The following is a 144,179-nucleotide window of genomic DNA, read 5'->3' as shown; positions in this document are numbered from 1 at the left end:
CTTTCAATCAGCTGGGAACCTCTCAGTGAGAACAATTATCATAAAAAAAGCCTCGCAAAAATCTTCCATCACCCTTCTGCACTGTTCCAGTGAAAATAAAGGAAGAGCAGAAAAGGGTTATTCTTTATTTCAATGTGATCAAAATTGTTGAATGCCTTTCCAAGACTATACAAATTACTTCCATTTTATATTTTGAAACTGTCACAAGTCAAACCTAGACACTGAATTAATTAATGGTGCCTGTAAGAATGATTCCTCCTTCAGCTTTTTTTTATTATACTTTGCCATGTACCTTCCCAGGAACTTTCAAGGGAAGCAAATAGCTCAGCTGTGCTTTTACTTTATACCTAGAAAATGCAAAGTGAATTGAAACTGAGTGACCTCCAATGCACAGGTCCTCAAGATAAATTAAACTGAAATATTTCAGCATAGCAGCTGGGGTTTCACATTGGTCACTGCTGCTCTTTGGGACAAGAAATTGTCTCTCTCTCACCAGTCCTTTGATTATTTTGAGATATAAATTGGGTGCCAAATGTTCCTTTCAAGTTTTCTGTTAATGCACAGTCTGCGTCACACTTAATGATTTTTTTACGTCAAGTGTATTTGGTTCTTGGGAATCACTTGAGAAGCTGTCCATTTTGGGGAAAACAGTAGGACAGATTTATGTGGGTAAAACCAAATGTTACTAATGCCCTTTATTTTGTGTCAATATTTACAGAAATGTCTTATTAATGTAAAAGAAAGAAAGAACACTGATTGAAAAAGCAGTTTCTACCCATTAATATTCACTACAAAGTTTTCCAGCTGATTATAGAGGAGTCTGTACATGATCTGACATGGTTTTAGTTATTTATACATAGATGTAAGCATTTACATGCTTGCTGCTTATTGCTTATAAGCATAAGCATGCTCATTTAGAAATAAGCAATCTCTTTTAGGCAATGCAATTGGTTTTATGTAAGTCTGCATTTTTTGGGGCTCTAACATTTTTCTCTAAAATCTTTCTTCCTGTCTGAGGAGCAGAAGAGAAGCATCAGGGTTTAAAAGTGGCCCATGATGGATCTGCAACATTATCAGATCACTGGTGAGGGCTGTGAGGCCATGACTCCACTGCTACTCCCTGTGATGCCTGCAAGCTCCAGAGACCAAATCAACAAATTAAAAAAATGTTTCACTTTGCAGCCACACAACAAGCCAAAACCTGCAAGAAGGATGCTGAGAACAAATAGCCAGTAGTTTCCTGCTAGACAGGGACAGACACAGCCACCTGCAGCTACCTGAAGGGACACAGTGGTAGTGTTTTCTGCCAGACTCACAAATTGTTTTCTCCATTATTTTCTCAATTTAACAGGACTAAATTAGCTCTTGGGTTGTTTTTCCTTATTAAAGCAAAAATCTCTCATTAAAGGGATTATTTACTTCAGGGTAGGAGCCTTCTTGGAGATAAAAGAGAAAATCTGGTTTTAGTTGCACCAGCATAACTTTGGGGTGTGCTCACACCCAGGGGCAAGCAGGAAACTCTTGAGTCTGTGGGGATCTGTGGGGATCTGTGGGGATCTGTGGGGATCTGCAGGGACTGGGGAACAGAATTTTACAGGGCTTGCAGCAGAGCTGTCCCTGCATGGAAGGTATCACCCTGGGGAGATGCTCACAGCCCAGAGGGATGGGTGAGAACTGGCCACAATTTTCATTTTATCCTGAGCTGACAGGCTGGCATGAGGCAGCTGAAAAAGAAGTTGAGAGATCTGAAAGATAAAGGGAACAGGAGTGATGTGAGAAACAAAAAGAAGAGCCAGTAAGCAAGAATTTTCCAACTTGTATTTTACCTTCTCTGTCCATACAATAAAGCAACACCATTATAGAGAAAAGGGTTAAAAGTGACAATAATCCTCTTTTCATGCCAGACTGTAAACAACCACTTCCTTTGGAAACGAACCAGGAAAACAAGATAGAAATACGCTAAGGCACTGTCTATATAATGACCTGTCCATGAGCTAAGAGGGCCTGACATCTGATGGAACTTCGTCAGAGTAAAGATTACATCCTAATGCTTGATTTAAAGTATGATATCCATTTATTTGGGTTGGTTTAGTTTTGTTTGTTTTGCTTTGTTTTTTTACAAGTGTGTACAGATATTATTTCGTGTCTCTTTCCTTGCGTACACATGCTTGTCAGAGAAACACATCAGCTCTAAGAAGGAAAGAGCAACTTAAGAACTATTTAATTTGTGGATTTAAGGTAATTACAGTTTACAGCTTAGCTTAACATATAGGTGGCAGTTCAAATAGAAAGATCTCTGTGAGTTACAGGAACATCAAAAGTCAGCAACTCTTGAATATAAACCTGTGGCTTCCCCTCAGCTACTTCACTAGCAGTATTACAGATAATACTGAGTACTGAAATACTATGTTCAGTAACAACTGTGAGAATCCAGGGCTTCCCTCTGGCTGCCCTGGAAGGTCTGGGACCCTGGCAGGGGTCAGGAACCCCCTGGACAGAGCCCCCAGAGACACTGTCTGGGATCTCTGTCCATGGAAAAGAGTTTTCAATCTTACAGGATGAATTACCAGCTCTTAGTGTTTGATATAAGTAATAATTAAGTGTGGCACGGGTGCAAAAGTAAAATTTTGGGATTCTAGATTAGGGGTCCAAAGGGGACAAGATGGAGGAAATTGGGTGTCTTGTCCTTTTTCTCCTTCTTCATGCCCTCCATGTTTCACTGCAGTGTTGGCATTTTTCTGTTGGTTTAGGCTGGGGACACACTGTTCAACGTAGGTGACAGATATTGGCACATTATTGTAAATCCAGGCCAGGGAGTTTCTGGTATTTAATGTTTGTAACATCCCACTGAGGGCAGAGCCCCACACGCTGCCCTGCAGGACAGAGCTGGGCAGGGCAGCAGAACATGTTAGAGATAAACAGAATAAACAACCCTGAAACCAGCACAGACCAATTATGGCTTCTGCTTTGGCAGCGGGGCAGACAGACAGAGACTTTCTACAATCTCGGAATCATCAATACCACAGATTCCAACAACATCTACTTCATAACTATCACTGGTTAGTGTGTCCTCCCTTGGAATGGGTTAAAGGACTGAGAACTCTGTGTGACTTCAGTCCCTGACATGAGATCGACTCAGCTCTCATAAGAACTGGCTTTGAAACTAGGGCAGCCAAGCAGAGACCAAAAAACAAGAGGTTTACTCTTTCAACAGACTAAACCTTGCCCTGAGTAACACTAAAATGATGTCTCCAATTAAATTAAAAATTTTATAATTTGGTCTGAGGGCTTTATTTGCTCTTTACAGGAAGTCCAGGGACCACAGTGTTAGTCAGAGAAGAATTAATGACCATTCCTTATTAAACACAGAGATCTTTAAAGCATAAGTGGAAAAAAAACAAGTTTACTGCTGTTCCTCTAAAAAGGACACATACTTAGAAGGAAAAATAGGAATCCAATGGTATGCAATAAAAGCAACTTACAGAGAACAACAAATAGCAAGGTGCTGCTTGGTCAGTGTTTTCATTCCCTTATATTTTTCATTTTCATTTTCATTTTCATTTTCATTTTCATTTTCATTTTCATTTTCTTCATTTTCATTTTCATTTTCATTTTCATATGTTCATTCCTATGTTCTGCCATGCTCACTAATAAACTGAGGTGAAACAAAATCAATATGAGTTCATTACAGGAGTGTCTATAATCCTCTGTTGAAAACAGTTTATGTACGTGCTTAAAAACAATATCTATGCAAAGACATTGCAGCACAAATTGGTGTACTAAGATTTTTCTTCCCTGAGGCCAAACTTATTAATTGCTGCCCTTTAGCCAGAATTAGTGGGCATGGCAGTTATGCCAAATGAGAGCAATTTTTTACTCTTTCCCTGGTCCTGCATGGCTCAGGATCCTGATCACTGAGGCACCCTGCAGGCACCCTGAACTCTGCTTCAGTGTCACAACCTCACTCATGACAGGGGGCTTGAGTCTCTCAATCACGTGTGTAACTTTTCAAAAGGTGTTTTGTTGGTGACACAGGTGAAGATCAAAAGCTTGACAAGTTCATATTGAAGCAATAATATTTGGCTATCACCCAAATCACCCAGCAGCATTTCCAGATTTCTTGCTTCCAGATGAGATCAGTAAATTCAGCTATGTTATTATAATGTTAGTTTAGTTTTAGTTCACTGTCACTGCCCTGTTCATCAGGTTTAAAGGGAAGTAGTTTGATTCATTCTGACTTCACCCAGTCAATGGAATATAGGCCACTACACATCTCATCCTGTAGTAAACATTCAGAATAGGTCAGGGAAATCCTAAAATATCCTCATGTTCTCCTCTGACAATTAAATGAGCCTGGAATTCCTGGTTAGGATGTTGACTCTACCTGCTAAACAGCCAAGGTCAAATCAGATGAATCTTGACCCTTCTGGGACCAGGAAAAAATAATTTCCTGAGTTCTGTGCATAGATTTCAATTTTTCTGATTTTTGAAGTCACATTGAGACTTTACTAATTCTACCACTCACAACTTATAGTCACAGAAAATATTCCTTTCTGTTCTTTCTCAAGGTGTGGACTATGACAGCTTGTACCAACTGCAACAAACTTCTTAAATGCAGAACATTCTTTTTTTCCTCTTATGAGAGGTGAACATTTCTCAGAATTTCTTACCACATTACACAACCTGTCAGGGACCACTCCCCCATCCCTAGAACTGACATGAGATGGTATAAAATAACCTCCAGGTCTTGGCTGTGCCCCCTCCTGACTGTTGGAAAAAATCAACCCTGTTTCTCTACCATGTGTTGGAGCTCCCAGTTAAAATCCAGCTTTGCAAAATTCTTCCTGCTCACCCTTTTAAAAACTAATTTTCATAAATTAAACATAAGGAACAGAAGAAAGGAAAACACCTGAATCAACAAACCAATAGGCAAGAAGCTAAAAGGAGACAATTTAACCACTTTTTCCAGGAAGCCTTGCTGAGCCAGGAAGAATATTGACACATTAATTTCTAATATAACAGAGGACTGGATGTGAAAATAGTGACTCAGAAGCATTTCAACATGGGGATTATCATTCAGTTTTCCCATGTGAACAAGCTATCCTGCTGCCTAACTTCCACTCTGGTTGAACAGGAGTCAAAGTTCCCTATCAGTAAACAGTGACTTATGAATATATTTTCCCATTTATTTGTAAGCAGAACTTCTCAGAGTATTAAAGAAAAGAGTTTTATTCAAAATTAGATTTTATGGCCTTCCTGAATTGGTTTATGCCTCCCTGTGAAAGCTGACTTGGAGACAGTTCCCAAAATTTACTAGATTTTGGCATTTTTAGTGAAATAAGTCTTCATGTTAGACAAAAATGTTAAATTACTGATGCTCACATAGTTTAGATATATAGAAAATGACAGCAATAATTTGATCTCAAGCTGTGATGAAATCCCAGCTGCTCAGAGCAGCTGATGGAGCACAGAAGTTATCAATCACCCAATTTTCATCATCAAAAATATGAATTTTGCTTTTTATGCTTGCCTAGAAAATGAAAATATTTCATAAACAGGTACCAGACACTTTGATAACAAAAGGACTGCACAAGCAGGTTGCATCAACATTCCTAAAAATGAGATTTGTTCCTTACAGTTAATTCATAAAATTCACCACTCTTCTTCCAGTGGCAACATGGAAACAATACATAAGATTTGTGTTTTTCCCCCTTGGGAAAGGAAGAGTTGGATATTTTATTGTGAATTGTATTTGTTTAATTAATTAATGATTTATTTCTCTATCTATTGAAGAGCTGCTAAGGAGCATCCGTGCAAGCAGCAGGCTGAATTCTCCATACAAAGGAGCAGCTTTTTTCCCAATTCCCTGTCAAAGCAGCACACAGGTACAGACTTTTTCCAGCTGAACACCCTCAGAACCAGGAGTATTTTCTCTCTGAGCTCTGGAGTCCAATGGAATCACATTTCAGTCAGAAGAGTGGGATTTCCTCTGCTCAGAAGTGAAGCCTGCAAACCGTTCCAGCTTTGTCACTGTCAATGTTTGGGCTAAGTCAGAGGCACATTCCTGGGCAATTTACTGCTAGCACTCTTACAATGTTGATTTTACACGTGCTAGCACAGAAAAACACATGTTTTCACCATATATAATGAAATGCCCATTCACAGATGACATTACAGAAAGGACAAAAGGCTGGCATGACACCAGCACAGCCTCAGTGAGCACTGGCAGAGAGAAATTTGGTTACAGCCACACCGAGGACCAGCCTCGTGATGCTTCAGAGATGATGCTCCTCTTCAAGCTAAAATTATGTATTTAAAGGCAAATAGCAACACAAGGACAAAGTCATTAGAGATCTCTCTCTCTTCAGTCTTCATTAATTCTCCACCAGGAAGAATTTTTCTGAGGCTCTTGCAAGACCCTCTTCTCTTACCCCCACATGCTGAGGCCACACCTGGAGTGCTGTGTCCAGTTTTGGGTCCTGCACCTCGAGAAGGACATGGAGGGACTGGAACATGTCCAGGGAAGGGAATGGAGCTGGGAAGGGGCTGGAGCCCCAGGAAAGGCTGAGGGAGCTGGGAAGGGGCTCAGCCTGGAGAAAAGGAGGCTCAGGGGGGACCTTGTGGCTCTGCACAACCCCTGACAGGAGGGGACAGCCGGGGGGATCAGGCTGGGAACAGGGAACAGGGACAGGAGGAGAGGGAGCAGTCTCAGTTGTAGCTGAATTTTACCATTTTGCCATTTTTATTTCTATGTGATCTTATTAACTCCTAAGTTTGTTTCTGTTTCAGGTATTTATCCACTCTTTGAAAATCCAAAGCTCTGACACATGTACTAAATTCACTGGGAGTTCTCAGCAAACAGAAAGAAAATACTTTTCAATTGGACCAGTATCAGTTTTCAGATTTTCTAAGCAAAGGAATCTTTTAGTACTTTTGGATTGGAAAAAAAAAACAAACAAACAAACAAACAAAAAAAGTTAATTTTCATCCTGGCAATTTCAAAATTGGCATTTTGTTTAAATCAGGCTTTTAGATATTTTGTAATGAAACAATTGCTTCAAAAAATAAAAATAATGAGACTTCAAGAAGTCTCTGATATGCAACATCCTTTGCCCTTGTAGCCAGCACCTGGACACCTGGCCTGGCACAGTATTTACATTTATTTGCCAGAGTCCATGTAAATTATTTCACCTCCCCTCCATCCCCAAATATAACAGGAACACACAGGAGCTCTGCCTGAGAGCCTATCATGCCCAAAGGACCTACAAAAATACGCATGAAAATGGAATTTAGATCTTTCCCAGCAGATCTAGCCTCTGAGGAGGATGAGAACAAATCTGAAGGAGGACCTGTTTTTGTCATCCTGGAAAGAGAATTTGACACCCTCCACCCACCTCCTCAGGAGACTGAACTAGTGAGACCTTCACTTTAACCTGCAGTTAACTAATACAAGTCAAAGCAAAACCCACAGATTTTCCTCACAGACCCCAAAGATCAGCTTGGAAGGCCAAAGTGTAGAGTAGAAGTCCCTTAACACCTTCATTTTGTGCTCTCACTGGTGCTCTTTTGGGCTACAGGCACAAATCCTACAAAGTGGTGCTTGCTGGGGAGGTGGCCCTAAAAGCCCTAAAATCTGTGTTCATAAACCCCTTCCAGACGCTGACTCAGACATGGAGGCACTGGCCCAGCAGGAGGTTGAATATGAATATGAATTTTCTACAATATGAGAGGGATGTTTTGCAGCCCAAGAAACACCACTGAGTGAATCCATCCATCCATCCATCCATCCATCCATATATATTTTTATATATACACCTGCCCATAAATATAGGGAGATATATGGTAGGTGGATGGATTTAGTAAAATTCAAGATAATGGGTTCCAGGATTAGTCAAGCCATAGAAATACCATTTGTTTTGCATCTGAAGGTCTATTTTCAAAGGTACCCAGCACTCAGCAAACTTCTGGACTTGCTAAGGTCAGCTCCAAAGCTAAAGTCAACTCCAAAGCTTTTGACAATATGTCGTACTGCATTTGTCCTGCATTCATCTTGTTTTTTTTGCAGTTTCTGAGAACCCTGAGTTTATCCCATTGCCCTGTTGATTTTCACTGCCTTTTAAATATAGTTTTAATGCTTCCTCAACAGTGGCATCCTACCATTTTCTTCTATTTCCATGTGTAAAGTACCATGTGTGGTTTCCCTGCACATATTCTGCAAGGAGGAATGTTCTTTTTTCAAAGTCTTTTGGACTTCTGAGTCAGCACCTTTTAAAGGAAATGCTGAATCTGCTGAGGGCTCACGACTTTACTCAGCAAATCAACATTTCCAGGCACAGTCAGCAGAATTCTCAAACATTTATGTAAAACTTCAGGCTAATGACCAGTTCCCTACAAGATTCCTCAGTTTCTTTATGTCAAGAACTCACGCAAAACTCTGAAAATTGACTCTGTGGACTTGCTTTTCCATGAGCACAATAAATTTGGATTGAATGTTGCCATTACTGAAATTATGAGTCATTACTTTTTTACTACACTGAATTTTGCCTTAGCCCAACTGTACATGGATTTATGGCACCACCTACTGAAATATTAGATATAAAAAATGTTTAAATTATGCAAACCAGCTTAAGAATTAGCTGGAAATAACCTTGCTGTTTCACATGTGCAGTTTCAAAGCATAGGTTGTGGCAAATTTTATAAGCAAACATTATATTTCAACATTTTGTTCTGTCCAGTAATTATAAAAAGTTCATTTAGTTTTCATTCTTCAGATGAAGAATTCTTCAGAATGAAAAAAACATCCAGCTTTGAATTTTTAAATGTTGGCCTTCATATTCAACACCTTTCTGCAGAGAGCAGAGATTAAAAACCACTTCAAAACCACTGGCAAATGCATCCCAAATTTACTGCATTTATTTGCAAAAAATATCCTTTAGAAATGCTTATATGTTAAAATATACATGTATAAATATAAAATACCCTTTTGGTGTTTTTGTTTTTTTTGTAAGGCCTGCAGGCTTCAATCAATATCGTGGCATTGATGACCTATAACTATATTTTGATATTTACAATATTACTCCATATAGTAAACTGATTTTTTTAGTCCAGCTGGTCCCTTGGATACCCTTTTAATCTGATTGCTGTTATGCCAGAAATTTTGTTTTCCATTCTAGGTAAATAATTTGGGATTTCAGAAAGTTATAAACCTGGTAAGAGTGAGGAAATGCTTCTCAGCCAGGGTTGTGCAGGTGTTTAAATTAATTTCAGTGAAGCGGAACCTGGGGACAGAGGCAGAGCTCAGGCAGACGTTGGTGAAGACACTGTACTTGTTTCCCTCACATTCACACAGAGAATCTTTTTGCATGCTGGGAAAATGCAGGTACAAACCACATCACACATCCATTATATTTAGGAAATGCAACCCCAATATTTGCATAAAACAGGGATTAAAAATGCTGCTTTTTTTGATGTGTGAATATACATGTCTGGGTGATGTTGACAAAGGAAATGTCCTAAATCTGTCTTCAAAAGCCCACATGAAATTCCAAAGGAATTGTTTGGCCCCCTCACTGGTGCACAGCTGAGTGAAAAATAATCCTGTAACACAAACTAATGTAATGACACTTCTTAAAGGAAAGACTGTGTGTATAGCAGAGGGAAAATCTAATGAGAAGCAGATGCACATGGAGAGGATTTTGAGTGAAATGGTGTGTGGTTTCACTTTGGGCACGTGTCTCTCTAGCACGTGGGAAGAGGGAGTATATATAGCTAAGCTATGCAAAGGAAAATATTAGCTGTTGAAAAATGTGTATGCTATGGGGGGAAAAGGAGCTTTAAAGGGAAAGTATCCAGATGAAAAAGCAAATTCTGAAAATCTCAGGAGAGCTCAGAATGCTTAAACTACAAGTAATTAATTTTTTTTTGTCTTTTTTTTTTTTTTTTTTTGCATTTTGGGAGGCCAAAACAAATGCCAACAATTCCTTTCTGTACCCACAAGACAGAGCTGCAGTTGTGCCAGCTGTGAGCATATCTGCTTCTCAGTGCAGCACCCAACTGGCAGCAGCAACACCCAAAATCCAACACCCTTGGATGCCACCACTGCCACTGTTCACCCTCTCTCACCCTTGACGTCCAGCACAAAGCTCCATGTACCCAGAATTTCTGTATATTTTTTACAAACCCAACCACAGCACCAACATCTACTGAGTTTTCCTGGCTGGAAAACCAGGTGAAAACGCCCTGCTTGCTGCAGGAAAGGAAGGATTTTACTTCTGTGAACAATATAAAACACTGTGTGCTTAAACAGTGTGGTAAGGCAGGAATAATTTTTATGGGGTACTACTGGAGTGAATAGAGCAGTGAAATAAAATTATCATGGTCATCTCAAGGGAAAAAACATTCTTTTGCAAAAAAAAAATTGTTATAAGGGTCTTTAAGCTATAAATATTTTATTCCCATTGCTGTAGAACTGTACAATATAAAAGACCTACAGGAAGATGCAACAGCTGCAAGGCCAAGGTAGTTTTGCATGGGTTTTTTTTTCCAATTCTGCTTTAATTGCACTAAAAGTTAATTCTGGGAAAGCTTCTGTTCCTTCAGTACACTGTCTCAGCCTGTGGACAGTTGGTGGGTCTTCATCCAGTGTGAAGATTCACATTACCATTAAATTGAAATAAAATTTTCCATAGGCTGCTTCATCCACATATTCTATAAACCAGTTCTCTTCCTCTAAAAAGAACTTGAACAACTTGTAGGCCAAGACTAAACAGAAAAGAAAGTGAAAAAAAGGTGGAACTAAGGGAATATATATATATATATATATATATATAATTGGTCTTTCCTGCAGAGGAACTAGAGGAACTGCTTCCATGGACTCTGAATGAGGCTCTCAGAGCACAATAAAGAGTTCAGCTTTTCCCAAATTGGTGTCATTAAAGCCAACAAATGGGCTGGGCTGATCTGGGAAATTAATTCTGAATATCTGTATGAGAAGTCATTGTTTCAGAGCTGCAAATGTCAGTAGAGTCACAGCCAGAAGTCAATGAATCATTTAACATGTGTGCATCAGCATCACTGCCTGTGTTCTGCAGTAGCTTAATTAATTTAATTCAATCCTGTTCTGCTGCCTAAAAAGCCCTTCTTTTTTTAATATCTTTGTTATCTCTTGCAAATTTTTGGATGCAAAAATTTGGCAGACAGGGCTGCCAGATCCTCTCCTGGAGCTGCAGGGCCAGGATCATTTCCATGCAGGGAAAGAGGGGCACTGCCCATGTGCCTGATGAAAAAGGTACAGCCCATCTGCAAAGGGACAGAAGATTTGAAACCCTCATGAAAACCACTAGCCCCAAGACAACACAATTGCAATCTCCATTTTCCATGTGTGTTCCACATCAAGGTCCTCAAAAACAGACTGGGACTGCACCCCTGGCTTCTTCACTTAGCACCTGAGTTGTATTTTGGAGAAGTTAAAAAGAAAAAAAATTGCCTTGGACAAGCTTGGGCAAAAGCATCAGGGATAGACAGCTGGTTTTGTGAGACTTAATCAAAAAATGAGATGCTGCACAATAGAGAATAGAGGTGAGATTAAAAAAATATTTCTGTAAAAGATAAAAGGAAGCAAAATAAAAAAGATGGGAGAAAATTTTCTTTTGAAAGGTATTTTCAATAGTCTCAGCCTACATCTCATTCTGTAGAAACACTGAGACATTTTGGTCATTTTTCTCACTATTATATGAAAAATAAAATCCCTGAAAGTTCTCCAACTGTTTTAAATGCTTTAGAATTGAGCTGTTAGAAAACAGAAAAACACAAAGGAGGCCCATTTTCTGAAGTAATTAAACAAATCAATCCAGAGTATCTGATTCCTCTCTTATTCTTTGCCTAACTATTCTTGTAAAAAACATATTTTATCTTAACTTGCATATTGAAGGCAGGATTTTGCCAGTCTAAACTTTTTCTTCTCTATCTTTCATCCAGGGGCAATTCAGCACATAAACACTGCTGCTGCTGCAAGGGCTGGCACAAAACCCTCAGGCAGTTTTTAGCTGGGGAAGCTGAACATTGTTCCTACACATCATGTGACTGGGAATGTGGAGCTTTTGGAAAGGACTGACCAGGAGTGGGCAAAGAAATTCAATGATTTCCAATTCTCTTTTCCAAAAATCTGAGCTCAATGCTTGCTTTCAAATTCAGAACAGGGGCTAAAACTCTGAGCTGTTGGATAATCCCAGTGACTTTTGCTGCTTTTTCCCTTTTGCTGCAGATATATAGAGAAAGGGGAGAAAGTATTTGTTGGAATCAATATTAATATTTAAAATATTAATATTTTTAAATGATAATTAAAAATTAATATTTTAAAGTCATGCTGGTTATTCCATTCACTGTTGTGGGTATTGCTGTCTCCTCCCCAGAAATTCTGTTTATGCCTTCGAGGAAATTTGAAGGCCTCACCTAGTAGAAGTGCAGTCTCTCAGGTTTTTCACAGGCAAGCTGTGGGTGGATGTCTTTTCTTCCCAGTGATTTAATTTTCCTGCTGGAATTGGTGAGAATGTGGGAAGGGTGCATGTCAGGACGTTCTATTAACCAGAATGTACCACTACCAGGCAACAGAGCCCATGCTGAACGACCTGCTTGGCTTATAATTAAAATATCTGGCATGCCCTGAGCTCCTGGGCCAGCCAGGCCAGAGATGAACGTGCTGTGTGCTCCTGGTTGGGCTGGATTTCCTTCCCAGCCCTCTCCTTAGGATGTTCTCTTCCCATAAAACACAAATGTTTCTATTCTCCCATCTACGTCAATGGCCGGGGATCCGTTCTCCAAACCTGCCCTGCTTCCTCAATGACTCAGCTGCTCAGAATTTCACTGTTTGTGTCAGGAGAGGAGTTCCTGGAGCAAAGACACCCCCTACGTGGAGTGCCTACTGAATTTATGTCATTAAAGGTCATGTGAAATCACTTACTTCCTGATATACTCCTTTGTGCTGTCCCCTGTGTGTGCTACATCCTTTTCCAAAGTGTAGTTAGTGACACAGGATGGTGCAGCATGACAGCAGTGGAAGGAGATGCATTTGCACATGGCTTTGAAAAGAGAATTCTACTGATATTCAGATGCACTTGGAACTACTCCGTTTAGAGAGGGAGAAAGACAAAGAGCTGATTTATAGAATATTATTTTGATGTACATCCTCACTTTATTGTAAAAACAAACTCTCTGTACTTCATGTTCTTTTATTTATTTGGTCTCTTTTAAAATTGATTTTCTCGTCTTTACCACATCTCTCCATATCTCAGCAAGCTACATTTTTCCATACCAGCTGCAAAACTATACATCAATTGATTTTCCTGATTAATTGGTCAAGAAATATCCTCATTTCATCCAAAACCCTCCTTCAGTGGCATTTTCCAGCCAGGCCTAGCCTAAATATGCCTGTGCATTAACATAAACCCCAGCAATTTTGTTACATGATTTCTCGCAGTCTTCCTTTCTGAAATTGCAGGGGTTATTAATGTTGATCGTGGGAAAACAAAAGGGAATCATAAACAAAGAAATAGTTTTATTTTTTTAGTTTTATTTTCCCCTGAAATATTATGTTGGAAAGGAAAAAAAGTCCTGGCCTTCAGCTATCTCCTGAAGATAATTGTTGACAGCTTAATAAGAAGCACAGAGAGAAAGAAAAGAGCAAAGGTATGTGCTAAGCAAGTCCTCAAGTAAATGAGACCCAGGAGTCCTAATAAATCTCAGTGCTGCCAAAAGATAATTCAGTCCCAAAAAATCTGAAACACCAACATCAGTCCTTCTTTGGTCACATCAGTTGATTTTAAAGGATAAACAAGAGTCCTCAGTTTACAGAGAGCAATTCCAATGTGTGCTGTCATTTCTGTAAGGTATAATGGGCTTTAGAATTGACACACGCTGATGGTTTCCAGCAGTTCCTGGTTTATTTAAAGCTTTATTGTATTTTCCTCACTTTGGTTATCAAAATATCTCCTGCCTTTTAGGACTTAGGAGGTGCTTTTGTACAGACTGCAAAATGTTTTTATCCAATACCAACTTTGCTGCTCAAAAGAAGGAGTTAAAAGTGTCTGAGGCCTGGTATAGCTCAGAGACTGAGAGGCTGTGCAGTGGGTTAAATAAATCAAAAAATCCCAAAGGCATAAGGGCAGGCCACTGGCAATTGGCTCCAACTACACTGTGCAGAAACATGAAAAATATAACCCCCATTTCTCCCTGCTAATCTTTGGCATCTTAGCTAAACATTGACATCTTCTACCATCTGAACAATCCAGCATTCAGTGGAGATATGGCAATAAACAGTGGCCTTCCTTCATTCCCATGTTCACAGACAAACATAAATGTAGTCCCATTCTTAGTCAATGCAGCCATTTTTTCTGACTCTGCATGATTTTTAGCCAAACAAACCAAAAATCAAATAATTAAGGTTCTTTCTTCAGAGATAATATGTTCATTTTATGCTGTAGGCTATGACTGGTAATGTTCTTTGTCTTTTACCTTGAACACAAACACTTCTTACACTGAGAGAAAATGTGGTTTTTAAGGTGAGAGTTGGATCCATTTTTTAGAGCAGCTGCAAAATACACAATTTTTCTTTGTGGCAATAAATATTTTCACAAATATCACAGCGCTCATTGGCACTTACAATCGATAGTTTGAAATGATCCTCAATATTTTTTGATTAATTATTAATTAAGTAATTATGATAATTGCTAATAAGGGACCTTGCATGTCCCTCTGAAACACTTTCAGAAAAGCCTTTTTTTTTTCTGAAAATCAAGGGCCTCCAGTGTTTGTCAGACAAATACAAAATCAAAATATTGCAACCAGATTTTCCAAGTGTTTGCATGTTCCAATCAAGTGGAATATGTTGTGGTCCATATGTTCAAGTGAATAACCAACTACAAGTCTGAGCATTGTGTAGAAAGTGAGAAATTACTGACACACCTGCCCACATTTGGATGTTGGCATCTAAGAAATATTTCCCTCAAAAATGTTGACCCTTAAAGCAGCCTCTAACCCAGGCAAGGCTTATAGTTTTTTTATAACACCCACATTGTAGAAAAGCACAGGCAAACATTAAAGTGTGGGAGGTGGTTCATAAAATAAGAAAAGAAAAATTGGTTTATCCAGGGCTTGAATACAATAGTGAGGGGATGTTTCCCAGAAAGTAGGGGAAAAACTCTTCCAGTACAAATAATTTCTTCTTTTCCAATATGCCTTTGAATCTAAAAACCCATTAAAGTTTAATTTCACAAATTGTAGCTGAAGCCAAAGTTGTTAAAAAATCTCTGGTAGATCAGCAAATATGGCCTCTATCATTCATCATTCTTTTCAAAATGATGGATTTAAATTAAGAGAGCATAAAGCCAAACTCCATGAGGAGGACATTTCATGTCCAATTCTAATATAATCCATCACTTTTTTTGTTTGTAAAATAGAAATACCTAAAATGCTTAAAGGAAAAAAAAAAATCTTAAAAATGTGATTTTACTTTAATTTAGGACAATACTTGCCACATGCTGCTGATGTTACTTGTGATGACTGTGCTGAAACTTCAGTAGTGCTGAGGTTCAAAAGCAAAAGGGGATTATGTGAGCAACAGGCTATGTCAGAAAAATCTTAATATGTTATTCAGGAAACAGACTAGGAATGCAGAGAATAATTTAAGGCAGGGGGAAAGATAATCTGTTCATGGTACATTTTTTGTATCGTGTTCTTTGGACAAGAATCCTGGAATGCAAGACCAGAAGGTGTCTGTGCATGAACAGATCATCTTCAGATCAATACAGAAACACAAGGCTTGGACAAACAATTAATGATACATTAAATTAAGCTGGTAAACTCAGGTGCCTCCCCCTTGGACAAAAATATCTCCCAGAAGATATCACAAGAATATCTCATATCATTAAAATTCTCTTTTTGTTTTCTTCTGCAAATTAGTAATAAACTCTATGACTTTAGTACACTCATTAGACAAAATTTGTTCTGTGCTTAATCTTACTCCAGAAAAGTTATTTTAAATTAATTAATATAAGGTGAAAACCAAATATATGGAAAAAATTACAGCAATCATAAACCCCTTTACTGGATCTTAAAAGTTTGTTGGACAAAGTCCCTTATCTCTATCCTCCAATTATAATTATCCCAAAAGATTAATATAATGGACTCTGAGTTTTAAAAATATGTCTAGATTTGGGTTCCTGTACCCAACACACAAAGTTAATTTTGATAAGCTCTCCATAGTGCCACTGCTGTCAATAAGAGCTGAAGGATTTAATATCTCTGGAAAATCTCTTTCCTTAAGCTGCATCAATATCTCCATAAAAATAAATAAATATCTATAAGGAAATGAAGGCTGCAGAATTTGCCCTTACTAGGTGAAGCCTACAGAATAAGCTTAATTAAGGAACATCTCCAACCTCCAATGTACTGATAGCAAACACAGTCAATTAATTTTACATTTCAAAAGCACATAAAGGGCAGAACGAACATTTTTTTCAAGTGTATTTTTGTTCTATAGCACTACAAAATGGGAAATAAAAGGAAAAATGTGACAGCTGCAATAGATGTGAATTATCAGTGGCAGCCATAAAACAATGTGTGAAGGACACAGGCAGGCTGCATTTCAAACTAAAATTCCACAAAGCACCACAGTCTGCACTATATCTGCATCCCAAACCCCTCCAAAGTTAACACATGACATTAATCATCCTTGGCCATCCACTATAACCTGATGAATTTGCAGAGTTTGTTTTCTGGTGCACTGGAGACTTCAATATAATGAAAATAAAGAATAGGCTGGAGCAGCAGAAATACCAGAGGCCAAAAGAATAAATAAAGCACAGTGACTGCACAGCCCAGAACAAAAAACCCTGACTGCTAAATGAGCCAAGTAGTGGTCTCTACTATATGTACATGTATTTTTCATTATAAACTCGTTAAAATTGAGTTCACATAAGTTTCCTGTGGAAGACAGTGGGGTTGAAGTAGAACAGATGAACATCCCATAAAAATATCTCAAAGCACTTCAGGAACACGGCTTGCCACAAGCAGCTTACTTGCATGGGATATAATTGATAATTAATATATAGATGTTGAAAATGGGATGCCTCATTAAGCTTTAAGCCTGAGAATTTGGTGTACTCATCATGAAATCTGGTGTGAGCAGTCTCATTAGTGTAAAGCTTAATTATAGTATTTGTTAAAATCAGAAAGGTATCATGTATACCAGAAGAATTAACCTTAAATTACACAAGAAACAAGGCTGTATTTAAATTTAAAAAAATAAAAAATAAAAAACAAAATAAAAACCTTCTTTATATGTGATACCATCTTAACTGTTCAAAAAGGTCATCATACAAATCCTCAAATTTACATATTTTTAATAATCTTCATGGACTGAGGTTGAAACAGCGACAATATTTTCCTTTTTTTTTCCCTCTCAATTCTCAGTACTTTACAGGAAAAATAGGCCAAAATACTGCAAATACTATAAAAATATGATTTGCATTTTTATGTACTTGGCTGTAGCAGACTGCAAATGGAACACAAGGTTTCAGCCCATTAAACATTTTGATCAATACTCAGTCTCAGGCACAAAATACCAACTTGAGGCAAAATTCACTGGGCAAACAAAAGATCTCTTGAAAAATTCCCTGTCCACAATGTGGTTTTCAGCAGAATTTAGGCAGCATGACAGGCCTTAGGTGAAAGAGAGCGCAGAGCTGGAATTTGCCTACATAGGAAGAAAAAAATTCTTTTAAGCAATGTGGAGACAGAGGTGGAAATGGACCTGGAGCTGAAAAGAAGCTTCCACTGTCTTATCTTTGCACATTTGGCAGAGGGATTAAATACATGCATAAAAAATTGCCTTTGCTTGCCTAAAATAGACCCACTTTTCTTCATGCTGGTTTCTGTTTCAAGGTGGAAAAGGTAATTTACTCCTTTTTTCAAAGCAAGGGAACTTAAGTTATATTTTTTTCAAAAAGTAACAAAGAATCTGGTTTATAGATTAGAAAGGAGATTGGATTTTCTTAAAACAGTTGAAATTATTACACATAGGGCTTTGCTTCAGATCCTTCTTTCTGGGAATTATAATGGCTGCTGCCAAAATCAAATCTGTTTAACTGGTTAAGCTGAGAACCTAAATCAGTGCAAATGAGATCAGGTTATCAGGGTTTAATAGCTATAACACAGGCAGAGAAATATAGAAATAAAAACAAACCCCTTCTCTTGAAACACAATCTTCCTCCCACCTTCATTCAGATGCATAGCCAAAATACTTTTCATTTTTTAACTCAGGAAATGTTGTGGGCCTCATGTTAAATGGGCAGTGCTTCTTCCAGATCCTTTTTTTGAAGTCCATGAGGAGCTCTGGTCCAAACTGGGTAACTTCCCCACATTGTTATGCTGCTCCTCAGAATGCTGAGGAAAGGTCAGATCCTGGAAGATCTGCTTTGGAATTCAAATCCCATTTGCTTGGCAGTGAAAAATGGCATTTTAAAGCAATATTGGGTGAAATTTAATTTCTCAAAATGCTGTAGGTGACTCTGCCTTGGAAAGGGGGTTGAACTAAAAGATCTCCAGAGGTGTTTTCCAGCCTAAACAATTCAGTCATTTTGTGAGTCTGCCTGAGTGTGACACAAAACCACTCCCTGACAACCTGAAAAGGGCTGGAGACAGCCAAAATTTGGCTGCTTTTGGAAAAAGGAACAGACAAATCTGTTCCTAGGGGTTTTCTATGCCCTCACCAGAGTGAAAAGGAGCATTTGAAGGCAGGTCTGGATGAGGGCATGGGTGGAAGCTGAGAGTGAGACACACTCCATGAATGGGTAAAAAGAAATGGTGGGGAGATCAAGAACAGAGGAATGAAAGGGCGTCAAGGAATAAATGAAGGACTGAAAAGGAAGGCAAGACAAGAACAATCCTATCTGTACCGCGAAAAGGCAGAACTTGAAAAAGGGATTAAAAGAAAGGGGATATAAAGGAGAAAGCACACTGCTTGGCTGGAGAAGATTGTTCCTTTATGCCCATATCATGTTTGGAAAGGCTTCAATTGTGTGCATGTTTGTCTGATTCAAAATGTTGCTCTTAGCACTCAGTGCTACATTTTCTTCTAATCTGCCTAGCAAAAAAAGAAAACCAAACAAAACCCAAAACCCAGGAGGATGGAGTTGTTTATTTTCAGTCAGAGCACAAAGCAAAGTTGTTCTGGTAATATCACATCTCACACCACCAGTATAGCCCAGTGAGAGGACAGCTACTGGCTGAGACCACTTTGGGACTCGTTTCCTCACAATTTCCTGGTCCAAGGCAGGGTGGCTGGATGAGGAAATACTTGTTTGTGCTTTGGGATCACATTCCAATGCCTCATTAACTCAAAGTATATGGTATATTTTCAATGTGAATGCCATACACAAGCCAAGGGCTTTGCCCACATTGCAGCCTCCAGCAGTTCTGAACACCACGAAATGAAACAGCAATTGATGCCTCTGATTTTTTTTCACTGAGCTCTCTGTGCTGTTTTGTTCTTCTAATGGTGGTGATTCATAAGGCCTCTCTTGAAGATGAGGTAGAAACCCATGGAAAAGTGCAGCTTTCCCTTGGCAGGGAATTTGGCCTTCCAGTCCCCAGTTTTGGAGAACACCCTGCACAAAGACAGAGCCCTTGCAGTGCCCAGGCAGGGCAGTAAAGGTGCTTTCAAACAAAGGTGGTGTTGCTCTCAGAAGCTTTAAGCACTTTAGATTTTTAGCAAGCCAGGCCTGTCAGTGACTGTTGTGCTTATGGTAAAATTGATGAGTTTTTGTTAAATTAACTTAAGCTTTCAAGTAAGTGATGATAAACTTTTAAGCCCAAACAATTTTTCAAGTCTAGTGCTCAGTTTGGCAAGGGTGTTCATTCTGAATCTTGTGACTGAACTGGAGCATCTTCCTTTTTCCTTTTCATCTTTACCCCTTCCTATCCCCACCCCTTTCCCCCAACAGCCTCCACACAGATAATTTTGGGCTTGGATTGATTGATTTTAGATTTTAGCTTGCTTTTCCCTCTGTGCCTTAACTACATTGTAAGTGGTAGAGTGAACCTTGACAACAAACTTTGTCACACTTTCACATTTATATTAAACCTGCTTTTTCTGATACCTTTGCTGCTGATTCAACCCAAAAATAGAGCAAAGCAAAGAAACAAGCAGTGCTCAAAAGGCTTGCCAGGTTAAGAGAAATGACTTGTAAGAAATATTTAACTTTTAAAAAGACAAGCCACAAGGTAAGTCTTTAGAAATCTTCTTTTTTCTATCTTCCAAGGTAACAAGGTAGGCACTTCAGACTAACAGTTAAGGAGAGGTCTGTACTTGTTGCCACAATTTTAACACCCCCCCCAACCCCCCCAAAAAAGTTAGTATTAATATGAAAAAAAAATTATATTGGTGAAAGAAGTGAAGGTGTCCTGTGGCTAGAAATGGAGGAAAAATATTTTCAGATCAAATAATTTCTTTTGTAGGAAATATTTCCTTCTTGCTTCATCTCATGTTTAGGCAAATAAAAATTTAGCAATTTTGACTTCACCAAAAATACATTCAGCATTTTCTTCCCAAATAAAGGAATTTAACAGGTCTGAGGCACATGATTTCTGGCAAATTTTTTTTCTTTCAGGCAAAATTTGCATTTGCTGTTGTAGGAAAAATGTGTTCTTCAAAGGATTATTAATTTTTCTCATTACCCTGATTCCACTGCTCCAGCTTTGAAAACAGGAATCTGGAATTAAGTGAAAGTGTGAGTTGATTTTAGTCAGTATTAATGTCTCAACTTGTTAGTGATTTCAAACTCACAGAATACCTTCCCTGGCTGGTTTTAAACATGAAGATATTTTATAATGTTATTAATATTAATGTTTTCATATTAAGATATTTAAGCTGAATATTTATCCAAATTCTCTTTTTGGTCACACACCCATTGAGAAATTCAGCCATCCAATCTGCCAAATAATTCCCAAGAAAAACTTGCATCCACACAGCAGCTGTTTAACACTTAATAGTAATTCTTTTGTGCTTTAAGGAAAGAGTTCAAAGCTGCCCTCCCCACAGCAGAACAATTAACACCATGTCAAACATTCACTTCAATCATTAAACCAGGAAAGGTAGTAAATTTAAGCCTCATGTCTACCTCCTGTCAGTGCTTCCACTGGATGACTCTGTAAGTAAAAGCATTTTGGTGTCATTGTTATGGCTTCTGTCACTTTGAACTTTTTAAAAAATGCATTTTATGCAGAAGAAATACTATATTTGCTTTGAAAAGAACAGCTGTTTACATGCAATCATGTACAGATATTCCAAGTTAATATTTGACAAGGATATAAATAAATGTACTCGGGTGAGCCAAAATTTTGGCTGTTTATGCATTTTAGAACTGTAAGCAAATCACATAAATAACACCTGGTTTGTGGCAAATCTGAAAATATGAAGAGGTAAAAAAGATAAATCTATGAATGAAGAGATTTGAATTACACATTCTAAACAATCAGCTACTAAAACCATTAAGGAGAAAAACAGTGTATTGATTTTTGAGGGTGACTTTATTGCACAAGCTCAAATCCAAACTCCATTTACTCCATGTGTTATTAGGGAAGATGTTAATTGAGATTTGTGTCTATTAACAGATACAATTAGCTCAGCTCATCTCCCCTGACAGAGGCACTGGGTGTCATTTGAGATGTCCAGAGGATCTAAGATGTTACCGAGAGGGTGGCAGATGTGAGACAAGACTTCCAGGAGATGCTTTTGACCTGGCAGCTGGAGACAGGTGGGTCCCCAGAGCCTCTCAAGTGGCATCAGACATTTGGGAACTGCATTGTGCCAATGAATTCTGAAATTTCACTTTGATAAAGATTACAGGAAAGATAAAGTTCCCTCTTTGGGTATTGCTACAATAGGGAAAAAAGCCAACAAACCTCTTGAGAATGTCAATTTAAACAGTTCAAAATTTTGTTTGAAGTTTGCTCCTTTGAAGTCTTTGGGGTTGGGATTGACATAGATACACTTTTAACCTTACAGGGTAATGACTCTCCCTTAAGGCAGTGGCAGGGCTGTCCCAAGAAAAATAGAATTCAATGGATGTTCAGGAATCCATGGGATTTTAACCAGGTATATCCCTGGGGAGGTGGGAGGGAGTTTTACCCTGGTGGGAGGCCTCAGGAAAAGGTCTGGGGAGGTTTCTGGGTATCTTTGATCATTTATGTTTCTTCTTTCCACAGTTTTCTACAATGTGCCCAGTCCTTTGGTGATGTTAGCAATGTTTGTGCCATTAACTATGTCAGCATCTCATGGTTATTAAGGGAAATTGCCACATAACTGGGCCAGAGGTAGCTGTTCCCAACACTCCTGCAGTGGCCATCTCTCCTCAGCATGTCCCATACCCTTGGCATGAGCAAACAGAATCCATATGTGAAAACTATGTCATTTAGGCTGTCATTTCTACAAGCATCAGGCCTGTGACTTCATCCTTCCCTTCTGACATTGGCAGGGCACCAGAAGCCCAAAATATGAAACACTCCTCTGAAATAAAATACCACCAAAATGATCTCTTTATGGCTTAAAAGAAAAAAACAGAGTTTGTAAAGCAGAAACAAATGGGACATTCATACTTCTGTCCAATGGCAGAGCTCCTTTATTCACCAAGATTATTAGGAATCTTGTCCAATTCTGCAAATATTATGAATATTGAATTCCAGATCAGCCAGGTAAGAGCTTTTTTGTATTAAAATAAATGTGCACTTGTATGTCATTTGGACATCTCTGACAGGTACAAATGAGGCATTAATATAGTGCTTCTCATGCTCAGTTTTAAGCAATGACATTTACAGGTGTAAGAATTCAAAGATTTGACATGAAAAAGCACATTGTTAACATGAAGGAAAAGTGCATCCACACATGAATTTCAGCAAGATTTTCTGCACAAGTGACCTAAACACACTAATATTAGCACAAGTGATGTAGTGTTAGGTTTCCACCACGATAAACGTGACAGAATGGACAAAACCTCACTTAATGCCATGAGTGCATTGCTCAAATCGTGTTTCTAATCTGTGAGGACATTACATCATGAGTCACTCAAAGGAAAGGGCAGAGTTTCCTACCAAATCCATTACAAGAAGAAAGTGACATTTAGAAGGCAGAATATGGGAATTATATCTCACAGGTAGAGTTCTTTTTGTTCTCATGACAATTCCTTACTTTAAATAAAGAGAAAAATCCAGAATTCTGTCCCATTGGCTGAAAATTGTTAAGCTTGTTTCTTAAAGGTATAGGGCATCTAAATAGAAGTATCATTGACAAAATGTTATTTCCTCATAGGTAATTCATGGAAGGGAGGTTTTCTGTTTGGTTTTTTTTTTAGCTGTTGTTTAAATGCAACTTGTATCCTTCAGTGCATCTGAACAGCAAACCTTATTACAGTGTGAAAAATGTTGTAAAGATGATGCCAGGACAGCACTGGAAAGACTCCCCACAGATCACCTTTTATTTACATGAACTGAACACTTCTGGAGTCACTGAGAGACAAATAGAAGTTGGACCTTGTAAGGATGATAAAAAATGTGTCCTGTTCTAAGCATTTAAGCACTTACAAGATTTTATAAACACAGTGAGTTGGGGTTTTAAAATACCATTCCACATCAGCACGACTTCCCATCTCCTCTCCAAATGTGGGTCATTGTCGCACTTTCAGCCTGCCCCTGGCAAAGTCTGCCACTGTGGAGTTTTAAAAACACCAAAATAATTGCAGAGGATGGAGACAAAAGTGATCATATCAATTCTGTTGTGGCTTTAAATGCTGAAACCAAGCACTGTAGAGAAGAGAATAAAAAGTTTACTGAAACCCAGACCATCCTTTTCTGTGCATTCATTGCCCACATCCTGCTCCATGGTGTGGAAAGATGAACAGAATGCCAAAAGCAGGATGAGAACTTCAATGCTGAGCATGGGGATCAAAAATTCACCTGACTCCTGTCTGTCAAACAAGGATTTAAGAGATCAAGAAAGCAGCAATCTAATACCTAATACCTAGAGAGCACCAGGCATTCCCTTCCCTATAGAGAATATCCATCTATCTGAAAAGTGACTCCACAGGACAAGTTACGGGCCCTTAGATCTAAAGGGTCAGCCAGACATCCATAGTTTGGCTTTGGCTCACAGCAACTGGGAGATTTATCTGAGATTTAACACTGTGGTGCTTACCATTAACAACTTTTCTACTACAAATTTAATTTAAACATCTTGGAACAATGAAAAATAACAGCCCATCCACTCCTACCCCGCTGCTCAGCAATGTTTTTGTGCCAAACCTTAGTTTAGTTTTGCCTCAATGCCTTCCCAAGCTGTCAGGACTCATTGGGGTAGGAATAAAGAACCTAAAAATTGGGCAGGGTGGTTTCCCTGCACACCAGCAACATCACAGAGCTGTATCAAGCTGTACAAGAAACAAGGATGGCACAGGGACTTTGTTCCCACTTGGAATTTCACCATTTCCTGACTTTTGGCTTGGCATGCAGACAATTTAACCAGCCCTGGCTTCCCTGCACCCCAGGAACAGGCACCAGCCCTGCGGCCACCCTGGGACTGGGGCTGGGGACAGGGGGTGGATGCAGGAGGGATAATCTGAGGGTGATGCCTTGTGAGGGCTGAGCCAGAGCAGAGACTGGACAGAGCTAAAGAATAAAGCAGGGATTTATTAACAGGCTTCAATGGATGCATCTTGGGCAGCACAAGAGCCCAGCCAGGGCTGCACCCAAGATGAACCAAAATGGTCACAAAATGCACAACTGCTCACAGGGTCTCTCACTTTTATAAGTTCTGCTCTATTTGCATATTAGAGTTAATTGTCCAGTTATAGCTCCAGCCCATGAAGTCCCATCCTGTTTGTTTTTCTCTCTTCAGCCCACATTGTTTATACTCTTGGGCCTGAGATTTGTCCTTAGTGCCCAGCTGGAGAAGGAATTGTTTTGTCTCCCTGCTCTGTGAAGAGAGCTCACCATCCCCTAATGTGAAGCCCAGGCCCACACACTAAAGCAGCACAGAATCTGAAAAATATAAAAGCCAAAACCTGAGGCATCAAGGGAAGGGATGAGGGAGGAGCTTTGGTTTATATGGCCTTGCTAGAGCTCTCCCAGTCTACATCATCTGGCCATAACCCAGCGTTTTTCTATGGCAGATGCTTAAATTGAGGGCTCTGTTGTGAGAAGGATCTCTGTGATATTCCCAGACACAAAACTGAGGCTGACAGCTCAGTAGTTCCTAGACTCCCCTCCTTTCCACCCTTTTAAAAGATGTTTCCCTTTTTCCAGTCACCTGGGGCTTTCCCTGACTGACAGGAATTTTCAAATATCATGAACCTACAAGAAAGGTAAAGAGGGACTTTTTGCAAGGGACAGGACAAGGGGGAACAGCTCAAAAAATGAAAAAGTAGGTTTAGGTGAGATAGTAGCAGGAAATTCCTCCCTGTGGGGGTGGGCAGGCCCTGGCACAGGCTGTCCAGAGAAGCTGGGGCTGCCCCACCCCTGGAAGTGTTTAAATCCAGGGTGGATGATGCTATGAGCAACCTGGGATAATAGAAGGTGGGACTGGATGATCTTTAAGGTTCTTTTCAACCCAGACCATTCTGTAATTCTATGATTCAAGACAGGAGGAAGAGAGAAGAAAGGTCCAGCAGTCTGTGGGCTTCCCTTGAGCAGACTGCCCTCTGAAGCTGGCAGGAGGCATTTCTTCAATTTATAACCAGGATTTATGATAATAAAAAGCAAAGCTGACAATTTGTGCTGAGTAGAGAATTCTTTGGGGCTAAGATCTGGAGGAGAATACAACCTGTGGAAAGCCGATTCAGGGAGAGAACTACCACACTACAGCACACATCTTCTTTCCATAAATTATTTTTTAAACCCTTTTGAACTCCTGCTCACATCATCATGCTCCTAGGATAATTCCTTGCTCACAAAGAGCCTACTGAGACTGTGTGTGCAATTACTTTTCAGTGCTTCACAAAATTAAAATCCTAGAAAGGATCTGGCTGTTGAATTTGTCAAATGCACCAATACAAAACCACACAGCCTAATTTTCTGTCCCACACATGTCCGTATATGGTTAGAAAAGGGATTAGATTTTGCCAGATGACTCAGTTTAACAACTTCTAGGACAAAAGCAAACCAGCATCAGATTATAATGCTGATTTCCTGAATCTAATCATGAAAAGGACCTGGTTCATACAAATGATCTCCCTACTGGAAATTACAGAATAACTCTCCTGAGGAGCTGGGGGAGGTTAAAGCAAGGGTGGAACACTGAAATCATACAATTTGTATGATGTTGGGAGGAAGGAAATGCAGCATTTCTGCATTTTGTTTAGGATTGGGAGGGATTAATTCTTCCTGTCTACTCCCCCACCCCTTTTTAGAGCTCATTAATACCTTTGCCAGTAAAGCAGGGTTCCTAAATACTGTCAGATCAGACACAGCCATCCTGTCTCTATCTCATGTGGGGCTTGAAAAGCACAAGACTACAGATCTGCTTTTAAACACAAGCACATTCCCTCTCCCCCATTCCCCAAAGATAATGAACTACTTTAACATGGAAAAGGCAGAACAAAGGGAGAAATCCACAAGAATTATGTCACTACTTTTTTTTTAAATCTTCAAAAAGCAGAGTATCCAGGAAGACATCTGTATCAGTTAAGCAGCCATGACAATAATGAATAAGAATTGCAAACTCTTTTTAAAAAAACTCTTCAAACATAGCTTAAACCATGTGAAAATGAAAAGTGTATTCTTCTTTAAAAAAACAAAACCTCTATATTCCATACTGTGCATTTTTACACAGACAAATTAAGAGAAATTCAATAAAAGGGCCCACTGGGTAGAAAAGACCATTTTAAAGTCAGCATTAGTGTCCTTCCCTGGCCTTGTCTCTCTCCCAAAATCTGAATGAGTATTGAGGAGTTACAACCACACAAATACAGACTTGGGCTGCCAGCAGGAAGCACTTTTGCTTTAATGGCATTCACATTCCCATCAGTGAAATTATAGAGCTGTGTAATCTGCTTTCCCCATGGTTATTTTTTATTATTATTATTTTGGAATGGGTTCAAGGGGAAAGTAGGTCAAGACTTTTGAAGAGTGATTGGCCTGTATTTTGTGCATTTAGCAAATTTGGTTGCCTAAAAAAATCACTGTCAGCAAAATGTTCTGGTTGCAAGGTCATCCTTACAAAGCTGCAGCAACTCGGTTTTAATGCAAGTGCAGTGCATTCACCATATAACATAAGAAAATTGGTTCAATTTGCAGAAATCCCTCTCCTATAACACTGTCCTACAGGGAGTAAAGAAAAATCATATGAGGAAATGAAGTGGAAAAGCCTTTTGAATTGGAGGGGATGTTATTTATCATGGCCCAGCCATGAGCTCTGGGAGCCCAGAACCCCTCTGGGCTGACCCCAAGCCCCGTGGGCAGCAGGGCAGGGGAGATTCTGCCCTTGTGTTGAGGTGAGACCCCCCTGCAGAGCTGGCCCAGCCCTGGGGACACAGCAGGAGGAGCTGGAGCTGCTGGAGAGAGCCAAGAGGAGGCACCAGGATGGTCAGAGGGATGGAGCAGCACTGCTGGGAGGAAAGAATTGGGATTGTTCTCCCTGGAGAGAGAAGGCTTCCAAGTACCTAAGGAGAGAGGGAGAGAGAGACACTATTTACAAGAGCCCAAGAGCCTGGAGGGACAGGGCAAGGGACAGTGTTTTCAACTGAAAGAGGGGACCATTAAATGGGATATTAGGAGGAAATTCTTCCCTGTGAGGGTGGCACAGGGTGCCCAGAGAAGCTGTGGCTTCCCCATCCCTGGAAATGTTCCAGGGAATGAAACAGCCTGGGATAGCGGAAGGTGTCCCTGCCCATGACAGGATGTTGGAACTGGATGAATTTAAGGTCCCTTCCAATGTAAGCCATTCTGTGATAGATTTTAGGCTTGTGACTCTCTAATGATTTCTCCTGCTGACCAGAAGCTACAGGATATTACCCAGCAATCTGAAAAGGGAAGATCATTGATCTCAATAATTCAAGTTCAGCTGTCACAAAAGCAAAAGACAAATATTCCAAACACACATCCACAAAACCATCAACAACAAATCAGCCTCACATGTGCCAAACAATGTAAACACCAAGTGGGGAGGGAATTAGAGGAAACTTTTTTTCTTTTGGGCAGGTACACATCTTCTGGCCATTTTCCAAGGAAGTCCCTGAAAGGAAGAAAATAAAGACAATGAGAATGCTTGGAAGGATATACAACAGCAGAGAGAACAAAAAAATCCTGTGAAAATGATGATACTTGAATCTGTGCTTTCTGATTTCTTGTGACCTCAAGCTGCGCTGTATCACAGAGTGTTGATGTTTTAATGTCTCTAAATCCACATTAGCAGCAAAGCATTTTAATAGACATTTGTCACAGCATTCCAGCATTTCAGGCAAAACAGCGACTGAATAGTTTCATTCAGCTACACATGGGCCACATGTGTGACTTTATGAGCACATCACCCAAAATGGGCATGGAATGATGATGAATTTCTGCTGGATTGCCCTGCTATGCTGCGTGAAATCTTGTCAAAACCTTGAATTATGTCCATTACTGTTTCCTGTAAAAGTATAGCTCTTGGCAAATACTGACATCACCAGTGCCACATCTCCAGCTAGACCAAACAAGGTTAAACTGCAGAAAAAACAACAAATCATCACCAGCCCCAAACTTAGGTGAAAGCCTACAAACAAACTTACTCATGGCTTTTCATGTAATTTCAGCAGCACAGCTTGCTGGTGACAGATTGTTTCATTAACTGCTGATTAAAAAAAGCATTCAGAAAATGGATACACAGCCTATGTTTAAATTTAGTTCTTGCTTTTACATGCGGGAAAAGTAATTACATGTATCAGGTAAACATTGTCTGATACTGAAATGAAACACCCCCAGGACAATTGGATAATATAAACTCTCTGTCAGTAGAAGAAATGTGAAGGCTGATTTGTTACCACTCAAAAAATTTGCTGTCTTTACCTTGGGGCTGGAACAAATATTCTCAAGCGTCGCCAGGCTGGAGGAGAGATGGAGAAAAGAAAAATACAGAGGAGTGCCAGCAGGAAATAATTTTTTGGGAAAATCATATTGAAGCTAAGATGTGCAGATGGAAGAGCATGACAAAACCTGCTGGTTCTTTGCTGGGAATGAGGACACTTGGCCAGTGATTTGCTCTGGCATGAGGTGAAACTGGAAGTAAAGACAATGCCCTCAGCAGAATGATTCCCAGTGTACCAGATTCCGTGGGTAGGAAGGTTTGGATGAGTTTAAAAAGTACACAAAGGCTGCAGAGTCAAGCAGCCATCCTACAGCAGGCTCTGTGTCCATTAGAAAGGCAGAACTCTCCAAGTTCCTGAGGTGGGGAAGTGCTGGAGCTCACCTCTAGGTCAGGGGTGGGTCCGTGTGGTGGAAAAGTCCCTCCTCCAGCCCGTGCTTTCAAAAAAAAGCTCAGAAGTTTTCTGTTGTCTGGTCTCAAGGCAGTTTATTTATTGCAAGTTATCTAAAAGATTTTCTTCTTGAGCTGCTGTGGTTTGCTCACAGCTCAGGCAGAGGCACACACACACCCTGACATCCTCTCTGACTCCCCACTGCTTCTTCTCCCCCCACCCAGGGCTGCTGCTGTCTTTTATATGGTACATTACATGTTAAATGTTTATAGTTTTTTCCCAATACCTACTACCTATATTACAAAGTGCTTTTCTACTCTAAACCAATCTGTGAGTGCCAACATCACCAAGAACATGGAGGTAAGGAAGAAGAATGAGGAAGGACAGGACCGGCCCAAATCCCTCCATCTTAAAACCTCTGACCCCCATGTACAAAACCAAAACCCCCCTGTACAGCACTCAAAAATTCTTCCCTTTACTTTGTGACTACTTCTACTATAATATCTAAACTTTTGTGACTCCTTGTTCTTCCTGCAAGGTTGGTAAATCATTCCATGGCTCAAACCCAAAATCACAGCTGTTTCCAAATGCTCAAATGCTTCTGACCTGGGCCCGGAACATCCAGAAATGTCTGAGGGACATTTTGAGTTCCAACAGGGAAGTGAAGAGGGAGGTTCTGGGCTCTTCTCCCTGGGATCCAGTGGCAGGAGTGTGGGAATGGTTCAAAGCTGTGCCAGTGCAGGTTCACATTGGACATTGGGAAGCATTTCTTTACTTCCATGTCAACTCATACTGTAATACACCAACATAGCACACACCTCCCAAGGAATGGATCAGGTCTTGGTGCATGATCAGGGAATTATTCTGGAGCACCAGAACAGCCCCTCTTTCTCAAGCAGCTACAGAGTTACTTTCGCTTTGCTGCTGAGTCCTCACTGTGGCAAGACCATGATTTCATGGAGACATGCACAAAAAGAAGCCATTTGGATAAATACTTGTAAGACAACATCAATTTCTTTTCATTTTTATGCTTTCCCTTACTACTATGCTTTATCTTACAGAGAGGTGGTAATTTTTGTCATTGGTTGATGCTTAGCAACAATTTTCCTTTCCATGAGCTCTTTGTGTCTTTTGGATGATAAATCATAGAAACTTCTGTAAACATGATGTGTGTCCAGCATGAGCTCCTTTTTCTCTGTGGAAAAACACCATTCTAGATACAGCTAAACAATATTTATATTTATATTTACCATGTTAGCAACATCCCACAGCATTGCCTGTTGTGGCTACAACATCTGATTAACACAGAATTTGGGATAGCATTGAGGCAACCTTGTCTCATGGATGTTTATAGCCAACCTCTTGTGGTGTTCTTTGCCAGCAACCCAAGACTTTGCAGAAGAAAATCCCATTCCTGAGAAAATTTTAGAGGAAAATACCTCTCAACAGGTAAAAGCACAGCCCCAAGCAACTCCCTGTAGAGTCGCAAGCTTGTTCCTCACACCTTCCCACTGACTCCCTGCTGCTGTCACTCTCCAAATACTCTCCCTTCAAATCTAGAGGCAGAGAAAGTAAAAATCATGTTGTTGGAAATGTTTCACTACTTTGCTGGACACACTTGTCAAACCATTCTGTAAAGGGCCTCGTGCCCCACTGTGATATTTTGAAACCACCCACAACAAGTGCCTGCGACAGTGCAGGAATTAAGCTCCCACGTGCATATATGTGGGTCTATATCTGATTTACCTGCCACTGAGTGCTCTTAATTACTTTGAATATCCCAAACATTGCAGGGTTTGAGGGGATTTTTTTGCATATTCCTACAGTAGTTTGACACATTTATCCAACAGGCTATTTCACCCACGTCAAGCTTGCTGGCTTTAACAGAAGACAAAGAGCAAAGCAAAGAGTTCAGGGGAATTTATTTCTTCAGAAACCAAATCACGCTGATTTAATCCACAGAAAATGCTTGTGCAGCCCCTAGATTCTTTAAACACAGAGTACACACGTTGCACAAAATGTGTTCCCCTTATAGAATTCACAGCCCTCACAAATTACAAATTACAGTGGCACTGACTGGACTTCTGGGAGGGTTCCAAGGAGCAATTCCTCACATTTCACCCACACTCAGAGCCTGGATGGTTGCTTCATTCTTGAGGCTGTGCTGCTACAAGTTCCTTGGAACAGGTCACCTCCAGCCTCCCTCCAAGAGCCACAGCATCCAAGCTCTGCATCCCTTTGAGTGACACTGCACAGGGCATTCACTGCACAGTTTGCGCTGCAAAAACAACGCCGCTGCCCCAAAAATCTCCAAGGTAAGAGCCCAAATTATTTTAAGAAACCTGAGACTGAGTGAAGAATGTGGCTTGCACAGCTGAAAATGAAGTTCTTCCATTTTGAAATGTAGATTATGTAAATAAAATGTTTGGCTTCCTTAAATTTTTCTACTTAAATTCCTGCAAAAGTCAGTGAATTCAGATGATTGCTGGTAGAAAGTTCAATTTCTTCTAATTGTCTTCCAAAACTAAGACTCAGTTTGAAAAAAAAACCAAAAAAACCAACCAAACAAAAAAACCCAAAAACCACAACAACAACAAAAAAACACAAACAAACAAAAAACCAAACAAACAAAAAACAAACAAACAAAAAAACCCAGAAAAACCCATAAACAAAAAAAAACCAACAAAACCAAACAAAACCAAACCAAAAAACCAACCAACCAACCAACCAACCAACCAACCAAAAAGACTCCAAAAAACAAACCAAAACAAGAAAAAAATAAAACCAAAACCCTGCAAAACAAACAAAAAAATATCACCCCAGGATCCCCCCAAACAAAGAAACAAACAAACAAAAAAAGAAAAAAAAAAATTGTCTTGCTTGTTTGCCAAAAGACTTGTTACATGTTATTAATTTTAAATAACCTTAACTGTTTTCCTAGATAATGCTAATAATATTTTTGCTTTAAGCTTCAATAACTGTGGAAAATGGAATAAAATTTAAATATATTCTTGAAATAGCCATCCTGGACATCTAAATGTGAAGCTGGCCAAACAGTGTCAATTACACTGAGATTTTATTTACACAGGATATTCACATTGTAGCTAAGTATCTCACTTGATTCATTAATTTGTGTGTTTCTAATCTTTAGCTCTCAAAACAATGTAGAAAGAACTCTAAACAGCATAAAAAACATTTCCAGAGTTACTGGTAGCATAATATTTAAGTAATGGGTAAATTATGGCACTGGAAAAGAAAAATCATAAATATCTTGGAGACACTTATCATGTGGAAGATTCTTTTTCTCTGTACAATCGTATTCAAACATTATATTACCATTTTCTTACCACAAATGAACACAATGAAATCAAGTCTCCACTAGTTCACAACACAACCTGTATGGATGATTTTCAGGAAAACATCCTTTTTTCTGCTGTGATTTCAGAATCAATATTCATTATCATGCACAGAAGCAACAAACAGAAAGATACCTCTTTTAAATAAATTTTTGCTTCTTTCCATGTTTATCAGGCACTGAAATGCACAGCAGATATTTTGAGACATAGCTCAGGAGGGAAGGAAGAAAAGTTATTGTCTTTTAGATCCTTTCAGATTTAAACAATCAGATCAAATATTCCCATTCCACCTCAAGAGAGACAAACAGGAATGAACCCAAAGGTTATTAACCAAACCCACAAACTAGAATTCTCCAGACAAATCTAATAGGATATTTAAATAGAGTGTTTTACACAGCATACAGTGAACCTCTGGGAATTACTGCCTCAGGAAACTGAATTATTATCAGCAGGTTCAAAGAGGAGTTGGACAAATTCATGAGCATTAGTCCAGATACAGAAACTAAGGAGTCTGAAAAGCAAGAAACCTTGTCCAGTTCCTTGGCAGGGACCTGAACAGCAGCACTGGAGAGGACAGGAATCCCAGTTCAAAGGGAATTTGAGTTAAAAGGTCATGCAAGTCCACTAAATGAGAAAAAAATATGTGTAATTGTGCCTCCAAATGAAACAAGCTGCTGATAGCAGTGCCCAGTGCTGAAGATATAAAGCAGGTGTTGTCAGCTCATGTTCTATCTCCAGAGGTGTGCAAAATGGGGACAAAGACATCCATTCAGCAGAGCAGGATGTTTCATAAGTGAAAGATGCTGCACCTGGACTGGACCAATCCCCAGGCTGGGGATGAACAGATCCAGAGCAGCCCTGGGGAGAAGGATTTGGGGGTGCTGGTGGGTGAGAGCTGGACAAGGCCCAGCCCAAAATCCCCCCCTGTGCTGCACACAAAGCCCCATGGGCAGCAGGGATTTTGGGATTCTGCCCCTCTGCCCTTCTCAGGTGAGACCACACATATTTATCTGGGTCTGTCTGCTGTGTTTGGACAGTACATTTGTGCAGGTATCGTTTCTACTTGCCATAAAGCATTGAAAACCAAAACCTGACAGTTGTTAAAATAAATATATCTTCAGGCAAAAATACATCAACAATATAATGCTGTCTTTTTTAAACAGACAAACTTGTAGAAGGGAAATTTAATTCAGGGACTGGACTGGGATAATTAAATTCAGTTTTATCCTGGCAGCAGATTTTGTAAATACTTGAACAGGTCTTTCTTCCAGTGCTTCAGTTCCTCACCTGCAAAATGACACTGAAAATCCCCATCTCATAGCCAAGACAGAAATTCCCTTAAATATCTGCAAAGCAAAGGTAACACAAGGTTGGGAAAATGTTGAGTCAATGGGACTGGGCTCAGTCAGACTGAAAAAACAAGATCAGCCACTGGAGTGTTCCCACTTCCAAACTGTGTGTCATACACTGAGTTTATCTTCACAGCCAGGAAACTTCTTAGGTTTTCAGCTGCAGAGGTTCTGCAGCCAGTGCCATAGAAATCAAGGTTAAAATATTGTGTTAAAAGGGCACTAAATGTCAGTGCAAGGCCATTGGTTCAGCAAAGCACTGCAACACAAGCAGACATTTTTCAGGTGGTTCCTTCAGATACAAGAAGCAGATTTTAAATCCATAGAGCACTGGTGAGAGCCAGGATCTCTAAGGACATCTGCACCTTCAAAGGTCTCCCTTTGGATGACTCCTTTAGGGGAAGGGGGTGAGGTAATGGCCCAAGGACTCAGCATAACTTTGTGATGGATGTGCTCAGACCTTGCTTTTATAAGCTCCTCCAAGAAACCCAAACACTTTAAAACTCAAAATAGCCAAGAAGACTGGAATACTTAAGTTTTTAAACAGAGGAAATTCAAAGTGTCTATGGGAAATGGAATGGAAATTAGAAGGATTTATAAACAGCTTTTCCTGTCCCATTGCAGGTGTTTTGTTCTGGTTTGCATCACTCTCTACCCTCTGCTCCCAGGAAGGTTTGCATGTTCCCTTTAAAGGCCTCCCCAGGCCTGGCAGCCTGCAAGGAGCCTCAGAAACCTGCCCAGCATTGCACCAACTCCATGGTCCCTTAAAAAAACTTGACATGTTTAGGAATAAAAAGGCATGTAAAAAAAAAAACCAAAAAAAACCCAAAAACTAAACAATCAAAAAAACCCAGCCCAAACCCTCCTATATATATATATATATATATATATATATATATATATATATACACACACACATATATATCATTTATCCAACAAGAAAGAGTGCAATGTTATTTTATTTATCTGTGAGATCCTATTATTAAATTTAATGCTATCATACATTTGGCTTTGTCCAAATATGTCCTTATTTTTTCCACTCAAGGATGGTGAGTTGACACTTGGGACAGGTGCACATTAAATTTAACTCATCCTGAAAGTCTTGGGAGAAAAAAAAAAAAAACAAACAAAAACCAATACACTTAAGAGGTGTTGGTTTTCTATATACAACATCACCCCTCACTGACTATTTTGGATTACCACATCCCTCAAGAAATAGTCCAGTAAAGCAACCTCTAAGAGAGCCATGGGTAATGCAAAACCTTAAATATTACAACACCAACAACTACAATAGGTGAGTCAGTGAGTCAGAAATTCAATGAGGTGAACCAGACAACAAATTTCATATGAAACTTCTCTTTTTTCACCTGGAATTACTAATTTATAACATTGTTAATTCCTGATACCTTTTGGCAAAAAACTCTGAATAACCTTATATATATAAAATTTGTACTGATATCCTCATTATCTAAGCAAATCAATTAATCAGCTATCAGCAATCCCATATGTTGTTGTCACAGTACTTCTCTGTGTCATGTACATATTTTTCCTAGGGCTGTATTTCAGTATAATGGATATACATTGAATAATGTAAAATGTTATTCTTCCAGAAGAGTTTGTTCATTGTGAGCTTTTATCAAGAACTTAATCAGATTTGTTTAATTAATTTCCATTATTTGCATTGGTAAAAAAAATATGATGTATAAAATTACAGTTTTTTTCCCTGTGCTTTATCTCATAGCATTAATGAGGGCCTTGTGCCCTCATTAAGTTTTATGAAAACATTGCTTTATCATGGCGGATAAACTGAATTAATGTATTTATCACGCACCTATAGGACACACAAAAGTGTCAGATCCTGTAATATTAATGAGAGCAGCCAGAAGCCAACACAGAGCTTGTGACCTCAGGGAAAACTACAACCAAAATAAGTTGAAAATGTAGGAAGCAAGTAATGATCCCAAAAAGGATGAAGCAGATCCTAACCTGAGGTGAATCCCCAGCCTCAGCCTGAGGGATGAGGCTGGGTTAATGCATCCCAGGCTGTGGGTAGACAGCTGAGGCAAACCCAGGGGCACCCCTGACCCACAGGCTGTGTCTTGGCCAAGGAACTTGGAGAAGAACTGGGAGCTGTGACACAGCAACATGAGAGCTGAGCCACTCCTTTTCATCCAATACCTGCAGAAACCTTGGATGCTGAAGTGAGTCATTGAGGTGAGTGGGCAGATTCTGGGAAAAAAAATGCAGAGGAGGTGTCTCCTTCACATGTGTCCCACAGCTTTCCCAAAATGAGCTGTCCCAGCAGCTCGTGTGTCAGGAAATTGCAGCGATCATGGGAGCATGATGGTGCTCTGAATTCATCCCTGTGGATTGTGCCCAGGAATCAGAGAAGCAAAAGAGGAACAAAAGACCCCCTTGGGTTTGTGTGGGAATCCAGGGCTTCCCTCTGGCTGCCCTGGAAGGTCTGGGACCCTGGCAGGGGGTCAGGAACCCCCTGGACAGAGCCCCCAGAGACACTGTCTGGGATCTCTGTCCATGGAAAAGAGTTTTCAATCTTACAGGATGAATTACAAGCTCTGAGTGTTTGATATAAGGAATAATTAAGTGTGGCACGGGTGCAAAAGTAAAATTTTAGGATTCTAGATTATGGGTTCAAAGGGGACAAGATGGAGGAAATTGGGTGTGTCTTGTCCTTTTTCTCCTTCTTCATGCCCTCCATGTTTCACTGTGGGGTTGGCATTTTTCTGTTGGTTTAGGCTGGGGACACACTGTTCAACGTAGGTGACAGATATTGGCACATTATTGTAAATCCAGCCCAGGGAGTTTCTGGTATTTAATGTTTGTAACATCCCACTGAGGGCAGAGCCCCACACGCTGCCCTGCAGGACAGAGCTGGGCAGGGCAGCAGAACATGTTAGAGATAAACAGAATAAACAACCCTGAAACCAGCACAGACCAATGATGGCTTCTGCTTTGGCAGCGGGGCAGAGAGACAGAGACTCTCTACAATCTCGGAATCATCAATACCACAGATTCTGACAGGTCTGCACATCTTTCATTGAAGGGTACAAAGAACCCCTCACGCAGTAAGATTCCCTGGGAGGGTCAGGTGCTCTCTGTGCCTTCTGATGGGCTCACAGACTGGTGGCCTGGTGTAAGTGAAGCAAGGAAGTCCTTTTCTGGGGAGACAGCAGCCCCAGGCCAAGGAGAGGGAAGCAGCTCCCCAGCAATCCTGTGCTGAGAGCAGTCTGCCACTGCTTCCCACAGCTGGCAGTTCTGTTTTAGGGAATAAACCAAAGGCACAGATCAGGACAAAATTCAGGTGTTCTCTAAGTCCCTAATGCCAAGCTCAGACAAACCATCACACTCTGGCTGCAAATCACCCTCCTTGTCAACAGCACTCTTGTTAATGTTAATTATTGCAAGGACTACAAATAGGCATTCAGTAATAAAGTGCACATCACATTAATCAGCAGCCTGTTAGCAAGCTTTTCAAGAGCTGAAGGAAAGCTCAAATGGCATTGACAGATACAGTTTGCCCTTGCAAAGTAGTGCTACCTCCTCCAGGCTTACACAGAGCCTGGCAAGTTTGCATAGTTATACATTTATCAAGTCTGTCCCCCACCAAAATTCCCAATTGAACGGACTAGTAAAGATCTTGTTGCAAGAAGTTCATGCTAGCATGAAAAGTTTCAATAGCTACATATACATTTTAAATATATATATATATATATATATATATATATATATATATACACACACATATGTTATTTCAATTTATATTGCCAGGTTAGATTAGGCATACTGTTATGTTTATGGATAACCATTCTCAGTTCTTATCATCTGTCCTCTATTCTTATCACCTATTCCTATCACTTAATTCTTATCACCTATTTCTAGATTCTAACCTGGTCATGAACCAGACAATCTCTGAATTACATCTGTGTTTTTGTACACAATCATATTTTTCTAGGTGCCAATTCCAGCACTAAAAGTTTGTTCTGTATTTTGCATTGGAAATACCTAATTAATAATTACCTGCAGTGTTAATAAACACTGATTTGCATAAATGAAAATGTCACATCCTCTGACCCTGTTTCGGAAAATACAGCAGTGGTTCTGAGGGATGGGTAGATATTTGCTCTTTAATTCATAATCAATCAAAATCACACAGAAAAAAGGTAAAATCCTGAAGGAACAAGTTGAAATTAAATGAGAAGTAAATTAGTAGGTAAAGCATGAGAAAAACTCCCTCATGATGCTATCAGTCATCATTCCCCACTGTCCAGGGCAGGGAGGCAGCGGAGGGGTTTTATCTCTAGGCCCAAATTATGTTAAATGGCTTAATGAGCAACTTTGCAGCTTTAAGAGGCTGCTGGATGCAGAGAAAAGCCACCAGAGCTGCCAGTAGCAGCAAAATATTCTAACTAAACTACAGGCCAAGGACCTGACTGCTCTCTTGATTTCCTTTGCACTTTCCCAAGCTGGAGCATGACCTGGGATTCAGTTTTGTTCCTCCCCTGAGCGTCTGCCCCAAGGTGTCTAGCTGAAGACACCAGATAATCCTCCCTGTTAAATTATCTCCATGGTGAACACCAAACATTGTCCTGGGCTGGAAAATGTCCTGGCCTTCACAAGGCCTATGTTTCTATCTTGGTTATTTTCAGGGGCCTAATCTTCAAACTATCTTCTATTTCTCCCCTTAATTTCTATTACTTTTTTCTTTTTCATTTCCTTTTTCCTTTTTCCTTTTTCCTTTTTCCTTTTTCCTTTTTCCTTCCCCTTTTCCCTTCCCTTCCCTTCCCTTCCCTTCCCTTCCCTTCCCTTCCCTTCCCTTCCCTTCCCTTCCCTTCCCTTCCCTTCCCTTTCCCCACCATTTTTTCCATCCCCTTAATAGTCAGGATATTGTCACTAGCTTTGAAATACTGGGATTAAAAAAGCCCAAAAATTCAGCCACACTTTTCTATGTATCTGCTTGTCTCTCATATGCAAAAATGACTTTTTTTCAGACCATTAACACTTATCAAACTGAACTTGGAAGCAAACATCAAACTATTATTCAGAATATAACTTTTCACAGTGCTATAATATGTCTTGATGAAATACCCCAAGATTTATAGGTATCTGGGAAAAAATCAGAAAGCTTAAAAATTAAGGAGTTTAAAGCCTGAAGTACATCTGATGGATTTAGGTAGTTATGTCTGAAAATTAAGCCTCAGTCTTCTCTAAGTCCCATAACTAAACCTGCTTTGTATTTCAGTCCTACAAAGAACTAAATAACTCACTGGCTACTGTCCTGCAAAGTCATTTCCTCTCTTTGTTTTCCATACTCGAATTTTCATATCTTTTCCAACCTTTTGTGCTTAGAATGAGTCAAGTCTGGAAATTTTTCCCATAATGGCCCTTTTTTTTTCCATAGATACAGTCTTTATTATCCTCCTTGACTCCATCTAACACAGATTCTTGTCAGTGCTCTTTTAAATTACTCTTTTTCTCAATTTTAGAACTGGTGACTAAAATGGATTCAATGAGAAAATTTGTGCTAAATTAGCATGTACTGCAGAGGAATAGCAGCAACTATTTCAAATTTTGAATGTGGTTCTGTATGGAAAACAGGAACAAACCACTTGTTAAGCAGTTTTAATTATCCTGCAGAGAAGAGAAATTCAGCATCCCTCTTATAATTAGTCCTCTCAGCAGAGAATACTACAGCTAATTTTTAAAATAATTTTGCTGCAGGACCCTTCTGTTCCTACCCTTGCTATTACTTGTTTATGGTGGTGATAAAAGGGAGAGGAAATAATCCAGCAGCAGGTCCCAGACATTCTGTTTGGAAAGAACTATTCCCAGATTAGCTCTGCAAGAAAAATGACTGGAAATACTGTGATTTGTTGATTGCATCTCCAATAGGCCAAGTCAGGGGTAAAGGATGAGCAATTCGAAATACAGAGAGCATGGCCAATGTGCAAGGAAAGGCTTCTATTTTCAGGAAGACACATTTTTAATGCCGACCAAAAGAGACAGGAACAGAGAAAGAAACAATCTGTTCATGTCAAAACAGAGGGACTTTGTGACTGCCCAAATGAAAAGTCAAGGCAAGAGGAGAAAGGATAAAAATTATTATCTATCACTTCATTGTTTATATTATGCAAAAAGCAGAGAAAGAGGGGTTTGACATTCTGTGGCGCTGGGACAGGAAACCAGTACTTGCCCATTTCTAGGATACTTCAGACACGTTCCATGCCAGCTGCCCTCTGCAGAGAAGAGAAATTCCCTGCTTAATAAGGTTGCTGGTTTTCATCCCAAAGCTTCTCCTGTCCCAGGGCTCTCCACTCAGAACATTGCAGCCTTGTCTGTCCCATGCAGCATCTCTGTCAGCAGCTTCCAGGGACATCACAAACAGCCTGACACCACCTGAGAGCATTCCAGATACACCAAACTCCATGGGAATTCTGTCACTTCTTCCAGCAGGGTCTAGAAATTATCCTGAAATTTCTTAGTCCCAGATGGTTTTGTGAATGTCCAGGAGTGATAAACACATCCTTTTACCTAATGCTGTTCTTTCCCCACAGAGAAATAATATGGATAAACAGGAGTTTTGGGGCTGTTAATGTTATTGCCCTGAAAGATGCTGTTGCAGTTTTGGGAGCTCTGACATTCTGCTGCTCTAATTAGATTCCCAGAAGTGCTGTCTACTGATGATGCCAAGAGCCTGGTGCCAATTAGGCTAAATTCAGACTTATTATAAGCATGTGCAATGCCCTCAGAGAGGCACTCATGGAATTTGTTCCAGGCAAAATAATCCCAAATTAAAATACAGTGAAATGGTCTTCTGACCTCTCCTCATCTTTTCTCATCATAGTTCTTACCCAAAGTAAGTTGTAAGTTTTTTTAACACAAAAATGTGCCAGGGACACATTAATACCAGGGATACTGGTACCAAAGCTCTGTGCCACAATGGCTGAATGCACTTTGTTCCACTGGGGCTTGGACCATTTGGAAAAGAATCAAAAACACCTTAGAAAGGGAATAAAACACATGGTCACACATGTCAGACTGGGCAGGTGAAATGGCCACCAGGGTGCCAGTGAGGTGGGACACTGGGCACAAAATCTGGTGTCAAAAAAAGGCAGCAGTAGAAGTCAGAAGATGATTTTAATTCTTCTTTAAGAGACTCTCTCTCACTTCTGGGTAAAGGCTGCTGTTCCACTTTGATTTAATTTGCAGTTAAGCTGAAATTCCCGAAGAATGCTCTGCCACTTAAAATAATTAATTACATAACCTACAGTTATGCAATATTTCATACTAGATAAATTATCCTATAGAACTTTGCAATTCTCCTTTGTAAAATATTAATATAATGATTACTGCTGAAAATCCATGATGTTTCCATGAAGAATCCAAGAGGTGGACACTTGTATCCTTTGAGTTCCTTATTATAAATCTGTACATGGAAGCATATTTTAGAGCAGAGATAACAGCTCCTGTGGTTAAGATTTTCTCTTTCAGCTCTGTCATTCAGACCCTTCTCCTACCACTTTGGCCTAGTGGTCAAAATCTAGAAATCTGTGCCCTTTCTCCATGTCTCAGCACTAGTTTAAATTCAATTGCTGAAGTGCAGCAATTGCTCATGGAAGTGGGAGGTTGCTCTGCAACTGCCCTTTAAGAAACAATTTAGTCCTTACTTTATTTCCCATTGTTTCTCCAGGAGGATGTTTTTATTATTGTCTCTCTGAGAGTATAAACAGCAATCATTTTGTGCCATGGGAATTGTACTTATTGTCATAAAGACAAGCTCATACTCAGCCATATCCAAGTAACACTGCAGTGTTCAATAGTGTTGTCTTGCTGGGCAAAATTTCACCAATCTTTCCAAATTTCTCCCTTCACTTATTTTCTGTCACAGTCTCCAAATGCCCCCTTTACTTTGGCTTCTAATTTTGACCCCGTTTTTAAGGCAAAAGATCAAAAAACATAGAATTAAATGTTTAATGGAAAATGCATTTTAATAGCATCATTTTAATTTTATTGAAATCCTTCTTTTCACAATTGAAAGATTATAAAGAGATATGATTTAAGACACTTCATTTGGAACAAGATAAAACAACAAAAATCTCCAGATGTTTCAGACACTTTGGAACAACAGAAAAAAATCCCCTTACATTCTCTTTAGTTATTCAAAACCAGCTATTTAGTTACTCAAAAGTCAGGTCTTCATAATTAGAAATTGTTCATGCTTTAGGCTTCTCTCTCTTTTTTCTTCTTTTCTCCATATTCAGATAAAATTCTGTCAATTCTTTGTCTTCTTGTGTGAAATTATTCCTCCTTCCCCTCCCTACTGTGTAAAACCCAGTAAAAACAGATGTCCCTTGTACAAGCCAGGTGCTTCTCTGTCTCCTTCTCTTCTTGCATCACCACACTGCACTTGGTTCTTCTCATTTCCCATTAAAAAAAATTAACTCTGCCCCAGCCAAACCCAGCACAACGCTGAAACCTGAATGATAGCTGCAGACACAGACATATATACACAGGGGTTTTTTTCATATATAAATACATATATTACTCTATTACCTCTGAGCATGAGTTAGATTTTCCTGGTTAAGCAAATTAAGAAAAATATTAGAAACTGTAATAAAACAACAGGATTCAGTTCTGCTCCTGGGTCCAGCAGCCAGCCCCTGGTCCTGTTTAGGATGTCTCAAAGGGCACTGGAGCGAGGCCATAAATATTTTAGGAGATCTTCATGACAATGATGGTGACACTGGGTCACAGAGCTCAGCAAGGAGTCAGGCTGCCCTGAAGGAAAGCCACAGAAACAGAGCAATTGTGATTGACCTCTATAAGGAGAAAACATTAGAACAGTGGGCTCAGGTCAGCATTGTTACATCACCCAGGCAAGGAGTTTTCAGTTGTGGTCAGTGGCACACTGCAAGAGTGTGCAGTGAGAAAATGAGACTTTGTTTTAAGTACACCAACCACTTATTCCCTTTCAGCCTCAGAGAATTGTTTTTTTTAATTTTTTTTTCCCTAATTTTTCTGATGGCTCCTTGTTACACTGCTACATGGATTAGCTTTTGTTTGAATAAAACATAATCATTTTTTTAAATTATACACCACAAATACATACATGCATAGATAGAGGAATCTGGCTATAAAGCTGAGCCTTAGTGGCCTCCAGCCTTTCCAGGAAGTTTTTTCTGACCAACAGTGCAACAAAGAGGGATAGGAAAAAGAATTAACAATGCCCAGCATATGGACAAATCCTGATGCTGCCCAGAACTAGATACAGATTTTTTTGTCTCCAAATACAGGGGTAAAACTCTATTGCTGTGTTTTGGTTCTATCTTTTAATGTGACCAAAAAAAAAAAAATGGGTATAATGGGGATGGAATTTAAAGGGGTACAATTTGAATGGGCTCTGAACAACTTCAAAACAAAGTTCATTTCATTCCACCCCTGCCCGAGGCAGGGACACCTTCCACTATCCCAGGTTGCTCCAAGATCCATCCAGCCTGGCCTTGGACACTTCCAGGGATCCAGGGGCAGCCACAGCTTCTCTGGGAGCCTGTGCCTGGGCCTCACCACCCTCCCAGGGAACAATTCCTTCCCAATATCCCATCTAAACCTACTCTATTTCAGTTTAAATAACATGTAATAACAACACAGAGGCTTTGGAATTCATTCCTACTCAATAGGTGTCATTTTGGTCTCCCTCTAGTTGCTTCTGCCAAAATATTCAAGTAAAAAATCCATAGAAATGACATGCAATATGCTAACTGTTACATATATTTTTCCTCAACCGTTAATTTCTGTGTACTAAATTGCATACTTTGGCAGAATTTTTAAGTGTGCACAATTTAGAAATTGCAGTATAATATGATCTGGCCACGTGAAGTGGCAACATTTGGGACACTGATCAGACAAAATCAGTAAATGGTTTAAAATAGGTAGTTCCAGTTTTAAATATAATACAGAACATCAGCCATATAAAATTAGTCCTAGCAGGTTAACAAAAGAATTCTTTACCCTCTTTATATGCACACAAGCACATTCATCCACTACCATTTCCATAAAAATGAACTATATTGAAAATAAACTATATTAAAATTAAACCCCTCCTTAAGTGGCAGTGGGATCTTAAAAAGATTTTGATGATTTTGCTGAGTCAGAAAACAGTCCTTTAAAGTAAAAAAACAATATATGGATAAAAGCGTTGAAAACAAATCAAAATCTCAGTTAAGAATTTTTTTAATATTTAAGATCTAATGTTCAGAGCTCAAGAAATCATTATTCTGGAATAATAAGTGGTACTTATTATAAATGTATGAGGTAGATATGTCTACAGTTTCATGTATTATATAATGTGAGCTGGTCCAAGTCCACATTATAATGACATGGATATACTCAGTTACAGAGCTGTACACACCAAAGGGAAAAAAAACACATTACTGCAGCTACACATGTTTTTCAGAATAGGGAAAGGTTTTTGTTCAGACTCCAATATTTCTGGTGGAAACACTGTGCAAGGCAGGCATGTTTTCCATTAACCTAAATTCTGTTAGCCCCCCAAGAAAGCACACTGCTGAGAAATGAGTTCATCCTTCACCCTTCAAACCCATCACCCTCCATATCTGCTCAGGGACCTGGGTATTGTAACTGGCTAATGTTGAAATACCAACCTAATTACCCTGTAAAGTTATTTGTTTGCTCTGGAAAACTAATCCATGGATTCATGTTAATTCACAGACAGTAAGTCTGAGATCCACATGACAGGCTTGAGCCAGAGCACATTAAAGTCAAAGAAAGTTCATTGACGTCAAAGGATTTCAGATCAGAAGCTAAAATAAGGTATTACAGCTCAGCAGTGAATAACACTTTTGTTAGGCCTTAGTTCTTCTTGGTGGATGAGGGGAGGGTTTGTCTTTTTTATCTTTCCCTTTCTTCTTCTTACTCTCCTTTTTTCTTGTTTTTCCTTCCTTCTTCTTTCCTTCCTGTCAGAATCTGAGGTATTGATGATTCCGAGATTGTAGGAAGTCTCTGTCTCTCTGCCCCGCTGCCAAAGCAGAAGCCATAATTGGTCTGTGCTGGTTTCAGGGTTGTTTATTCTGTTTATCTCTAACATGTTCTGCTGCCCTGCCCAGCTCTGTCCTGCAGGGCAGCGTGTGGGGCTCTGCCCTCAGTGGGATGTTACAAACATTAAATACCAGAAACTCCCTGGGCTGGATTTACAATAATGTGCCAATATCTGTCACCTACATTGGACAGTGTGTCCCCAGCCTAAACCAACAGAAAAATGCCAACACCACAGTGAAACATGGAGGGCATGAAGAAGGAGAAAAAGGACAAGACACACCCAATTTCCTCCATCTTGTCCCCTTTGGACCCCTCATCTAGAATCCTAAAATTTTACTTTTGCACCCGTGCCACACTTAATTATTATGTATATCAAACACTCAGAGCTTGTAATTCATCCTGTAAGATTGAAAACTCTTTTCCATGGACAGAGATCCCAGACAGTGTCTCTGGGGGCTCTGTCCAGGGGGTTCCTGACCCCCTGCCAGGGTCCCAGACCTTCCAGGGCAGCCAGAGGGAAGCTCTGGATTCCCACACCTTCCTTCCTGTTTCTCTTTTTCTCAGGAGACTGGCATGAGCACATTGCTTTCACTGAAATTGAGTGCAGTTGTGTTGTGGACATCACAGAAGTAGAAACAGCTCAAATATGGCCAGCTACTGAGCATCCCTATGGAATAATCCAAATTCCAAGCTGTGCTGCCCTTAAACAAATTTCTTCAGCTGATTGGAATTTCTCACAGGCTGCAAAGCAGAAGAGCTCAGACACTAAGGGCTGAATTTCCCTGCAGCCACATGTCTGAAGAGATATTTGTATATTTAAAGCAAATCCATAGGCCTCGTGGAATCCTCACTAATTCCAAGGAAAACACTGGAGTTTATGCAATCCTGACATTATACTCCATTATACAGCCCAAACAGGAGCCAAAAATATCTGGAATAGTACAAATATGAGCTGTGAGATCCAGAGGGCACCTTACAGGCTTTGTTCAGATGTTTGTAGTGTACCTCTAATGACTTCTAGATCCAGAAAGGTTTCTCAGCACAGATTTGGTGCAGCTCAGCCCTTTCCTGAAACCATCCTGCAAAAAAGTTGCTGACTGTAAAAGAAGAATATTATTTTGTCCTTTTCTATTCATCTTACAATAGGTAAAATTGCCCTTGGCCTTCAAAGGAGTCTCTTTTCTCTGAACATGAGAATAATACATTGTCTTTTCTATCCTCTTCCAGAGGCTCAGCTGTCTGACAATGCTGACATTGAAAAACTAAACCACTGTGTTCCAAAATTCACCCATTTAGGGTTTTTTAGTAACTGCCTCTGTGAAGAAACAAATATTGTCCTAATCACCGCTTGGGATGCACTGAAGTCCAGCTGTGATTTTCATGTGATGTCGAACATAGAGGTTTTTTGAACTGTGCTTGTCCACATGTGAATATAAGTGTTAATTTCTGCTGCTGTAATTGCATTTCACTTCAGAAACAGTATTTTCAGAGATGCCTCCAAAAGATGAATAAGAAATATTAAATATCTTAAACTGGACCCTCTGCCTGTATCAAATACAGTGTCCTGCTTTTGGGGTTTTTTTTTCATTTATTCTCTCTAATAGTGTCTAATTGCATCTATTAATTATGCAAACCTCCCAAAAGCTTGCACATAAATATCTCCCATTTGTGTGAAAAGAAGTTACTCATATCCTGCAGTAGAAAATGCCTCCTATTTACATTTTCCTACAGGTTTTTCCTCAAAAACTCAAGATTTTTTACTCTTCTTTAACATAAAACCAAGAAAATCACCATTTAGATTTTGGAGCAAACTTTTTTCTGATCTGTGGCTCTGTTTCTGTGGCTTTCCTTCAAAGCTAGCCTTTGACCTGGAGTACAGCAGTGTAAAGGTGGTGTGATAGAAGAGAAATAAGTAAAAAATAATGTTTAACAAGATAAAGCCAGCTTCTTATGTGGTTTCTCTGCTCGTTTGGAGAAGCATCTCACTGCACAATTACATCTACTAATGGCAATAAGTGATGATTTTCAATCTGTTCTCAATGAAAAATAGACTTCAGCTGAGTGACTAAAATAAATATTACGTATACAAATATATTTATACATGATTAAAGGCATATGTATTACTTGCCTGTTTTTTTTGCTGAAATCTCCCATTACTTTTCTCTATTCTGGAATTCTATGACTTCCTGAAGAGTTGGCAATCACAGGTTTTGAATTTTATTGAGTGGGCAATTTCTTCTTAGTTTTAATTCTCTCTTGATTAAATCTTTCTGGTTGTTAGATTTGCATGCAGGGGGATGGAAACCAGATTGAAAGACAGATGTCCCTGTTCTTTCATCCCCCATGAAATCTTCCATATGCGGAATGTCAGTAAGTCACTGGGTCTCATGAAGCAGGGGTAGAGCCATATTTAAGAAGTGTCCAGAGTCACCTCTGGCTCCTTCCAAAGGAATAATTTCACTGATCAATCTTTATTCATCTTGTTCCACTGCTAAATTAGTGCTGAGTATGAATTTTAGAAGGAACAGATAATACTGCTGAGTGAAAAGTTTTCAGCATCTTTGGACTGGGATTACAGTGGTTTTCCCCAAGTGGATGTAAAATACATAGCAAGTTTAAGAAGCTTCTTACATTATCTCTCAAATTCTCCCTGGCTCAATATAAAAATCTGTTTGAGTGATTTCAAATAGCTTAAAAGAGAGATCCAGCCTCCTACTTCTTACCTGTGATAACATCATCATCCACCATGTTTAGGAAATTATTATCTTGCAAGGGAATATTTTCTGTGAATGGATTAAAAAGTATGTTTTCTGGCTGGGATAATAAAGCTTAATAAGGAGCAATAAGGTGTTTTTTTTTTTTTTTTTAACCAGGACTTATCTTGATTTTTATTTTAAATTCAAACTGCAAGATACCTTTCCATTCAAAACCCTTCAATTTACCTTTATTCAATGATGCTGGATCAAACCTGTGAGAAGTCTATACATCAAGAGTGCTGACTCCCTAAACAAAACACTTTCTGAGTCACGTGCTTACACATATCTGGGAATCAATTATGGGGATGGATTTTTCTGCCCAAATCTTCTCACTGCCTGCTTGCAGTTCTGCAAGTGATGGCAAGTGTGAATGTAATTTAAGGTTGCTCAAAGGCTGCCTTTACTTTATAACTTGGTGTTGTCTCTTTTCTGAGAGCCAGTTATGGATAAACTTTGCTTGTTTAGCTCCTGCTGACATCAGAGGATAACCCAAAACTTATTAAATTATTAAATGCATGGCATGACAGCTTTCTGTACCTCATCTTGGTAGGGCCTGAACTCTGAGTGAAGAGAAGTGACTTTCACCATATTGAAAAATACACTGCTGCTTTTGTCCCACACAATAAAGGTCACTGCTGTGCCCATGAGTGATGTTATCAAGCTCCAATATCGGGAAGTTACTGAAATGCTGAGCAAAAAAAATCCATCAAACCACTGCTTTCGTGTCTTAGGTGTCCAGTCCTTGGATCTGCTGTAAATATTCCTCACAAAAAGAAGCTCTTGACTGCATCAACCCCCAGCTAAAATTGTCCAGATCAGACAAAGTGTGTTCTTGACCAAAAAAAAAAAACAAACACAAACCCCACACCCACATAAATTATTGTTAAAAATCAGCAGTTTGTGGTAAGGACCTGAGAGCAAGGTTTCACCCTTGGAAGCTGTAAGCCAGTAATAATTAGATTTCCAGGCCTTGCTGTGACTCTTTACGGATTTTTCAGTCTCAAGGAGTGTAACTAACCCGTAAATGATGTGCTGCGGCCTCGGGAAGCAAACTGAACCGACGTGTAGGGGATTTAGACCATTTCCATAAATACATTTAAAAACAAAAGTGATGGGTGTTTTCAAACAGGCCTCAAGTAAAAAAAAAAAAAAAAAAAAATTTTGATGGACTGTGCAATCTCTGCAGATGATATCTTCTCCATATGTGCCTGAACTACACTCCAGCCAAGGAGCTCTCGCAGAGCTGCTCTGACGGAATCTTGCAATGTGCCTCTGGAGTGAGATGGAGAGAGCACAGCTAAAATTCCTGGCTAGGAAAGGCATCACTTATAAACAAACCTGCTCCAGGAAAAAAGTCGTGGAAAGCGCTGAAAGCAGTCACATGGCAATGCAAGATGTCAGCAAATGTCTTTCTTTTAACACCAAAAAAAAGCTGAAAGTCAGCATGATTGAATGTCTCATGCCTGCTTCCTTATCAAGAGTATTTTTGCTGGCCATTTATCTGAAAAAGTACTATATAAAAATAGAAAAAAAAAAAAGGAAAAGAAAAAACAAGCCTACTCTTACTGTGCTAAATCAACTGCAAACAGCATTGACTGCAGTCTCAAGCCAAGACCTGGTAGTATCTGATTATTAAAAGATGCCTCTGCCTAAAATTAAGGTGCAAATGAAACCATAGGCAAAGTGAATAATATGGATTTCATTTAACAGCAAATGTGATGTGGAGAGAGGCAGAGGGGAGAGAACAAGAAAGAGACAGAATGAGTAGAAAGAGACACACCACCATGTGGGTTCCTGCAGCATCCCTGCAGTAACCCTGAGATTTCTTTATCATTTTACTTGATTTCTCTTGACAAAGTTCTCAGATATGTTTAGAATTTACAGCACCAAATGGAATATGTTCTTGAAGATTCTATTTTTTTTCCTGTGTACTGAAAAAGCTATCTAAAACCCTGTGCAAAATTAAATAAGTAAGTGGTAAAGGTCTGGAGCAAGAGTGAGCTTGGTTAATATCAGATAATTTTAATCCACTGTTCCTGTGTCATTATGAAATTAGATTTCTTGTTCTCCCAGCTGAAAAATACTCTCTGAACAAAAACAATGAGGGTTTCACAGGATGATTCAGATGCAGAATATCTCAGCACAGCTTGGAAATTCAAAGTTAAAACATGTAGCATTATATACTCCACTTTTCATCTTTAACATTTATCATTCCAAAAAGCAGCCTGTGCCTCTCTGTGGATACTCACACTATTAGGCACAACAAACATCCAAAGTAGCAGCCAGAAAAGGGCAAAAAGAACTCAGTACTAAGTCTGTAAGACCTGAGCCAAAGAGGACAGCAGCTGTTATTTGGTTATTTGTGTTAGCTAAGTTGTATAAGTGGCAGATCATTTTCCACCCTAACACAATTATGTAGTTGTTGTTGTTGCTTTAAATTGTCTGAGGATGGTTTAATGCTATGAGAAGGATATCTCCAGTCTTTAAAAAGGAAATTAAGATTGTGAAATGCTGCATGATTGTGGGAGTGAATATATTGTTGTTCCACTACTGAATTTCACAGAAAATAGTTCAACAGTGAATTTTGCTATATTATAATTAAATTCTTAGTGGAAAAAAACCAAGCATGCCAGTGGAGGTGTCTTGATTTACATCAGACAGTTATGTGACTCTAAAAGCTTCTTAGAGCTATCAAATACTCTGATATTTAGGATCTTTTCAAATCTTCATGACAGAGCTCAGATTGACCATTATAATGTTGTGAATTTCTACAGATCGTATTTTAATCACCATAAATATTTCAGAGTATTCCAGAAGAAAGTAATATCACTTGTTCTCATTTAACAGTGATTTAGGATGTTAAGTTCAATAAAGTTATCACTACTGGAAAGCCTTTTCATTATTTTGAATTCAGTATACAGGGTAAAAATGGCATTGGTAGTGGAGACATCAAGATCTGAGCTGTTTGTTCTTAATGCAGCAGATCCCTTGTTTGAATTACAGTTTTGAAGGTCATGACTGAGCAGAACAACTTTAATACAAGTTCCCAGCAAGTTCTGCCTGTTTCCTTCTCTCGGCTGCCAGACTCCACATGTAGCTCACATCCACCAGCCTCAGGTCAAGCAGGTCAGGTATTTTATAGTTCTTTCCTAAAATTTGTTAAGTCATCCCAGCTTCTTCAACAAATCAGCTGAAAGAGGTCCTGTTTTTAAAGCTGCTGTAGTGTCATAATGAGATGAAAGAAGGTCAGTTGTTCATGGCCAACAAAGACTCAAAAAATGTTTACAGTGACAATTCAAAGTAAAAATTAAACAAGTTTTTTACACAAGAAAGGAAAACGTTTTGGTAAAAGTGAATAGGGCATTTTTAAACACACGATGTGCCCTTACAGAGATTACATGAGGTGTTTAATGAAGAATAGTTTTGAATACTCCAAATTTTCCAAGACCTGGGTGGAACTGGAAAACTGTTCAGTTCACACTTTTACAGGCAGAGGGGAGAGAAGAACACTTTTTACCAATTAATAGCTTTTTTCCAATTGCAGTTGGTAATTATAGTGAGTTTGTAGAGTTCAAGAAAATCAAAGGCCTCTGCAATCAGTCCAGACAAATAGCTTTCTTGGTGTGCTCTATCACTTGGACAATCTATTTGTAGTTCACCTGTTACTTTCATGTACTGCATAGTTTATATATAAGATTATTTTCCAAATTCCATCTGTATATTTTGACAGTAAACTCCTTCCTACATAAACACCATCAATATCTTGCCAACCACATTTTCACAAGCTGTTTCTTAAACAAAAATAAAAATTAAAACAAAAATAAAACAAAGAAAAATGCCTATTTCATTGAATCACAGAAGGATTTGTGTTGGAAGGGACCTTAAAACCACCCAGTTCCAATCCCCTGCCATGGGCAGGGACACCTTCTACTATCCCAGGTTGCTCCAAATCCCATCCAATCTGGCCTGGGACACTTCCAGTCCAGTAGCTGTTTAGAAATCTGTGTGCCATTAATTAATGGCCACATGCAAGGCCCTGGACAGGTATTGCTCACCAATGGTCCCCAAAGGACAAAGTGATGGCACGTGGCCGAGGAGACATGGGGAATTGTTCAACTGCAGGACCTGCTCTGTGGATAAACAGAGGAGTTTTCCCTCGCAGCCTTGAAGTTTGGAATTTCTCACATCTAGGGATTTGTTCAGAGGTGGTAGCCTGTGTCAATATTTGAATTTTTATCATGTCTACCCAGCCATTCATCTCTCGCCAATATCTCACATAGGATTAGGATGAATTTAAAAGCACACCCATGACCCCCTCACATTACAGTCTCCAGTGTTGAGTGTAGCCCTAACTTGGCTTCTGATTTAGATTAAAATAACCAACCAGTCACACAGCTTAACCTATTCCCATCCTAAGGATACAAGGAACTTGACTCCCTAGGGAATTCAACTGTGCAGATGTCAACCAAGAAACAACTGTGAGATCTGAGGGTGAAGCCACCACCAGAACACCTGCATTGAAACTGGCCTGATGACAAACTTTTATCTTCTTTCTCTGCTCTCCTCCCAGGATCTGGTTCTTGGATCTTCACCTGGGCTCCAGTCCCATGCTCCAGGGTCACAGAGGAGCAAGTGGAAGAGCAAGGGACATAATCCTGACTCTTCTAAACCCCAGGCTGTTGTCCCTCCTACTCAGAGCTGTCAGAGGCAGTTGAGAAACCGACTGATCTGCTGCTAATCTCCGAAGAGCCTCTTCCAAACCACACGATCCTGGCTCTGACTTCACAAAAACCTCCCAGTCCAACAAAAGTGAGGCTTCTCCAAGCACCAGTCACAGTCACAAATTGTGGTTTCTCGTAGGTGGAGGCACCGTCAAAGGCTTGGCTGGGCCTTCCTGCCCTTCCCAACACCCACGGGAAGCACTTTGGGAAAGGGAGAGCACCAGAGATGTCACTGCCCTGGCTGAGGGGGACACACACAGAGCACAAAACCTTTCACAGGGTGTGGGGGGTTCTTCCCTGCAGCTTTTTATACTTTTGGGTCAAATGTGGCAGCCAGGAGGCCTCTCCCTGCTTGCAGCAGCACAACATCAGATGTCACACACACAGATCCTTGGGCAGAAAGGGAATTTATCTCTCATTGCCAGTCCCATTAGAAACAAAAATCAGTATATCAAATAATCATTATTCCAAATAATCAGTATTCCAAATAAATAATCGGTATCTCAGTCTGCAGGGACTGTCTCCAAGAGCCTTGCTTTCTGTTACACCTCATTGCCCTGCTCAAAGGTCACAGGAGGAACTCTGTGAAAGAATTGGAATTCAAATCCAGGTCTCTTAAACACCAATTTTACTATGACTCTATAATTAATTTGTCCTATGCAAGAAAAATGCTATGCATCTTATTTTATTATCTGGAAACAGGGCCTTCTGGTTTTTATATTCCATCATGGGCATCAGTTCCATAAATACCTTCTGCATGTGACTGATCCTACACAGGGTCTAAGTCAGGCTGCTGAAACACATGGCTGCAAGATCAAGGCCTAGATTTGTTTTCAGTCATTCTTATGAGAAGTGATTTATCTTCTGAGCCCCCAAGCCACATCTCAGAAAGTTTTTAGGAGGAAACCTAGAGGTGTGCCAAAGCCTGGACAGATAGCTGCCCTGTCTTCTTTTCAGTCTCCCAACAAGCTCTTTTACAGCAACAGCTTGTTACCCCCCAGAAAATGGTCAGAAATAGGAATGTATGGATCAGTGGTACCCCTAATGAAAAATGTGTAAATTCTTTTTACATCCTTTACTAAAGTATATTGTTCTTTTCAGCTGCTATCATTTGTTACACTTGCTTGGAAGGAAAACTGTCCCATGAGGGAAAATCACCTGCAATCCCCTCAAGAGTGAGCAACACCAGCAGCAAGGCTGGATTACAGTAGGGTTTCATCATAGTAACAAAGAGTGAGTAAGTTTAGCTACAAAACTGGACCAGACCCAACCCCTGAGAGCTGCCATCTCTCATCCACAGTCCTGCACTGCCATCTGCAGCTGCCTGACAATATTTGGATCTCTTCATGAGCAGGCTCACATCACATTGGCAGCAGCATCCTCCCTGTAAACATTAGGAGTGTTCAGTGGCAGGCAGATTTTTTTTTCCACGAATATTATCATGCTAAAATAATCAAAATATTCCTCCTTTCCAAGATTGTGTTTGTTCTCTCTCCAGCTTTTTTTTTTCTTTAACTTTCTGCTTCATCTGACTACTCCGCTGTCTTTGCCAATTGAAATTGAATGTCATATACTAAATGAAACATATCTATTAACCCAGAAGATTTGTAATACACTGAGAAATAAGACCCTTTTAGAAGCTGTGCAGGATGTCTAAACTACACATGGAAATTGTTTTAAATTCCTTTAACTACAGTTACAGCATTAAAACTGGGGTTTAATTGAATATACCCCCTAACATCTATCACCAGAGAAATATAAATAGGTTTGGTAGGATTTCGTCTGAAATAAAGAATGAGCCTGAAAAGATCCACAATCCCAAGGAATTTATTCAGGGTGATTGTCATGTTCTGAAAGATTTCTGTCTCATTAGCAGCACATGGGCCAGGTCCTGCCTTCAGCCACCCTGGTACAGCCCCATGATGCAGAGAGAAAATGGCTTTACCTTAAGGGACAAAGGCTTCTCCCAGTGCATGGTCAAGTTGCAGTGCTTAGGAACAGACCCAGGAGTCTCTTAGGAGTCAGGGGTTGGGCCAGAGGCAAATCTTACATGGGCACATGGCCAGGAAAAATGTCACATGGAGGAAATCAGTAAGGAGGATTTCAAAATTGAGATCTAGCCTCATAGCTGATGAAGTTGGGCACCCTGAAATGAGCACTTGCAGTTCCCCAGATACCAATGACCACCCCCCCCCCAAAAAAAAAAAAAAAAAAAAAAAAAAAAGAAGAAAAGGGGGAAAAAAAAAAGTTTGTGTTGGATGGGACCTTAGACATCATTTAGTTGCAACCCTCTGTCATCCATGGGACACCTCCCACTACCCAGGTTTCTCCAAGCCCCATCCAGCCTGTATTTGGACACTTCCAGGGATCCAGGGGCAGCCACAGCTTCTGTGGGGAACCTTTGCCAGGACCTCAATATCCTCACAGGGAAAAATGTCTTCCTAATATTCAACTTAAACCTACTCTTTTTAGGTTTAGAGCTATTCCCTGTGTTCTGTCCCTCCATCCCTTGTCCCAAGTCCCTCTCCAGCTCTCCTGGAGTCCCTTTAGGCCCTGGAAGGAGCACTGAGCTCTTCCTGGAGCCTTCTCCTCTCCAGGACCAACAACCCCAACTCTGTCCCAGATGATTTTCATTGGAGAGATGCTCCAGTCCTCAGATCATCTTTATGGCCTCCACTGGACTTGCTCCATTTAATTTCCAGAGCAAAGGTCTGAGGGAATGCATATGGAAATTTAAACTGTAACACAGGGATCAGACAAACAGGGAAACATGGAGAAAAAGTGACCTATGACTTGTTTAATACATAAAGTGCTTTCTGCACCAAGTGCTTCAAGGAAATGGTTTGTAAGAGTACAACTAATCCCACCTGCCAGTGTGTGTCCTTGCAAGTGTTAGCACAGCAAAACCAGAGCCAGAACATAAAGATCAATGACACTTCAGTATTAAAAACTATTTTTAACAAGAGGTAAATTACATTCCCTGACATCATTTTTTATCTTAAATATTTTGCCCTATGTGAAAGAGTCACCACAAAGAAGAAGAAGATTTATGGCTATGTGGCAGGACAAATTGTAGTGGTATATGAAGAGATTGTGTTACCAGAGATATTAGAATTTAAATACTGCATGAGCCTGGGTAGGACTGTGCTTGAATTTTCATGTAGCTAGACTGACATCTTGTGGTTTGTGTAGGACATCTGAGCATGCATCTGAGGGGAATTAACTTTGTTAGGGCATTTTAACACACGTTTCTTTCAGCAGGACTGTGTGTGACACCTCACTGCATCTGTTGGTTGCAGCCAGGAAATTTGGAATTGTAGAATCACAGAATGTCCTGATTTGGAAGGGACCATCAAGGATCACTGAGTCAAACTACCCCAAGAGTCACACCCTGTGCCTGAGGGCACTGAATGTCTCCTGCACCTGCAGTGTGAATTCTTACAGAAATGGAGAAAAACTGGGGCTCCTCTTATTATTAGGTCACAGTTGCTAATGCCATAAATGCTGTGCATGCTTCCAATTCAAAGCAAGAGTACACCCAAAGCTGAGAAATACCCTAAGTCATCACCTCTCCCTTTCTCCGTGGAGGATGAAGAAGGAATGAGGCCTGTCTCCTAGCCCAGGATGCTTGGGCTGACCCAAATTAAGGGGCAAATATCCCACCAATCCTTGAAAGGCCCTGCACTCCTGATGCCTGTGCAAATGTTTGTGCTCAGGCTTCCCACAGCCAGGCGCTGGGAGCTCAGGGTGGGTGTAGTCCCCGAGGACAAGTGGCACAAGCAGAGCACTCTGCCAATGAAAACGGCATTTCTTTCCTCCTTATTTTTAACACAAAAGAATAGAAGAGGAGGAATTTAGGTCACCATGCTAAGAGAGGTGTTTCTGAGGGCAGACTGCAGCCACATGCCCAAGCACATCAAATGGCTCCGGCTGAAGTTACAGGAATCAGCAGCTTGAGCTGGCCTGGAGCAATAAACTCAGCCAAGATCTCCCACACAGATCCACTCCTGCACCTCCAACACAGCCTGGATGAAATGTCCTTGCTGTCCCGGCTGGAATCTGCTCTTCATCAACACCTGACATTCACACCAAATTGTACTTTAATGTCTATCCCATAATAGATAAAGCTTGCTGATAAAAGTGGGCTGGGAGCTATTTGGTTACAGTTACTGAAGCAGCCATAGGCAGGGCTCAGTGTTCACATCTCCAGGCTGTTCCCATCCTTCCCAACTCTGCTCCCAAGCCATTTCTCAGCTTCTTTGTATTTTGAGCAAACCCTGCCTTATAAAACATCCAGTCCTCGCGCAGGAAGGGCAAAGTGGGGGAAACATGTCCCTCAGCATGATTCCCTTTTTCCCCACAAGATAATTCAAAATTCTGGCCCCAAAAGGGGGCAAATATTTAAAAGCAGAGTATTTAAAGCAGAACTGGATGGCTGTGTGGGCTGAGCATGAGCTCTCCTAGCTCTGCCCTCTGTTCCCAAAGCACTTATTTTCTCACAGCCATGAATAAAAGAAAACAGTAGCTCGTTCCATTTCTTATTTCCCATTTGTCTTTACAACAAGCCCTTAAAACACAAGCATTTTCTAAAGACTGAGAGATTCACCTATCACTGTTGTGAGGTAGTGAGCAGTGTTTGGAGACCTCTGAACTTTCTCAAAACCCAGAGCAGCCATCCCAGCCACAGCTGGCTGCACTGGCACTGCTAAAGCCAAGACAAGGTCATGCTCACAGCACTTCATACCAGGGATTGAAGCTGCATAGGCCAGTTTTAAACAGGATAAACACTCCTGTATTACTGAAGCTGCTGAGAACTACAGATGCAAGCACAGCAAGGCTTTCAGGGTGAGACAATACCTTACATTAGACCCACTGACAAAATTGGAATAAACAGGCACAAAGCTGAAAGCCTTCTTACCCAAAGGGGCTTGTGTGTCCTAAATCTTGTCTGATTTCTCCCATGTGTATGACCTAGCCCAACACAGGATCATACTTCTCCCTAGAAACCTTCCCTTGGTCAGGAGAGACCATCACAACTGAAGGATAACTGCTGCTGGCACCCACCCAGCTCATGCCTGCCCCAGGTCTGAAGAACCAGCAGCCATGTATCTGCAGCTCTTTTTCAGAAAGATGACTACAAAGAAGGCCTCTGTTCCTCTTCCTCTTGCAATGTTTTCACTTACTGTGTCAGGGAACAGAACCTCTCACCACAGGCACCATCTTGCCTCATTAAGGGAGTCTGTGGTAAAGCTTTGTCTTCCTTGGCTCCCTTGTTAATTGTTACAGCACCATGTGGTAGAGATCATCATTCTTCACTGTCCAAACCCATTCTATAATTATCTGCAGGAAGACAATGCCATTGAGAACTGGCCTCATCAGCAAAGTCAGGGTCTGCACCTTCTCCAGGAGGGAAAACAGCCCAAGGAGGAGGACAAAGGCTGGTAGGTGTGGGCTCTGCTGGCTCTCAGGGCTTTAGGAAGGGCTCTGAGATGTAAGCTCAGAGTTGCTGTGTCCCATACTAGTGTGCAGCACTGCCCAAGTAAATTTTATGTTTCTTTTGAGCTGCCATGAGCTGTATCACACAGTCAGGTGACAGCACACTGGATTTTTCACCAATGGCTCATCCAAACAGATGAGGTTCTCCACTTTCTTGTCCTATAAATGTGCACGGATTTTTCCTCAGGTGGGCTCGCAGAACTTATTATCATATTGAGCCCGGACAAGTGAAGAGGCAACATGAGGATCTTCAGCTTCCCCCAGCACCAAAAGACTTCGTGTTCTTAGAGATATTCATGAGCAGTCAGCAGCTCTGCACAGCTAAGGGAAATCCTTTCAGGGCTGAATTCTTTAAAAGCAAAGCCTCAGGGGTCAGACCTAGTCTCTCCTACACTTTCCAGGTAAGTGCTGCTGGCATATATTTTAGTTGATTTCCAGCAGCATTCCTCTGGAGTTAATTATGCAGCTGTTAATTACAGTCAGACCAAATCCTCCACATGCAGCACACCCAAAACGTTACCCCATGAAACTGCAGCTTTGCAGTTATTGCACTTCATTTTATGCAGTTTCCCTTATGCTGCCCTGAATGCATTTTAATTCTCTGGCCAGGAGCATTCCAATCCCTCAGTAGCAAACAATAAATGAATCTTAGGAGGCTCTAGTGTACTTAGGAGGCTCTGGTGAACCTATGAAGAGGCAATTTATTTCTGAACTTGGCACTAGGCACAGTGTGCCTTGTAAATGTCAATTTGTGTATGTGTGAGCATATGACACTGCTCAGCAGCACATGGCTGGGGCCAAGAATTTGACTGTCTCTGGCTGATTTGAAAGCCTAAAAATATTCTTTTTTATCAATATCCACCTTTTTGTGCTGATCTGTAGCAAAACCCTAAGCAGGCGGTGGTTTCATGGGAGTGTGGGATGGCCTGCCATAAACAGTCTGATGACACATTTTGCATCACTGCATACTTTGATTTGTCACTGTTTGCTCTAAATCTGCTGGAATCAGAGATATTAACAATCTCTTTTATTGTTTTGTCTTCATTTACATGCAGTGCCCAAAGGGCCACTGGCAAGAAGAGATACAGCTAAATAAGCCAAATGCATTGTTTTTACTACTGTAGTTCCTACTGTGGACCCAGTTCTCCTCCCATTGACGTCAACAGTAAATCTTCCAATGGATTCAGTGAGAGCCAAAAATCTCTGGTCACACCCTATTATGTTTTATACCAGCAGTACTGTGGGCTCCAGCTTCAAATTCTAGCTCTTATTCCAATATGGGAAATGCAAGGGACTTTAAAAGAGGGTTTGATGATAAATGTGTGCATTTACATGGCAAAATGTTTAATTTATCATTGGAGAGTGACAAAGGTTGAGTGCCAAAAGAAAATCTTCAGAAGTACTAAGCAAAAAATTCAAAGTTTCTAACTTTTCTTAGAACAATATGATAATAGTGCACTATGATAAACCAGTAGAATGCTTAAATGACACCCTAAGTGTGCATCTTGGATATACCAATTTTTCTGTCTCTTCAGCCCTTTCCAGCTTGGTGACTCTCAGTGCTACCTTATCACTTTCAGCTTCTGAAATTTCAGCTTCCCACTGAAACAGAATTAATTAACTCTTAATTTCTCTGTTTAGTGTTCATGTTGATCCCTTTTCCTAGTTCTGTCACCCTTTTTCCTTCATTCTTGGCACTCTTCTGCTCACTGCTTTCCTTCTGTGTTTGTGGCCTCTCAAAGACCTCTTTGTTATGAACTCAGCCATTTAGAGTCACCCAGCTCTTCACACCTGCAAAGCTTTTTCTCTCAATTGTCAACTTCCATATTTTCAAGGCCAAAATCACATACTTTCAGGACTGCCCCTTCTCCCTCCCCTTCCTTGATTCAGCTTTGTTTCCCCTTCTTTGATATGCCCCCCATAAATTAATTGGCTTTCACTGACACCTTTTCCAACAGGAAAGTTCAGTCTGACAGACTCTGCACTGGCCAGACTCTTCCCTGTCCCCACTATTAAGTCAGGCTGCAAACCAGGGAAAAAGGAGATTGCATTAATTTTGCACAGTGATATCTCAGTACACATCACACTTCAAACTTCTCACCTTCAAGGGATGACTCCAACAAGTAAACCAAGCCTACAAAAACATTTTTCATATCAAGAGATTTCAGATGCTGAGCAATGAGGAATAAGATGATGTCACATTTTTTGTGAGGCTGCAAACTGTAGGGGACAGTCAGCAAGGTGATACTCAGCACATCCCACACCCCATTTTCCTGACAGACTACTCTGTGACACTGAGGAAAAATTATGTCACTCAATGAAAAGCTACAGAATCCACCTTCACCATGTGTTAAATATTCCTGCAAATGCTGGTGCAAGGTTTAAGGGTATCATTAGTGGAAGTCAGCAGTCATGGAAAGTGTACTCCTTCAGCAGGGAGGCTGGACTAGATGCCTTTCAAAAGTCTTTTCCTGCCTGACCCATTCTGTGATCCTGGGACTTGCAAAATCCTGAGGATGCAGGAAACAAACACTTAAAATGCTCTGCAATGTCCCTTGCCTTCAACGAGTCAGCAAGTGAAACCTCCTGTACACAAACCAGAATAATCTCTGGCTATTGAGGATCAACATCCTGCAGATCAAGAAAAATCCCAATATCACACAGACCAACCTGCTGCCTGGAAGGAAACACTTCCAGGAAAACCACCTTTGAAACATGAATTTTGCAATTTCTGCATGATCATCATCATTCTTTTAACAGGTCCTCTGGGAAACTCAACAGAATAAAGGTTATTTGGCATTATAGAAGTGTATAATGAGGTGAGCAAACTTAGTTATTGTGATCCCGTTTTTTGAACCATCCCACCTTAGCCTCTAAATTGCATGTGATTGCAACTCTAACATGTAACCAGAGCCCATTTGTGCTCTGGCAAGCAGATCTGTAAAAACCATATATTCCTACTGATATTAAGATTCATAATACTTTTCTCGTCCTGAAATGGATGTTTATTCTTATTTCTGCCCCTTCTGAGTATTGCAAAGCCACATCCATTAAGGAACAATGAGTTCTGCTCTGCATCATGTTTCCATATGTTCTGCTGTTCTGCGTTGTGAGTTAATGGATTTCTGTTCCGCATCACGTATCAATATGTTCCAAATCCAAGGCCATAATCCTGTCTCTCCAGACAGCCTCTGCAAGACAAGGAATGAGAAAGATTAACCAGAAACAGAATCTGTGCTTGCATAAATGCAATACAAGACATGGTTTGGCTGGTGGGAAGTTATCGTGACAAGGAGAAGTCGAGGGGAATGCAGCTTGAATTTCAAGAAGATCAGAAGCTTTGCAGAGCTGGAAGATGGACATATGTGTCTTGTGGACTCAACAAAATGCCATAAAAGTTGCTGTTACATAGCCATGAAACTATATCATGCCATATTTTCTGTGCTATTGTTCAGAGTATGAGTCAGTAATGTAGAAGGCCTTTCAGCACATCTTCCCTTCTGGTAAAAAAAAAAAACTCCAGAGAATAGAATCAATAAAAATTCTGATTGTGCATCAAAATTTTTAAATTGCTCTTTCAATGTCTGGAATCAATTCACCCTTTCACAGTTGCAGGTTTTGGGGCAGAGATGTTTCTTCTGCATGGCTGAGCTTTTAGGACAGCAGCACATCTGAAAAAGCACTGCAGATGGATACCAGCAGTGAGTAGAGCTGGAAAACTGCATTTGAATGGGTGATGTATAGCCTTACTACTGGCACAACATCAGTCCCATGAGAAAGGCAGAAAAATAAACCAGAGTGTTAATAAAAGATGCCAAAATAAGAGAAGCGAGGTCAAGCATTATCCCAAAGCTGTATTGACCTTGAATCCAGCTCCTCCATTAGGGACACTGCGTTTTATTTCAGTGAGGACAGGGGATGGGTGGAAGAAATAAATATTTATTTGTATTATTTACATCCCTTCCTTTCTTTATGAAAACAGTAGGAAACCAGAACAGGCATCCTTCATCTTATGGCAACTGCAAGCAGACTATAAATGGCAATAAACTTTGAGTTAGGGGCTTAGTCAGGAGATTTTAAGGCAGATGCTCAGAGTAAGAGACACTTCAAATCCTTCACAGTCCTGGAGATGTGGAGTTGCCAGCTCCCACCCTGAGAGTAAAGATTTGCTGTTTTTTACAAGCTCATCAAACCATGGTAATATTTTATAAAGATAGCACAGCAATAGGGTAAATTATGTGGAGGTTTTCTTCTGCAAGTAACCACAAATTGCTACACACTACGAATAACCACAAATTTTAAGTGCCATTTGCAAGTACTTACAGTACCAAGAGTTCCTTAGACTAAAATCATCTTTTGCAAAAAAAGAAAAGTAGTTTTTGGACTCAGCCTACAGACACTTAATGTTTTATTATACTTTAATCAAAGCCCAATTAGTCATAAGATAAATTTAAGCAGACTTCAGCAATAAAATGTCTGTCTCAGGCTTGTCTTACGCAACTTGAGAGCAAAAGAATAAGGGTTTTTTAATGGAAAACAGTTTTGTTTGAGTTAAAGAACATTTATAAAATCAGCTGCCAAATCACAGTCCTTGCAAAGGAAAAATATTTTAATTGGCTTTCAAATTTTTCCTGATGAGGCATATTTGTTATCTTTTCCATCTGTGCACCTGAAAGCATCCTCTGGCAAGAAGGACTTCTTCAGGTACTATGTTAGTGCTGTCATTATTATTCTTAGCATAATATCTGGACTATTGTGGTAGGTCTGTAAAATGTTTTCCTGATGGCACACAAATCTTGTCAGCAAATGCACTCCAGTCTGCTCTCAGCTGGTGCGTAGTAAAGATAAATAACTAAAGAATTCTCCATGTGACTTCACGCAATATCCTTGGTAAACTATTTATTATGTCTGGGGCTATACAATGCCCTGTCTCCCACTCTCCACTTTGCACAATTTAGTGATTAATGGTTAAAAAAGGCAAAAGCCCTGCCAGTTTGAACAAAAAGTCCTGAGGACTTGATACAGATGGGCATGGTTCCAAATTGGAGGAGGCGCCAGCAAACCAGTGCAGAACATTACTGATCTGCTCCAGCCATGAGAGATCAGGATTTCATCTTGGACAAACTCCACAGAGTCAAACACGGTCAGCAGCCAGCTCAGGAGTCCTCAGGATGTCCCTGGATGTTGATGATCCAGGTCTGGTCCAGCATCACAGCTTGCTCTGAGGAAGCCCTGTGATGGTAGGGGGGGATATTGTACTCACATAGGACCTCACCCTGGGTGTCCCTTCTGTCCCTGGGTGTCCCTTCTGTCCCTGGCTGTCCCTGTGTGCAGGGAGGGCTCAGAACAGGGCAGATTCTGCTCCAGGGCCCAGCAGTGGCACCAGAGGAACAGGCAGGGACTGATCCCAGCAATTCCCCTGCACAGGAGGCAGAACTTCTGCCCTGGGCAGTGCCCAGCCCTGAGCAGAGACCAGAGAGGCTCTGGGGTCTCCTCCCTGGGGATGTTCCAGAACACCTGGACACGCTCCTGTGCCCTGTGCTCTGGGATGCCCCTTCCAGCCTGAGCCATACTGGGATTCTGTAGGCAACATTTGCCAGGGCCCCAATTCAGTAAAAAGTCTTTAAAATGTTGTTACTATGAGTTTGCTGAAGGTTCCTCTGTGCAAACCAAGGCAAAGCTGCTCAGCTGGGATGGGGAATAAACTCTCTCTTCAGCAGGAGACATTTAATAAACTGCAGGCAAGGTCTAGGACCCTACACCTGCAGGATTTTTTTCAACCATTGTGAGATGAAAACTTAATTTGCAAAAACAAATGCTTTTCTTTCACACATATAAGAGAAATATGGAATTTCTCTGCAGTGTTTCACATGTAAATGAGATGTGGGCCAGAATTCTTGCAGAACAGACTCATAATTCAGAGATATTGAGATTGGCCAGGAAATCTTATGACTGGCACTTCCTAAACAAGGTGCTTAATTTTGCAACTTGATGCCTTAGGATTTTGATAAATATTAGGAATTGCTTTAGGGAGCTTGTTTTGTTGATTTGGACTTTTTGCCATTTTAATAAGAAACGTAAAATACAAACTGCTTTCTTGCATCCCTGCAGAAATTCCTGCCTGAATTCCAGACCCACTTAAAACCATCCTGATTTCAAATTTGTTTCTCTCACCAATCCTGAAACCAAGCCTGTCTAAGAAAATCCAATGCAGATTTGTCTTTTGTTATGAAGTGTCCTGCTCCAGCTCATCACAGTGCAGAAATATCACAGCACTCTGAGAAAGCAGTGCAATGCACAGGGAGAAACAGGGGGAAAAGCAGTGTTGGAATGATGATAAGAGCAGGCAGCTCTCCAAAGACATGAAAAGAAATAACTGAAAAAACACAAATGCAAGTACAGTCTTTCCCACAAGACAGAGCTCAAAACGAGAACAAGTAAAAGCACTTTATGTTGGAAAGTCCTATTCTGCAAATTCTGTTGTGATCTGCTGTTCATGGGTTGCCCATGTCTTGTCTTGGTAGCATGACAAAAACAAAGGGATGAAGTAGGAGGAAAAGAGTGGGGGTAAAAAAATAGAAGAAAGGTGACTCCAAGGAACTGGGTGTGCAGGTGGGACTGCAGAAATCAGCCAGCAAAGAAGCACAGGAGGCACAAACCACAGCCACTGATGCTGGGGCCCTCATCAGTGCCTGGATGAAAGGGAGGTGGCACCAGCACTACCAACAAGTCCATCTTCATAAGTTCTACAAGCTGACTCCTTTGTTTCCTTGGTTCCTATTAGAGGTGGTCCAGGTAGGAGCACTGTGCCAAATTCTGCTGAAATTTCCAGAGAACATCTGGGGCTTGTTCAGGTTGGAGAAAAAAATCACAGAACTTCATGTTCAATGCAACTCAAGCCATGTTGGCTTCTGAGTTTTCACTTTTTTACTGAATTGGACACTCCAGTACAATTCTTTTAACCATGGAATGAACCTGTTAAAAAAACAAAACAGCTCTCCTCTTTGTACAGCCTCTCAGGAGGCAAGTTCACACTGCACCTGAAACAAGCAGCCTCAGTGCTCCCTCCTTGCTTCAGGAGACTGAAATCTGCCTCCTGTACGTCCATCTGCACACAAACATGTGTGGTTTGGCCCTGATCAAGGTCTGGAGAGAACCTTTTCCCTCAGCAAAAACCCAGGTCAGCTCTACTTAGAAATATGTGGATGAAACACTCTAAAAGCTGAATAAACAAAAACATTCTTGCAGATTTGAGGCAGGACAACTTGGCTACAGGTTTTGGAGGAATTTAAATCTTCAGCTACTCTTGGAATTCCTACAGCACTACCAATTAAATCTACAATTCAATAAATAGCACACTGTGTCTATTAATTAAAGACTACACATCTCTCTGTTGGTATCCTCACTCTAAAGGGTTGCACAAAACCTTTTTGTTATGGATTTTTTTTTTAAGTTCGTTTTCCAAGATAAGCGATCAACAGTTAACAAACCGCATTTTAAAATAAAATAGAAGAAAAGCAAAGATATTCTTTTGTTAAAAAGTAAAAGAATGCTGCATACTTTAAATAAATGCAGTAATTAAAATGCAATCATGGAATGGGGTTCTTGGCTCCCAGAGCACACAGCCAGGGTATATCCAGCCTCCCATCCACCTGCAGATATTTTTAATTTACCCATTTTAAAACAGACTGAACCCTCCATTTATTTTAAATTAACATTGTTACTTTAGCTTCGCTTAAATTCTTGGGGGTTTTCTCCTGAGTTTAATGAGCCTAGCAGTGCTTTTACAGAGTAAGTGTCTAACATGTGCTGACCATACAACTAGCAGGATAATTTCCACTGGAGAAAATTATTTCAAGCTCCATAAATCAGAAGTGAATTTACAATGTTCTCCTCTAATTGCTGGGAATAGTTTTGAATGCAAGAAGAGAACAAAAATTTATTAAAATAAAAAGCATATTTTAACATATTGCAAACAAAAGAATCTACTGTGTCATTGTAGTGACATCAATTCACTCTCTCCTGAGTACCAGGGGAGCCCTAAATTCAGATGTCATATGTGGTAATTACTGCAAGCTCACTGAGTCAATTGGGTAGAAAGGAATAGGAAAATAAAGGAGAGCCTCTTACAGCACACTTGCACAACCCAAATGTCCAGATCAGAAATAAATTATCAGACTTCTTACAGCCTGTCAGGAATTCTTTCCTATAAGAATGCATGTAAATGCCCTATAAAGGTGAAGGCTGCTGGGATTTCAAGAGATTCATGAAGAATGCTTCCTGCAAGGCCAAGATAAACTACAAAATAAAAGTATGCCTGAGAATTAAAAATCTGCTGAAGCAGCACAGCATCACTGGAATAGGTAGAACCACTCATCTTAAAACAGTAATTGCATCTGGAAACTGAACCAGAAGTTAAACCTTAAACCCCAAATAAGCCTGATTGTAATATGAACAAAATAAATATTTAGGCCAGGAGTGTGGTGGAGAAATAAATCTCAATTTCTTACAGGTGTTAAAAATCAAAATAACATTCAGCATCCAAGGCTTTTGTTTGGAAATCCATCATGGGCCAAAGCTCCACATTTTTATGGATTCATTTATAACCCATTTTGCAATTACTTGCTGCACGCCACATGCAGTGTTCTGTGAAATCAGCTAACTAATTACAACGTGCTGAACTGGACATGCCCAGACCCAGCACAAAATAAAATTCCTACTTCTTTGCTCATTTGAAAGTCAAATTTGGAAAACAGAAAGGAGAAGCAGCAAACCTGCATTTCTGGGAGACATCAGGGGACTTTCAAGCACAAACCTAGAGCTTCCAGATGTGAAGATGCAAAGCCTGCCTGTTGTTTGGGATATCTTAATGATGTCATCAATGCCTCAGAGGTCCCACTGCAAAAACATTGCCTGGTAGAGCATGGCTGGCAGGCTGTGTTTATAAGGAAGGGGAATATAAGGTCGAAGAGGGTGCTGAACATCAGGATCCATGAGTTAAATGTGCATAGGGGTTGCACAGTGCTTGCTTTCTCCTGGCTCCTCTCTGTCTCTGAGTGGTGCAGTTACATCCACTCGTAGAAAACATCATGTGTGGCTCAAAAAGGCCAGTGAATCTGCCTGAAACTCCTCTGCCTACTTCTAGGAAAGGAAGCACTAGAACCACACTGGTTTCCCAGGCACTTGGGTGATGAAAAGAAATTTTTCAGGAATAGGAGGAGGATGCTGGAAGCATAAGACCCAAGGTCAGCTAGCAAAGGTGACAGTGAGCACTGTGCCTCTAGGGAATGCAGCATCACAAAGTAGCTGCATGCAAATCTCTGTATCAGACAGAGCTGAGAGGAGCAAGAACATCAGGAAAATGCCTTGTGACTTGGCAACTGAAATTCATAACATTTGTGCTTCAAACTGTCTGCCCATTTGCCAAAAATCTGTCTAAGAAAAAACCCAGCCTGTCTCTTTTGCCTTAGTGGTGATCCTTTGATGGGATGTGGGGAGGGAGGTGGCTGGGGGAACGTCAGAGCCATTTAAGGAGTGAATTGTGTGAGGAATACACATGGGAAAAATCACATGGAAACTGCTAAGAGCATGGGGACACACTGGTCCCTACTGGCCCTGTCTCTGAGGCAGGAGAGGCAGTGCCATGTCAGGGCAGTGCAAAATTCCCATAAATTCATGACACTTAAAGCACCAACATTATCTAGTGGAAGGCATCCCTGCCCATGGCAGGGGGAGTTGGAACCAGATTATATTTAAGGTTTTTTTCAGCCCAAACCATCCTGTGATTTTATGACTGCATGACAATTTCAACTTCTAGAAGATATAATTGCAGTGACTAGGCTTGTAACAAGTGTGGTTGTGTTTCAGGAGACAGGGATAATTCTCTGGGTGAATCCATCATTTTTACCTGTTATGTATTCTCTGTTCAAATGTTCTGCCAAACAAAGCATCAAGCTGTCTGGTAGTACAGTCTGAGGGTGTGTGGTTTACTGTGCCAGCTTAAAGGCCAAAACTATTACAGGGATAATCTCTATATATTGTGCAGAAGAACAGGACAGCTCATTTAGGGAAATACCTGGTTAATCTGGAATTCTGTGCCTTGCAATGCACCAATTTCTGCTACTGAAACAACCAACTAGGTATTTGATCATGTAATTCTACACTGCTTCTTCTTTTTATTTAGATTTTTTTTAATGGAAACTTGTTGGCACACCTTTTCAGTCATCACTAATGAGCACAACTGCAGTGGGCTGTAAATAAGGAATCACATTTAAAACATAAAAGGAAACAAACTCATTCTTGTGACTTCAAAACATCAGTTTCTTTTTTTCTTCTAAACATTAACAAGTTCTTACATATTAATCCATATGTGTGATGCTTGAGGCTTCTTAAAGCATGTGCCCTGTTGGTTTATCTGGCTATTAATATTGTCATTAATCAGGAAACACTACTGTAAAAGATACTAAAGATAATTCTTCCTTTAAATTTCAGGAAAAATTTCACTAGCATTTACTCTTCTTTAGACTGGGAATCACTATGAACTATAAAAATCCATAGATAGGACTTATTTAAAGAATAATTCTAGTAGTACTGGTTTACTGATACTAAGATGTGAGTGAAAACAGTCATTTCCAGGGTACAGTAAGAATTACAATATGCCTTCTTCTAGCAAGTAACAGCTGTAAGTTCTTTTAAGTGTTGAAGGGCAAATTGAAATTCATCCATTCATCCATCTAAAGAGAAATGTTAACATTTTTTTCAAGTGTTCCAGTTAAGCTAACGTGTGTAACTTATCTGTTTTCCTTCCACAGACCTCATTCTGTGAGTGCTGAGATCCATGTCCCAACAATGGGAACCAGAACCATCAACAGCTGTCCACTCAGAAGATCCTTTTTCACAATTCCATGCTCTGTTTTACCTGGGTGTTTGAAAGGGCTTGAAAAGTGCTAGATCTAAGCATTGTAGATGCAATGCTTAGATAAAAACAGAGAGGATGTTAAAACAGCTGAAAAACTGTTGAGTTTTCTCCCATTCACCATTAACAGCTGCCCAGGATAAAGCTCAGCTCCTTTTCCTGAAGACTGAAGGAACAGATTCCCAATATCTGACATTGTGAAACAGTAATAAGTTGTTTCATACTCACCTGTCCTAACTGTTATGCAGATAAACCATATTTAGTAGAAATAAACTTTTCTAATCTATTTAAATACAGAAATATTCTGCACCATCAGAGCTGTCAGAACTTCCAGGCTTGTGGGATAATCCAGTTGCTGTAGAGAGAGGGAACAAAAGCAACGGATAAGTCCCTATACCATGAAGGAATTCCCTCTCTATCTATTTCAGTGTGGCTAAAGCTAGACTTGCTTGATTAAAAACAATCAGGTTGTGCAATCCTTTGGCTCCGTGGCTTTTGGAACACGGGATGCATGAGAGGCAGGAGGATTCTGAGCTGGTCAAATCAAGCACCACTGTTTGCTGTTACAAGAGCACCTTCTACTGCCTGTGCTGTGGCATTGTGTTAGGAATGCTGAAGCTTAACACAGCTCCTTCTGAACTCATCAGTGCCCTCCTAAAAAATGTTCTCATGTATAGCCTGGCAAAGGAAATTATGCAGATTCCAGACTACTTGTGTTTTTAAAACTATTCTTTGAGCTTCAATTCAAAATCTCATATATTTCCATGCTTATGCTCTGTGACCCATGCAGATGCTTTCCCTGCTTTTTCCCTGCACTTATGTTGAATTTCTAGGTTTTATTGCAGTTCAGGCATAACTGTTGGGACTATTTGCAATTTTGCTGGAGTGGAGGATCACATAGCTCATTAATCAGCCATTAATAAAGAAGTAGTTTTAATTACAGTGTTTCCAACATTGAGGCATTTGAATTCCACGTTCTCAAGGAACAACAGCATCCTGCCAAATTATACACTACAGGAACTATAAACATTATTTAGCAAAATGGTACTACAACCATCAGACACAATTAGTCATTACACATCTCTCTGCCAAGGAATACTGGAACTTTTCCTTCCTTTTTTCCTTCTCCTTTTTTTTTTCCTCTTGGTCCCATATTCTTGATAAATCTTCCCAAAGTAAATTGAGTGTCCTCACTTAAATATCTCTTTCAGGGGAAAAACAGCCACCAGAAAGAAGCTCTGATCTTAACAAACCTTAAGGACACTAAAAGGGATGACTAAGCAATTGAATGGAGAGAAATAGAAGTCATCCATTAAATCATTTATCAGTGACAATCTTTTTTGTCTTAGTAACCTAGTTCTCCACTAATGGAACTAATGGAACCATGACCACCAAAAAACCCAGTACATTGTAGGTTCAGATCTCCTTCTCTGCCAGTTTAATTGTGAAGAGCCTACTCTTTTTTTTTTTTTTAATGGATAAATATAAACAATCTTGAAAAATCCAACTCAGTACTCTGTTCCAAACAATTCCTATTTCAGACACTCTATGCACAAAACCAACCTCCACAAAAACTCAGACAGCTTAAAAATTAGTATGAGTGGCCACATGCAAACAAAAAGAATTTTTGTTCCCTCAGAAGACCCCCTTGGGACTGGCACTTCAGTACATCTGAATGATTGTGGGTTTATTCTGTCATCTCACAAGATAAGGTTTCCATGAGTTTGCACTCATGGAAGTGCAGAAGCACTTGGAATTTACCCTGGTGCTCAGCTAGGATGCAAGATGTGTATACACTGCTATCATCTCCTTGCTTAGCAGCGTCCCACTCTACATGAGAAGGCTAAAAAAATAGTTTTCAGAGATGAATACTCAGCATAAATCTAAGCACATCATTTTTTGCATTTTTTCCCTAGCAAAAATTCAGCCCAGTTTAGCTTTTCTTCTTTTTCTAAGAGTGTCTGGATAACATCAAGTGCTGTCAGTTAGGCTAATTCTGTTCTTGTGTGAGTGGATCCATTTTGACATCATGCTACACTTGGCCTCATTTTTGGGTACATACCAGTGGGGACAGGTGGAATTTCAATAATAACTCTTGTCTCCTTGGCTGTGTTATAAAGCTAACCTGTGGAATCCAGGCAGACAAAGCAAAAGGGTGCTGAGATAATTTGTATTTTATTTTGTACAATTTATATTTATATTGAACATTTTAATTATTGAGTATATATCTTAAACCTTATAGACAACACTAGTTTTACCACTTTTCATGAATAGATGACAAAATAGTGATCTGCTTTTAGAACATTTACTTTTTGTACCATTTTCTAAAATTAAGTTGTGGGAGCTCAGTCTGTTTTGGCCCCTGTGTGTTTGGGCATTGTGCATTGATAACTGTAGCATGTTTGTACTGCAAACCGTGCTCTGAACAAGGGCTTAAATCTGTTCAAGTTTCTTCATGTGAAAGGAATGTTGGCAGGGCTAGAGAGAAAAAAGAAACCCTTTGAAAAAAAGTGGTCCTGCATGAAGAAAGGAACTTTTTCTGCACAGTAAATGTGATGTGAATAGAGGAGGACTCATTGTTTTTCTCTTGTTCTGGCACATACAGAGTGAATCAGGTGTGATTGTGTTTAATCTTGATCTATCCAAACAGGTTGCTGCTGATACTGTGCATTTCCTTGCCCCATTGCTGTTTGCTTTCAGTAAATTATCTCAACTCTCAGTCTGCCTTTGTCCCTCTCGAGCTGAAGGGAGCAGGGAGGAAGGGCAGGAGCTTATTTGGGGTTGAATTTCCAGCTGGTGTTAAACACCACAGTGCCCAAAGTGGCAGTCATGACAATAATCTTTCATTGCAGGACACGCTGCAAAGAGTTATCTTATTTCTTTGGTGGAAACAAGGAGTCCTGGGCTTGAACTGAAAGGAGAGCTGTTTGGGACAGGCATTTTGAAAAGTCCTTTCTAATTTTAAGAAAAGTATCAATGTGTAATCGAGTGCCTAGGAAACGCTGGATCCTCTCTCATGGATATCTTTAAAGACATGTCAGGAATGACCACTGTGGCTTTTTGATTCTTCCTTGCATGTGGGAAAGGACAGTCTCAACGCCTCAGGTGCATGGAAGTGGATGTAATGGTAAATTTTAGCATTTTCTCTATCACCTCACAAGAAAATTGGTCAGAGAAAACCCCTCTGGAGGCCTGTCCAAGACTCAGCTGTGCCAGGTGCTCTGTGTAGCTTTGAATCAGGCCAGCAGTGTGTCCTCACCACTCCCCCCACCCACCGTGGCCCCCAAGTTTGCAGGCTGTGAACCAGAGGGAACCCAAATCTGTCCTTCCATGTGCCAGAGCAGTGATAAAGCTGATGAATGTTGCTTGGTAAGTTTGGGAGATGAGTATATAAAACACTTCCTTCCATGCCTTATACATACTTTAAGACAAAGAACTGTAATGGGAATATCCTCCCACTCCTGCCCTGTTCTGATGTTCTTGTCCTGTTCTGGTGCTCTTGTCCTCATTGTCAATAGCTCTCCATTTCTCAAAATCTTTTCAAGCTGGCTGTTGTTAATCATTAACTAAATATTTGAGGATTCTTGCCTCACTATGGGATATTGGAGCTGGAATAGTGTTGAGTGATGAGCCATCCATAATTTTTTATTCTTAGTTAAATCATTAATGTTTATTGCCTACACTGCTATTTCTAAAAATATCAATGTCAGTGTGATACTAGAACAAATATTTGGAAATTAGATAAATTTCATGTTAGTGAAATGCCATAAGGTCAAAAGAGATTTGGAGAACAAAACATTTCAGTTCATGTCAGGGATTGACCAAAACAGTAATGTTCTGTTCTTTTCAAATTAAGTTCTTTCAATCTCCCTGAAAATCTTCCTTCTTCCTCCCCTCCACTTCAAGATACTAAATTTACACTAAAACTAGAGTTTTGAACAACTGCTGAACTTCTCATTTTATCTCAGTAAAATCCTCTCAGAACTAGAGAAAAGCCAATTGTTTGTAGTTTTGTGTTATCCAAATGTAGCAGGGGAAGGAAACAATCTATAAAATGCTCACTTTGTAAAGAGTTCACTGTATTTTTGTTACAAGTTATGTTACATGCAAAGAGCTCTGACAGAAGGTTTACAAAGTTATAGATAGTGTGGGAAGAAAGATGACTCTACTTATTGTCATTAAAAATGTCCAACAGTCTTCATGAAGTCCTTAAAAAGCACTTTGATTCTTTTTATTCTCTAGGGAAAACCACTCTTTCATTTGCTCCATCCACATCTGAACAGTCAGAAATTGCCCTGGAAATAAAACATTTCACAGGAGTTTTATTCCTTCTCTTCAGGTATTTTGCTTCTCAGACTGGCAGATGTGGGAATGCTGGGAAGATTTGAATTGTTTGTGGGGGAAATAAATTCCTGACATTTTTCACTGGTTATCTGCACAGTTGACAGCATTTCCAAGGTTTTCATACAATTTCCCTTAGCCAGAACACAATGCAGAGCCTAGGCTGGTAAAGTCACAAAAGTCACAAAATAAAGACAAGAAAGTCACAAAAAAAATGGAAGATGGATCTGCCAAGGCCTTTAAAGCCATTAATTTTCAAGGAAAAGTGTCTTTGCTTAAATAAATTCCACAGGCATCAACTGACGTGGCTAAAGTAGGATGTCTTCCTACTCAAACTTCTTGTTTGTTCATTTTCAGAAAGAAGATGTTTAGTTTAGATCCAAATTCAATAGTAAGACCTCTGATACAGTTAAGTATTTATTTCTGATTTCAGCCATGGGGTTTGTGTAAATTTTTTTCCCCCAGAACTGCCAGTTCAAACAACTGTAGCAAGGAGGATCACATTTTTCTTCCTATTTGTTTCTGTATCTGGAGATCTGATTAAATCATTGGTGCTAGAAAAGGTAACTGTGGTTTGTACACTATCATCAGGTATAAACATCACATCCTTAGCACAGAGAAGAAAAAAAGTCTTGAGGAATGAACACCAACATCGTTATTAATAAGAAATATCTCATTTTCAAATTATAACTCTATATATAGCTTTTTGTAAGGTCTTGTGCAAACTGTCTGCCTCATCATCTCCCTCTGCAAGCTGTAGCTAAGTGCAAGAATTAATTATGTGACTCATGGGTAGTGAAAAATTTTGATGAGCCAAAACCTTTCCATTCATTTCATACCGTCATAAAAGCATTGTTCTGATTAGCAGCATTTCCACTGAAAGGAGGATGGATGGTACTTGGAAGAATTGCATCAAGGCAAAGTATTGTATTTGGCATTTCAATTCAAAGTTGATAGCAGTTGAAATGCCTGACCCTGATAGTCAATGCCAAGGGTTACATTTTTTGCATTCTGTAATACTCCTCAATAATTGCTCCAAGACTCATACAGAGAGAACAGTGCACAGCAAAGGCTGTTACTAATTCTTTGATCAAAATCATTTGATTTGCCTCGCTGATTTTTCAGAGGTTCCAAGCTGTTCTTGCTTTGGTTTTTGCTGTAAGAGTTCTTGATGCAGTGTACAACTTACATGTTTGCCCCAGCTTCTGAGGCTTGTACACGTGTGAACAGCAACAATCAAGGTGCAGTAAATTTCCTGAGGATTAATGTTGGCTGGGAGGGGATGAAGTTCAGCAGCACAGCCAAGGATCCTTAACCAAAACTAGTCACTAAACTCAAGAAACTATTTCATGCCAAGATCAGTATTGTTAGTTTAAACTGGCAATGAAAAAAACATGGCTATAGCAATTTTTATTTGATAGGTTTCATGGTAAAATCTAACATATTTTTTAAAAATTAATTTTACTTGGGAGAATTACATTAATTAATCAGACCACCAGCCTATCTCCCAGTGATTGATTAGTTTTGCTTTCTTTAACATATATAATATCACAAAGGATTTATAACAAATTTTATTTCCATGTGCAATTGCTGTGGACCTAATAAAGAGTGACCTGATTTGTGTATCTATTTACATATTTCTATTCCTATTCCAAATTCTAACTCCTAGAGCTTACTTACATCTCTCTCTAAATCTCTGTTTGACTGAACATCTGCTCAGGGTATTACATTTCGAAGTGATGTTTCAAAAGGCTGTTCTTTGCACAGTGAGGATACTACAGATTTACTCCCTTTAGAAGCAGTACTCCACCTTAGTACTCCCTTCCCTGAAATAAGTCCCAAAAATCCCCTAAATGCTGGCAACCCTGTGTTTAGGCACAAAAGATACCAAAGAGCTCAAATATCCCTCAGATCTTCTGGAATATTTCAAACTACCACTAATATAGGTGACAGCTGATGAAAATCTTTACAGACTCAGAAAAGGACGAAAAAATGCAATTCATCTTACACAATTTGAGAAGTGTTTTGATCTTTCTAAAAAGCATTTTGTTCTTGTTTTCCTTGCTTGTTCTGTGTTTCTTCTTACTAGGAAATTTCTCCCTGTGAGGTGTTCCTCAACTTCTCAGCCTTTGTAATTCTAATACCTCTTGGTGGCGATTTGCTGCCAAAAGGAACAAAAATCTTTGAGTTCAGCCCTCCAAACGTACATACAGCAGATGCAGGTCTCCAGAGCTTTGTTTCAACTCACCACCACATCACAAAACATTTTCCAACTTTTCTTACAAACTTCAGCCCCACACTAAGAGACCAAAGTGAGGGGGAAGGTGCAACAAGGATCCATTGCAGCAATTTTCCTGGATCCAGCTGAGGTCAACCTGCAGTGCTTTGGAGCATGGCTCACCAACCAGGCACCTTGAAAGTTTTAATTCTAAATCACCTCATTCATTCTTCCTGACATATGTTATGTCTCTACTTGTAGCGTATTTTTAGTATTTCCTTTAAAATATATTAACAGGTGTGAGTGTGAAGAACAGACAACTTAAGGAGGTTGTTGTTACTGGACAAAGACTCCATTTGGGTGTAGTCCAATGAAAATGTTACAAGCCAAAAATAAAAAAGTTTCACAAATCTCACATTCTGATTGTAGATCATGCTAACTCAGCCAGGAATATGCTAATCTTCAGGTTCCTTCCCACAATATATTCAGTTTTTTCTTTTGATAATGCTTTTCCGTGTATTTTCTTTTACTCTTCCTTTAAAAAAGCTAAGAAAAGTAATTAAAGTATTGATATAAAGTTATGGAAAGCCAAAGAAAGCATGGCCTTCATTCATAGTTCCTTGCACTCAGATCGTGTTGGTAGCAGTTTTCTCCTATCTTATACTGCCATAAAATCCCTCATTAAGGGCCAAATTTTGCTATTCTATTTTTGACTGAACAATGTATGGTTTCAAAATGTCATTTTTGAACAGCATTTCAAGGGTTGTTTTGAAGCAAAAACCCTTTTTAATATCTGTTTCTTAAGTTTTCACACTAAAGTACAGACAGGAAAAAAACCTTTCTTGTCTTCAATTTTCAGAGTTCCTTAGAATTCACTCATATTTTCAATTTCTTCCTTTCATATGATGTAGTTTTTAACTTTCAGTATTTTAAAAGCTCCAATCACATTTTATTCTTATTCTTCCAATGTCTCCCATCCTAATATATTCTCCAGAAAATCTGAGTCTTTTCCTGGCTTCAACAGCTTCCCATCACCCATTTATGAGCTTCTTTACAAAAGTAGGACACAAAAAATATGATATAAAAAAATATACATCATCAGGTAACATATATTACATAAAATACTGTTTTTTAAATTGCCATTGTAAATATAGGTATGCTTATATATCTCAACATCAATATATATAATAGTACAATAATACTTCCAATTTTATTTGATCTCCTTTTAACCTAAGGTACACCTATGGTATCTCAAACAGATTTTCCATGATTTTCCATGATGCTGCTTTATTTTCTGATGGATGACAATAAATTTATCCTGAAATGTAGAAGGACAATTATAACTGTGTTTGCTAGGTTTTCTATTTTACCTTTATGAACACTAGAGTGGTTACAGCTCTGATGAAGCTGATAAATAGTAAATTAAAATAGACAAAGACCTGGTGTGCTGCATTTAAACACACTCAGAGGCCTATGATGAGACAAAATTGGTGTTAATTATTGTTTTCTCTAGCACTGACTGATTATTCCAATCAAGTGACTGTGGGGTTGCTGCTTCTCTGTACAGGCCTGTATAGGACCTAATTTCTTGTGAGTTGAAATCAAACATCATTCCTGCTCACTGAAGGAAGAAATGTTGGTAACCAGTTATGAAAGAAACTCTGCTGCTTTAGGTGCTGCAGCTTAAAATGCAAATGAAAGCCAAAGGATTTGGTCATTGGTGACTTAAAAACCCCAATTTCATTTTTGCCATTAGCTGCAGGCTTTTCCCAGGTTTCTGGCCTAAATCCAGTTAAAATAACTATATATGACTACTTACTAAACATTCCCTTTCTGCTCAGTTGATTATGGCATTATTCACTTTCTCTCCTGAAGTGCTGAAATAGTTCTATGCGCTGTTAAAAATTCCCTGCCTTTCCCCTGAGGCAGCTGCATTTCAGTGTTGGAGTGATGTAATAATTCCTTCAAGAGCTTGCAATTGGTTTTCAAAGCTTAACATGAAGTCCAGGATCTTTTCAGGAAGGGCTGTAAACAAGCATCCAGCATTCCTGCTCTCTAATATGTCATCCCTGGACCATTCCTTAACAGGTCTAAAAATCCCACAGCTGTGCCATGATGTACTGCAGAATGATGGAAGGGCAAGGATTTTCATCAGTCAGCAGGGAAGCAGGGAAATGATAAGAGATTTGAGCTGTTCACCTTAGAAATACAACAGAACTGTGTGTAAGGACAGATTTGACTCATCTGACAGTACCTGTGGAGATTGGGGAGTTTTACTGGAGGATAAACCCCAATGTTTGTTGTTTGGTAGGTTGGGGAACTCAGGTATGATTAGAAAGTGTCCCTGGGGAATTGTGACACTTGGAAAAAGAATGAATTATCCAGAGACTAGAAATGAGTAACATCCAAGTGGTTTTCACAGCAGCAGTAGTTCTTTACATAATAGCCAGGAAAGCAGTAAAAAGATTATGCTATTTTGGCCTTGGTTAAGTGATGAGCATGTCATTTGAGGGATGCCAAGGTCAGAATGAGATGAAAACATTTGATTGAGCTAAGAGATGGAATGAGTGAGAGCAGCAATAGTCTTCAAAGATCATTGGGTAAACAACCATCTAAATCATGAAATAGTGTCAAAAAGAAAGAGGGTAAAAGATTGATCACTACTAAAGCTATGTCTTAAAAACTAAAATAAATAATGTAAAATAAGAATTATTAAAAATTGAAGCATTCAGGGCCAGGTTGGACAGATATTGGAGTAACCTGCTCTCATGGAAGATGTTCCTGCCCATGGAAGGGTGCTGGATTGCGGTGATCTTTAAATTTCCTTCTAACACAAACCATTTAATGATTCTATATTTCCATTGAAGATATTAAATACTACAGCAAAAAAGTTAGGACATGTGTCCAAGAGGACAAGAAGGAAAACAGCAGGACCTCTGTACCACTGACCTGGGATAACAATTAGGAGTAACAGCTGAGTGATGATTTTGGCCATGGAGCAGAGGCTGGACACCTTGCTACTCTACTGCAGAGCCTGTCTCAATTTTTAAACACCAAAAATGAATCTGCTTAGGCTCCCATGCAGCTTAAGATGTGATGTTATGTGGAAAAGAATGAACTAAGCTGGAATTGGCAGCAGGAGCATGAAGTGATCAAGAAATTCAATATAAATTAGTCATGTACTATACTGAAAAGGAATAGTGACAGATTCAGTCACTGCTGGTGACTCCTGAAATTTCAGTCCTGGGGCTGATTGTGCTTAGTGTTTTTATCAGGATCCTTGGCATCACTATGACAACAAGAAATCAGGAGACATCAATTTAAAATTAAATTATCAGACTGTGAGCAATAGGCATGCAAAAAGGGAACTATTTAAACCAATAAAATGCTACAGAATTCTCACTTTACAGTCAGTCATTTGTAAATTACTGAGGAAAACTTAGGAAGGCCAGCTGATCACAAAAGGGCAAAATACATTTCCACAAAGCAAGTGCAACCATGAGCCTGGCATGAGCCACAAAAGTTCTACAAGAGATAATGAAGCTTGTAAATTATTCAAAGCATCCAAAAGATATTAACTGTAATATTTGTGCCAGTTACATTCAGGGTGAAGTCAGACTTGAATCCACATGCAGAAAGTCTAGAAATGTGGTAAGAGAAATGAAAATAATGTCTTGTGACAGGAACATTTTAAGAGCATGTTTTATTTAGTCAAGCAGAACAAGGGCTGATGAGAACTTCTCTTTGCCTGCAAATCCACCAAGAAAACCTGTGAAAAGAATTGCTTAAGTTTACATACTTGCCAGAAGACTGAGTGTAAAACTTATCCCCTCTGTATTTATGCTAGGATCCACAAGGTTTCTAATTATTAGAGCACTAAAGTGTTATCTTTTAATTAGAAATTCTGATGAAGAAAATGATCTACTTTTAGGAAGATACTTGCTCAGCTGAAGAAAGAAATTATGAGGTTTATTCCAGCCTTCTCTTAGCAGTTCTCTCTTTGCAGTTATCCTGGTGGTTCTACTTCCTCAATGCAACAAACAGGAGAATTCCCAGGTCCAGCACGGGCCTGGGGCTCTTCCAGGAGATGCTTCTGTGAAATGTTTGTGAATTTTACAGAGGAAGCCTTTGAGGGCTGATAGTAAATAATGGGTTAAGGATTCTGCATGAGAGGCATGGCACTGAATTCCAGATGGGATGAAGCTATACAGCTTAGTGTAAACAAATGGTTATGATTCCTGTCAAGGTCAATTTTTCATCTCCATAAAGCCCAGTTTAATAACATGGCACAGGTACCGCTGAAAAATGGGAATATCAGCTTTCCAACAATTTCCCAAAATTGAAATAGAATCTGTTTTGGCAAAAACAGTACAGTTGTCTACCAAGAAAAACATTTTAGGTAGGTAGTTATATAAGCAGTAAAAATAAATGTTTTATAAAATGCACCCACAAGGACTTAGAAGTATTTTAAAAAGCCCCCAATAAGAATTAACCAGATTTCATGAAGTATGAAACAGCCAAAAATAATAAGTAGTACAGCTGAAGGAGGTGAAGTCATTTCTCGTACTGCACTCCAAAGCTTGACCACCTGGAGAGATTAAAAAAATATATCCAAAGAATTAATTTTCCTAATATGGGCACAGTGCAAAATTCTGCCTCTTAACATGACTTCATTTGGCCAGAGGAATGGAATTTTATGGAAGCCTAATATGTTTTACAAGTACTTGTTTCTCTGGCACAGCAGCAAAACTTTGGGAAGACAGATGAAATGAAGGACCATCTACCAGATTTCTTTTGGAGCCAAAAAAAGCTGGCATTGTCTCCTGAAGAGAAAGTAACATCTTACATTAAAAGATAATATTAGTACAAGATCAGGTGCCTGAATAAATTTACTCTGGAAACCGACATTTTCTGAACTTTTGAATTTCTATAATTGCATTTTTAAGATAGTGGAGCAATAAGCCTATTTTAAGATAAAGCTTGGTGGTTTCATTTCCATGTCAAGATAAAATCAATCCTTGAGTCAAAGCCTCATCTTTGGATCTGTAAATATTAATCTCTGGAAATCTGATTGTACAGACTTTGTTAACATCACCTTTTTCCTTCATTGACCAAGACAGTCACTCAGAATTTGAGTGTTCAGGGCATTAATAATCCAACACAGACATTTAATGGGAATTAGAATCTGTTCAGCTGTTTCTTCTGCTTTTGATCAGAATGTCTGAGGGTTTTGCTGAGTAGAGAAAATTATTAACTCGAACTGTGGCCTGAAATGTTCCATTAATTGTTAATTTTGCAGAGCCTCATTTCTCTTAGACTACTGCCTCCAGCTCTGGGGTCCCAGCATGGGAAGGGCCTGGAGCTGTTGGAGAGAGCCCAGAGGAGGCACCAGGATGGTCAGCGGGATGGAGCAGCTCTGCTGGGAGGAAAGGCTGAGTGAATTTGGATTGTTCAGCCAGGAAAAGAAAAGGCTTCAGAATAATCTAATTGCAGCCTTCCAGTATTTGAAGGGAGCCTGCAAGGAAGATGGAGAGAGACTATTTACAAGGGGCCGGAGGGATAGCACAATGAGGAATTGCTTCAGATTGATAGAGAATAGCTTTAGAGTGAATATAAGGAAGAAATTATTTTACTGAGTGAGGGTGGGCAGGCCCTGGCACAGTGTACCCAGAGAAGCTGTGGCTTCCCCTGGATCCCTGGCAGTGTCCCAGGCCAGGCTGGATGGGGCTTGGAGCAGCCTGGGACAGTGGAAGGTGTCCCTGGCATGGCAGGGATGGAATGAGATAAGCTTTAAGGTCCCTCCCAAGCCCAACCAATCTGTGTTTCTGTGGCGCTGAAGTTCAGATCCTTGGTCCATAAGGATGCTGTCTAGTCTTGCTGGCCAACAATCACAGAAATATAGTCCTTTAATTAATAGAGAACAGAGCTTTTTTGGATATCAATATCAGGGTTTCAGAAGCTTCCTCAGCAGCTCTTTCCTTCGGGTTTGTGCTGACTCCCTGTGGTCGTTTCCGTGACGGGAACACAATTTGTAAAGCCGGCACCGAAATCGGGAGCAGGAGCAGTACCGCCCCTCTCCCTCCGCCCTCAGGGGCACCGGCGGCGGGGATCGCACGCTAAACACAACGAGGGGCTAAATGTCGGATCGAGGCCACCAGGCGCTGCAGCTCCGCGCCGAGACACCCGAGACACCCAGAGATGCCGCCGGAGCGCGGGCTCGTCCCGCCCCGTTCCTGCCCTTGTCCCTCCCCTTCCCCCGGATGCGGGCCGGGATGGCGCTGCCCACCCCGCGGTGCGGGCCCCTGGGCCCGCGGGGGCCCTTTCGGGACGTCTACGAGCCGGCCGAGGACACCTTCCTGCTGCTGGATGCGCTGGAGCGGGACGCGGGCAGCCTGCGGGGGGCTCGGTGCGGCAGGGCGGGCAGGGGGGCCGGGAGGGGCGAGCCGAGGGGCATTGCTGGCACCAGGGTGTTAAAGCTGTGAGGGAGCTCCAGAGGGGCTGCAGGGGATGGGGAAGGGCCGGGAGGGGCGAGCCGAGGGGCATTGCTGGCACCAGGGTGTTAAAGCTGTGAGGGAGCTCCAGAGGGGCTGCAGGGGAAGCTGAGGGGCATTGCTGGCACCAGGGTGTTAAAGCTGGAGGGAGCTCCAGAGGGGCTGCGGGGGAAGCTGAGGGGCATTGCTGGCACCAGGGTGTTAAAGCTGTGAGGGAGCTCCAGAGGGGCTGCAGGGGAAGCTGAGGACGCTTACCTCCCCAGCCTGGTCGCTCCCTGCAGCTTTCTCACGAGACGCAGCGGTGGGGCCAGCAATGGTCCTGCTCCCTGCGACCTGAGGGAATGGCCTGAATTTGTGTCTGGAAGGGTTAGGGTGGATATCAGGGAAAGGTTCTTCTCCCAGAGGCTGGTGGGGTGCTGGAAAAGGCTCCCCAGAGAATGGTCACAGCACCATCCTGACGGAGCTCAGAAAGGCTTTGGACAGTGCGCCCAGGGATGCACAGGGTGAGATTGTTGGGGTGTCTGTGCAGGGCCAGCAGTTGAACTGGATGATCCTTGGGGGTCCCTTCCAGCTCAGGATATTTTGTGATTCTGTACTTCAGCGTTTTTGGGAGGCCAGCATGTTCTATTATGCTGTCTTGACCAATTCTGTATCTGTTACAAACAAAAGTCATCCAGAGTGTTCTCGCTTTAGAGTCAACATCTGCCTTGAAATAGGATCTGGATCTGGTGTGGTTTCAACATTTCTGGCTTCTTCCATCCTTGGACCCAGTGCACTGTACATGTAAGTATAACAGCATCTAAACTGTTGCATGCAATAATAAAGGATGTTTGGCCCAGGATGCTTAGCTCTCTCATACATATTTATAATTTTCACATTTTAAAAACTATTATTTTCTCAATTCTATAGATATATAAATCAAAGGAGAGAGCCTGTTGAGTATTTCTGAGCTTATGATGCAGCCTGAATTATTTACTTCAAGTTAAATAACAAATGAGTAGTGCTATGACTAGAAATCCATTTTCCCATTTCCTAGACACATTACTAAGCCTACACTTGTGTTTGCTGGGTTTAATCCTTGTGGGTTCCTTTTAATTCAGAATATTTTGTGATTCTGTAAACTAGCTTGTGGTTCATGGGGTTAAACTTCCAGGTACAGTAGCCTATAACTTATGCTTTGTAATATTTCCCTTTCAGATGCACAGATATCAATCCCATGGCAGCTTACTGTACCCAGGAGACAGCTCTCCTTAACAATGTTCACCTGCAGCCTGTCATCACTGACTTGGTAAGAGGGAGGTTTCAATAGTATCTCCTTCATAGTTTGTGTAATTTTTTAATACTTACTGCAGATCATGTAGTCATGCAATAGCTAGGGTTGGAAGGGACTTCTGAACATCACCCACTGCCAAAAAAACCCCAACCAACTACTCAAGCTCTAAAATTCAAAATTAAACTCTAAGAATTCATTGTATTTATTAAATAAATCTGTAGATACAGTTTGGAAAGGCTGGACAAAGAATTCTATAGTGGCCTGAGATTATCATAGCCCTTTGTCAAAGTTATGCAGTTCTTCATTCTCAACCTTTTCTGATTTAATTAGAACTTTTTTACTGTTGTTACCTTTAGTTTCTTACAAAATTTGATATGGAGAAAAGCTAATTTTTTTCATCTCTTTAACCCTTTTATATGTTTATAAAAGATGATGTAGGTAGGCCACAATAAATGGGATTTAAAATGGCTGAGGAACTGTACTATGTAACTGTATTTTTACAAAACATTTGCATTATTCATGTTCCCAAAAAGAAACCACACAATCATCAACTTCACCTACAGGTCAAAGGATTATCCCCAAGATTAAATGGGAAGGTTGATCTACTGCTGTTTAACCCACCATATGTGGTAACACCTTCTGAAGAGGTAGGAAAATTTTCAAAAACACAGTAAAAATAATAATGCTACTGTCTGTTGTTGTGACAATTCTGTCATTCTGTATTATGACAATCTTTGCTTTCCTTCTTCCTAGGTGAAAAGCTGTGGAATAGAGGCATCCTGGGCTGGGGGCAAACAGGGGAGAGAAGTAATGGATAGGGTTTTCCCATTAGTACCAGACCTGCTCTCACCAGGAGGATTATTCTACTTGGTCACAATTAAAGAAAATAATCCAGGTGATCACTGTCCTTTAACATTCCAATGGGCAAACCAGGTTTATATGGTAGAAATCAAAATGCTGATCACAGCTAGACCAAAAATGCAAGCAAATATATCAAAACTAAGAACTCCCCAGGCTAGTTTGGAAAGTGAAAGTGTGTGGGACCCCAGTGGGTCTGCAGGAGTTCAGTTCCAGGTCTGAAAGGTGGATTAATTAATCTGAATTAATTAATGATGCCAGGCCAGTTCTTTCTTATGGAAGAGAATGGTGGTGTTAACCAAAAAGCTTAGTGGGAAATGTGATGTCTTTCATTTTACAAGTGCAGAGAAAAGATTTGGACTTACTCCTTCTGATCTAATGCTTCGTGGCCACAAATGATCATTTAATGTCAAGATTATTTTTCACACCTGATTTATTAGGCAGCTTTTCTGAGAAGGTGCTACAAATTTCACTTCCTCCTAAGTTTAGGAGGATTCATACATTAGAATTCAGACAGAATTCTAGAAAAATACTGAACCTCAGTTTGTAACTTGTGAGCTTTATTTGTGCTTGGTGGGAGATGATTTTGCATAAAAGTTTTTGTCTGAAAGAGTAGGAGGACAGTTTTTAAACTTTGCTTTACAGCTTGACAGATATTTTAGAACTATCTTCTATAACCAATTTCAACTCATTTGTAAACACTGCACTTTCCATTGCAGATGAAATTCTGGAAATTATGAAGAAAAGTGGCTTAAAAGGCACACAAGTACTTTCCAGGCAAGCAGGACAAGAGATGCTGACAATCCTCAGATTTAGGAAATCTTGATAACGTCTCTTCACCTGACAGGAGTAAGCATGAAGAAAATTGAACACAGAGCTGTCAGTTGGTAAACACTGAAGTGAATGCAATCTGCCCTCTGTTAATGGCAGGAACTTACTCATACAAGCAAAACATCAAGAAAGATATGAACCCAAGACCTGAACTAGAGAACATATTATCAGTGGGTTCATTATATGATCTAATATCCTTTGACATAACCAATGTCACACACCAGAGAGTCTCACTTCTACAAGCCAAGCACACATATCACTTTTAATTTGTAGTCTTCAGTTGTCATTGGTCAGGACCAGGATCATTGTACATCATCAGCACTCACAACAAACTGCAAGTTTACAAGCAGCAGTGTTAAGGTGTCCTGTTGGCTTAAAAAGTTCTTTCCTCTCCCAGGATCAGCGTTCTCAGCACGGATCACTTTGGCCTTGATTAAGGAACAGTCTTCCACATCCCTCTGACCTTCAGAGAAGAAGAAAGAGCCTGGTTAAAATACACAGATGCTCAGAGTTCACCACAAAAGCATTGGAGGAAGTTCAGATCAGTGCATAGATGGATATACAGTGGCACTTTATACAATGGAAAATGTGAAGGCAGAGTTAGGAGTTGTTTCACTTGTTCTCACATAGCTGTCAAATATTTTGCTGCTGTGCTACTCAGGGTACTGAGCTTCTCATCTCTTCCAACATATGAAGATGTTCCAGCAGCAGCTAAGGAGGAATCTCCAATTCTTCAATCCCTTGTAATGAGCACAACAGTTCTGCAGTTCATTAAACACCTTCCATGAACTTCAGAGATGGCTTCTCAAGGAATGATGGAAAATTTTATTTTAGTAATTGTATGTATTTATATTGCCATTGGGAATTTTTGAGGAATGCAACTTTGCAAATAGAAATTGAATTTTAGTAGTTTTCACTTTTCCCCCCCCAGTTTAAAGAAACACTAGTGTAGTTTTTCTGGTGTATACTGGAGGGTTTTCTGAGGCTCTAATAATTTTGTCTGTGGACACAAAGCTTAAATAAGTTGGCTTCAATTCCCAGCTTACTTTTGACCAAAATAAAAACCAAACAAGCTTAGAAGGAATAAGATGGAATTACATTTAAAAAAAATTATTTCCATCATGGTTCTGTAGAGACTGACTTGCAAAAATTTTGTTTGTGTAATGCTCCTATAAACATTATTTTGATATTTGTGGTAATTTGTGTGATTTTAGCAGTGCTTTATCACAGGAGGATACTGGGCATAGTATAGTCCTCACATCAGTCCAAATTAGCAGAGCCTCTTCCTCAAAAACTGTGGCCATTCAAAGATGAAAGTGGACTGGCTATTAGATGTGGTTAAGCTAAATAATTGCAGATACACTGTCAAATGAAGGATAATTTGACTGCAGACTGGATCTAGAGCTAGTAGGATTTTCAGATTTCAAGCTCAGGGTTGAATGCTACCAAAAAAATTCGCCATGGTTCAAAAGTAGTTTGTCCTCAGGTGCTGGAGTTCTTATCTAGTCAGTTACTGAATATTTCTCAGTTATTATCATCCTCTTCAGTCAAATTAGGAGGGTCTGCTATAGTAATAAAATAAGACCCATTATTTCCAGGGTGCACTGAGCACTGCTTTGGTTTCTGTTCTCCACCTGTAATGTTTAATAGCTACAGACAGGTTTAATTATGAGGCCACATCATATTGTAAACTTGACAATTGCTCTGAGCCAACGTTACCTGAAGAATCTACAGGAATATTCTTTTTTTATCAACGTAACTGGAGAAATCTTTATTGTCTGGGCATTGGAAAGAGAAGGTGATCCTGAGGGTTTAAAAAACATCTCTCCTTCTCTGGGTCCTGGCTCCCCTCATAGACTAATGAACAAAGCTGCAGATTTTTTTGTTTCTTGAAAGATGCTCCTGCAGGTGAGGTTTTGATTTTACAAGAAGCAAGATAGCAGAGAGCAGGGATGCAAAGCAGGATTTTAAAAACTAAGAAGTTGAAAATATTCACTGTTCACACAACAGTCTGCACTGTAAGGGATGATTTTTTTCTGCTGCTTGTTCTCAGCATCTTCATAAGGACAAATAATTCAGATTTTGTCTGTTCCTTTCTCAGCATGTCTTTGGGATTTTTTTTTTTCATAAATATTTTTAAGACATTGAAGCACTTACCTGAACCTTCCCAAAAACTTTTGCCTGTGCAAAATTTCTTCATAAACTTAGAACTAAATCGAAGGTAAACAGGAATTTCATATATAGCAATTGTCACCTCTGCTTATGATGGAAATGCTTACCAAAGCCTAAATTACCAGGATTTTTTCCCCAGATTAATATTTTGGAGAAAATAATGGAATAACTTTCTGAAATGTTGTGTTTGGATTTCTTTTTTCTATCAAAAATGTTGTGTTTGATTGGAGTGTATGATTATCAGAAGAATCCTACTGATGTTTGTGAGGAACTGAAAAAGCCTGACAAGAATTCCAATCCAGTGTAAATGGAAAATATTTATGGAAGAAAACTCCTTGAGTGGAACTGCACACACAGCAGGGCTCCACTGGAGCGAAAACACTCCTACTACAAATTGCATTTTTTTGCACTGAAGACACCTGGTGGTTGCATCCATAGCCAGCTCTGAGAGAAAAGTTGGTTATTCAGGGAAGCTTTTCTCTTGATGAGACATAATTACCACCTTGAGCCATTCTATTTTTATGATATTATTAAGATATAAATGAGATCTTTTCGATCTCCAAATGGTAATTGAGATTTCTAAATTTTGTTTTTTTAACTCAGTCCATGGACTTGAGACACTGCAAGAGTATAGTTTTGCTTTAAATGCATGTTTCAAGGGACAGTAAATGCTAAATAAATATAAAATAAGTATTTGTTAAAGTAAGGACTGAGAGTCCTAATCCTAAACTGTATAATTAGGAAAGGGAGATGGCAGAAAAAGATGTCACCAGATGAGCACTGATTTGCACTGTCTGTAGTAACTCAATAACTTAATAATTTAAAAACTCTCATTCAGTGCAATTGAATTCAAAGAACTTAATCTATTTAAACACAACTAGCATAGTTCTCGGTATTAGATATGATTATTTTGGAGGAAAAAGCTCCAAAAACATGGGATGAAATTCAGACCTGAGGACTGCTATAAATAGAAACTTTCTTTACCTGATTCAGTCCCCTTTGTCACTGCTGTTGCTATTTTACTGAATGCAAGTGAAAAGAAAATCCCAACCATAATCTATGCAATGTTCTTTCTGTCCCACTTCAGTTTTTTCTTCTCACAAGACCAATGTTCTATTTTGGGGCCGCATTTTCCTCTTTGCAGGAAACCACAGAGTGACACACAACGATCCAAGAGTGGGCTCCAGGAAGTCTGCTGAAAATTTTAACACTGTGTAAAGGAGGTTTTAGTGCCTTAAAGGAACAGCAGTGTTCCAGTGTCCCATCAGCTCCTTGCCTGTCAGTGGTGATTACAGAGCTCAGGATTTGCTGCTGCACCAGCCAAGGTGGCCCCTGCAGCTTTACTCCTGTAATTCCCTATAAGAGGAGGGGTCAGCTCCTTCATTTTGATGGAACGCCTTCACAACATGAGAATCTTTGCCTCTCCCTTTTCCTTCAGCAGTTTCAGTTTCAGGAGGTGAACTGAGCCTTCACACATCTTGAGCCAAGTCCTGAATTGTTGGCTGAGCTTGGGTGCTCTCACAAGGGGGTTCAGTTCACTGTGTCCAGAGCTGGTTAAAGCTCCACTTGGGGGTTTCTTGTTGGATTTGTTCTGAGGTAATAACAGGCTTCAGAAATAAGGGAAGGGAGGAAGCATTTAAAGCTAATTATAGAAGAATTAAGGTGAGAAGATGTCAGTTACTGCAGTGAAATCAAATGCTGAATTGGAGCTATTTTGTACACTGAGGACAGGTTAAAAAAAAACACTTGAGGAAAACCAATATACAAACCCCTCCTAATGAGCTCTGAAATCCCTAAATACTTTTCTCCCAGCTCTGAACAGAACTACTGAACAGTATTTTCAGCTGAGCTGCAGTAGCTCTCTGTATTCCAACTCTCATCCTGCACTTTCTGCTTCTACCTGAGATGTGCTTCTATATTTGAAAGTGGTGGCCACACAAGCCACAGATTCCAAACCCCTTGTAAAAAAAGTGGTGGGATAAGGAAAAAAAAAAAGCAGAACTATCAGAGATTGTCTCTCCTTCAGCCTATGCAAATAACAAATGTCAGACCTAATCATCAGTATCACTGTGGCCTGAAAGCTGTGTGTACTTGATCCTACTGCATCCTGGATATGAATTGAACTACCTTGATTCAGTTAAAAAGGTAAAATGGTACCATCAGAATTTAGCATGGCCTAATTACTGAACTTTAAATATTTGCTTCATCCTGTTCTGCATCAGCTTCCACAGAAATCCTGGCTGGTACATTTATTTTGCAAGTGTGCATGTGCTGTTTCACACGAATTGTCCACACAAGATAATTTTACAAAGGGTATGTTTATTTCTATTCTGCTTTTCCATTTCACAACAGAAAGCACTTGATCTTAATGTGCTGTGACCTGGAAACTACTGAAAATGAGAAAATAATAGTTCATAAATTCATCAGTCGAGAGGTTGCCTGAATTTATCATTGATCATCCTGAGATGTCAAGACAGGTCAGAATTCAGGAAAAGAAATGTGTAAACAAACAAACCCACACTTGGTGCTAATTTTTGATGGGTTGATGTTATTTGCTCAATTTTCATGAGGTCCCCAAGGGAGAGGGATCAAACTGTGACCCTTTTGGATTCTTCCATATTGCAGAAACCCTTCCTGAAAAGATCTGAGGCCTTGGGTAGCTACAAGATCCTGTACTTACAAATGGTTTACTGCAGTGTCAAAATGCACAACAATCTTTCCACCTGGTATTCACTTGGAGCAGAAGGCATTATTAGGGAATTTCTGTCACCATGAAGAAAATCAGGAATTGACAGGAAACAGGTTTTGTATAACCAGTCCTGAAACAGACTTCAGTGTCATTGCAGAGGTAAATCAACCAAATGCTTCAATATCTGATGTTACTTTAAGCTACAGCAGCAGCTCCTTAAATTTTCCTGTCCCCATCCATTTCTTACACCACTCTATGGGAACTACCACAGGTTCTTAATCCACTTGATTGGTAAAATAAGAGATTATGCATAAATTCTATAAAAAAGGAATACCTTTATTTCTTTTTTAAAGAGACCTTTTTTTCATTACCAAGTGAAAACTTTACAATGTAAAGTATTTCTCTTCAGTATTGTTTTAATATAAAAATGTAAATCACTCTGGTCTTACTGTTCCTACAGGAAGTCTTATGGCACTGCAGGACCCAGGTATCTTCAGCCTCACTCTAGTATCTAATCATAAGTTCATGACTTGTTTTTTTAAATAAAATCATTTCTGCGGCCACTCATCATCAACAAAACATCCCTACCATCAAAACAAAAATAAAGCATCTTCATTAGACCAAAAAAGACTAAACTCTTAACAGCACTATTACAGTGAGAAACTTTGTTAAAATAAAAATATTTTGAAAGTTAGACACGACTTTAAAATTGTACAAAGACAACAAGCACTCAAATTACAGAGTAAGTAGCAGTCAGTACAATGTGAATGCAACAGTAGTGAGCCTTGCCTCTTTTTATATGTAAATATAAATAGAGATTTTCCTCACCAAACTTCCAGCTTTTTTTTTTTTTTTCCTTTTTCCTGAAAATCAGTTCATTATTCTGCAAAACCCAACAGGGAGCATCTCACTCTTCAGTTCAATAGAATTACTAAAGTGGGCTCTGGCTAAAGCCAGCCCTTCTATCATAAGAATATCCCATACTGTACAGAACTAGTTTCTCTCTCCACTGAAAATCAATTCCCTTTTATTATGCTGAATGCTTCACCTTCCCGTGGGACCTGCCAATCGACAGGCTTCAAAATGATTAAACATTTTGAAGTTTGCTCCTGCTTTTTCAAGAACCTGCAAGCTGAAACTAGCATGGTATGTCTGTGTAACGAGTCACACAACAGAGAATGCTCCTGCTTGTATTTTACTCTTTGCAAGTGTTGTTTCAAGAAAAATGCTTGGGAGTAATTTTAGCTAATTTGGCTAAATTAGATTAAGTATTGGTCAGAGAAGAAAATATTTCTTGTTTTTTTCCTATTACCTTTAGAGTTCAAATATATTCCTAAAACCACATGGCAGAAAGCTCCCTTAGAGCTTGTCCTTACAATTGGTTGTAAAGTGAAAGAAAAACTGACACTATTACCACCCTCCCTTTACTTCTGAGAGTTTTCTTCTGTACAGGAAATACATTCTTGCACAAGAAATTAATCCCCTATGGTGGCTGTTCAGACAACTCCATCACAGCCTCAAAACTAGGATTTAGTTATTCTTTAGGTTTAGATTGATGAGAAAACTTCTGCTGTAAATCTTCCCTGAGATCAACAGCAATTAAAAGAAAGTTATGTTTTATCCAACTGCAGCCATACTGGCAAAATTATGTTCTGAATTTGAGTGTTTGCAGGACTCTGTTTCATGACAGAATGCAACCACTTGCTCATACTTTCTTTAAAAGTGTCTTGATGATTTGGGTTAAGTTCATGATTTTAAACTTATTCATTCTTTCTAGACTACCTGGAAGTGCTTTATTTTTCATAGCTTTACTCCATTACTAATGTTTGTTTCAATGGATCAATGTCCTGATTTTTAAAAAAGCCTGAGAAATACTGTGGCTTTATTTTTAAATTAAAATATACTATTAAGACAGCAATGTCCTGAAAATTGAGTAAATTACACTTGAACATTGTTTCATTTTAATGTAAAACTGTAAATTTGAAAGCAACTTGATTTTTTTTCTTTTTTCAATTATTCAGGAGCCTCTTTAATGTTGCCATGAAGCATTTCAAAATGTCTATCAGTCAAAACATTTCAAAATGTCTGTCAGTCAAGGGAGGAACAAACAGTATCTATTCATATATAAAATTGTTACAGGGTGCAACCTGAAAAATCCCATGTTAGCAAAAACTGAGTGAACTAGCCAAAATTCCTACCTTTTGATCATCCCACTTCTCTAGCTGCTTTTGTTTTCTCAATATACCATTATTCTCCATTTGCTTCAATTCTAAGCTAGCATTGCTGAGGTTTCAAGAAAGATTAAAAATTAAAGCAAGGATGTTGTTTCACTGTAAGGAAAAAGCAGCTGTGAGAAAATACTTTCAGTTCTTGTCAGGACAGAAAAGGCTATTGGCAGTTACCTTTCACTTGGCTTCAGAAGATTTATTAAACAGTTCTAGCCCAAGGCAGTTAAGGATTTTAAGCTAAACCCAAGTTTGTGCAATAAAAAATTATATTTAGGAAGGCATATTTTGATCTCTAGGATTAGATTAAAAAGTTGCTACTGTTTTTTCTGTCTCAAGTCCTAGACCAGCAGTGGGCTGAGTACCCCTGGATTGATGCACATGGGTAAGAAACCTTCTGCTTTTTAACTTTGTACATTCATTCCAGCAGGTTTCATAGCAGAACATGGAACAGAAGGGCATTTCTGCAGACTAACTGCACAAAAATTTAGTCGTTACTAAGTATGTAAGTCTCAGCCAGCAAAGGAGACTGTTGGGGAAATAGCTCCAAACCCCAAACAATCTGGTTATTTTGTGTCTTTTCAGCAATTCCTTGGTATTGCTGTAAATTAACTGCTGCGAAACTCTGCTGGGGAAGGGAACCTGCACAACTGGCTCCACCCTCATGAGTTAAAGCATCTTTATGCATTCGTACCAATGGAGAGGGAGGATTCCTGTGCCCCCAGGAGATGCTTGGCACCTGTCTAAAGCCAGAGCATCTCCAGGAGATCTAGAACAGGCAGAGCTCAATTTATTCCAGCACCTTGCACAGTACTCCCTCATGTCATTCCAAACCTTTATGGAACATTTGTGTTAGGTGAACTATTTGGCATCATAGTTTGGAATAGCTTAGTAACTGTTTACTAGATTTTGGAGAGGGTATTACTGAAATTCTTCAATTTCCCATTTTGCTCTTTGCCAGTCCAACAGATATGGCCATGGCACAGAGTAAGAAATACAGCCCAGTTCTGTAATTCAATTATAAATTCAAAGTGTATCTGCCTCCCTACCTGTGTTTACAAGTACTGAAGAGTCTTTGCAGTAAATGATTTAAAAACTATTTTAATCACTTCACCTCCTTTGACTGAAAGGCTGATGACAAGGCCAGAGGTGTAAAGGACCTTCAGTGAAAGATGGAGCAGCCTCTTCTCCTGTGCACAAAGAAAAACCTTCCCAACTCCTCAATTTAGTGCCTCTGCCATGCTCAATTTATATTTAGCTTAGTCCTGCTAGTAGGAAAAAGACATTAACGTTCTCTGCTAAGAACTTGGTCCAGCATAAGTTTCACTTGATAGCAGCTGCACTGCAAGTCACACTCAGTTACTGGTTTGTCTACTCAGCTTTCAAATATTGGCACTGAAATTGAAGGGGGCATGTGAAACCAAGACAAAGGAACGGTGATTTTAGAAAAGCACATGGCAAACCTGCAGAACTCCCAGCCTTATGAGAATAGTGGAGTTCAGAGATCAGTACAAGAGACTGGCTGGTTAAGCTGGATAATGAATACATCCACAGTTGCACCAAACAGCATAAGAGAGAGTTCTAGAAGAAAAAAGTTTCCCGTTTCAAAACGTAAACCAAGCTTGAATAGAAAGTTGCAATAGTCCTCCCCCAACAGAGCAGTGATATTTTAACTAACCATCCTAGAGCTTCTTGTATTTCAAAGCTGGAGCACCTCTTCTTGGTCACTCAGGGACACAGCAATCCACTGCCACGAGTAGCAATCCCTATCACACTGTCTTCTTAGATGCACTGTGAAGTGGGGTCCTCTATTCAAGTGCCTTTTTCTCAGCCTCATTTACAGCTGGACTGAACAGAGATCAGGTGTATGCCAGGGATGCTCCCTATATTCCTCATGAGCTCTACTGTCAGTGTAGCTCTGAAGTCTACAGCAGGGTTAGCACACCGCTAAGTTCAGGAGTAGATTGTCATTTCTACAAGAATACAAAATAGCTTGTAAAATCAATATGTAACACTGTATATATGCATGGATATAAAAATAAACCACACCATCAATATGTAAAACTTCACGACGAGGATGAAAACAGTTCTCTTCTCAACGGTCTTCAGTGTTGATGAGCTGGTTCTCATTGTCATAGCCATCAGGCAGATAGGCTTTCCTTAGCTGCTCTGACTTGGGTATGGAGCTGCCGTTCTTGACGTAGCGGGACAGGAAGGCTCGCACAGAGGGGTGATCGGCCTTCTCCAGGGGGATATTGGCTTCCAGGCACATTTTCACAAAGTCCTGGATCACACTGCTTTTCTCTGTCTGGGCAGTGCTGTTGCACTGCAGGGAGGCAGTCAGAGTCCTTTGCTTCTTTCTGACATTCTGCTCCTCGAACTCTGCCTTCCTCTTGGTGTGCGTTTTGGACTTGAGGTGGTCGTTGATGGCGGATTTGCGAACGTGGTTCAGCACCACGTTGCAGGAGGTGCAGAAGAGCTTCCCGCCGTCCTCGTGCAGCTCGCTGCCGAACTCCGTCACGCGGTCCTGGGGGGTCACGTACAGAGCGGTCTTGGAGCGGTTCCGCGACGGCGCCGACTTCACCCCGAACCGCTCCATCACTGCCTCCGGCCCGCAAAGCTGGGAAACAAAGCAAGAGTCCGTTCAACATCCAGCCTGGTGTTGCCTTGATTCTTAAGATTTTCTAAAGCCTTCTGAGTTTGCATTCTTGTAGAGAACTTTCTCACACAACTTTCTGTAAATGATCTATTGTTTTACATTCCTCCATAGAAGTGGAGAAACTTGATGTACTAGTAGTTTGTCCAATGTCATTGGAGAGGTGGCACATTCACTCTCCAATCCACTGTCACCTTTGGAAAAGTATTAATGCTAGAGTCAGAAAATAAACTTCCTCTTTTCCACCTTTGCAATAGCAACAGTTCATGTCGTGCTCTCACGTGTCCTATAGCAACAGCCTGGCACCTGCTGACTCCTAGAATACCACACGCTAGACATGTTTGTGACACTGCTGGTAAAAGGCTTTTCATCAGTTCATTGGGAGAATGAAGTTCCTTGTAGGTCAGAGTAAAACACTTTTGGTTTGGGTTTTAGGTTTATTATGAGGAGAGTTTTTTGTTATTTGGGTTATTGTAAGAGTTTTGTTAATGTGGTGAGAGGTTTTTTCTGTTTGATTTTTTTTATACTATGTACTGTTAATCTGTTAAGATTGTGGTGGACATGTATGTCTCTTTATAAGGTATTAGACTGTAAGTGTAGAACGTGTTTTTTAATAAATGTTTGAAGTTATCCTCATGCCACCAATATTGTGGTGACTCAACAGAACCCACAGAACTCACTCTGTTAATCACTTAAACAAAAATACTTTTTGCTTTTCATGAAGACCCTTTTTTATCCTTTACACTTTAGGACAAAGGGTACTTTCTTCTTAGCATTTTCAACATATTTCAGTTTCTTAATTGTTGAGTCAGTGTTTTTCTGTGTATTATAGCAAGCAAGAAAACCATTACTGTCTTTTTACGGGTACTTTTAAAAGCCAGTAACCCCCAACAAAAAACAGCTCCAAACCAAAACCAAACCAAAGCTTTGCCAGCATTTGTTTGGAAACAGCCCTGGTTTTTAAACCACAGCTACTAGATTGAACCTGGAGCTTAAAGCAAATAATTTTGTCACTGCAATTACTGCTGGAACAGCCTAATAGGAACACAGAATTGCATCTATTGCAATGCAAAATAAGAAACTGTATTTTCAAAAAGGGTTAACATCACTTTAAACTAGACCATGTCACCAAAGCAGGCAATAACCCACTTAAGTGCTCTGAAATCACACACGACCTGTGTCCTGTTGTTGTTGAGGTATGAAGTAGCTACTGCAAATTTCAACTAAAGATAATTTAACGCCTTTTTAAAGTAAAGTTGAATTCAAGTAATAGCTCTGTTCAGGTTTGAGGATTTCTGAGCAAAATTAATGGTCATCATATTAACTACCCCTTTCCTTAAAAAAAAGTTCAAACAAAAAAAACCCAAAAGGCAAGAATGTTTCTTCTAAGTATCCAGATACCTCCGGGTGTACTCTTCTCCATATTTATTTTTATTTTTACCCAGTTTGCTGTTGCAGCATTAAAAAAAAAAAAAAAGGTTGAATACAGTTTCTGCTGTCCAGAATGGTTTTTACTCACCCTGGAACTAAAGAAATAGAGAATTCTGTCTTCAACACTATCTTTTTTTTCTTAAGCCATTGCTACATGAAGAGATTACAAGCCTCTGCAAAAAAATGGAAACAAAGATACTGGTATTAGCTACTTTCCTAGCCAATTTCTATTTGTCCTCACTGAGGCTTTGCAGACCTGTAAGTCTTAGGCTGATCCAAAGATAAACAATCTTTATCCAGCATCGATGTAACCTTCGTCATTCTAAGCAACCATTTCCTGAAATCAAGCGGAAAACAAGTCCTAACCGAACACAAACTTGTTGCTTCGGCTTCTGAAAGGCCAAAAAAATATTCCCCCACCAGACCAGGAATTTGTAGTGCTATTGCAGCAAAATCTCTCAGGATTCTGAGAGCAGCAGAACACAGAATTTTTTTTTTTTTTTTTTGGAGGGGTGGGGGGGTGGGACTGTCAAATTTTGGCGTGGTTTCCTAGCAGAGGCCTGCTGCCTCCCCACCTCGGGGCTCCGCTCTCCGGGGCGCTCCGGGCGAGGCGGCGGCCCCGGGGCTCCGGCCGTGAGCGCTGTCACCGCACCGGAGCCGCGGGGACAGGAGCGCAGCGAGTCTGCACCTCCGCGCAGCGAGTCTGCACCTCCGCGCAGCGGGCGGGACCAGCACTCGGTGCGTTCCTTGCCGGGTTCGTGCCCCGGGCTGCCGGCGCCCTGTGCCCCGCGCGGTTCAACGCGCACGGCACGGCACGGCCGAGGCCCCGCGGCTGCGGCCCCTCCCCGCAGCGCGGCTGTTTCCTCGGGAGGCCCCGCAGCCTCCTTCCCCCGCGCGGATCCGCGGTGCCGGGCACCATTACCCGCCCGCACCCGGGGCCGCCCCGGGGCTCTGCCGCCGCCGCTCCGCGCTGGGCCCCGCCGGGCCGGGCCGGACGCGCCGCTCCGCCGCAGCCGCACGGCCCCGCCCACCCCACCGGAAGTCACTCGCCGATTGGTTCGCCGCGGAGATGGGCGAGGCTTGCGCCCAATTAAAAGTGGGGGGCGGGCGCGAGTGCGCTGATAGAGGCGTGCGCCGGCCAATCGGAGCGCGGGCGGTGGCGCTCAGCGGACAGCGCATCGGGCAGGCGGCTGCGGAGGGGGGCGTTGACAGACGGGGAGAGTAGCCAGTGGAAAGACGGGGATGAAGTAACGACGAGACTTTTCCACCAATGGCAGCGCGCTCCTTCGAAGGGGCGGAGCCAGAGGTGAGAGGCGCGTTGATGGGCAGGGCAGGCGGGCCAATGGGAGCGCGGAGCGGCGGGGGCGTGGCCGGACGCTCGGCGGCGCGGCGGGGGTGGCTCTTCCGGCGCGGCGGGGCGGGGCGGGGGCGCTCGGTACGCGCGGGGCGGCGGGGCCGCCATGGCGGAAGACGAGAGCGACCAGGAGTCGGAGCGGCTCAGCGAGGAGCTGGAGGCGCTGGCAGCGCCGGGGCTCCCGGCCGGGCTGCCCGCTCTGCTCCGCAGCCAGTACTACTGCCGTCGCTTCTGCCAGGTGAGCGCCGCGGCGCGGGGGACAGCGCCGGGGCAGCGGCGGAGGGAGCCGGGCCGGGCCCGCCGGGCCGAGCAGCGGGGCGCGGCTCGGGACAGCGGGGCCGGGCGGGCGGGCAGGGAGGCTCCGGGGGAAGGGAAGGAAGGCGAGGCGGGTCCCGGCCGGAGCGGGAGCGGGAGCAGGCAGGGAGAGCCGGGGGCGGCTGCGGGACACGCGTGGTGCCCCCGGTGCTGCGGGCAGAACCATCCCGGGCGGCCTCGCCTGCGTGGCGGAGGGAGGCAGAGGGGCAAGAAGGGCCTCAGGAACAGTTCTCGTCTCGCTGACCGCATTAGACCAGGGTGTTCTAGGATTTTTAGGGGTTTGTCCCTTGAAAAGCAGCGTTTTGTCGATGCGGGCCCGGAATTCTTGTGCTCCTCGCAAGCCCTTTAGGTGTGCCTTGCAAAGTGACAAGCACCAACAGGTTGCTTTTCCTGGCTGCTTTCATCGGCAGGTGTGGAGGGAACATTAGTTACCTTTGGTGTATTCCGGCCACGCCACTTGCTGCTGCCTAAAAGACAGCCCAGAGGTTATTTTATATAGAACTGCTTCATTTCACCAACTTTTTTACTTACCACTACAGTTGTCTTCTGCCATCTTACAGAGTTGTGATGCCCGGTTGTCACTTTGTTCCTGTTTCATCGTTCAGTGAAACGTCCTGTTTGAAGTATTATTTACTGTCAAACATTCTTACAATAATCTCTCTGTTTCATGATCTCTCAAAAATTGTGGAGCCAGTAAAAGATGAAGTAAATGTTTCTGGAAGTCTGGCATTTTCTACAACTGTAAGGAATGACAACCATGTTTGATTACGTTGACTGGTTGAAAAGACATTTACTTTTGCTCAACCCTTGAGTTTTTATCTTAACTTGTTGTCTCTGTCCTTACTGTATGTTGAATTTATTGTGTTAAGTGCAGACAAGGTGATAGCTTCATGTTCCATGGGGAAGGTATGAATTAGTAGGAAATGGAAGAGGACAAGATCAGATGAAGAATTTTCCTGTGCAATAGTTGTATCACATGTGTTTTATGTGTTAGATATCTAGTGTTGACTTCTGCAGATTTTATTATTTTGGGTAGGGAGATTGCCAAAACCTCTCCCCTACTTTGAGCTGATGAACCCTCCAGAAAAGCAGACAATATTCTGAGTATGTAAAGGGCTCTGCTCCTTTTCTCTTAAACTTTCTTTTCAACAATGCATAGTTTAAATAATCTTGATGAGAGTAAGTTAATATATTAACAGCTTGTCCCCAGGGTTTCTTTTTTTTTTACTTGTTTTGTGTAAATTTGGCCTGGTGTGAACAGCAGTCATGTGCTCAAGGTAATCAGCATTTTGTTTAAGCATGTTTTTTAGCAATGGGTTTTTTTCTGCTGCTTTAACTATGCAAACACAAGATCATAAGGGTTGTACTGGTTTCAAAAGCCTGTAGCTCTATGACATTTATGGGTTGACAACAAATGAAGTTGTGTGTTCTCCACATGATCTCATTTTTCCTCCTGGGATTGATACTGTGTAATTATACATGTAATATATATCTGTACTTTTCTATCCAGATCTCCTGAAGGACATGTTTGGCTGCTGTGCAGACTGAGCCTTCCCACCCCACTCCACTTTGCACTGCTAACACAGTTTTGCTTATCTTCATACTCATTTGGCCCTTCTGAAGGTCCTAGTTTGCCTCCTGTGCTCCTTGTTTTGTGTCCTAGGTAGATAGCAGTTGTAGAAATAGTTGCTTAGCGATGGTGCTGTGAATTTGGACTCCCCAAAAGAAACACTGTTATTTTCAGAATAACAACCTATCAAAACACTTGGCTGTGCTTCAGAGTGGTGCTGGAGCTTGCTGTCACCTGAAAATAATGTTGTTTGGATTACTTGTAGTTAAGCTGATGAAGTATGTGACCATCTCTCACTAAGAAGTACAGGAGAAAATAAGCAAGGTGTAAATAAAACCTTTTTCAGTTTGTAGATCTGTTTTCTGTACACAGAAAAACCTGCTGGTCTTTAAGGGAATGGCTTAGAGCTTGAAATGCATTGGTGTGCACATCTTTTATCCTTAAGTAATGTTTGAAAGGTAAAAAACCTGCTGTAAATAGCCAGATTCAGTTCTCTTGAGGCCTGTAGTATTGTAGCTCAACTTGACTTTTGGATCAGTTAAGTACCAGTTAAAAAAGATGAGGTGTGAGGATTATGAGAACATTTTCCATAAATTTCTGGGTAATCACAATTTAGGGATACAAGATGCAGCTGGAATGTGGCATCATGAAGCCCATTTATCATTTTGGGATCTGTGTAGGTGTTTGTGGTCGTAGAGAGTCATTGCACCTGAATCCTTCAAGGCAGTATGGAATAAAATGCTTTTTTAGAAAGTTATTTGAGATTGATGACATGGACAGAGCAGAAATCAAGCTTTCTATGGCTGGAAGGGGAAAAAAGACAGTTGGAAGATGAGTCAAGTGCCCAGCTTATGCATCTCACCAGCTGTTTCTGTGTTACTTTCTTCAATTTGCTGATGTGGCTTTTCTTCTTATTTGTGGAGTTCCAAGCCCACTTGGATGTTGGGAAAAGCAAATCTGCTGTTCCCAGCTTTGGCAGGCAAAAGAACAACGCATCTGTAACTACTTTGTAAGTTAAAGACATTTGAAAGGTGGTACCTAGAAGAAACTCCCTCAGCCTAAACATTTGCAGGAGTTTCAGCTTGTGTTTGTTTGCAAAATTTGAAATTCTTTCATGAGGTTTCTCAGCCATTGAGAGGTTATTGTGAGACAGAAATACAGATGGTGAAGGTCAGTGAAAACAACATAGATGGTGACTTTTTGGTATGAGGGTTAAGGGAATACTTTTGTAACTGGAAGGGCAAATTTCCAATCTTATTTGCCTTAAAAACAAACTTTAATGGCAAGCTGGAAGATGGATGTAGCTTCCTTCATTGCACTGGAAGTGGGTAGAGTTTTATTAACTAGAGAAAGAAATAAATTTCTTTTTATGATCTTTTCTCATAACTTTAAATGCTATCCAAATATTACAAGTTGCTTGCAGCATTTCTGTAGTTGTCCTCAGGGCTGCATAACTGTACTAGATGTTATTTTATTTTGTTGATACTGACTGGAATAAACACACCAGGTGAGTTCATCTCAAGTAACAAGGTAATGCTGTGAGGGGTAAGCACTCCTTCATCTGTTCTTTCTGTGGCATCAGTTTACAGCCTTCCAGCATGATCCCACTCCTGAAAGAAAGATTACCTCCTTTGCTTATATTAATTGGTGGAAAAACAATTCTTGGGCTTATAAAAAAGTTAAGTAGTAAAATATAGTAACACACCAGAGAAGATAGTGCTTCCTGGATTTGTTTTAGCAGGCAAAAAAAAGGCAGGGAAGGGTGTGTGACTCAACTGTTGTTCCTCTTGCTTCGTGGTGATGGAAGTAAAAACACAATTTTAGATGTTTGTTCTTCTGACTTTGGGGTTAATGTAGTTTCACACTTTTTGTGCCTAAATTTGAAAGTATTTGCTTTTGTCTCCTACTCTGGACTTCAGATCAATAGTGGTTAAATTGTTTTTATATTAAAAAAGAAAACAAGTGCAAAGAAAACCTCCCCAAACCTTTAGGTTATGCCAGACTTTTATTTTATCAAATTTTGGACCTTTGGGATCCATATTTAATCTACATACACCATTTTAAGGCTCAGCTACACAAGTCTTGTTCACATGAATGCTACTAGTGAAAAATGATTTCTTCAATATCCTTGAAACTTATTTCTCTGAAAAGGCACAATCTGTAATTTTTCATCACCTATTTGTTTGTGTAATAATTTGTGGTGTTGATGTTTTGGGGTTTTTGTACCTTTCTGAACAAATATGCTTTATCCTTGTTAATGGCTCAAATTTTAAGAGCACCCTTGTAAGTAATATTTTACTTTTTCTGAACAAATATGCTTTATCCTTGTTAATGGCTCAAATTTTAAGAGCACCATTGTAAGTAATATTTTACTTTTTCATGGTTTTGAATGTTGATCCTGCTTGTTACGTGAAAGCTTGCGATGGGCCTATCATACATTCCAGTAACTAAATTTCAAAGAGTACCATAACTGCTTGAAACTATTTAAATTTAAAAATTAACCTGTCATGGTGTTTTTTACATGTGGGACTGGTGGAAATCAGTGTGTTCAGTTTATTTATTGGTAGTTTAGTATTATGCTGCTTGAGTTTCAAATGAATTCATGTCTTAAAGGAAATCCTTATGAAACAGATGTGGCAAGGCCATGTGGTTTTTGATGCCAAGGTGAGCTTCCAGTTGTGGTGAGGATTTAACTGTGTGTGCAGAAGGGTGTCTTTGGTCTGGGTTAGGTGGTGTCACTCTGACACTTGACGGGAAAACTGATAAGGGTCTGTCCTGCAGAAGTGGGCTCTGGTGGGTGAAGTGCACTTGACTCCTTAGTCAGTTCAGGAGAATTCACAATAGCAGTTGATTAACAGCCTCTTTATCTGAAGATTGACTCCTCCAGGTTCTCAGTCTCTGGCAAGCACATTTCTCTCCCTCTCAGGAGTTTTCATAGAGGTGCACAGAGAGAAATGAAAGCGAAAATAATTTCTATTTCTGCTCCTTGTTTTTCCTATGTGGAATGTGTTTGGAGAATTGTTTACCTGGAGTGAGTGCTTGATTGGATTCTGGTGAGGATTGTTTGAGCCTGATGGTCAATGCAATCCACCTGTGGCTGGATCCAGGAGAGAGGGTCACGAGTTGTGTGTTAGAGAAAGTAGTATGTAGTTTTAGTATTTTTTTTAATATGGTATATTAATATATTTTAGCATAGTTAAAATAAAGAAATCGTTCAGCCTTCTGAATTGAGTCAGCCATCATCATCTCTTCCCATTGGGTTTGCTTGCATTTACAATACCAGTCTTCAGTGCTCTTGTCATTAACATCATAAAATTTTTTCTTATTCACATACTCTGGGTAGTTCTCATCAGCTTTTGTGCCTGCTGTCCTTTAAGCTTTATCCTGAGAAATGATCTCCCTGTTTTACAAGTAGGATTAAGGAGTTACTATTTTCCAAAAGAAACATTTGTGCAATACATTGTAGGCTTTTCTTGATCTTTGTAATATCTTCTTACTTTTCTAAAACTTTCCTCTTCGACACTTTCAAACCTCTTGGTATTGCTGCTTCTCCAGGTTTTAATGCCTTTTCATAAAGTATCACTTTTGTGTGGAAAAAGCTTCTCCAGGTTTTAATGCCTTTTCATTAAATATGGCTTTTATATGCTTGTTATTTTTCCTTGGAAAAATGCATCAGGATTATAACTTTAGAAAGGAGTTGCAGGTTTTTATACCTAAGGGGAGGATCTTCTCCACTGAGTAATGCTTTACTCCATGGAGCTTTGCTCCATGAGCTTCTTCAATTAGAGAAGACACATTTACTGCAAGAGGTAATGCAAAAATCCAAAAGTTCTGTCCTTTTGTTTAGATGAGGAGAAGTAGTAATTGTGCTTTTTCACTGATACACCTAATAAATTGTATTTTACTGGTTACCAGTGATGTGGATGTGAGCATTTGTGTGTTCCCAAGATTGGCAGTTCTTGCTCATATGTGAGCAAAACAATTCCTTTAGTTAGTTGACTTTCATTTGGGAGGGGCGAGGTGCTTATGAAAAGATGAGTAGGAATATTTCTACTTTTCAATATATATATGTATCAGCCATAAATCACTACTCCAATCAGCCCAAACTGCTTTTCTAGAATTGATGTATAGTTTTCACTGTTGTGCAAGTGACAGAATATAAACACACATGACTTTTTGGCTGGCTAAATGTAACGGGCATATGGTACCCAATCTTGGGAATTGTTCTTGCCTCAAGCAGGCTGAGGAGATGGATGAGATTTTGGTCATTAAGAGTAGGGGGAAAGCATTTAGCTTTAAGGGTAGAAACTTCTCATGGATGTGTCATGCTGCTGCTGGGTGATGTGTTTTCTTTTGTTAGAAGTGTGATTGTTTGGTTACTCCTTATGTAATATTCACATGTGAATTGCAGTAAAGCCATTGCTTACATATTTTAGTATAAAGCCATTTTCAAGTTTTACATGTCAAGTAATATTTCGTATTATCCTAAAATCATAAGGCTTTTCCTACTCTCTATTTGAATAGTAAAATCCTTATTTGTAAGGACATGGTTGGCTTGTTTGTATTTGGAAACAAAACACTCTTCATCCACTGAACAGCTTCAAAAGATAGTTAAAAAGCTGTGATTGTTTTTATGATGTTTCCAGCAATAGTAAATGTAGCATTACTCAAGTTCTAGAGCTGAACTTTGGTATCTGAGCTGCTCTGGTATTTCTGCTGATTAGGCAACTGTGGTGGTTCCTTTTAATTACAAATTTTAATTTTCAGGCAACTTTGGTTTTTCCAAGCTTGCCCTTTTTGTGTTTGTCCTCTCATGTGACAACCCTTACATATGTTTATTTTAATGAATGACAACCACTATATTTGCCAAGAAGCTTTCTATGTCTGAAAACTATAAAGAGAAAAACTCTCAGAATTGTTGTGAGCTTAATCCTTTTAGTGACTTTACTGTTAAATCTCACAAGAAGCTATTGGAGTAACCTTGTTTGAAATCCTAGTAATGATAAACTTTTAAAATGGGCGGGGTTTTTTGTTGGTGGGTTTTTTGTTTGTTTGGGTTTTTTTTGTTGTGTTTTTTTTTTTTTGTTTTGTTGTTTTTTTTTGTTTGTTTTGTTTTGCTGGTTTTTTTTTTGGTTGTTGTGTGGAGGTATAGGAAAAGCTGTAGCAACTTCCAGCCTAGCACTGCAATAAAACATTTGGGATTTGTGTCCTGTGTATTTGCAAATCTAATTATTTGCAATGCTGTTTATCTAAAGTCTTTGAAATACAGCCAAATAACTTTATATGTGCATATTTAATCAGTTAAAATATATGTATAGAATTAATCAGTTATAACATAATTTTATATGTGCATATATAATCACTTAAAATATATGCCTATAATTAAACGGTTAAACATAATATTCCAAGAAAAGCTATTGTTTCACTGGTCTAGTTCAGATTTTTAATTACTGTCTTGTTATTTTTGGGGTAAGCTGCCTTAGCTGTGTGCTCAGAAATTGTTGGCAAGTCCAATTTTGATTTTTTTAATGGGACACATCTGAGTCTTGGATTTTCCTCTGAGTTATTAAAACCTATTAAAGGAAGGGAAGCAGTATAATGGTGTGGGAGAAAAGTGGAGCTGAATGGGGGGTTTGGTGTCAGGAAGGTGCTTCAGCCTCCTTTCAGTGCCTTGATCTTCTCTGAATTAGAGAGGGAAAACAAAAAGGTCCCATCCCTTTGTGGTTATTAGCAATGGCAGGTAGATACAGACTGGGGGATGATGCTTTAAGGATATTAAAAACCCTAACAGAGACTTGGAAAGCACCTGTTGCAGAAATTCACATAAAAAGGGTTGCTTCCCTTCTGATTTTCTTTCCTGTGTATTGAACAAGGCCGCTGTGCTTTGCCAATGTTATGTTCTTCATTGTATTGAAATTGGTGTGCCTGTTCAAAATGTGTTGATAAACTTTTATTTATGTTTTGCTTTGCAGTCCTGTTTCAAAGCGTGGCGTCTTGAGTATTTTGTGCAAAAAAAGAGCTTGGTTTCTATTACAGAAAAAGTTATTCTATAAGATTACTTAAAAACAGACATTGAAATATACATTATTCCCTACCCCTTCTTTGGTATCAAATGTGTGTGAAGTGTGGTTTGGAATTTAGTATTTTATACTTAGTTTAGCTTTTTGTCCACACACTCCCCACACCTCCATCTTTTCCTAATTGTTGCGAGTCTTCTGAGAATTGACCATGTAGATTTCTTTTTTCCTGTGGCTGATGAATTCATGATTTCAGCTTATCTATATTCATGCAAAATTTGCTATTGGTATTTTTCCTGAGCAGTTTGGGATGGAGAGACTGTTGCTGTGAGTGTGTTTTGGTACATTTGAGTTGCAGACCAAGTGCCAGGCCAACGTGGTGTTGCTGCTGTGTTCCTTTCTCTGCTGGCTCTGGTATTTGTGTGGCAGAGGAGTTGGTGCACGCTGGGACTGATGGCTTTTTCTGTGGAGAGGCTGCTCCCTGCCCATTAATTCCTAATTGAGCTTACATTACTTCAGATGAGTGCTGGAGGTGCAGTGAGGGCTGTACAGTAGGACACAAAATGTTGTTTTATTGCTTGAAATAATTTATGAATATACCTATACTTTGCCCATCAGGTGCAAGCATTGTGAAATATCCTGGTGGGAAGTGATGCTTTATTTCCACCTTTGTTTGACCTTTTGGAGGCTCACACCTCTAAAGGATGTTTTTTCTTTCTGTCTGCTTTGTTTTTCTAAGGCTTTTGTGGTTTTCTATAAAAGGGACTTGGCTAAAACTATTTCAGGGAACTCTTAATAGATCTGTGAGGCAGAAGTATCTTAAAAAATGTTTAGTCTCCTTAAGAGGAAGAGTATTTATCTACAAGTCTGATAATTCTTCAGTTGACTTAGATATTTGCTGCACTAAGCTAATAGTTTTTCAAACAAATTACAAGAAGTTTGGAAAACTTAGAATCTACATACAAGCATGGATCGTCTCAGCTGCTGTTGCCTTAGATCCATCCTAGGTCTAAATAAAGCCAAATTTACTCATTTGATCAGATAAGGAAGAGTGGCTGGAATGCTTGTGACTCTGACATAAAGGCTGGAAGAGTGCAGGTTACTCTTTCCCATCTTGGAAAGCTTTTAGACAAGAATGTTTAGATGTTGTTACAGACTCTAATTTGCATCCCCTTGCAAAACAAAAACTTGTATTTAAATGCAAAGAGCAATATCTACTGTGGCACTGCATAAGAAGGTGGTATTTCCTGTCTTACCCTCTGAAAAGAATAGCTGAAGGTCCCTTGTGATATTCCTTTCACGATATAGGTCATAAAGAGAAAACAGTCACATTTTTTTAGGTTACAAACTCTGCTCCTGAGGGAGAATGCAAGGAGCTAAAGCAGGTATAGCATTAACTGCTTATTTCTGATCAAGGGGAATGTTTTGCATAATAATGTGTATTTCCATGGTTTTGCCTAGGTTGTTGAAGACTATGCTGGGAGGTGGCAGGTCCCTCTGCCTCAGCTGCAGGTGCTGCAGACGGCGCTGTGCTGCTTCACGTCTGCCTGTGTGTCCTTCCCAGCCGAATGTGAGCACGTGCAGTATGTGCTGAGTAGCCTTGCTTTGTGAGTACTTCTTTTTTGTTATTCCTTCCTTTACAATAGCATAGCAAAAGTATTTCAGATCCTCAGAGCTCCCCAGAGGGCTTTTACAGGTGGTGTAGCTACACAGAATCAAGGATTGCTGACTAGAATTTGGTTTTGTCTTTTTTGTGTCCTTGTTTAATATTCAAGTTGGCTATGACAGTGTTTTGTCATAACTGATGTCTGGCAAAATGAATAATGTAATTAATAAGTGATCATCATAACCTTATTTTGGAGTATTTGAACACCAGCCTTTGCCAGTAGATAATTTAAAATAATTTATCTCAAACTTTTACTTCTGTACTTTTAGTGATGCAATAAGCTAAGTACTTCTTAAGATAAATTTCTTAAGAAAGAAGTCAATTACTTAAAATTGTATGGATTTTTATGTTTGAGTCATCAAAATGCTTGTGGGAAATTACTTATCATGCAGTTAAATGTCCCAAAGTCACATTCAGCTTCAAGAATTGCAGGATGTTGTGTATCAATTTTGCTCTAATTTCAAGTTTCTTGATGCATTGGTCATTTTCCCACATGAAGGTGGGAAGTGTCAGGGTAATAAGTACATAAGGAAAAAGAAATGCTGCCTTGAGGTGCTGGTGGAGCTTCTCCGTGGGCATTTCCTGTTTTATGTGTGTGAAACAGTTTGACAGAGGACTATCATATTATGCCATAAATTTTTTGGCATAATATGACCACAATTTTTTAAGGAAAAAACCTAAAATTTTTTAAGGAAACAAACTACAGAGTTCAAACCATGCTTATATGTACTTGTAAATAGCAAAGCTTGGGAGGTAAAAAGCTGGAAATTCGGGTGTTGTTTTGGACGGATACATTCTGATAATCAAGAAGTAAATTGGCCACTGAGTTCCTGTCACCCTTGTCTATTTTGATTTTTGAGACTGGGTTTACTCCATGAGATTTGCTTCCATTCTAGGATGTCCCATTATTTATTCTTCTGTCTGGTTGGCACAGTTTTGCATGTGATGTGATATAAAGGGATCACAGGGCTTAGTAGCTGCAGTTACCTGGGCAACCTTGCTCGAATCTCTTGAAAATTCACTGTATATTAGGTCTTAGTTCTTGGAGAGCAAAACTCTGCCTGACTGTATTGTCATCTTTAGTGAGATTTCCTTGGTAACCAGACAATAAACTGTTAACAGGAGCAACTGGTTTATTTCCTATACTTAATAACCTTGCTATTCATATCAAATGAAGCAGCATCTGCATTAATATCTGGAGGTTCTATAATGGTTCCACACTTTTGGTTTTAGGCAATCTTCTGATGTCAAAGCAGTGATGTGATCAATCTGGATGGATATAAATGTGGATATGCAGTGCTGCAAACAGTTTTGAAATAAAGATGGAACTGACTGTAGTAATTTTAACTGGGGACTAGTGATGAGGAAATAAAAATATTTTGATGGCTTCCTTTATGTAGGCTGAGAGTAACTGCATTGATAAAGCAGAAAATCGTAGTTTAGACTTATTCACTATTGATTTCAGATTTTTTTTTTTTTGCAAGATCCTCTTCTTTTTAAATCAGTCAAAGCAAATTTAAATGCAGGCATGCATCATTTACTCTAACTAGTTTTGTCTTATTATTTAAGTTCCAGTTTGGTTGCTTGCCAGATCATGATGTGACTCATGGCTGACCTTTCCTGAGAGTCAAATATGCTGCAGAATTTTGTTTAACATGAAATGAGCTAATGTTTTTTCAGAACCAAGTACTTATTTGGGTAGGGATTGTTTTTTCATTGCATATTTGAATTGAGATTCACAGACTTAGCCTTGAGAGAAATTCTGTCACTGAACATAATAAGTTTGTATCTATTTCTCTAAGCCTGTTTTTGGCATAGCTAATCATTGGTTAGAAAAAAAAAAAGTACTTCAGCATAATCTATTGGAAATCTAATTTTATGGTACTTTTCCATTATTCCTATGGAAAACTTCATTTTGTCTGTGAGCATTAAGACTTTTTTTCATGCACTGTATTCCTCAAAATGGTACTGAGGAGAAAAAAATGCCTTTAATTTGCACAATATTTTTTGAAGTCCTGCCTGTCCCTCGAAGAGTTGCTCAGTTCTTGTCTGCTGCTGTTGACTTTCTCAATCAGCAATTGCAGCTCATTAGTGTAGTGTCTGCCTGGTACTTTTTCCAAGTAGAAAGGAAATTTCTCAGAATCTTCAGGCAGAGCAGTAACTGCACATCCACAACTGCCAAGTTTTTGATTGGATTCACTCAACTGCATTATCTGGAAGGAAGCTTTTATAAACAAAAACCTGAATTGAAAGGAGATCTGGATAGCTGCTTTTTAACAACCTCTCTGATTCTGTAACAGGATTTAAAAGAAATAAAATGCTAGACCAATATTTTAAGATTATAAAAACAATGAAGGCCACAAATCAGTTTGAATCTAAGCATCTGTTGAAAGTATTTGTCCTTTCTTTGCCCATTTCTGCCACCTCTTTTTGGGGTAACGTGTGAGTTCATCTTGCTGGACAGAGACCTGATCACTTAAAAACTTGATGGTGGTAACATTCAAGTTGTATGAATTTGAGTGCCACACAGAAGGTGAATGTAGTTTTGTTTGCATATTTGCACAAAAACTGTCCTTTTCTAAATAATCTAAAAAAGCTTTTTTTGAAAAGATAAAATAATTAATACCTTTAAACCAGCATCTTAATAGAGAGTCTTCAGTTATGGCACAACAGGCTGAAATTAGATAAAGTGTGTTTGTAGAAAGTGCCTGAAAACAGGACTTGGCCACCGAAAACCTTTGAGTGACTCCACATGGCACAAGCCTAGAATTCACAGAATTTCTAATTTTAGTTTGAGTGCTGCTAAAAGTAAGAGACTTAGAGTAGCTTCATTTTTTGAATGTGTTTAGTTTGACTTGTCACTACTTCTGTTTTTTAGGAGTTTTTTTGAATTGCTGCTGTTCTTTGGAAAGGATGAGTTCTATGAAGATCCTTTGAAAGATATTTTAGGTTCAATCCAGGTAGTGTTGCCTACTTTCATATAAACTTTTAACATTATTTTAGTAGATATAAAGGTAGTTTTTGTGAATATATGACCTGGAGAAAATGTGCCATTATAGTGAAAGAAACTCCGCTTGTTTGTCTTTTTAGAGCTTCATGTCATTCAGTTAATGACATGATATCTCATGTTTCTCCTCTGCTTTTAAACACTAAATTTGAAATTGAAGCTTCATCTCAAGCCAGCATAAAAATGGATAGTTTAAATTGTTCTATTCTTAGATAGATTGGGACAGAGTTTTCTATGTCTGTGTACAACTGCATAAAGATAAATGACCTTGAATTAAAAACTTGTTTTGCCAGATAAGTGTGGGGTTTTGTTTGTGTGGGGTTTTTTTAATACCCAAAGGGATTTTTAGAGTTGTGCCACCATGAAAGGAAACTTTGTAGGGAAAGGAAGGCTGAAAGCCTGGATTGTGTCTCTGTTAATACTGCTTATGGAACTGCAGTTTGAGTAAAAGCTCTTCCTTTGCTGTTTTTATGTTGATACCTGTCTATTACTGCTTCTCCAAATTAATGTGCCAACACTGTTTCTGCATCAGTTGTGTAATACGTGGATGGAAGCCATTCTAGAGAACACTCTCATTAATAAAATTTTATGTTGATTAATGGTGTTGTTGACACTTTTACAGCAAATAATGCGTGGGGATTAAAGGGAGTTTGACATGTGAAAATCATGGCTGGCTAAAGCATTCCATGATATTACAGGCAAGCATAATTCCTGTTATGTAGAGATCTGGAGAAAAATGTTTGCTTGAGGGCTGGTGACTCATGGCTTAATTCAGTTTTTCCCTCAGAAATCACAAATCCAGCTCAACATGTCTAAATCTGTGCAGGCTACTATGAGGTGAAGGCTTGTCTCGGTGTGTGCCAGTAATACCTCCAATCCAAGTTAGTTTTGCTTTGTTATACAAATGGAAGGCTCTTTCTGAGGACTGTAGAAGCCATGAATTTGACCTTCAACAGTTCTGTATTGCTATTTGTAGATAATATCAGTTGTTGCTTTAAGGCTTTCTGTATAATCAATGAAAGACTTTTTAGCTGAAATTATTGAGTGAGAAAATACTCAGCCATACATGGATTTCTCCGTTTGTATCTTTATGACTTGGTTTGTATCTTTCTAACTGTTTTTAGACAACATCTTTTTATTCTTTCTAATTGTTTCTCTTTTTACTCTTAGGAATGTCAGAACCTTCTAAATAAATACAGGAATCTGAACCTGGAACTAGTGACTCGAATCATTCGAGATGGTGGACCATGGGAGGATCCAGTATTACAAGCAATTCTTAAAGCAAAGCCTGTGTCACAGGAATTAGGTACTTCATTTATCACAGTAATTTTCTAGAGTACTGAAAAATGTGTTCAGTTATGCTTTTGTAAAATATATAGGGTCAGGTGTTACCTGCTGGCATTGCACAGTGTTTTAAATATTCTTTCTGTAGTAAAATAGTTCCCTTTTCTGTTTGAAAGGAAGCTGAATTTCTTTGCTAACTTAAGTCTGCTCTTACAATGTAGAGATCATATTGGTCAGACACAGGCAACTATGGAGTAGTTAATAAAATTCATAGGGTGGATTTCCCAAATCTAAGTGTACATTTAAAGCATGGAGACCAACTTGACTTCAGTTAGCCTCCTGAAATGACATGTTTGGAGAGGATCTGATGTGTATTTGTCTCCTGGCACACTGACTCATTTTTCTCTTCAGTTGTAAATAGTTGTGGCTTTTCTTGGTTCTGTTTCCAATGATGCCCATGGCTATATGTGACAGCTGCTTTCTTTTTATGGATATGTAATTCCTGGAGCTGGGAAAGGTGCAGTGTATGGGAACAAAATCACTGGAATGTTAATGAAAGTTCCTAAGAGGAGAAATACCCAAGCTACAGTAAAGTCTTTGCTAACATGTTAAGCAGCAGTGTTCACAGGGGAGCTCTTAAAAAGTTGTTTTTAGTTTGATAGCAATGGGAAATGCCAGCTTTTCTCTAGTTATTATGATGTAGTGCCTGATAGAAACTCATCACTGTGTTTGTGACAGCGTGCTCATTGAGAGAAAGGAAGAGCATGAAAGTCAGAACAGTACAGTGAGCTGCTTCCTTAACCAGAACAAGGGTTTTGATGGCAAATTAACATCATCATGCCTTTGTTGTTCTGTCTCTTTTGTGAAACAACTGCTTGAGCAACAGATTTACCCATGATTTTTATTAGATATTTCAAAGTTATGGTCAAATACCTACAGAAATAAAGTGAAAACCAAGATGAACCTTGTTTTGTTCTGCATTGCATGATTTTGGTGATTATGATGGGGAATTAAGTCTTGATCTCCCTCTCTCCAGCAAAGAATTAGTTTAGTCCTTTGCTGTAATGATTCTCTTGGTTATCATGAGTCCTCTGTGATGGGTCATACTTTGAGGATGTTTGTTTTTAACCTGGCAGAGCAAGAATGAGACCTGTTGTCACTAGATGAGCACTTTGTTCCCTTTTGTTTCAGGCTGCGTCTCCTTCCCCTCTGCTGAGAGATTTTCTCTCCTTTTACCTTGATATCCTCGCACACACCCTTGACACCTCTCATCTGTGCTGACAAACATTTTATTTTAGATAATTTATATTTTGAAAGCCTGTTGTTTCTTCCTTTCGCTTCCTCTAAAATTTGATTCTTGTGAAGTCTTACACAAAGCAAACATCCTGTGCTGCTTTATAGGCTAGCAGTGTTTAGTGTGTATTTTGAAACTTGGTCATGTAGCTCCCTCAGGGGTTATTTAAATAGGAAAAACTGCCTATTATTGCTGAATCACCAACCATTTCTTGCAAAAATCAGTTTGTGTGAACTACATAATCCTGTCCTGGATTCAATAACTCTATAGACAAGCTTAGGCCAAGACAAACCTCTCTGTGACTGTCTTTACAGGAGTTGTAGTAAACTTTCAGATGTCACAATCTCTTCGGAGATGGCTGGAAACAAAGCAGTCATTGAGTTTAAAGAAAAATAGTAGGGTTGAAATATAGGAACAATCAGCTTGTAATAAACTAGGGAGAATAAGGTGGGCATCTAGAAGAGAACATGACAGTGCAGTCAGATGGAGCAGTTAATGAGTTTCTGAGGTTGATATCTGTTGCTCTAAAGCAAAGCATCACTGCCTGGGTAAGAATAAATGTTGTTTCTTAGTGTCTCTCAGGCTTGGCCAGACACTGCTGTAGCTGGCAGTTGTCTCTGGTTTGGGGGGTTAGGAGAGCTCTGTGTGCTGCCCTGGAAAAATAGGATGTTCCAGGACAGGGAGGGAGCACTGCCCTGCCAGCAGCATCAGTGAAACTTTGCAAACAAAGGAGGCTGTAGGAACCCCCATCCTCGGAGAGCTCCTGCTGGCAGTGGTGTAGGGTGTGGAGATGCCCTTCCCTGGGAGAGGAGGCTGTCAGACTCTCATTTCCGGAGCAGAAGGCACCTGAGAGTTCCCCACACCAGATGGGAATGGTATAGCAGGGTGAGCTGTGCTGTGCAGTTCTCCCTGGGAAAAGGATGTTACAGCCACTGGGCAGATTTCCTTACCAGTAACACTTACCAAAGCTGAGTATTTCCAGCCTTATTTTTCACTAATGCTTGCATACAAACCAGAGGGATGTAGTTTATTATCCTAAGGGTGGTAATTCAAAAAACCAGAGACCTTTACTTGACTCTAAGGACTTTTCCATATAATGACTTTTTCTTGCAGTTCATTACCCCCATTGGACACTGGCTTGCCTTTTAGTCCTCTTGTTTTCTGAGCTTGTTCTCAAAAGTGCTAATGGATAATGGGAATGAGATATTTCTTTCTTACAGTGCATCTGTTAACAAATCAGATTGAAACCTGACACCTTGAATTACACTGCTTAAATGTTCATTAGCATGGAACTCTGCTAGCTTGCATAAAAATAAAGATGCTAGAGAAATCGTGGGTTTGAGGGTAAGGCATTATTTCAATCCTTAAAAAAACCCCTTTTAATTGAAAGCTTATTGTACAAATAATCTCTTCATTTTGGGGAAAAAATTCTTTGTTCTGATTGTAGATTTTAGTAACCATTTCTTAAGTATCATTTTAAGTTGCTTGTAATTAATACAGATTCCTTCTAAGGGATGAACTATCAATCTTCACTGACTTTAAAATTAATAATCTCATTTTCTTTCTTTAAAACATGAAACACTAAAGTTGTAGCCTTGTAGCTAGTGATATTTTAGTTTTTAATCCACAGAGATACTACAATCTGTATGATCCTTTATAATAAAGATGCAAGGCATGTCTTCTAGGTATTTCAGAATTTCCAGTTACTTCAATATTGAGTATTTTCAGTATCTCACTTGAAATTATTTTCTTCAAATATTATTGTTTATATTATTTTTGAGAGCTGAAAAAGATTTCCAGAAATTAGGAGTCAGAATTTAAAGTTATTTAGATAGGAATTGTGCCTAGCAGCACTTTCAGAGGAAGATATATTTTCCAAGCAAGCGAAATCAAGGCATTCAAAGCTTCTTAAGGCACTAGCATGTGAATTGTAGTTAACTTTTTTCACCACTTTGAGGTCTTATATTTTAAAGGATAATAAGTCTCTTGAGGTTTTTTAAATTATTTATAATTATAGCTTCAATCTTATGCTTCTGACAGTCACATGGATTCTACTGCTGAGAAAGGAGGGAATTTTTTTCCTTTAAAATGCTCACATCTGCTTCTATATAATATAAATTTTACCAATCCTTTGCAGCACCTTGTGTTAACTTGTTAGAAACAAAATACTGAATTAGATTACTGGTTTAAGAACAATAATTTCTGTTTCCAAGCAGAAAGACAGATTTCTTATGTTGTTTAATTTAATATTTGACAGACTTTTTTAGCAGAGCCTTTATTTTTTCTTGATATTATTTGTTTTTAAAAACATTACATTTAGATATATTTGTTGTTTGGACTTCATATTCTAATTGCCGTTAAATCTTTCTTTTCTGTGCAGTTAACAAATATTTAAGCTCTGAAAATCCACTGTTCTTTGAACTCCGTGCCAGATACCTTATTGCCTGTGAACGCATCCCTGAGGCAATGGCTCTTATCAAATCTTGCATAAATCATCCAGATATCAGTAAAGATCTGTATTTCCATCAAGCTCTTTTCACCTGTCTTTATATGTCACCATTAGAAGATCAGCTATTCCAGGAGGTATTGTTTGTCAGTATACATTTCTTTTTTAAAATGAAGTGGTGCTTTATACTTGCTGTGTACGAGTTGTCAAGAGGAGCATGTGGAACTCTGATTTTGTGCAACCAAATGTCATAAAATCAGGCAGCCCCACTGGTGTTGCTCAACTTAGTGCTGGCTTAAGCTTGGGAAAGTTGAATGTGAAGTGCCTACAAATCTTGTTGACCTAAATGCAGTTTTTTGATCAAGTATTCTTGTAGATATAGTTCCTAAATATTTTGTAATTTCAGTGTATTGAGTATTTTGCTATTGACAATTTTAGTAAAAGCACTTGAGCCTAATTGATGTTAATCATACATTAATAGCTTTGTTAAAGTTTTTAATGATGCCCCAATATGTAAAATGACATTTGAGCTGAATGTGGCCCTATTTTATCACTGATAGCACTTAGTAGATAACAGTGCTTTTCTTAACCTTGTTTTAAGAACAAGCCACCAGAAAGTGGCAAGAATAAACAAAAAAGTGCTTTTGTGTTCAATTGTAATTTCTCAGACAATTATTTTGCTGGTCGTTACTTTAAGAAATATGAAAGAGCTCGAAATACCTCCAAATTCTTTACTTGTAGATGTACGCAAAAGCCATTCCAAAGACATCCTGTGTTAATAGCAATTCCTGAAGTTTTTAGTAGAGCAAGGTCTGATTGGTTTTGATTTCATGTCAGCAAATTGATCTAAATCGATTTTATTTTAATTGTATAGCACTTGTTGAGGACTGATTGCAAGAGTGGAATTGAGATCATCTGCAACACTGAAAAAGAAGGGAAGACTACCTTAGCCTTACAGCTTTGTGAATCCTTCCTAGTCCCACAGCTCCAAAATGGGGACATGTATTGTATATGGTAAATACCTTATTTCTGGGGAAGCAGCTGAGCAGAAAATACATGCTTATTGCCAAGATGAAAATCACCTAACTTAAAAATACAGATAAAAATTATTTTTAAATGTTCCTGGTGCTTCTGTTGTGCCTGTTTGCCCTTGTACACACAGTCATAGACAGGGTAGCCTAATAGCTCATAACTCAATATTTGCTGTTTCCAAGTAACAGAAAAGTGAACCTTTACATACCTTACCTAGAAATGTAGCATTTATTATTAACAAAACTGTAATGTGTCACCAGTGTGCCTAAAAAGAGAATGTGTGATGCTGGAAATGTGCTGTTAATTATGGAAACTTGGATGTCATGAACAGAGGTATATCACCTCGTTGGGCTTCTCTAGAAAACATTGAAGATGTCCTCACACACATTCAATTATCTTGATACCTGGACTTGTTTTTAGTGCTAAGAAGTGTTTTCTAGAGTGTTGCCAACAAATTTCATCATTCCAAGGACTGAAAGATAGCTAAGGAATATAATCCTTCAGTTGAGCCTGTATAATTTCTGTACCCAAATGAACATCTGCATTCCTTGATAAAATGTGCTTTGCTTATGTAGTTAAAGCAACACATCCTAGCAAGGTTTTGATAGAGATCAAATTATTAATCTGTGTAAATAACATTTATATTAAATTCAGGAGCTGCCTTGAATTTCTGTGTTCAGATTCCAGGAAATCAAAAAGCTTTTGTTGTCTTGAGAAACTAATGGAAGTTAATAAGATAATGTTTACTTTGATATTAATATTTTTCCTTAACTACTGGACTGTAGGAGGAGTAATTTCTCAATCAAAACCATTTGGATTATGATAATGACATCCATTTACAGTGCAATGTGTTGGTAATAGCTACTGACATTTTTCATCCAGTCTGTCCAGGAAAAGAGGTACAGGACTCTCCCCATAGGAAAGATGAAGTTGAATCAAAAAGGTAGAGTTTGTGTGAGCTCAGTGGGAATTGAATCCATCTTTGCTGATTCCAAAAGTTTCATCTCCCTATTTCTTACTAGGAAATTACAGGTGTAACCTCCATGGATTAATGCTTTCTGTTTGGGGCAGTCAGTTTTTGAAGAAGTGCATTTTCAATTAAAACTCCCTTTTGCTGTAATAACATGTTGACATTGCTCTTGCCCAGCTGATTGAATTTTGCATCATCCATTTTTGAAATTGCTGTTCAAAGCAAGATGTATCTTTTTTTGTTCTGGCAAATCAGATGTCAAAGATGAAATTCCAGTAGGGGCTCGAGTACTGTATGATACCTGGTTTTCAGGGAAATAATCTTGGCATCTCTCAGTACTTTAATTTATTCAGAATGTAGAACATGAGGATCTTTGGAAGAGAGTTCAGAAGAGTTCTGTCTGTGCAGCTCAAACAGATGTATCATTCTTCACAGATGCTGAGCCTTAACAATTGTGTTCCCAACAAGAACTCTGTGTAATACTTAATAGCTCATGGAAACTGCAGCAAAGCTTGTGAAGACATGACTATACTGTAGTCCAATTTTTTGAAGAAATTGGAGCCAGGTTAAATTAACCTACGGAGTCTATTTTTCCCTAGGGGAGATTTTAGTGTCTCCAGCAGAGTATAAATCATCTCACCTTGTCTGGAACTGAGGTCCTTGCAGATCTAACAGAGATCCAGCTGCTAACACTACAAGCAAAGATAAGACAACAAAACAGATTAGAAAGCTGTAAATAGCAGATATTTGCTACAGCCTAAATGAAATCTTCAAGCTAAAGCCATTAGCTGTCATCTTGGAGGAAGATGAACTTTAAGGAGCTTGGTCACAAAATTCAGATTTTCACTGATGTTAAGAATAAATTCTATATTCAGATGAAGAAATAATTTTTCTGAAGTGAAATCATCAAGCAAGCTGTGCTTGGTCATACTAAAAATATTTTTTGTGCAAAGTAATGGTAAGAAATCAATTCATAATACTTTGTATCAAAGTGTTGTCTCTTCAAGAAAACACACAGTATTTTGATGGAGCAGGCATAGATGGCCTTCCTTCTCTGACAGAAGATTTTTAAATGCTATTTTGGCTGTTTTCAGGTGATTCCTATGCAGTAAATTCAGTAAGTCAAAGAATCTTTACCACAGGCTTGATCAGTTTTTTGGTAAAGCATGTTCCCTACTTATTAAGAGTAGCAAAGGGTTTAGATCCAGCTAAGTTAGGGAGGGTTTAACCATCATTTCATGTTGCTGCTGGAGGCACACAGTGGTTTTGGTATTTTGTAGGTAGTTAAGAGGCTGGAATGCATGATTGCCTCTGGTAAAGAGGTGCTGGGTTGTGTGATCTCCCAGTAACAATTTAAGTTGTCCCAAAAAAGTCAAATGGACTTGAAAAAGAGAAGCCATTGTATTGACACAGAAAAATAAAAAATACTGCTTCATGTCAGGGTCTAGGTAAATGGTGGTTAACACCTTTTTCTTCAGCCATGCAGCTCTTCCTTCTACTTCCAGTTTTCTGCTTTCCTTTTACAGCTCTTTCCTTGTGCCAGCCTAGCATTTGTCTGAACACACAGCAAGCCCCTTTAACCACTAATCTATCAATAATAATTTTATTTTTCTCACATTCTCTGGGATTAGTATTGAAATGGCTTGCTCTGAAATGGTGTGAGACAAAACAGAGAATGAGATGGATTATTGAATTGTAACATATAACAGCAAAACTACTTAGTTCTTACGTCTGTACTTCAGGTTGAGACTTCTACTGAGTTGTTAAGAAAGGTTTAGTGCATGAAGACACTAATTTCAAACTTGCATATGAAGTTTGCAAATATGTAGGATTCAGGTTTCCAGCCTGGTAAAGGCAGAGGTGAGCAGTTTGTATCTTTAGAAAACCAGAAAGACTTTGTGTGTAGTGCTTCTTATAGGTCTCCCTTTTCAGTTTCCCCCATAAGCTTGATCTCTTTTAACTTTAGTTATCTTGGGTTCTGAATGAAAGAAAACAATCAAGGTCTCAATGTCAAGCAGAATTCTAGAGCTGGTCTGAACTTAAAAGTAGAGTTGGTTTTGTCATAGGCAGTTCTGTCATTTCCCTTCCTTCAGGCTCGGAGGTCACTAAGATAAGCTTAACCTCAAAAGGTTTGTCTGACTCTGGAAATCTGCCAAATATTTTGTCAGTAATCAGGTTTGTTTTTTGAGGGAGGAGCCTGCTGGAGTAGCAAATGTTTTCCTTCAGAAAATGCAAGTCAGTGGGTCCTGCTTTCATTGTAATGCTGTGGTGGGATTTCTCCAGAGTCCTAGCTAGACCTAGCCTTTGTGTGAGATCTTAGTGCTGGCAAAAATCTTCTTGTGACTAAAAGTTAGCCCAGTTGCCCTCGTAAGTCTCTGAAATAAAGTGCACAGAACTTTGATGCTCTAAGTTTCAATCAGCTTTATTTTATAGGCTGGCACATCACTTGAGCAGAGTTCAGCACTAATCTGTTCTTACATTTCCTTTTCTCAGACAGGAATGTTATTTAACTGCAGATCATAAAGATGTAGCATAGCTGTAGAGCCTGAAAGTTTGGTGTAACTGCTCTAGGCAGAAAATTGTGCTGTAATAAGTGGAGAACATCACTATTTCCTGCCACATCAGGATCTTCCTGTGCTGCTTCCATTTTTCACATTCAAAAGCTTCTTTTTCTGAAGGACTCTTCATCCTTGTACTGGAGGTGACTTAATGCCAAGAACATACAGTTGTTTATTGCCTGTGGTGTTGAGGGCTAGGTGCTGTTCCATCTGATTTTATTGTGCACTTCTCTGAAACTGAGCTGAATACATGAATGTTTTGTTGCATATTTAATTGGCTGGTGATAGGAGATACCCTGAATGCTTTAACAAAGTAATTAAGTTGCATTTTCTATTGTGCACATTGTGTACAGGTGTGGTGTTAATTAGGTCAGTATTACACCCTCAAATATGATTTTAATCACAGAATTTACAAATAATTTGCTTTAGTAATGCATTGTACTTAAGAGAGAGTTCTAAAACTCGGTGTAACTGGAATATTTTATTCTCTACCTAATAGGGACCTGATCTTCATTTGGAGTAAACTGCAGCTCAAATCTAACCCATCCAAACAAGTATTTGTGGACCAGTGCTACCAGCTTCTAAGAATTGCTACAAATGTCAGAGTAATTTTCCCTTTCATGAAAGTCATTAAGGATGAAGTAAGTTGTGTTTGTTTTCACCTCATCACCATTCTTTTGGTAACCAGTTAAAGTAAAAAGAAGTGATGTTTATATTGTGTAATGACTACTTCTGGTGACAAGTTAAAAAAGAGGGGTTAGAGAAGGACACAATATTATCTTTAAAATTTTGTCAGCTTCCAGAATGGGCTTCAATATTATGATTGCTTGTGTGGTTTTAAGGTTTATTTATTTAAACTGATTTGAGTTTTTCTGTTTCTGCAGCAAGTTTGAGGAATAAGTCCATGGAATAAATGTGAATGATTTTTTAGTTGGGTTTTTTTTCAGCCTGACCTCTTAAGGAAATAGGATCTGTGTAATTGTATGTACCCTTCATCCCTGTTAAATTCTGACTCTCTTTACCAATTGTAATCAAATCTGGAAAAAATTGCTTAATATAACATAAAGGAAAACACAGAATAATACAGGTGAAAACATTATTTTGCTGCAGAAAATTGTTCCGTATTTCATGCTTCATATCTCAGTCTTGTTCTGCCCCATCTGCAAAAATTGTCACGTGCAATGCTTTGCACACAGGCCTGAGAGTTGTTTTCCAGCAAATGTTGCTATTTATCTTTGACCTGACTTAACAGAGCTCCTTCATATTTTATGCCCTAAATGAATTCTAAATTATTTTGTCAGATCTCGCTGCATTAATTTGTTGCTGTTCAAGGGTATGTGTTCTAAAATGCTTGTGGTGATATTAGTAATTCTATCTGCATCTTAATAGTCTTGTTATTATTTTAATAATCTCCTACTTGTGAAGCATTGTCTGTATTTGTTAAAACCCAAATTCAGGAGGTATTAATTATTTCTAAATTTTCTGTACCTCTTTTGACTTTAATCTTGTGCCTGTTGGGCAGTGTATTTCTGATCTTTCCTCTGAGTTCCATGTTCATGCCACGCCCCCAACTGGAAGTATGGGATACAAATTCTTCTCATTGGAAGGATGTGTCATCAATTTTGGAAAATGAAGCCTTTTAGACTTCTTGGCCATGGGTTGTTCAAAACTGTGAGCAATATTACCATGGTTTCCATGTAATTCAAGCTACAAAAGTTACAACGGCTAAAATATAGAGGAACTGTCCAATTACAGTGTGAAGCAGCCTAGGTAATGAAGAGGCAGGCAGAAGATACTGATAGATCAGCTATGATCTCTTACATTTCTGGTTTATATCCCCAAAAAGTTGTCTTTACAGGGCTGCATGGGTCAGAGCTGAAGTTTTGTAGCTATACAGCTTTCAGTGCAAACCATTTTTGTATCTGTATTTATAGCCTTGCTTGAGCAATATTTAAGTGTTCATGCCCTTGGGTGAAGTTCAGTAGCAGGATGCTTTCCTGCTTGGCAATAGACTAATATAAATATGTGGGATGTTTGGGAATTGTTGATGTACACTGTAATTTCCTTCCTGCAGGTTGGTGAAGATGGCCTTCAGATCTGTGTGGAGATATGTGGATGTGCCCTACAGCTGGACCTCCGTGAAGATCCCAACATGAAAAGTCTTATTTATAAAGCAATTGCTCATTTTCTGCCAAATGACTTGGAGATCCTCAGAATTTGTGCTCTCTCCATCTTTTTCCTGGAGCGCACCTTGGAATCTTACTACACTGTTGAGCACTTGTACAAATGTGCAGATGAAGAATACAATGAGTGCACTAGTTCTGTTCAGAACCGCGTGCGGTTTGAGCTGCTGCCCATCCTGAAGAAAGGATTGTTTTTTGATCCCGAGTTCTGGAATTTCTTGATGATCAAGCAGAATTGTTTAGCCTTGTTGGGGGATAAAGCCTTGGATGGCTTGAGTGAAAGTACACTGGAAAACTCTCCTGCAAACACAGAGAAAACAGCAGAGTACAGGGCTCTGGGTGAGGAACACGGCTGTTTAACAAATGTCAGCAATGGGGAGCTTGACCCTGGAAACTGCTCTGGAACACGCTCCAAAGGGAATGCCAAAAAGAACCACCAAGCTCTTGAGGCATCCAAAACGTTGGATCAGACTGAACCAAGGCACCGCTGTGTGATCTGCAACAAGGAGTTCCTTGGGGATCACATAGTGAAACACGCACAAGCTCACCAAAAAAAGGGCAGCTTCTCCTGTGTGCTTTGCACCAGGAAGTTCAGGCAGAAAGGACTCATGCTGAAGCACTTAAGGAATCATGTCAGGAAGATAGAAAGGCAACATCTTGCTGCAGCTCTTGAGGCTGGTCAGGAGGCTCCTGTTCTTCATGAAGTGCAATGTTCAGGTGTTTCTGTGTCTCTTGAAAATGGGAATTCTGAGGGTTCCAAAGATACTGAACCAGAGGCTATAGTAGCTGCAGTAGCTCTGAGTTCTGATCAGGTCCAAGAGGAGGCTGAGACTGCAGAACAGGTTTTTGAGGCAGTGGAAAACCATCTAAGTGACCAGGATGATGCTACTGAAAACAGTAGTGACAGCTGTTTTAATAATGTTCCTGATGCTTTAAGTACAGAGAGTTTGCCTGAGGATGATGAGAGCTCCAATAAAGAGTCACCCGTTCTGCATAAAGTGAATGGAGTGTTTTGCCCTCAAAAAGATATTGATTCTTTGGATGAGGAAGGAATCTTTAAGTGCCCTGCTAATGGTTGTGCTAGAGTGTTTAAAAAAATAAGATTCCTCAACAAACACGCCAGAAAAACTCACCCAACTGATCTGAAGGTGCAGCAGCATATAATGAAATGGAATAAAGGAAAATGCCGCTTCTGCCAGAGGAAGTTCGCTGATTCCCAACATTTTATAGACCACCTGAAGAGACATGTGTATCCAAATGTTTACTTTTGTTTACACTTTAATTGTAATCAGAGATTTAAGCTGTCGACTGAGCTTGCAGAACATACGAAAAGTCACAGTGTGTTTAAAGCTCAGTGCAATTTCTCAAACTGCTGTGAGCTATTTGAGGAGCTTCCTTTGCTGTATGAACACGAGGCTCAGCATTATTTAAATAAAACCCCAGAATATTCGGAAGATGCAAGTGAAAAAGATTCTTCAGATGATCCTTCAGAACTTTGTAGTTACCAAGATGATGATGAATCTGTTAATGAAAAAGAAACTGTAGATTTACCAATTCCAACCTGGAAGTCAAGGAAGGATTCTGCAGAACCAAAGACATATATTCAAAGTGTGGAGAAGAAAGCAAATAATGTAATTCACAATGGAAATGAAAGCTCATCCGAGGGTAGTGCTCCAGTTTTAAGTTTGATAGACCAAAAGACACCTGTGTTACAGCCAAATCCTGAAAACTGTAATGTTGTTAGTGACCAACTGGTCAATGGGCACAGTGACTCAGATCAGACATCATCTAAGGCAGCCCAGGTACCTTTGGACAGAGTAGCAGATGAAACAAGGACAGAAAATGGGTCAGTGTTACCAGTTTTACAGAATTGTCACGATGCACCACAAAATAATGCTCCTGCAGCCTCACAAGTACCTTCTAAACCAAATCAGACAACAGAGACTACTTCATATGGTGTCATCTTAACAAAACCCTACGTCAGACCATTGCCTCCCAGTTACCTTGATGAACGTTACATTAGCATGCCAAAACGGAGAAAAATTTTGGCTGATGAAGTAGATGCTTACTCTGAACAAGACAAAATTTGTAGCAAATCAACAGAAAGATTTAGATGTGGCAACTGCTTGACCATCTACTGTAATTCAGAAGCACTCGAGGCTCACCTTGCACAAAAGAAGTGTCAGACGCTCTTTGGATTCGATTCAGATGATGAAAGTAAGTCCTGCAGTCCTTCCATGCTGGTTTCTTTGGCAGTCAATAGCAATCAGAAAATGGTCTTTGAAAACAGGAATAGGTAAGACGCACTAACTAAATCACTGTACTCTGCTAAATTGGAAGCTGAAATTGGACATGCTGTTCAGAATAAGAAAGTGGTGAGAATTTGTAGGCAAACTAATGGAAAAGATTTCTGATAAAACAAAATGGGGTTAATTCAATCTGTCTTTCCTTGCGTGTTTGAAACTAAACATGGTGAAAAACATAAGCAGTGTTCTAGATTTAGGAATTATTTACATTCTGATCTTTTGTCTTTTACAGGTGCCTGATTCAATGTTGTGGAAAAGTATCAGATGAGAAGTGGTGTAAGGAAACACTACATGAAGCAGCATCAGTTTGTTTCCCAGTTGGCCTTAATAATGAAGCAGTCTCAAATTCCTATAGAAAAACATGACCTTGATAAGGAGAAAGCACATTTTCTAGACAAAACTCACAAAGAAGTAATAGGAGCTCTGCAGGTCTTGAGTCCAGAAAAGTTGCTACAAAACCCCCAAAGTACCAGTTATCCAAAAAAGCCATGTTCATTCCAAAAATATGATTGAAGCTTAATGGCACAGCTTTTCTATCATGAAGGTTGCAGGACAATGAGGCATAGAGGTGAGCAGGCAGAGGAAGCAGAGGTGTTCATTGCCTTGTGGAAATCCAACCAGCCAGTTCTGAAAGCTGCTTTAGTTTGTGTGGTTAATGGGTATCTTTCCACACAGCTGAGAAGGAATCATTCAAGGAGGTGTTGCATTCTTACCTTATGGATAAATGCATAAAGAAACCATGCATTATTTTTTTTTTTTCTCCAAGTCTGAGTGTGTAAGTCCATTATCTGCTCAAAAGCATGGAGCTTGTTTCATAAACTTCTACTCAGAATCCAAAGAGGAATGTGGAAGGAAATCTTGAAGTAGATGGGATGCTGGAATAGCCAAAAACTTGAAATACAGAACAAGCAGGAAAAAGTGAGTTAATGTGATATTTTATGAGACTTGCACACAGTGGAAATCAGATGCGTGCAAGAGAAGCCTTTTGCAAGGCTGAGGTAAAAGTGACTCCTGTAAAACATCTGCTGTAGGTGTGGGAAGACCAACACAAGTGATAGATTGCGTGGATATTAACAGCAGCTGATGGAAGCAAATCTGGAATGCTGGGAGGGTCAAGCTTGCAGAGTTAAACTAATATTCTGCAAGCACAGAGGTCCCTCAGCTGTTGGTAGGAAAGACAAGAGCTTGAGAAGGCAAAACAGAAGCAGAGCACATCAGGTTGGGGTGAACAGAAAGGTTAGGAAGAGCCTGTTTCACATCTGTTATGTTGCTTAATGGTGGTGGGCCACAACTCAGTACTGTCACTAATTATTCATTGTCTAGAAGGGAGAAAACAGGGATCCTCTCAATTCCGAAGACATGTTACAATCCTATTTAGTAGCATCCCTTGAAAGGAGAGCCTTTCCCAGAGGCTGGTGAAGGAGTTACTTAAATGTTAAGCACTTTATTTACAATTCACTGTTCATAGAAACAATCACAATGTGAAGACAGGAAATAGGAGTTCTTCAATTCTATATGGAAAACTGAAATACAGAAGAATTTTGAAACCAAAAAGATGCTGTTGTAGATTTTGGTCTTCCTACCCTAAGGCAGAGGTGTGGCAAACATGCACATTGTCCAGTTACTATGCTAATTTATCCTCTAATTTATCTCACACTGTCTTGCCATGTAATATTTTTTTTATTTGGGATCCTGGTCTATGAAAATTGTAGTGGGATTGCAGGCAGGGGAGGCAGAGGGGTGAGAACTGATGTTCAGAGTCATTTCAGAAATGTAGGACAGCACAGAAACAACTGTTCCTGCTCAGCTGTCGCTGAAGAGTTTGTTACAGTGTATGCAGGGCTTAAATCAACAGCTGGGTGAAAATTATTGAGGAAAAAATCAGGGGTTGCATTAAACCCCTGTTCATTGTAGCAATGGCTCACTCTTGCAAACCCAAGGGTTTCTCTGTAAGATTGGCTGTGAAGTAGTTCTGGAACATAAACTCAGTAGTTCAGTAATGCCTCTGCTAATAATCCTCTGTGGGAGTAAACAGGTATTTGCATTAATTCTGCTTTCTTTCCCCTTCCTGCAAGGTAAAAAGGATGCTAATTCAAAATCATGTTCTTGAGTTCTAGAAGAGTTTTGCCTTAACTTTGAGTTGGATTAACATAAAAGGTTATAAAATTATGATCACAGGTATGTGTGCATTACATGAATCCCAGTTATGGCCCACTTCCAGAGATTTGTATGATATTTGAGGCACCAAAGAATTTTTTTTTTTTGCAGTTGCAAAATACCTACTTTAAATGCATCATTCATTATATATACATATATACACACTATATATATATTTACATGTATAAATACATTAAAAGTTTTAAACATGAAGTTAACAGGGTCCTTATCAGACAAATGCACTTTCACATTTTTTACTTTCAAGATACCAACTAACTTTTAAGGACCCGGGTACTGTGCTGAATGTTCCCAGTCTCTCCCTTCTTTGCTTGACATGGCTTAAATATATTTGGGGGGGAAAAAGATAATTTTCAAGTATTACAGTTCTGAAAATCTAAAAAGTAAGTCAACAAAAAATACAACAAAGATGTTTGTGTCAAATCTTTTTAATGTATCTTTTTTCTTTGGTGCTTTTTTGCCTTTTCCCTTGAGCTCCTTATGTCTGAAGATGCTTTAAAAACATGATTGAGATTTGTATTATCTTTGGTTTAAGTCTGTAGATAAACACATCTGTGTACATACATAAACTGTGGCCATAATTTTTTGTACCTTCATTAAAGTAATTTTTGTTCCAAGATGGTTTTCTGGGACACCACCATTTGTTTCTCTCATGTATTTAGTGTGTACACTAAGCCTGCAACTTCTAAGGCTGAAAACAGATTACAGGTCTTGAAAGTTGGAGGGTTTTCAGTTGATTTTTTTTTTCCCCAGGCATTAAGCATTGTGTGATATAATTGGAAATCCTTGAAGATGTAGCACTTTGATTCAATAAATCCTGAAGTACATGTGTAATGTAAACCTCCAGCTACCCTAAAGCTGCCTAAAGTTATCCATGATCTTAGGAGCCTTGTTGGATCAAAGTTAGTGCAATTCAGTGCTCATAACTGTATTTAATAACATTCCTCCAGTTGGATTTGGACTTTGCTTTTAAGAGTGTCTCCTAGCCCCATTATGTTTTACTGTAAAGGTCATGTAATTTCTAATTCCAAAAAGCTGCCACTTGGTGTAGGCACCTTTTCACAAAAAAAAGGAATACTGAAAGTAGGTTGCAAGTGGTCATATCTGTGGGACAAGGTCACTGGTACTTTGGTTATTTAGCCATATTCATAAAAATTATATGAATTGTATAGTTTGGATAATTTATAACATTAAAGTTTGTGATTTTACTATCACATGGAAGGTTCAGCTGTACTCATTTCTTTTATTGTTTAACACCAGTGCTATGGACAAAAGACCCAACAGGGGTGGTAGTGTTACTATTTTCTTAATTTATTTGGTACTGTATAACACCTTTCTGATTAAATGCAGTGTATGCATTTTGGGACTCTTAATTTGTAAAAGCTGTTACAGGTTCAGCAAGAAAGGAAATTTGTGCTTCCTTGTTGAATGTTAAATTATTTTACTTTGCATTTTATATAAGAGTACAAATTAAAACTGAGCCATCAAACTGCAATAAATCTACAGTAGTGTTTCATTTTAAAGACCTTTTGTACTGTACATAGATTTGTTCAATAAAACATTGTCTTTGTTGTTGATAGAAACTGATCTTGTCTTTTGGAGAATCACTCTGGAAATGCTATTATGAAGTTCAGAGCTACTGTGTTATGTTTAGTACGTGATGGTTGCATGGCACCTGTGTGAAGATGCCAGGTCTTGATGTTCCAGGTCTGTGGATATTTGGATTTGAACAGACCAAGCTTCAAAATGGGGGCATCAGTTAATTTCTAGGGCTCAAAATCCAAATTTGGGTCCACAGCCAAGTCTGGTTGCAGCTATTTTAAGATACTTCTGCTTCTGGTTGGTTGTTGGGTCCAGACGGAAAGACAGTGTAGCTGCTTTTTGCTTTTGCTTCAGGAAGCTCAATACTGCCACCTGAAATAATTTAGATTTATTATTCACACCCCTGTAATTTCCTAGGGTATTTTTGACTGTATTTTTGTGTGTGTAACTTCAGACTTACCTTTGTTTTCTACTGTGGATAATTTTGACAAGGTCCTTGCCCTGAGGAATTGAATTGTGGGTATAAGGCTGAGGGACCTCAGTACATTCTGCCAGCAAAAATATTTATCAAAATGGCAATGTGTACATAAGACATTTAATAAATTATTGTTAAATATATTAACACCAAGTATAAACTACTTTGCTTCTCCTCAGATGGACAGGAGACAGGAAATACAACAAAAGCCCTTGTAGTAACTCCTTGAATTACGACAGCAATTTATTTTTACAAGATAACTGTTCACCTTTTGGTCTATATAGGTTAATCATTTTCCTGTTTCTTCCCCTTTGGGAATGCCAGTTCCTGCTCAATGCTCAAGTCAAAAGTTTGAATAAAAACTCGAAAAGGAATGTTGAGTTATGAGAAAGAGAAATAAATAAAACCTACTTCTGAGGGGAAGGATTTACAAAGCAAAATATGAATATATTAGAAATAATTTTAAATAATCCTGCTGAAAGGGCTGGTCTTGGTTTAGAACAGGAAAGGGGTTGTGGGGAGACATCAGAACTGAATATTGAAAAGTCTCTCCAATATCTCTGATGCCACTGCACTTTTTCCTCTCTAAGGATTAATGGGAATGTGACTATTCCGAAGAAACCTCTCCTTGCCTTCCCCTCCCACCGTCTAATTCCTTACTGCAAACACCTCAATCTAATTCTTAAAATGGGATCTTGATGGTAGTTTTTTTTATTTCCTGAATTCCAGATGAATTGGATAGGTATTGCACCTTAAAGGCTGCAAATCTAAATAAAGGTTTATTGAAACATAAGCAAAATGAAGCAGAGTTAATTTATATTTCTCAGATGCATTGTCTAATTTGTAGATTGCAGGATGGATACTAATCAAGAATATTAAATCATTGTGCACGTGAGGGGAAGTTTGGCACAGAAGACAATAAGCATTATTATGTTAAAGCCTTCCAGATGCTTCAAGACTGAATTTGAATCTGAATGTTGAACATAAAATTCATGGGCAAATTTTGTTCAGCTGTTTCTGGCTTATATGGAATTCATTGCTGCAGCTCAGGAGAACAGGTCTTAGCTGAATGTGTGTTGGTTTTCCTTCTGATCAACCTGGGACATCTGCATGGGCTTTTTTTCGATCTCAAAGAGGAAATGATCTCTAAAATACAGGGATAAGGAATGTGTCCTCTATTCTCATCAGTGTTCTATTGTAGGATTACCAAATCTTGGTGGCAGGCATTCCTTACTACAGCTCTGAACAGAGCCCACTGTAATGATGAGTTGTTTGTGCAAAAGCATCATCAGTAATTCAAATGTGGTTCTTTTGTGTATCTTTAGAGGATCTGGGTGTTCCTGGGTTTGAAATCACAGGCAGCTTTAGCCCAAAGAGTTGGTCTCCTTACACATCCCTATTAAAGCATGGGGTGGAGAAGAGTGTTTCCTTTAACAGGTGCTGTGCTGTTGGATTTCCAAGTCCTGGGGAGATTCATCACTGGGCACATGCCTCAGTCACAAGCGGATGACTCTGGTCACCAGTGACCAATGGTAGGAATAATAGAATGACATCAGAGAATATCCTGATCTGGATGGGAGCCCCAAGGGCCACCGAATCCAACTCCTGGCCCTGCACAGGACTGACATTCACACCCTGTGCTAAGAGCATTCCTTGTCAGGATGCTGCTTGAACTCTGCCAGGCTGGTGCTGGGGAGAACCTTTTTCAAACTTCCAGCCTAATCCTTCCCTGACACTTCAGGTCATTCCCTGATCAGCATCTGACCCTCCTCTTCCCCTCACAAGGGTGCTGTAACTGCACTGAGGCCTCCTTGTCCAGCTGAAGAGACCAAGCCCTCCTCATACGCCTTCTCCTCCAGCCCCTTCCCCATCTTTGTTGCCCTCCCTTGGACGCTCTCTAATGGCTTTATAACCATATAGCTCAGTGCTGCCCCAGCACTGGAGGTGAGGTCATGCCGGCCCGGAGCAGAGCGGGACAATCCCCTGGCTGTCCCTGATGTCCCCAGGACAATCCCCTGGCTGGCTCCGCTGTCCCTCATGCTCCCAGGACAATCCCCGCTGGCCATGCTGTCCCTGATGTCCCCAGGACAATCCCATGCTGGCCATGGTGTCCCTGATGTTCCCAGGACAGTCCCCTGGCTGTCCTGGCCATGCTGTCCCTCATGTCCCCAGGACAATCCCCGCTGGCCGTGCTGTCCCTGTTGTCCCCAGGACAAGGACTATCGCCCCCGGCTCCAGGGCCGGCTCCCATCCGCTGGCCGTGGGCCAGGAGCCACAGATCCCTTTCCATGCTCTGCAGCGCGTCCCCGGCGCCCGGCAGGCCTGGGGGCGGCCGGCAGGGAAGGACACCGGCCGCTCGGAGCCCGCCGTGCCTATGGCACCCCATGTCTCCGCTGAATCCCGCCTCCCTCCCTGCCGCTCTGCCGCCCCCGGCCGCTCCTCCGCGCGGAACCTCGGAGCCGGCCGCTCTTTCCGGCCGGCGCCGCCGCCGCAGCGCGCGGCCGGGCGGGGCGGCCATGGCGGGCGCGGGGCTGAGCGAGCGGGAGCGGGCGGGCTGCCGGGCCCTGCTGCAGCTCCTGCGCACCGAGGAGCTGCTGGCGCTCACCGACACCGTCACCAGCCGCCTGGTGCACCCGGAGAGCCGCCAAGGTGCGCGGGCCGGGGCCTGCCGAGCGGGGCCGGGGCCTGCCGAGCGGGGCCGGGGCCTGCCGAGCGGGGCCGGGGCCTGCCGAGCGGGGCCGGGGCCTGCCGAGCGGGGCCGGGGCCTGCCGAGCGGGGCCGGGGCCTGCCGAGCGGGGCCGGGGCCTGCCGAGCGGGGCCGGGCCCCGCGGCCGCGGCTGTCCCGGGGGACCCGGAGCTCGCAGGGCTCGCAGGGCTCGGGGTCGCTGCCGGAGCCTCCTCCTGCAGCAGCTCCGGGGCTTGGCTGCCCGGAGCTTCGGCTTGTTCAGGCCCAGGGAGTTGCGGTGGCGCGGGGCTCTAGCAAACCTTGCGCACTACGCGCATCTCTTCCTTCTCAGAGCCCCGCAGTGAGCTGTGAGCGCGGCTGTGCCCTTAGTGCTTAAAAGTATTGACAGCTCACGAGTCCCTCGCTGTTGGTGTCAGTCACATTTGCTTTCAGGTTTTGAAAGGCTAAAATACGAATCTACATTGAACTTAATTTTTTTTTGCAGGATGCTTCTGGTTGTGAGCATCCTCCATCACTTTGTTGAGATTTGTTTCATAATAATTCATTTTTTATGGGAGTTACCTGAGGCCACTGGGTTTGTTGCCCAGTGGCCTCAGGTATATATATGTACTCATATATATGTACACCTGATGAGTATATATATATAGAGATATATACTCATCCTAAAGCCTTGAACGTGTTTCATGTGATGTAACTAAAATCTGTAAGATTTGCTCAATACGTTTGTTTAAAAGGTATTTTGCCTGTAGTTTTTTTTTTTTTCCTCTACCTTTTTTCCCCTATTTTTTGCAGTGGTTGTAAGTAAATTAAAAGTTTTTTGTGTTTTGCTTTAGCTATTTCTTTCTGGTTAGATTTAGGGTTTTTATAGGTCCCCTGTTAAGTGCTGGCCTCAGTTCAGGTGGGAACTGTCTGCTGCAACTGCTTTAAAAGTGAATTTAAGTTTGTCATGTTTCCTTGTTCTGCCACAGAGCCTTGTAGCTGGATTTTGTTTATTGTTGCTGTTCAGTGCGCTGTTGTGCTAGGATGCATTTTCTTATGAACATGGGAGTTGTAATCACTTTGGTGTGGAAATAAAACAGATTTAGTTCATTTCCAGCAGGCTTCAGGAAGGAGGTAGAACCTCATTATCTCAAACTACTGTGCATTGCTGAAGCACTTCACTGGAACTCTTGTCCAAGAAGCATATTTGCAAGCCTTTGAGTGTATTCTGTGTGATACGATGAGGCCAGATTTCAGTTTCCAGACAAACTTTCAATTTCTTCATGTCCTGCCACCTGGTCTTCTACTGTGTTTGGAGGTCAGGATTTTAAGAAATGGTTTAGCTTTGGGGTTTCATTGTGAAAGAAGGTAAGTCATAACTTCAATGTCTTTCTTTACAGAGGCCATTGATGCCGTTCTGATGTACAGCCAAAACGTGGAAGAACTTCTGAGGCGCAGGAAGATCTGCAGGGAAATCATCTTCAAGTATTTGGCAGCACAGGGAGTCGCGGTGCCTCCCTCCTCGGAGAAGCACGTCCTGATCGAGCGTGTGAGGCAGCTCTGGAGCAGGCAGCTCACGGCTCCAGCCCCGGAGCCCGGGCATAGAAAACCTCCTCCGCAGGTGAGTGCTGCTGCTGCCCAAAATCCTCGGGCTGCTCAGCGCTGCCTCCACAGCATGACCGCTGCAAATGTGGCTCTGCACCTGTAGGAAGGTCCCAAACCTTTTTAATTCTTGCTCAGTTTGGTTTTAGTTGGGTTGGTTTGGTTGGTTTTTAAATTATAACATCTGGAGGTGTCTACTGTGTTTTTCACAGTATTTGAACTCTAATGTGTGGGGTCTTTGCCATGCTTTGAATTTTTAAATTGTCCTATAGGCTAAAATAGAAGATATTCACAGATAGTTTTGTGGGTTGAGGGACTGAAAACAGTATGAATGGCGCAGAAGTCCTGAAGATGCCCTCATGATTTTAGTGAGTTTGTGTATTGATAAAATACATAAATTAAGTTTCCAGCGGTGACGGGTCAGTGCCATTTGTTTTCCCTTTTTTTTTCCAAACAACAGAACTCATCATTACAGTGGGCTCTGTTCAGAGCTGTAGTAAGTAAGGAATGCCTGCTGCCAAGATCTGGTAATCCTACAATAGAACACTGATGAGAACAGAGGACACATTCCTTATCCCTGTATTTTAGAGATCATTTCCTCTTTGAGATCGAAAAAAAGCCCATGCAGATGTCCCAGGTTGATCAGAAGGAAAACCAACACACATTCAGCTGAGTAAGACCTGTTCTCCTGAGCTGCAGCAATGAATTCCATATGAGCCAGAAACAGCTGAACAAAATTTGCCCATGATTTTGTAACACTTAATACAGCATAAGGAAATGTATTTTGGCAATACTAGCTTATTTTGAAGTTATAATCTTTGCCATTTAGCAAATCCTCGTGGTGTAATGAACTAGATGGGGTTTAATTGTGATTCTAATTGCCCCCCTTGCTGTGGTTCAGAGCCCTCGTGGGCAGCAGCCCCACGTCCTGGGCTGTGAGAGCTCTGTCTCTTGAGAACCTACTGCACGGAGCTTTCACTCAGGGATTAACTGATGACAGTTAGCATTTAGCTGAGAATTGTTTTCTAAAAAAATTTCTCTGTGCATAATTCAGCAAAAGAAAAGGGGTTTCTCTTAGGAAAGTTCTGTGGTCGATGGTATACGAATGAAGTACATAAAACACAGTCATAAATTTAAAAGAAAGTTGATTCTTTTATCACATACATCTTTCTTTGCATTTTCTCTTAATTCTCATGCCTTCTTTCTTCACCATTTTGAAGAAATGGGAAACATGAACTTATGTAACAGAATTGGAAATTAATTTCCACTTGTGGTGAAACAAATACAGCATTTCTATACAGAATTATCCAGACTTTTCATGCTTAATTGCTTAATGCTTATAACACAATTTAATATTTACCAGACTTTGGTGTTAGCAAACTTGATATTTGATTTACTTCTAAAAAAAGTCTTGCTGTCAAGTCATAAATACTGAGAAGTCCTACAAAGTACTTGTACATTTAGTTCCAAAAAACGTCACTTTACATCCTTCCCCTGCCCTTTTTCAGTAAAACCAGGATTTTCTTCTTTGTAAAGAGCCCAAGACACTGAAGCACTTTCTAGGTGTAATTAAAAGAACCTGTCCTGGTTCTCTACATTAGATAATCATGTTAGTAAAAATAAATGAGCTTTTACTTTGGTGTTTCTCTTCAGGCGCTCTGGCTCAGAACAGTTAAAAGGTTTACTATAAGAAGTATGTGCATGATTTTATGTTTTTCCAAGTGATAATCTTGCTGAACAGTTCTAAGAAAAAAATTTGCTTGACTGCAGAGTTATGGAAGCGGGCAGAAGTCACCTCAAGATGACATTGGTGGTCTGGGAGGAGAATTCTGCCAGTGGTACTTTGAACTCCTGAACTCTCAGCACCCTTTGGGAGTAAAATCTGAAGCAACATGGGGACCACAGCATTTTTGGGAGGATGCCAAACTGAAGTTCTGTTACAACACTTTGGAAAAAAACGTGGAACAATACGTGGGTGCAGACATGGTGAGCCTGCGCCTGCTGTCCTTGGTTAAAGAAGAATGTCTCCTCTTCAACCCAAATTTGCGTTCCAGTGGCCTGAAATGTGTCATGTCCCCTCATGGATTGGTGCTGGTGGCAGTGGCTGGCACAGTGCACAGGGACAACGCTTGTTTGGGTGTCTTTGAGCAAATATTTGGGCTCATCAGCTGCCCTATGAGGAATAACACCTGGAAAATAAAACTGGTGAACCTTAAGATAGTAGGGCAGAACATTCTGGAGCCTGGGATGCGAATGGAAGAACCTTCCATAAAATATGACTCAAGCCAACTGAGAGAGTTCTATGATGGAAATGAACTGACTGTGTTTGAACCTTAGAACTTCTGAGCATTTTGTCACAGCTGGGCGAGGGGCTGGGTTCTTGCTGCCACACAGTTTCCCTTCTCTGAGTAAGAGTTGCTGAGTGGCAAGCTGAGATACAGGGTATTAACACAGATGATGCTTGTGGGCACTTTCCAAGAGCTAGCAAATATTTCATGGGCATTCCTTCAGGTTTTGCACTGTCATTAGAGTGGAGTTTGGTGTTTCATGGTTGCATTGAAATATGGATTGGCAGCCATGTGTAATGAGGGGTTCACAAACTAAAAATTCTCTTCAGGACACCAGTTGAAACTCTTACCTGAGCTGTAGCAGGAAATCATTGCATCTGGCTTTTGAAATTGAGGAGGTCTTAAATGTCTAAATGGACATCTGAGTCCCAAGAAAACCAGTAGAAAACCTGAAACAAAACACTGTGATTGGAGGCAGCTGCTGTGGGTGTTCTAAATGTGCTTTAGTGGGACAATGCAGGGAACTTGGCACTTTTTTTAACTTCTTTGCCTTGATTGCTTCCTGTCCTTTTACCTTATGGTTCCAATTTTGTCATGACTACACACAAGTTGTGCTGTCTGTGTCCCCAAGCGGACAGACTTGAGATGGTTGCCCATTTCTAGCACTCATTGTCTTGGATCAAGAACTTAATTTGAAAACTTGCAGCAACACTGTATGAACTAAATGCTCTGATAGTTATTTTGGATATAATCACAACAGAGTTCTTAATATAATAGTTGTGATTTTTGTATGTTTTCTCAAAAAAAGTATTTTGTTTACTCTTAGCTGCTTTATTACAGGTACTGAAAGTCTATTTGTTACCACTGGGTGGTTACAATGATAGGTCATGCTAAGAAAAGTATCCAATTACTACTGAGTAACTGAAATTATTGCCAGTGTAAAACTTGATTTTTTTAATACTCTATTTATTTATAGGCGATTAGAGGTGAAAACTTCTTTTTCTGCATCTTGTTTGGATTGTTTGGGAGTTTGTTTTAATTTTGTGCCTTCGCTATTTTTAAAGTTCTGAAAACATAAACATTCCCCATAACTTAGCAGGACCAGAAGAACCGTTCCCAGATTTGTCTTGGTAAAGTATGGCTGGGTGAGAGGAAACAAGAAAGTTCAGGTGTGCACAGAACTGATTCTTGTGAACAGTCTGAATCTTGCTTTCTCTTCAAAGTAATTTCCTGTCTAAGCAAAAGTTCAGATACTGTGTTGGGATGTTCTTTCTCAATAAACAGCTGAGTTGTGGCTTCTGATTTTTCTATTGTTTTGCATAAATAGTCTTACTTAGAGGTCCAAATTCAATTTTCAAAACATTGACACAATTTTTAAAGAGTACAGCATTGACTGTATGGCAAATGTAAGAAGGTACTTTTAGCTTAACCTTGACTTTAAACAGTGGAAATCATATCCCTCTGTGCTTTCTTTGGATGCTCCCTTTGAAATGAATTTTTTAAGTGTATTCCCAAATTTGTAAAAGGTGTCTAATAGTCTTCATCTGTTTAGACTTTATATTTTTTTATCCTGCTGGTTCTTTCCTGTTATAATTGTATTTATTATGACAGGAAATCTTTTGTGTTCCCTTGTCACAAGATGCTTCTGCTTCTTTCTGCATTGCTTGCTGTTTTATTGCAATCCGTTATTTGTCTTAGTAGCTTGTTCTTTTTCCCCACAAAATTCTGTTAAATGAGAAATACAAGCCTCCAGTAAAGATATCAACAACCATAGCATTTTGCTTTTAGGTCTTGCAGTGTACTTCAGCTTTTGATGCATTTTGAAGACATACTGCAGCTTGAAAGTTTCGTTTCTTTTTTAAGGGCACAAAGTAGAAACCCGAAGTTAAATGTGGGCGTAACTGCAGGAGTGATGAGAGTGCTGTGACCATCCCCGCTGCCTGCAGGAAATCCAGGGGCTTGCTGGCGTCTCAGCAGGCGACAGGAGTGGCCTCTGGGTGACATCTGGTGGCAGATTCATCGCTTGCCCAGAGCTGCAGTCCCGAGGAGGCTGCAGAACAGGCTGCTTTATCCCATTCCTTGCTGGCAACAAAATGCCCTGAAATTGCCAGGCTCCCCCTTACCTTGATCTAAAGGAAAGCTTGAAGAGAAGCCCTCAGTAGAATGAAAACTAAGAAAGCTCTTATATTTCTGGGATAAACTTAAAGTGACAAAAACAACGTTTGTTTGGCTTGTTGCCAGTAGTAGTTGCCCTTACAGAAACTCTTTAGAGACATGGGTTAGAACAAAGCAGAGATTTTTGTCAAAGTGGTATTTGTACAGAGAGGCATCTGCTGGAAGGAGCAGGGGATGTGTAATTCCTGCACAGCCACCTCTTCTCTGCCCTTTGAGAGCATAAATTGCAAAGGAAATAACAACATGTACATACTGCCATAAATCACTCGTTTTATAACCAGTAAAAGCCTGAGCTGCTCATCTACATGAGGTTTGGGTGCCTTGCCAGCATTTTCCCACTTAAGACTATTGAAAGAAGTTGTGATTTTTAAAAGCTTGACTGTGATTTGATGAAACAGGCTCTTCTTTGATGTCTGAGATTTCTTCCCCTTCAGCTGCTGAAGCCTGTTGTCCCAAATAATGGACAGGAGCAGCTTTCAGGTAAGGAATGACTGGACAATCTGCCGCCAGGAGAGGTGGCAGCACCTCCTTTCCTGTAAGAACTGTGGGATTTAGTAAAACTTGCAGGTGCCACATCCACACTTGTTGGACACTTGCAGGGCTGGCGATTCCATCACTTCCCTGACCACCCTTGCAGTGAGGAAATTGTTCATAATATCTAATCTAAGTTTCCCCTGGCACAACTTGAGACCATTTCCTCTCTTCCCATATTATTCTCTGGGAAAAGAGAACTTCACTACACCTTCCTTTAAGGTAGCTGTAGAGTGATAATGTCCTCCTGAGCCACCTTCTGATTAAACAACCCCAGATCCCTCAGCTGGTCCACATCAGACTTGTGCCCCAGACCCTTCCCCAGCTCTGTTCCTTCTCTGGACACACCTCAGCCCCTCAATGTCTTCTTTCTGTTTCAGGAGCCTGTAGAAAATCACTGCAAGTGTCCTGTGAAGCAGCCTGGATAACTCCCAAGTGTGCTGTTTAAATACCATGTTATAATTCCAAAATACCAATACTAATTCCAAAATGTGTTGATCTTTCCTCTTAGCAAATTGCAGAACCTCCCAAGCACAAGGAAAAACATGTTTTTGGGTTCTGTCTTGACAAGCTCTCACAGCCCTTACTGAAAAGGAAGGCTATTTTAGATACCCCTGGTTGTCACTGGGTCATTTGGGTTGTGTGGGTGAATGTTGCACTCTGCTGTGCCTGGCTCTTTTGTCCTAGTGTGAGCTCTTTACAGTGCCCTGAGGGCTTCTGCTGCAGGAAACATTTCAGTGCCAGTCAGGAGGCTGCCTTTGAGGAAAATGCTGTGTTTGCTGCCACACCCACAATCGCTATGGGCTCATTCACATTACAGAGCATTCACTCTGGAGTTCCCTTGGGACAAAATGGACCAGGGAGATCCTGCAGCCCTGTGGCCAGGGTACCCTGCTCTCTGTGAGGCACTCGGGCTGCAGGACCACCCTGGAGCTGGCTGGCAGCAAACCCCCAACACATTTAGAGACGCTGTGCTGGAGCATCTCGGCAACAGCTGTTTCATGCTCCTGTTGCACAGCACTGGTTGCTAATGTAAACACAGCTTAAGGGTGATGAAAATGGTAATATAGCCTCCTTAGGATGAAATTAAATTAGTTTTCATCCTAATGCTTTCTTAAAATGTGTGTATATATATGTACATACTTATTTTTAACAAGTCTTTCACTCACTTTCTAGGATTTCCCTTGCAGGATTTATATTTCAAGTGGAGTAGTTGTCAGCTCCTCTTTAACAGCAATAAGCATAAGACATCATGTCAGTACTTGTTCATCTATTCCTTTTTCTCAGTTCATTTGTGTTATTTATTGCCTGGCTGGATTTTGAGTATTAACGAATTCTCCTGAAAGTTTGCATTTTTTATTGAAATAAATTGATCAGTTTAATATCTCTTCAGTAATTATGTGTTTAGATATATTTGCACAGTGCCCCAGCTCTAACAAGATTAGTGGCAGGAAAATCCCATTCTGCAGATTAGCATGATTTATTGAGTTGAACTTTAGGATTTTCCTCTGGTGCTTCATTATGAAGGTTTATTACAGAAAAACACTTTGTCTTCAATTACTTGCTGGCTGATGTACATCTGAAAGGCTCAGATGAGCAGTCATTTTTTTTCTCTGAAATTAGAAACATCATCTTATGAGACACAAACTCGTTAAATGCTGCCATTAGAAATACATCTCATGACACTAAAAGGATCTCAGTATTTTCAGTTTACAATTCAATTTTCCATTCTGTCACATCTGTGGCATCCTGACAGTGACCAAACTGTGAGCTCTCAGCAAAGTCTCCTGTATCTTCCAGGGGTTACCAGACCCTTGTAGCTTCACCTCTCTTAAAACAAGGCTGGTCTGGGTGCTGTGGGTTCCCTTAGCTGCCTGCAGACTCATTTTTACATTAGAATTTGTGTTGGTGACAGAAACTGCTAAACATCCGAGTGCTGCCATGGCACAGATGACTTTGCAGCTCCTGTAGTAATGATAAAAGTCTCCTTCCAGCTGTCTCCAGCAGCTGCTTTCCCCAGATATAACAGGCGAGGACTCTGCTGGAGGCAGGAGGATGTCACACAATTTACTTCGGGCTCAGTGAGGGTTTAACAGCAAGGATGAAGGCTTTCAGAGCAGCAGAAAGGCAAATTCTTCCCCAAGTGAGCTGAATTTCAGTGCTGGTTGGTCTTCCATGTTATTGACCCAAACTGGGGTTGTGTTGTGGATCTACCAGGTTTTTTAGGAGCCCTGGTTTGTCATGGCCAAGGCAGCTCCTTCTTCAGCCCAGGATGCCAGCCCTTTACAGCTGGATGGGAAGCATGAGCAGTGTCAGTGGTGACAATAAAACCACTGGATCATAAAATGAACATGCTAAAAACATTCTAATTCAAACACTGTTAAGAGTTTTTGCATCTGGGAGAAAACCACCCACAAGAAATTTTGCGCTGCGGGTGCAAACTCTGCCTTTGCCCTAAAGCTTTTACATATGGAACAGAGGACTTGGATTTCACCCTCAAAAAGTTGGATGCTTCCAGGCTATAGCTGACAAACTTTGGCAGCAGGCCGACACTGCTAAGCATGATGGATAGGTTTTTTTTAAACCCTGCCATGGAAAATGTCTGGCTGTGGGCTCCTTGGGGAGAAGCTGGTGTGTGGATGAGTCCTTCCAGTGGTGCTGTGACACAAGGAGAAAGCTCTGCAGCCCTTTGGAAAAGACCACCCACCTTGTCCTCCACAGAACCTGGGAAGAGGTAAAAGTATCTGCTTATCCTAAAATGTGTGTCTGGAGCTTGTGACTCCACATGTACGAAGCTGCTGATCCTAAGTGTCCTGCCTCTTGGCAGCATGATGTCAGCTGTGATTTCTCATGTCCTGGGAGCCATAAGCATTCTGTAAACGTGTAAGTTTAATTAGTAACTATGCCATGTTTAAAATTGCATGGAGGTGCAGTTACCTGGGACAGTTCCTTGTGTCTAATTCACTTGGAGTGCCCTAAATCTGGACTTTTCATGTGTTCTACCTCCCTTTGTGCTTCCCCTGGCCTCCTGCATGCTGGGCAGAGCTGGAGAGAATCAGAGGCTTTGTATTTCAATATCTGCTCACAGTAACTAGAGCGTTACAAATTAGGGAATGGCCTTAAAATTAGCTTTACTTCTTTTATCATTTTTGTTTTCACCCTTTTCACTTTGAAATTCTGAGCTCCTCACTTCACTTCCAGATTCCTTCTGCTCTCAGTGTCTCCTGTCTCCACAAGATAGTAACACCTGTTGGAAAATCCCTAACATTTTCAGTGTGCAAAAGGAGAATGGTGCTGCTGGAAGGTTGTTCCCCTTCTCCCAGTCCCAGTGGTTGTTTAAACAAAAAAAAGTTGAATCAAACCACCTTCAATGTCTATTTTAAACCTGGGAAATCCTGGATCTACTGTCTGTAGGTAGGCTTTTTGTAGTATTCCAGTTTTTAAACAGAAGTAAAATTGAGCCAGAAAAGTATGGCTACAGATCCCAGGTCAAAAGTAAAGGGCTGCTGGACTGGATTTCTGTTTGTAACTACATTTTTTGTGATATAGTTTGATTTCTGCAGGTAAAAGTTATCTGACTGTGTGCTCCTGAATGGTATTCAGGATATTTTAATTTCAAATTCTTGCAGTTTTTGAATGTGTATGTGGTCTATCTTCTTTTCTATGTCTTTTCTGTCTTGTCTCTCTTTCTTCTTAAAATTTCCCATTCTTAGAGCATTTTAAGTAACTTAACATCAAATGGGCTTAAAGTTTGCTAAATTTAATGGGCCAAGTTAATGCTCTGAGAAGTGTTTTATGTAGACTGGATGTTGTGGTAAACCCTTTGCCAAACTCCCTTGATTTTTCCAAAGTGCCTGTAAAACTGTTTTGACCTCTTGAGAGAATATCAGTATTTTCTCAACTACTGAGTTCACACTAGGAAATATCTTCAAGGAACAATGTCAGGTTGAATATTGCAGGCTCATTAGGCTCTTTCTTTCCATCTTCTTCACAATTAGCTCTGTATTTCCTTGAAGGAAGGATTAGAGATGGAACAAGAAACTCTGTTCCTGTTCCTGAGCAGAAAAAAGGATGCTTTCTGTTTGCACTCAGGGCAGGTTGCTCGTTCAGTGTGTTGGTCACTCTGAATGTCCCAAAGGAAACAAAGTGGCAGAATAATTGTGAGGGGACAGTGACCCACCTGAAGGTGATGGGTTGTCCACTCTGCTCTGAGCAGAGGAAATGCAGGGGACAGGGAGTTTGGTCTGCTGGTGACAGACACGTGAGGAGAACATGCAATCGTATAAAAAATTCCAGCAAGCACTTGGGACCTTGATTTTGAGAAATTAGGGGAAAGAGTATTTTCCAGCTCTTCCCTCCCTGTGGCTTTTTTTTCATACTTTAGACTTGATATGTGAGCCAAGGTTTGAAATCCATAACGTGTGGGGGGAGCATTGTAGGATTTTTTCTTCTTTATTTCTTCTTTTTTCACTTTTTTGAAGCTTTGTTTTGTATCAGGGCATTGTACAGTCTGCAGAGACACAGCTCAGACCTGGCATAGTCATGCTGATGCCTTTGGCTGGTGTTAGCTCCAGGGGAAGGATGGGAAGGGGAGGAACTGTTTGCTGAGGAAACAGATTTTTTCAGGCAAAGTCCTGTAGGAAGAGCTGAGTGACTTCGGAATGCTGAGCTAAATGTTTTATTCTATTTTTATTGGCAAAGTCCAACCAGGGAGAGGTGATAGCTTCCAGCAGTGTTGATGTGTAGGAGCAGAGGAGAAATAGTGTTCTCCACCACCTCCAAGGAAAACTGGGGTCAGAGGGCGCACACTGGTCTGTTTTGCTGTGCTCCAACCTCTCTGTTCATGGGTGTGTAGATGAAAATAAAAAGGTTTTAATTTGTGTTGAACTGTAGACAAAAACTTGCAACACTGTTCTGTTAAGATGAAAGTGGCTTTTGTTGTGAGGAAAGCTTTTTATAAAAACCTCACGTCTGAGAAACGGCACTTGGAAAATTAAACTGCAATCCAATGCAGGCAACTCTATAATGTAGCTATAGCTCATTATGAAAAATACAAAATAAATCAATAGGGTCATCATCTGATACTAAACCATGTCTCAGAACTGGGCAGATTTTTGTGTTGTATGTGCCTGGTAATACAGGTGACTGAATTCTGATGTAATCAAAGACCTTGCTCAAAATTTACACTGCAAATTGCTGGACAGCACAGACCCTCCTCAAGTCTGCATCCTTTGTCAGAAGGTGGTGATGGTGACAAAGGATTAAAAAATATAAATAAATTAGTCATTTACTAGGCTTCTTTCTGCTCCTTGACATTATTTTCAATGACATCAGTGGCACTGAATGTGGCTCCTGGGGACACAGTAATGGCAATACAGAAGCAAAAGCAGCTGCACAGGGAGTTGGTGCTGGGGAATTGAGGCAATTAGGAAAAGGTGGTGCTAGAGCTGGGTTGAGTCAGAAGTGAAAAACTGCACCCTGAAATGTGATGGTATCAGTGATCATAGGCAGAAGAGATGGTTTTCTCAAACTGGGCAGCTTCCAAAAGATGGGAAAATATTCAGAGGTAAAAATCAGGATTCCAGCCAGCATTCAGCTACATATCTATTCAGAACTGAACTTCACCACAGCTGCACTTATAATGCTGTATTGCAGATCTAACACTTGAAAGATGTGGAAAATAAAATTCAGGATGAATTTTAAGAACGCAACAGGAATAACCAGTGTGGCAGATGTAGATTTAGGGTATTCTGCAGTTTCTGAAGGATTTATTTTTAATGTGAAGCATGTACCTTCACACTCTGGAACATGTGCTCTGATTCTCTGACAGATTGGTTCTGCACAGTCCCTCTGGAATATTGGCACTCACACCATCTATAAAGAGATAGTCAAGGTTTGTGTCTGTCAGGACTGGACTTCATTTTATTTACTGCATGGTCTTTGGGGGTGGGAAGAAAGGGAATTAATCAAAAGAAGCTCGCAATTCTCCCTTCCTCCTTCCCTTTATTTATTTATTTTTGGAACTTGAAAGCTCTCAGAACTCTTCATTATTCCTAGGGCTCATTTTTTATTCTTTTTTCCCAGTAGGAAAGCAGCTGATCTCAGCAGGTGAGGATCAGGGCAGATGAGCTGTTGGGAGACAAAAGGCATTTCCAGAGATCATCACGAGATAAGGGCTCTTCTGGTGATTCCCGGGGCTGAGAGGGTGAAGGGGATTGGGTGCAGAGGGGGAGGAGGATGCAGGGTGCTGAGCAGGAATAGGCACAGGGAAATGGTCTTCCAGGGGTCACGGTGGGGAAATTTACCTTTCTGCATGTAATGTGTTATCCCTGAGTGCTGTGCAGGGTATCTGTGGGGTTGCCTCCCGTCTGGCAGGTTTAATGC

At 40.2% G+C, this 144,179-nt stretch overlaps 4 protein-coding genes across 18 annotated transcripts; 3 read left to right on the top strand and 1 right to left on the bottom strand.

Moving 5' to 3' along the window:
* The first annotated feature begins 81,961 nt into the window (after positions 1-81,961).
* Positions 81,962-87,518, top strand: HEMK2 (HemK methyltransferase 2, ETF1 glutamine and histone H4 lysine). Of its 7 annotated transcripts, none has more exons than XM_085565670.1 (7): positions 81,962-82,120; positions 82,899-82,988; positions 83,403-83,493; positions 84,042-84,125; positions 84,232-84,373; positions 85,056-85,185; positions 85,565-87,518. In XM_085565670.1, exons 1-6 carry the CDS (start codon positions 81,975-81,977, stop codon positions 85,160-85,162), a joined length of 660 nt encoding a protein of 219 aa, XP_085421796.1. In that variant the 5' UTR covers positions 81,962-81,974; the 3' UTR covers positions 85,163-85,185; positions 85,565-87,518. The 7 variants fall into 7 exon arrangements, with proteins under 7 accessions (XP_085421796.1, XP_085421689.1, XP_085421985.1 ...); XM_085565563.1 differs by having other exon boundaries at positions 82,875-82,988; XM_085565859.1 differs by lacking the exon at positions 84,042-84,125.
* A 2,120-nt stretch (positions 87,519-89,638) lies between these two features.
* Positions 89,639-97,384, bottom strand: CGGBP1 (CGG triplet repeat binding protein 1). 6 transcript variants are annotated; one of them, XM_085566083.1, is made up of 3 exons: positions 97,263-97,384; positions 96,429-96,513; positions 89,639-95,103 (listed from the first exon to the last, which is right to left on the bottom strand). In XM_085566083.1, exon 3 carries the CDS (start codon positions 94,850-94,852, stop codon positions 94,349-94,351), a length of 504 nt encoding a protein of 167 aa, XP_085422209.1. In that variant the 5' UTR covers positions 94,853-95,103; positions 96,429-96,513; positions 97,263-97,384; the 3' UTR covers positions 89,639-94,348. The 6 variants fall into 6 exon arrangements, with proteins under 6 accessions (XP_085422209.1, XP_021405876.1, XP_085422262.1 ...); XM_021550201.4 differs by having other exon boundaries at positions 89,639-94,873; XM_085566136.1 differs by lacking the exon at positions 97,263-97,384 and adding an exon at positions 96,597-96,962 and having other exon boundaries at positions 89,639-94,873.
* A 363-nt stretch (positions 97,385-97,747) lies between these two features.
* On the top strand, positions 97,748-128,100 carry ZNF654 (zinc finger protein 654). Of its 3 annotated transcripts, XM_021550206.2 has the most exons (9): positions 97,748-97,932; positions 107,058-107,203; positions 110,141-110,222; positions 111,440-111,575; positions 115,228-115,430; positions 116,168-116,307; positions 120,353-120,494; positions 121,928-124,253; positions 124,575-128,100. In XM_021550206.2, exons 1-9 carry the CDS (start codon positions 97,801-97,803, stop codon positions 124,580-124,582), a joined length of 3,315 nt encoding a protein of 1,104 aa, XP_021405881.2. In that variant the 5' UTR covers positions 97,748-97,800; the 3' UTR covers positions 124,583-128,100. The 3 variants fall into 3 exon arrangements, with proteins under 3 accessions (XP_021405881.2, XP_085421343.1, XP_021405882.2); XM_085565217.1 differs by lacking the exons at positions 97,748-97,932; positions 110,141-110,222 and having other exon boundaries at positions 107,064-107,203; XM_021550207.4 differs by lacking the exons at positions 97,748-97,932; positions 107,058-107,203; positions 110,141-110,222; positions 111,440-111,575 and adding an exon at positions 111,606-114,191.
* A 2,931-nt stretch (positions 128,101-131,031) lies between these two features.
* C1H3orf38 (chromosome 1 C3orf38 homolog) lies at positions 131,032-136,391 on the top strand. Of its 2 annotated transcripts, XM_085565408.1 has the most exons (4): positions 131,032-131,183; positions 132,320-132,517; positions 132,600-132,820; positions 134,572-136,391. In XM_085565408.1, exons 3-4 carry the CDS (start codon positions 132,620-132,622, stop codon positions 135,136-135,138), a joined length of 768 nt encoding a protein of 255 aa, XP_085421534.1. In that variant the 5' UTR covers positions 131,032-131,183; positions 132,320-132,517; positions 132,600-132,619; the 3' UTR covers positions 135,139-136,391. The 2 variants fall into 2 exon arrangements, with proteins under 2 accessions (XP_085421534.1, XP_021405766.2); XM_021550091.3 differs by lacking the exon at positions 132,320-132,517.
* The last annotated feature ends 7,788 nt before the right edge of the window (positions 136,392-144,179 follow it).

Source organism: Lonchura striata, chromosome 1 (assembly GCF_050655825.1).
Source record: "Lonchura striata isolate lonStrDom1 chromosome 1, ASM5065582v1, whole genome shotgun sequence".
Classification (NCBI taxonomy): domain Eukaryota; kingdom Metazoa; phylum Chordata; class Aves; order Passeriformes; family Estrildidae; genus Lonchura; species Lonchura striata.
Note: the sequence above shows the minus strand (reverse complement) of the source record. Positions and strands in the feature narration are given on the sequence as shown.

Coding starts and splice junctions, on each gene's coding strand:
- ZNF654 (XM_021550206.2), top strand. CDS start 97,801: ATGGCGGAAGACGAGAGCGACCAGGAGTCGGAGCGGCTCAGCGAGGAG. Junction 97,933..107,057: donor ACTGCCGTCGCTTCTGCCAG/GTGAGCGCCGCG, acceptor GGTTTTGCCTAG/GTTGTTGAAGACTATGCTGG. Junction 111,576..115,227: donor GCCTGTGTCACAGGAATTAG/GTACTTCATTTA, acceptor TTTTCTGTGCAG/TTAACAAATATTTAAGCTCT.
- C1H3orf38 (XM_021550091.3), top strand. CDS start 131,051: ATGGCGGGCGCGGGGCTGAGCGAGCGGGAGCGGGCGGGCTGCCGGGCC. Junction 131,184..132,599: donor GCACCCGGAGAGCCGCCAAG/GTGCGCGGGCCG, acceptor CTTTCTTTACAG/AGGCCATTGATGCCGTTCTG. Junction 132,821..134,571: donor ATAGAAAACCTCCTCCGCAG/GTGAGTGCTGCT, acceptor GCTTGACTGCAG/AGTTATGGAAGCGGGCAGAA.
- CGGBP1 (XM_085566083.1), bottom strand. CDS start 94,852: ATGGAGCGGTTCGGGGTGAAGTCGGCGCCGTCGCGGAACCGCTCCAAG.
- HEMK2 (XM_085565563.1), top strand. CDS start 81,975: ATGCGGGCCGGGATGGCGCTGCCCACCCCGCGGTGCGGGCCCCTGGGC. Junction 82,121..82,874: donor GGCAGCCTGCGGGGGGCTCG/GTGCGGCAGGGC, acceptor TACAAACAAAAG/TCATCCAGAGTGTTCTCGCT. Junction 84,126..84,231: donor TGGTAACACCTTCTGAAGAG/GTAGGAAAATTT, acceptor CCTTCTTCCTAG/GTGAAAAGCTGTGGAATAGA.